Source organism: Falco cherrug, chromosome 1 (assembly GCF_023634085.1).
Source record: "Falco cherrug isolate bFalChe1 chromosome 1, bFalChe1.pri, whole genome shotgun sequence".
In the NCBI taxonomy this organism is placed as follows: domain Eukaryota; kingdom Metazoa; phylum Chordata; class Aves; order Falconiformes; family Falconidae; genus Falco; species Falco cherrug.
This window is the reverse complement of record NC_073697.1, coordinates 90,847,893-90,991,871: the sequence shown is the minus strand read 5'-3', so window position 1 is coordinate 90,991,871 and position 143,979 is coordinate 90,847,893. Positions and strand designations below refer to the sequence as shown.

The 143,979-nt window shown below is 40.3% G+C and overlaps 3 protein-coding genes across 14 annotated transcripts; 2 read left to right on the top strand and 1 right to left on the bottom strand.

Moving 5' to 3' along the window:
* Positions 1–13,040: 13,040 nt before the first annotated feature.
* Positions 13,041–31,277, top strand: TMEM233 (transmembrane protein 233). 2 transcript variants are annotated; one of them, XM_027813983.2, is made up of 4 exons: positions 13,041–14,388; positions 21,511–21,645; positions 29,107–29,195; positions 29,426–31,277. In XM_027813983.2, exons 1-3 carry the CDS (start codon positions 14,200–14,202, stop codon positions 29,131–29,133), a joined length of 351 nt encoding a protein of 116 aa, XP_027669784.2. In that variant the 5' UTR covers positions 13,041–14,199; the 3' UTR covers positions 29,134–29,195; positions 29,426–31,277. The 2 variants fall into 2 exon arrangements, with proteins under 2 accessions (XP_027669784.2, XP_055583415.1); XM_055727440.1 differs by lacking the exon at positions 29,107–29,195 and having other exon boundaries at positions 13,051–14,388.
* Positions 31,278–38,258: 6,981 nt separating this feature from the next.
* Positions 38,259–47,959, top strand: PRKAB1 (protein kinase AMP-activated non-catalytic subunit beta 1). The gene is made up of 8 exons (XM_055728514.1): positions 38,259–38,372; positions 39,796–39,970; positions 40,848–41,014; positions 42,761–42,854; positions 43,833–43,947; positions 45,232–45,365; positions 46,177–46,245; positions 46,328–47,959. The coding sequence occupies exons 2-8, from the start codon at positions 39,806–39,808 to the stop codon at positions 46,403–46,405; spliced, it is 822 nt and encodes a 273-aa protein (XP_055584489.1). The 5' UTR covers positions 38,259–38,372; positions 39,796–39,805; the 3' UTR covers positions 46,406–47,959.
* Positions 47,960–50,675: 2,716 nt separating this feature from the next.
* On the bottom strand, positions 50,676–124,413 carry CIT (citron rho-interacting serine/threonine kinase). Of its 11 annotated transcripts, none has more exons than XM_055705860.1 (48): positions 124,360–124,413; positions 123,880–124,005; positions 122,530–122,671; positions 121,100–121,275; positions 119,643–119,744; positions 119,292–119,434; positions 118,633–118,726; positions 117,181–117,384; positions 115,875–116,028; positions 108,284–108,461; positions 100,971–101,076; positions 99,956–100,099; positions 98,489–98,608; positions 94,794–94,964; positions 94,474–94,533; positions 93,866–93,919; positions 92,639–92,779; positions 92,147–92,272; positions 89,138–89,233; positions 87,305–87,421; positions 86,757–86,866; positions 83,609–83,783; positions 82,015–82,212; positions 79,767–79,820; positions 71,932–72,129; positions 71,267–71,460; positions 70,629–70,764; positions 70,099–70,203; positions 68,601–68,741; positions 68,315–68,422; positions 67,439–67,601; positions 67,032–67,196; positions 65,650–65,787; positions 65,203–65,383; positions 64,903–64,994; positions 64,485–64,589; positions 63,436–63,605; positions 62,358–62,438; positions 61,984–62,119; positions 60,565–60,704; positions 59,613–59,705; positions 57,461–57,569; positions 57,207–57,335; positions 56,336–56,416; positions 55,632–55,710; positions 55,334–55,516; positions 54,189–54,522; positions 50,676–53,682 (listed from the first exon to the last, which is right to left on the bottom strand). In XM_055705860.1, the coding sequence occupies exons 2-48, from the start codon at positions 123,973–123,975 to the stop codon at positions 53,659–53,661; spliced, it is 6,246 nt and encodes a 2,081-aa protein (XP_055561835.1). In that variant the 5' UTR covers positions 123,976–124,005; positions 124,360–124,413; the 3' UTR covers positions 50,676–53,658. The 11 variants fall into 11 exon arrangements, with proteins under 11 accessions (XP_055561835.1, XP_055561825.1, XP_027669862.1 ...); XM_055705850.1 differs by having other exon boundaries at positions 124,343–124,412; XM_027814061.2 differs by lacking the exon at positions 124,360–124,413 and adding an exon at positions 124,137–124,289.
* Between the last annotated feature and the right edge of the window lie 19,566 nt (positions 124,414–143,979).

Here is a 143,979-nt window from a genome sequence, read left to right as displayed (position 1 = left end):
TGGGCTTAACTGTGTATGGTGGGTCACAATTGCTGGATAATGGAATCAGTGACAGTGACCTTCTAAGCTGATGATCTTAATGAGCTTCTTACTTGCCTGTCAAAGCTTCCAGAGGACCCACAAGGGAGAAATGTTGTTGATCCTTCAGCTGCAATGAGGGGAAACAGTGCCAGCTTAGGGTCCATGTGAGTACAGTGACCACTGACGTGTCATATGTTATTATTAATGACCAAATTGTCCCCTCCTCATTATCAAGGGATAAATGATTTTTGAGGAGAAGAGCCAATAACAGATTTCTTTGACTTGCAGCCATTAGAGAAAAGTAAGCTCTTAAATTTCTGTTGTGCTCCCATTTTTCTCACTCTGTATGTGGTGGTGATAAGTTAGCATTTGTTCAGGTGGTGAAGCCATATTTTCCCCTTTTCATGCTTTTCTTTCCCTCCATCTCAAAATCTGGTAGCAAACATCCACCCAAAACTCTGTAGGACTGATCTAATGCCTCGTGAAATCAGTGGCAGGGCTTCTGTCAGATGAGCAGGATGAGGTCTCATTCTGACCTGTGAGACCTCAACTCTACTGTTCACTGTCTTCTTCCATTTATTTTAACTTCCTTGCAGTCAACCATGGATTTTGAGGAACAGCAATTCTGCTGTTCTTTTGAGATCATTTCACCATGATCTGAGTCAAATTTTATCATCAATGCTTTTGTGTTTACCCTGTAGCAAGTAAAAAGAAGTCTTAATTTAGAGCTTGGGAGCTCCTGGTTGAACTGTGGTTACACAAGGTGAAACCTTAATCTTGGTCATTCCTCACTACATGGAACTGCAGATGTAAGTTTGTGAGTTTTCCTTACATATAAGAAATGGTTACAAAGGGGCTTCTCCCAAGCTGGAGTACGTGAGCCGTGCTGCTGAAATCAAAACTTTAGACCAGCCAAGCATGCGACCTAATGTGTCTGTCTGCATGTAAGATGAGATGATTGTGCCAAACATAATTAGCTAATGTCTGAGCAGCTTTTTGAGCTCCCAAAGCAGGATTCCAGTGCTGAATCTTAGGAATGTCTAATGTTTTTGTGGGATTATGAAATACCTTACCTATGTTTTCATTTGACAGTAGTTTGTCTTGCTTCTATTGCTACCAAGCAACAAAAAGGATTCCTCCTCTAAAAAGAAAATGGATAGTCTTTTCTCCTCCTCCGCCACCAGCCAAATGAAAAATTTTTTGCTTCTTTTACATTGAGATGGAGAAAAGCTCCTCTGGAGCAAAAGAGCAGCTTCTCTTTTCCTGCTTCCTGACAAACTTTGTTTACTCCGGCAAGATCCTCAGCCCTACTCAAGTCTTTGTCTAGCAATTTAAAGGACTAAAACAATACAAAGAGGTTAGAGGTCCATACTCAAAGGACGACTTGGACTTTTTAAACTTCTAGGTTTTTTTCTTGCAGATACCTTGGATTCTCCTAAATAACTCTGTGAAAAGTCTCACAGTCTTCAACTCACTGCTTCAGTAGAACCTTGTGAGGTAGGTTCAAAGTAATCAGTTGAACACATTGGAAATGGATGCACCAAGAGTCTAAGCAATTTGCTCAATTTCAACAGAACATGTGTTAGAGCTGCTTGGATTAGCGTTCTGTCCACCCATCCTTCCCATTCTGTTCTGGTCCTTTACAATTTCAACTAATGGGCCTGTCATTCACAAAATCCATTAGCCAAAACAAACTGTGCAGGCTTGGATTGGTCACTTGCTTCATGCAGTGAAGTGATGTTTGGGGGGATTCAGACACTGAACTTAGAGAGAATCTAGATCCTGTTTCCTGCTGGCTGATGTGTTCCCGTGGATTACACCTCTGTGAAACCAAAATAGGAACATTTTCCTGGGTATCACTAGTCTTCAGCAGGGCAGAAACTTATTGTTGCATGAGAATTGCTAGGGTATAAGGCTGACAAGGGTTACAGGAAAACTCAGTAATGAATAGTAAACAATGTCTCTTTCACCATTCACTCTTCCCTTCTGCTTCACAACGGTTCTGAAATTGTCATCTCTACTTTCTTTTCATAAGAAAGATTTTACTGTGGTAGAAAAAAAGCCAGTCATCTTATTATATCAACAACAGTACTCCCACTGTGTTTTATATTGGCCATAAAAAGTAGCATCTTATAAATAAGGTTTATAAAATAAACATCTCTGTCTGTCTTGGAGATAGACTCTTTTATTGTAAATAAATGTTACAATCGTAGGGGTATTCAGAAATCAGAATGTCTTTCTAATTGGAATTTCAGCTTTATATATCACCACTCTGTTCTGCTATCTTGTAAACTAATGGCACCATGCCAGCATGTTAGAGAGAAGCAATTATATTCGGCCTTATATAATAATAACAGCAATTCTTTTTGCTAAGTTTTAATAAATATCACTGTTGTAGCAATGCAGAAGATAAAAGCTCAGGCTAACAAACCTCAGGATATTTGGGACTGACTCCAGCTCCTGTTAAGGTCAGTGGAAAGGTTCTTATTGACCCTGTTGAGTATTGATTACTGTAAAATCAGAATAGGTTATGACAAGTGCAGTGGCTGATCTTGTAACCAGCAGATCGACCTTTTATTCAAGGCACTGAGAGTTTGTAGCAATACTTTTCGCTATGCAGTGAGCCTACACAATGCAAAATAAAAATACACTTTTCAGTAGGAAAGCTGACCAGCCACCAAAAGGAAATGATCAAAGATAAAAAAAGATGTGACAGAAGGAATGCAGCTGGGAAGAATTCTCAGCTACCCTAACCTTAATTTCCCACGTCCTGTGAGTTTTCTTCTCATGTTCTTAAAAGAAACTTCCAAGGAAGGACGAGTACTAGACTTGTACCAAGGGCATGAGGTCATTGATCTGGACAAATCCTTGAGCTGTTCAGTGGCAGGGTGGTTTCTGTAGAGACCCATTCTTCTTGCTGAAGTCCCCATCCTACTTCTCTATCTATAGACTTCCAAAGACTTGATTTCCTCTTTCTGGCTGCTAAAAGGTTCAGAGGCCCCTTCAAAGGGCATTTTACTGGGAAGCATGCCTGAGTAATGGTTTAATGATTTAGTACTGTTAAGGGCTGGTTTACGGAAAATAGTATCAGAGCTGCTGTGAATTATCAGAGCAGAAATAATGACCCCAAATGTATGTAGAAAGGACTGTTCTTCATCTGGTGCCTGGAGTGCAATGAGCGGAAGTGAACCTTAATTTTTCCCACTTCGGCTGGAACTGAATCACGCCTTTGAAAGTAATAGCAGGCTCTGTATCAGGGAAGATTAGCAAGCCTACCAGGCTTATCACCTAGCAAAGCTGAAAGAACAATTTTTGGAACAGACATCTTCCCTTCTCCTGATTTGCAGCCCTGTAATTGGGTGTTTGTTTTTCTTGAGCAAAACCTTGGCTTCCTTGATTTCACTGACTACTGAATGGAAGAAATGAATGTCTAAGCTCCCCCTGAAAAGGTCATAAACGGCTGGTCACAAGAAGCTGGGGAGGACGTAATGGGACCTGAAAAACTGTGAAATTGCCCTGTTTCTTGTACTTAATCATGTGCTATTGGCCGATGTCAAAGATGGGATGTAGATGCATTTTGGTCTACCTAATGCTTGTGTTTCATGACAAAATTAGAGAGATGGAAAAGCTGACTCTTGGATAACTGCCTAACGTATCAGTGTTACTGTAACATGTTTCAAGTTGTATTTATCTATTCAGGAAGCAGAAAGGATATTCTTTCAGGAGCCCTTTCAGCAGTGAGAAGCAAGAAATGCTTTTTTTCTGCTGCACCAGAAGAGTTGGAGAAACAGCAGCATTTGTCCCATTGAACCAGCCACTGAGTTCCATGTTTTCAGGATGCCACCATAGTTGACTTTTTCTTCCCGTTTGTGGTAAGTAGCTATTACCATACTGACAGGCACTCTTAAGGAATAAAAGGCAGATCCTAGATTATTCTGCAGTTGAGAAGGGAAATAAAAGGTGTATTCTACCAGAATGGAAAGAATTTGCTTTTGCAGAAAGCACAGCAACCTCAAAGCTAACTCTTTCCCATCAGAATATGCCTTCCAAAGGAGCTGGCATGCTATAGCTACACAAATCACTTGCAGGCTTTAGACTGATTACTGCATCAGCCCCACACAATTACAGTTTTTTCAATGGCATCAGTCCTGATTAACACTGTCAGTTTTCAAGATTCTGATTTTTCCATTGTTGGATTAGACTTTTGCAGTGCACTTTACAGGGGCAGGATGAGACCCTAAAGTAGGGAAAAGCTGAAAAAAGAGCCTTTTCTCTTTGTTGACATGTCTGTCTGGGTGGTGGGGTTTTTTTTCCCCTGGCAAATGGTTGTTTCTTTTCAATGTGATTTATATAGCTTTTTATTAAAGTGGCTGTATTTTTAGTATGCTACATTGTAAATTATACCCAGCTATATATGATGGATTTAGTCATTGTGCTATAAATTGTAGTGGATTTTTAAAAGAACCCATCATGATTGACAACTGGGGCATCTTAATTTATTTCTACTGCCAGATTACTATAACAGTCATAAAAATTGTCTTGCACAGAGAGTTTATTAGAACATTTCTCAGAATATTCTAACAAATACTTGCCTTTAAGAGGCTGTTTCCTATCTATGGTTATTCAAACCATGTTTACAAAGTAGGGCAGGTTGCAGCTAAGGGAAATGCATAAGTATGGAGGGAAGATTACAATGTCCAACTGTGTTCTCATTTGTTGTAGGAAAAGATGATGAACTGTGACCCATATAATCTAAGTGACTGAGACAAAAATGACAAAGAAAGAGCAAGCTTTTGCTCTTGAAAAAAAATAGACTTGATTACTACAGGCTTGTTAGAAGAATCCAGGATGTGAACAAGGAGTTTTTTTAAAAGCACTCCAAGTTCCACAAGAGAATTATCAGATTTTCTCATTCATGAAATGTAAAAAGAAAATACTGGAATTATTAAACAAAACAATAATTTAGTATGGAAACTGTGTGTGGATGAGCAATGGGCAATCACACTCCTCAATCATAGGCAAGAAACATTTGCTAGCTAGTCTTTCTCTAGTTACAGCCCTCTTTACAGCTAAAGGGGATGAGAAGCCCTCCACCTTATTCAGAAGTACCAATGCTCATACAAGTTAGTGTAGCTACTCTGGATTCTGGCTGTTTATGGAGAAACAGTTCTCTCACTGTTAGCTGTAGAGGGGACTAAGAGAAGTCATCTGGCTAGCGGTATATGGCGAAAGCTCAGTTTTCTGAGTAGCCCTCCAAGGAGCATTTTTTTCTGTGATAGTATTGCATCTGGATTTTTGACAACCATAGAGCATAGCATGGCAATTCTGTCCCAAAATAGAATATTTGCATACTTATTGGTTTGATGTGCTGGTGTCTACCCAATCAGTAGTTTTGTCTGTACCACAACTTGACATCACAGGACAAGAGTAAACACTGAGTTTATATATTTGAAGGTTTATTTGAATTGTGATAAATGTAATGTATAAATTAGGAAAAAGAATCATGTCCTGTTATGTCTACATCCAGGTTATTTCCTGATGGGTTTCATATCTCAGAAATAGTGTCTCAGTTGCTTTTTTCCATTAAGTGATCTCCTGACGTAGTAGTTTAATGAGTTCTGGGCCATGGTCACCAGTGCACTCTAGGCCACTGTGATTACATTGAAATAAAGCTGGAGTGACGTTGATCAGTCAGATCCAGATTTGATGACTGTTGTAAATACTGCAGTTGGGAATCCTTAATGAAAGAAAAGTACATGTGTATACATGTGAGAGAAGGAGAGATGGTTCCTATGGGATGCTACACAGTGGCAAACTGCTAAGTATATTAATTATGTATGGAACAATTAGTATTCAGCTTATCCCACAAGTTCAGATCTGAGTCAGAATGGGTGCATTTAGCCTTTTGGTTCAAGCCCTACCCTACTTGTAAGTAACATAACCGATCTAGTCTAGCCACAGAGCAATACACATACTCATGCCTGTGTTTTGCTCTTGTTTGTGTTGTGTGAAGCTGGAGCTGATCCAGAGAAGTCTATGAAGAGATTCCAGACTGCCTGTGGGGTGAGTGACATCTAATTAAATTCACTGTCTGAATTAAATGCCTTAATAGACCACACAATAATTTCAAATAATTCTGAAATGCTTTCATAAACATTTGAATTTTATGAAAATTATTTAAAACAGCAGTTTTCAGTTATTTGCTAGTACATATTAGTTTGCAATTTCTTCAGTAACACAAATACCACTCAAGTTGGCTGAATGGTCTGTTATAAATGTTTTCAGGAGCTCCTAGAAAGTAAATGTTCATTAATATTTCTAAAAGGCTGAATTTACAGCACTGCATTGCACAGCCATGTCTGAAATAAATTCTCATAGCAGGAAATCTGAAAAATTAGGTGCCCAGGTGTTTTTTTTAAAAAAAGATAGAAGGTGTCTGCCATTAAACCTCCTAGTAGTAACTATGTATAGAAGAAAACAGGTAAAATTAGATTCAGTGTAGTATAGGCTTTACACACACGGTGACAGAGAAAGAAATGTGTTTTCTTTATGATTATTTTAAATAAATGCTATATTAATGTTGTTTTTAATTGGATTATATAAATGATATTGTCCACCAGAAACTAGCACTGGGACCTCAGTGTGAGGTAACATTCTTGGCAGATAAAGGTTTACATTTGAAAAACAGTACACTTAGCTGTAGAAAAGTTTCAAAACATAATCAGTCTATTTTAACATATTCCAAATACATTCAACTAAATGCTAATACTTCAATCCCTTGCAAAACATGAGCAGAGCATAATCAAACTTACATAAGTATATCTAAGAGTTTTAATAACTGTTAACTGTGAGCAGCAAATCCAAGTGTGAGTTCAGGCAGGCAATAAGTACACACTAAGGTCCATGGGACTTTTTTTAAAAAAAAGTCTCACTATTGCCAATGTGTAAGGAAGAGGGCAGGGTGAGAACCAGAGTCAAAGCAATTAAGTCAATACCAGCAATTAAGTTAAGCCCAGCAGAGTATGTGCATCGCTGGGTATGTCCCTGAATAGCATCTCTCTTTGGTCAAAAAGCATGTCCCAGTCCCTGATTATTACAGTGATTCTTTTTGGCCTTTGCTATGTCAAATAGCAGGTGTCAACCAACACACAAGTGTACTGGCCGCACCCAGTCATCCTATATCTCAGCCAGGCCCATAGCAACCAGGGACAAGTCTACCTGAGGAATAGCTACCTGGCCCAAGAAGAAAGGTAGTGGTGACATGTAGGACGTGCATGCTAGACTCCTTTGTTAGAGGAGAGGCTTGAACGTTCTTTTTCCAAGGGCTTTTAGCCTCTGCAACTGCTTCTATTCAGCCTAAATTTTCTAGCTTTTCAGGCATGCTGCAGAAGGCAGCTGCTAAGAACACTTTTTAGCATGGTAACTGACTCAAAAATGTGCTGTAGAAATTACTTAAGCAAAATTTCTGCCTGGGATTCATCTCTCCTAACTTTTAATCCTAAGGCATGCAAGCTCACTTTGGGTACGTTCTTCTCCATGTGGATTCTAAAAGAAATTTGACTTGCCTGAGCTGTGATACTGTTTTCAGGTGGCTAAAGTGAGGCACGATAAATCATGCCATTTCAGTGCTACAGAGGGACTGCTATAACAGACTGTCTTGTCAGTCAGAAGCAGAACTTCCAAGAACATGTACTCATTTGCAAGGAAATGGAACACGGAGATAAAACAAGGGCTCCTCACGGCACAACACAGGTCACCCACAGCACTGAGCTGATGCCCATTGCTGTCTAAGCTGGCATAACAGATCCTTTAAGGTTGGTATGTGACTAAATCGGACAGGTCAGAAGCCAGGAGATAGAATGAAAAAGGATAGATCACGAAAAACAAACAGTCATCTTCATGTGTTTAAATGCTAGCAGATTTGCCCAGTTAACTTATTTATTGGCTTCAAGTTATGATAGTACTTCAGGAGGTTATCAGTGAATGAAAAAAAAAAATCTCACTGTGAAGGAAACTTTCATTTTTATCTGAACATTTCCCTGTTTACGTATTTATTTACCATGAATTATTTACCAAAGTTAACAGCTCATCACAGACCTTTGATGTTTGCAAAGCCACAGCCCACAGTTATAGTCCACAGTGAAAAGTAAGAGTGTACAGCTGCAGGGGTAAAATTGCAAGTTATGTTTCAACTAAGAAAGGCCTTTCTCTCACAATACTTACTACAGCATCAGTGTACACTAATCCCAGTGGAAGAATAATGCATCAGCCCCACAGACACTGCTGACTCAGTAATACCCACAGAAATGACAGCAAAAAGAGTCCTGATCCACCATGTTTAAGGAAGGGAGGAACATGCATCCTTCTAGCCATTACACATTCTGCTATTTAATATGCCACATATTAAACTTTGTCCACTTAAAAAGCAGGGAAAATGAGACATGCCCCTGTTGTGCCCTAACTGGTTATATGCTAGAATAAATAATGACAGTGATATGAACAGACTTAGGGAAAGGTCTAAATTAATTATTGAAGTGCAATGTAATGCAAATATATGCAAGTCAGAAAAAAATCAAGCCAATAAGAATTTAACCTTTGATTTCTGAATCTTCTCACTTATTTATGGCAGAGAGTTAAAGAACCAATAGACTTCCTGATTAAACATTTGTGCCATGCGCAGATATTTACTCTTACCTTTTTCTCATGGAAAAGAAATAATTTTCAGACTAGTTCTTTGTAAGTCCACCCACTACTGTGCCTTCCATGAGAAACCACCATCAAAATTAATCTTGCAACTCCTTGACTACAGTATTCAGTTAAATAATATATTAGCTCCCTGACTTAGTATAACTGTGTGAATATTTAATATGTGTGAAAACTAGTAAACTGCACTTACCTAATTCAAACTCATAAATTAATAATACCTATGCTAGGCTCCTACTGAATCAACTGGAACTTAAGGGCCCTCAAGTAAGCTTAGTTTCTGTCTCCTGGGTGAAGGGGTTTTAGTTTGTCATTACCCAGCACTGCCTTTAATGGAATTTATGAACATTCTTGTAATGCTGTCAATAGAGGAACTTACTTCAGAGCTAAGAACAACTGTCTTTATGATGGCTTATTACAACAATTTCCTTTGCATAATGTTGACAAAGAATTTGATCCAAATACTCATTTTTGAATCGCTAAATGGCAGGTATCAGTAAGCAGCCTTAAGCAGCCTCCTAAATATTTTTCATTTCTTTTCATGCTTAAGTAAGTTTAATGCTTATACATGCCCATACAAATTCCTTCTATCTACAAGCTCCACTAGATAAAGAACATAATCACCCAAACAGCAGCTAGGAGATACCAAAAAATCTAAAACCCGAAGTATAATTGCTACTTCCTAAAACCTGCCAGTAAACCTTCATGGTACAGCTGTGTTGGGGTTCTTTCTTCTTCCAGTCCTTGAAACTGTAGTAGTCCTGCATTCCTTAGTACTGCTTAGCCATCTGCAGTACCTGTTTTAGTCATTAACTTAATCTGCATTTTAATTCAAATTTTCTGTTGGTTAATAGTAGTTTATTCACTGCCATCACACTATTTCTTTATTCCTTATTCTGAGTTACTTTATTCCTTGTTCTGAGTCCAGGACAAAATGTCATACTCGCATAAACATTCTCTGTTTTTAATAAGAGGCTTCCTAGGAGCCAACCAAATAAGATTAGAAAGGATTATCTGAAGATCAGTAACAACCAAGGTGGCTCTTCTCTTACATCTCACCCCATTTAGGATTCTTTGTACCTTCTGTTCAATTCTAACTGCAACATAGAATCAAAAAATACGGCATCTTTCTTAATGATAAGCACCAGGTGCAGAGTTCTGGTCCAGAACTTGAAAACCTGAAACTATGGAGGTATTTGGGTTTAAGGCCTCAAAAAAAACCCCAACAACAAAAACAAAAAAAACCAAACCCCACCCAAACCCCAATGTTTTCTGCAGCTGGAATTTGGTAAAAAAGACAGTTCACCTCAGTATACTATGATAGAGGCTTCTAAGCAAAGACCTATCAGTATATTTGAACACTGAAATATATAAAATGTACAGAAGGACTGATTTAGCAGTAAGACTGTAAAGAGGAAAAGCTGGAGACCCTGGTTCATTTGGCATTGTTCCATTTGTAAAACAGGGATGTTTTTTACTGTCATGAGATATTTTGTTGATGTATATAAAAAACTTCAAATTACTGTGCAATGGATACAGGATGAAAATTTTGGACATTGAACTACTTCCACTTTATAGTTTTCCCTTGGGATTCAGGTTTACTGTTTCCTCAGGAAGGATGAAGTATGGCTAAATGTTGGAAGATGCTTGGGAGGATTTTTTCTTCAGTTAAGTAGAACTGAGCTTGGAGCCTTATCTGGCCATTGACTGTTAACTGTGATCTCCTTCCCTGAAAGTGATGTTTAAGTCTGGGTGGAAAAAGGTTGCTGTGAACATTTAGTCTGCTGGTTGGAAAGGCTGAGTCCATGATCTAGCCAGAAAACAACAGTTCTTTTGGAAAAGTTTAATAGTGTTGTTCAAAGGTCTCCTTTATTATTTCTGCAGTCCTTTTTTCTACTGAATAACCCAGAAATGTTGGAAACAGAGGCAATGTTAGGCAGCTGTGTAACCATACTGAGAAATAACAGTTTGTTTTAGAAAGGCACTGCCTGCATTACTGTCAGGCTACTATTTCTCCACTGGGCACACTGCACTTAAAAATTTTCAGTTGCTCTTTTTTTTCTTTTTCTAAGAGTAGTTGGGAAAGAGCAATGTGTTCATTTCTGCTGTAGGAAAGCAGAGAGCATGATCTGAAATTAGGTTTGTTGAATGTCACCAGCCCTGCTCCGTAGGGATTGACTGTGCTAGTCAAACAGTCCCATATAAAGCATTTGGTGACGCACTGTTCCAGCAAGAACTGTGATCTGTAAATGCCTCCCATACCTCACACCAAGCTGGGGAAGCCTAACCCATCTGACCAGTCTCTCAGGCCAGTACAGGGTCCCACCAGCTCCTTCTGGTGTGACTCCACTTGAGAAGAGTTCATAGTGGTTAGGATTTGCAGAGACTCTGCTGTCTTAGTGCTGTGGAGAACCCACAAGGAAGCTTCTTGTAACATGTTGTCTGGACATATATGTTAGTCCCAAACAACCTCTGAGCATTAAACTACCATTTTTGATCTTTATGTGGATGTTGACTTGTGTGTGCAGGCACTGGGACTTCTTTCCAGAACCACTGCAAACCATGGACATGCCTATGAGGACCGTCCAGCAATACAGCGAAGTGTGGTGGAGAGACCACATTTTACCTTACAACAAATCGTGCTGTCAAGCTATAGCACCCTCTGAAATCAGGGGAAGGAGACCTTTAAAAAAAATTTGTTGAAACTGTCATGTCTCTAGACCATCTGCTTTTGATAAGCAATTTAGCCAGCATCTTGCCTTACTCATATCACTGGGAAAATCTCTGCTTTCTGCAGTGATCAGTTTCTTTTTCAAGACTCAGCTTGAAGTGCAAGGCTGTAAGCAAGAATATTGGGTACTCTGAGTCATTCTTTTGGAGGTCTATTTTTATGATTGTTCTGCATGGAAGTATATCTTAAAACTCTCAGTTAATGTTCTTAAATAATTTTCATAGCTTTTTACTGAGCCATCTCAGCACAGTGGTTCTTCCCTCTGAGGTAAGAACCTTTCCCAGATTCTCAGGAATATAACTACCCTTCATCACTGCAGTCTGTGACACCAAACTGTTGGCTGAATACCTCCTTCTTTTTCTTTACCTCACTAAGTGGCTACAAGTCGGTGCCATTTAAAATTTAATCTTGTCCTAACAGGATCTACTTCTTGGATTTTAACCCACCTTCTACAAAAAAACAAACCACTGAATTCAGCTACAATAACTGCCTTATGACAGAGCCTCTTAATGAGAGCTCTCATTATCACAAATTGCCACTGAATATCTATAGTATCTTTTGTAGCTCCACACATCTCACCACTTCCTGTCTTTTGCTTTCTTTACAATCCATTAGCATCCCTTAGCAGCCTCACTGGAACAATTCAAGTTTTTACTGTTCCTAGAAATTGGCAAGGAACCCCAAATTCTACTATTAGGTCTGTGTCTTTGAGACATGGGAAGGGATTCACATGGTCCAGCTTAACAGATCCCAGATTCTTCCTACAGTCCATGGTCCTCAGAGAAGGATTTAGTGCAGGTTGTTGGCCTAATGTGACTGATAACTCCACCAGCCTCTGGATCACTCTCTTGGAGATCCCCCATAAAGGCACTTAAATCAAATGTTTGATGTTAAACAGTAAGAATCTACATTCTTTCCTCATACTGCAGTTTCAAGTCTCCCTGGCTAATCTCTAATCAAAGCTGTGTAGCTTTGCCTTCTCTGTAGAGTTGGTTTGCCAGCAGCTTTTTGTTGTGCTTGTTTGTGTTCACCATTAATGGCTCCCTATGTGAGCTGGTTGTTGTCATTCACATGCCTGGTAATAGGTTCTTATTTACCTGTGAGTGTCTGAACTACAGCAGACAAACTCAAACTCATTAAGCCATTACAATGTTTCCCTGAAAGTGTTCTCATGGATTAAAGGCTTGAGCAGCCCTGGAAGATGCTGATCCCTTGCAGAGGGTACCTCCATGGTCTCCATCCCTACTGAAATCAGTACTGAAAGTAATTGTGTGGTGTGATGTGATGTGGACTGTGTTTTCTGAGCTTGTCTAGTGACTGTGTTTAAAGCCCTCTGAGAACAAACATATCAGAAATGTTACAGCTACAAAGAGCTTGTGCCTGAATGCTAATGGATACGTTGGCAAGCAGATGTAACTCGGTATTTCTTACTCTTTCCTAAACATACATAGATGTTTTGATAAATCAGCAGATTTTCATTCTGTGTTATATTCCAGACATGCAGCTGAGATATGATTAATGTCTATGAAAGTAAAAATACAGCACTTAGATTTCTTATCTCCTTACTTTGTTGTCTGCTTTGTATCTTGTAGAATGACATCCAGTAACAGGAAACCATGGCTCCATTCAAGACAACTGCAAAACTCAGTGACAAAAGCAGCCCATTCATAAAGCTCTAAGCACACATTACTGTTTTCTGTAACTTCAATTAACGAAGTGTTCTTAGGAGCCAGGCAGAGGAAAATCTCAACTCCAGCCTTCATCTGCTCAGAAGTCTCTCTATTTTGCTGAATCTCCATGCAGGTATAAACTGATTTTTTTCTAGTATCACGTGGCAGAAACAGAGCTTATTACTTCCTGGGGGCAGGCTGTCATACTTTTCCTCACCAGTTTCAAAACCATGGTGGAAGCTGATCTTTATTTACTTGTTTTTCGGTGGTGCTGTTTTGGGGTTTTTTCCATGCGTTAGGATTTGGAAATAATGATTTGTTTCTTTGCTCCCCCTCGTGCATCCCCTAAAGCGGATTTCACCTTACACGTGTTTGGTAAGGACTGACTCGTTAAAATTTGGCCAAAATACTCTGGGCCTGAGCTACCAAAATGCTTTAAGTCGGTTATTTTCTGCCAGTCTTAAGTGTTTTTGCTAAATTCCGCAAGTCACTGGGGTTAGGAGATAAATCCAGCCCAGATCGAAGGCAGTGCTTTTGCAGACTTTATGCCACTTGCTGACGGAACTCACCGACACTAGAACAGAGTCTAAACAGCGAAGTTGTTCTCCCCGGGGGCAATGGAAACTCAGTTAAGTCGTTTAACTGCAAACAGTTAAAAAGTTACAGGAACGACCGGAACACCGAAGGCCATGTGGCTCCAGACCCCGCGGTGCCAGCGGCGGTGTGGCGGGGGAGGCTCCGGGGGGCAGGACAGGGACAGCCCAGGGAACCCCTGCCCGGCTCTGGCCAGCCGCCCCCGCCACAGGGTGCTGGAAACCCTCGACGGCTTTTGTTTGGTTTTCTTTTTCTCCGATTCCTCCCGTGAACTTGCTCCCGGGACGAACGACTTGGCATAAGAGGAGCTGCGGGCGGGCAGCCCCCCACCCCCGCGCTGCAGCGCTGCCGGCTGCCGGTCCCGGGGAGGCGCCGCGCCGCGCCGGGCGGCTCCCTTGGCTCGGCGCCGCGGTGGGGTCACGCCTGCCCGGTGCGCGGCGCTGGGCTTTTCCAGCCGCCCGCCCGCCGCACCGCAGCCCCATGTCTGCGCTCCCCGCCGGTGCCGACATCAAGAGGGCTCTGGATAACAGCCCCGAGACCAACATCGAAGATGAGCTGCCGGACGGGCCGCCGCAGCCGCGGCCCAAGAACTACCTGCTCCTCAGCATCCTCGCCTGCTTCTGTCCCGCCTATCCCGTCAATATCGTCGCCTTCGTCTTCGCCGTTATGGTGAGTAGCACTCTACGGGGTGCCCAGGCGACCTTCGGCTTGGGTGTTCGGTAGGGCGACCTCCGCCTCTCCGCGCCGGCCCGGCCCCAGCCGCGGCGCCGCAGGCCGGTCCCGCCAGGGACTTGCAGGAACAAAGTGGGGCTGGAGGAGCCGTCAGGGTAACGGGCATCCAGATGCCTTTTTAACCACTTGTCGCTGATGCATGTGGACTAAGTTAGGCGAGGCAGCAAGCCTGAGAGCATCGGCAGGCTCAGTTCAGGGTGTCCACGTAGCTGTTCCAGCAGCAGGTGCAAAATGTGGAGTGAAAGGCAGTTCCAGGTTTTCAACATCAGGCTGCCTAAGAGAGCAAGGTTTATCCCAGTTAACGGGATTTGTTACATCAACTGGCTTGCACACTGAATTGGACATAGTATCTGTGTGTGGAAGTGGCAACTGGGGAACAGAAATCAGATTTGCAAAGAAACAGATGTGGTTTCTACTTCAGCTAAACAAATATAATAGAAAGGCCTTTTTCCCAGTAAACAGGTTCTTTAATGTGGTATTAACTATTTGCTGGAAAAATACACATAACACTAATGATTGTAGGTGGTTGGCAAAAACCCTCATAAAATCGAGTGTTGAGTACACTGAGAGAGCAGCTTTACTCCTGCAACCGGTGATTGATTTGCTGCATAGTCCTTAATAATCCAGCAATCCTGTTAAATTCAAAAAGGTTGTTAGAACAGAGTCTTCTTCCTTGAGTTAAAAGTTGCAGAGTCAGATCCAGACTTTTCTAATAGTATACATGATCAATGTTACCAGTAATACTGCAATGTATTTCTGTTGTTTAGGAGCTGAAAAGGGTTTTAAAACATGTTGTGTATTTTCATCCTTTTCTCTGACAGCCAGGCTGAAAAGGTAAGTAAAAACACAGTTGTTACTTTTTGCAATTACGTATAATTATATCTAATATATATCTATACAAGAACCTATATCTAAAATATACTAAAGCATACTCTTTTAAAACTACTAAGATTGATCAGAAGCCATATTGCTTAAGTTTGAAAGTTACTTAAACGAGCTGTTCTGAAGGCATCTTCACAACCTTTTTTGTCCAGGTAAGTATTAGCTGTCATTTTAATTTTTTCTGTGTTTATTTTCTTTGTCGTTAACTTAACTATACAGCATGTTCTTTTCCTTGATTTGAGAGATTTAGTTCTGCTGGTACCCAGCATCCTTTCTGTCTGTGGACACTTTAGGTGCTATATAAAGTAATGAGAGCTGATGATCTGGGCCTGTGAGCATCTGTTCACTCTTGACAGTACTTTCACCAAAGCACTGGGGCTGCACAGAAGTTAACTGTCAAGGACAGAATTTGGCCTCTAAAGATTTTTGCACCCCATATGGAGAAATTTCCACCCACGCCCTAGTTGAAGTTCATGCAGGCTTTTGGAGTCAGGCTTAAGTAGCTGTCACCAGGGGATATGTAGAAACCAGGGTGGGAAGAGCACTTCCTGAATGCTAAACAGTCTGTGCAGGTCTCAGCTGCCCACTCTGTTAAAAGGGGGGAAACAAAACCCAAACCAATAACTTCCACAGTCTGTGAATCTCTTCTGTTTCACCATCATTCTTACCTAAACCCTTTCCTTTTCTGTGAAAATAACCTGTCCAACTTCTTTTTCACAGCCTGGTTCCCCTACTTTGTAGAGCTGCAACCTGTAACTGCTTTGTTAACCTCAGCTCCAGGTTCTGCATTTTAACCTATGCTGGTTTTATTTCCATTTCTGTTGGGATCAACATCCTCCTTCTCTTTCTTAGCTCATTTCCTAGAGTTGCTAAGGGTTAACACTGAGATACAAAAGTGGGTTATTTTCTTTTCTTGCAGAAGATACCTTTAATAGTCTGCAGAGCTTGCCTGAGATCTTTTGTCAGAAGAGATAAAGACCCATAAAAGTAGAGTTCTCTATAAATTTCCACTTCCTAGAATGGGCCTGGAAGGAAGAGTCCTGTTGGCTTCTAGAGGGGCATGGTTCAGCACCCTGTTTGCTTGTGTGACATCCTCATTAAGTGCTCTCAGTTCAGACTATTTTTTCCACTCTAAAAGTAGTCTGGGTTCTCACACCCCCCAAATTAAATGACAGGTTTGTCTTCAGTCTCTTCTGTCTCTTCTCCTGCTCCATTTACAACTCCAGCACTGGTTTCCTCGCTTATTTCTCACCTTTAGGGGCACAAACCTTACCATTTTAGATCTTACCTCTTTGACTATATTTTTGGAATCAACCTCTCTAAAGTTCTCCCTGTTGTGATGATAACCTTTGTTTGTTCCATACCTCCTTTGTGAAAAAAATCTATTTCTCATGATAGGGGTAAGAGGATAGCTAGTAGAATAGCCACTTAATAGCATCAGTGTGTTGATATATTGGCATTACAAGAGCAGCCCCTCAAACTAGTCGTTGGTCACTTGGAGGTGTTGAGGATTGCTTGGCATTTTTAGCAAATGGAGATCTGTTTTCCCCAGAGTCCTGGCCAGGGCTCTTGGCTGTAGGATTACTGATCTCAGTACCCTTCCGCAGTTCCAGCCAGGTGCCATCAATTCTCCTGCTTCCTGTTGCTTCCAGCAGCTATATTGCGTTGCTGTACAGCTATATTGTATTGCTATACAATTGGTTGGCTCCCTCTACCCCAGAGGTGCCATGCTCAGACTTACCCTATTCCCCACAGGCATCAGGGGCAGGTACCAAGTCAGGACACTTATGTGACAGAAGAGACTTCTCTGGTATGAGGCTGTGGCTAGGCAGTGTGTTACTGAGCTCTTTGGCTCCTTACCTGCAGCAGTGTAATTTCCTCTTGTTCTGAACCCAAAGAGCGCTGAGCTGGCAGTGAACCAGCAGTTGTACCTGAAACCTGGCTCAGGTGGACTGGCTGTATCTGACTCATAGAATCAGAGCCAGAGGAGGGAGGCTGTGGGACAACTCTGAAAAATCAATCAGGTGTTTCTAATACCAGCACTAAGGTCTGATAGTGGAACAAACCGTTGGCCTTTCTCAGGACATGGTAGTCAATTGTCTTGATTTCAAAGACCTGTATGTCAGACTAGTCATCAATTCCACAGGGCCTTAGGTTTGTAACAACTTAACAACAGTCTCTCAAAATGTATTTCTCTTTAACTTTTTGCTCCTGACTCCCTCTTTATGTTAACATATTTCTGTTTAATCATTTGCATGTTTTGGACAATTTAAGTGGTCAAGCTGTGACAATTTTTGCTCATTTGCCTCTGATAGTAACAAGTTCTTTGACTGCATTTGCCACCCTTGAACTCAGATTCCACGTCTATATATTAGTTTCCCTAAACAGACAGCAGACAAGAGAGTGGTAGAAGTCGTGGAACAGTAAAGGATGGAACTTGCTTTCTGAGGGGGTCACCTCTTCTAACTGGGATGCTGACAAGCCACGTATAGTGTGTTTGGCTTTGGTCAGGTCAGTGACTAGCATAGTGAGCAGTGTTCCTGTACAGCTGTACTTCTCTTTAGTTAGAAAGTTTATTTGGGAAGTTTATTATTTATATAGCTTAAGTAGCTCATAGGTACCTGGACATTTAACACCATATGGGACAGCCTGTACCGATTTCAGGAGGATAAAACAACAATGCTCGGGAGCTGCTCTTAAGCATTTTTTGCAGGGCCTTTATCTTTGCAAACTGGTAAGCTTTTCCTCTGCAACACCACTTTCAACCAGCCCCCAGAGGCACAGAAGTCCAGTGCTTGTTTGCATGCCACTATACAGCCTGTAGAGCAAATTCCCCTTTGATTGTGTCCTGCTCATCACCTGCCTGTTTCATTTGCCAAAAAAGCAGAGATCAAGTCTGGTTCTGAATTGCTCTCTTGAGTTCCCCTTCTTTCTCTTTCCCTCTTAAGCCGTTCTTACAGTGAGGAGTCATACTGAGTTAGCATGTCTCATTCTTCCTTTGGTCTGGACTAGAGAGAGTGTCTCATTTCCAGGCACAGCCAAATAACGTTTGTTACAGCCTGGCTCAGGGAAAGCCTAGAAAATGTTGATCAGAGAACCTCAGGCTGATCTGCCCAGATTTGTAAGAGATGTAGATGAGGATTTCTGAAGCAATTCAGTATTCATTCTGCTTTTGCTATAAACAGTGCTCTGGGAATGTGAAGCAGAAAATACACATTAAAAGGGATTAACAGTTTGTAGCTAATTCAGCAAAATTCTGTTCATATGAGGTTAAGTTGCTTCATTGTTGAACTGAGAATATCTTTTATAAATAGATGTGTGTGAACCTGGTGAAGTCACTGAGGTTGCTCAAGTAAATAAGCAGCTGCAGAACTGTGGCTTTAATTTAGTTTATGACTTCATAGCGAGCGAGGTAGCAGAAACCTGAGATATCATATGGTATTAGGTTGAAAATGGCTGAAACTTGTTTTAAAATTTGGACAGAGCAAATGTTGCACACAGATGCTGCATTCTGTATATATTGTCTAGCCCTTGGAAACAAACAGATGTAACACTTAAGGCTTTAACAGCTAATGTTGTCTGTGTCCAACGTTGAAAACTGGAAGCTTGATCCAAGGGCCCTTTGAAGCAGATAGAAGTAAATGAGTTTCAAAGCTTTGCATCAGACCCCAACCACTCCCACAAAACTCTTTTTTTCTTGAATGCTGTCCAAGTTATGCTATTTAATTTAAACCTCTTAATAAAGAAACTTTTGTCTCTTTCCTGTCTCTCCCAAATCCTCTTCTTTATCATTAATGCTGTTTTCCTCCTCTTCATTGTGGATTTATATTAAAATTACATTATTTATTAAAGTGCACAGGGTGAATTATTTATGCAGTACCTGCAGAAATCACAGGACATTCTCCAGCGTACCTAAACACATTAGTAAAATTGCACAGAACTGCAAGCTGGTGCTGCCATGTCTTGCTTACGACTCTGTCTCAGTCTTGAGACCATATGAATGGGGAGCTGAGTTTTAGAGTGTTCACAGGACCACTTTTAGATGTCATGTGAAGTGGGTCCTGTGATGGGTGGGAAGAACAGAGTTACAGGGATATCAGTGATGCTTCTCCATGGTTCTCCTTGTAGCTGCTGACAGGGGCAGGAGAAGTCAACCTGCTCAAGACCAAGCCAAGCTATTTTTCTCCTGATACTCCTTTTGTTGACCTCCCAAAATGTATTTTGAGAAAACTTAAGAAATCTCTTCTCCTGTAGACAGGAATGCTGAAAACAGTCGAATAACTTAGTGAGAGGAGCTGTGCCAGCCACCCTTTGTAACAGGAGGCTGCACTAGTGGAGAATCAGAGGTGACATCATTGTATTTGGCTGTTGTGTGTCTGTCTCATTTCCATCTCTTCCCTCTTTCCCCACTATGTTCTTTAAGTCCGCTAGCAAACCTCAACAAAATTTGAGCAGAGGTATTAGTGATATTCTTTAAGGAAATAAAATAGAGAAATGTTTTTAGGCATGTAGGCTTCAAGGAAGAGAAGAAATGTATCAGTGCTCTCTTTAAGGGCAAGATTGCATCAGCAGCTCGGCCTTTCTTAGACACCAGAGAATTAGTACCTGCACTTATCCTTGAGATGCAATTCTAGGAATATAGGCTTCGTTGCTTTGGGACTGTCTTGGCACGAGTGATCTTACTGCAGTGCTAACACTAAGGATGCATCTAGTCCATTAACTTCTGTGTGCTCACTAATCGACAGAACACACACAGATAATGTCCCTAATTATTTTTCTGCCTGGGAAAAAAGGCTCTACAACAATGCTTGGTATCCTCTGAAGTTCATTCCTTTCCTGCTTTCCGCAGTCTCAGATCTTTACTCTGAATTAGCTGTTGTTCTGTCTTTTGTTACAAAAAGTGATTCATGACTAAAGCACTTTTGTGATAGCACTTGGAGATACCTCATGCAGTCATTTTCCAGAGATGATCTGAATTATTTGATCCACAGCACAGTTCATTTGATCAGGTCCCCATATTTCTCCCCTTGCACTGGAATACTTACGGGATACTAAAGAAGAGGTTATGACTAATGTAATTCCCTGAAATAGCACAATAATGCAATCTGATAAAGAAGTCTGGACTCAATGTCATGGTTTATGAACTCAAACTCTCCTGATCTTATGAAATAATTCTTAGTAATAATACTCTCTTTAAAAATCCCTTCATATCATCTTATTCTCGGGAAAAGGTTTCTACAAACTGTGTTAGACTTGTGTACTAGAATACTTCAGTGTCCTTCACTGAATCTTTTCTTTAAAAATACGATCTGCTTAAAACAAAAATGAATTCAGAAAATCCTGTGGTCTGTTTTACAAAAGACTGTAAGATTGGGCTGGTCCTATCATACCTTGCAATCTTTGCATGTAATGAATATAAAGTATCTGCTAAATCATGGGTAGATAGAGATAAACTCATGTTTGCTGAGATAATATCCATATGTCTGAATAATTACCAGTGTGTTTCAAAAATGCAAAGGGACAGAATTTCTAGTCCATGAAGGTGGTACTCAGATATTTTGTTCTGATGATCTATATTTCGTAGTTTTGGGTTTTTTCCCACCACTGGCAAACTACTTATTTTTTCTTCAAACTTTGTTTTGAAAAGTAAAACATTGGCAAAATGGGAAATCAGTGCGCTTTTTTTAAATTTTCCTGAGGCTTTCTGTAAAAATGCTGCCTATTTATGCTCCTTTTCTTGCTTGTGGTCCTATAAAGCTTAAGAGTTTATTTCACTGCTAGTGAAATGGACAACTTAACAGTTCACATATACTACAAAAATACTTCTAGAGGTAAAAGCCACCAATTTATGCAGGTAGGTGGATTAGAGTAGATTTGACAGCTTTTATGCTTGTGTGTACAAGAAAACTCATAACATGAATATAACCTCACCACTGAAAGTAGAAGAGCTGTAGTTGCAATGAAATGTGCTGAAAATGAGTGGAACACAAAACTGGACTCCTTGCTTACCTTGAACTGTTGGCAGTGGATGTTTCTTTTTACAAAGCAAGTCACAATTTTCTGAAGTCCTTTCTACAGTACCACTGTGCACAGAACCTAATGTTAGTTCAAAGCAGTCACATTAGTTTGTGTACAGATTTCTATTTTAAAAAAAGTCACAAACTCTCTCTTCTACAGGCTTTAAACAGTTATAATCAAGGAGATATAGAAGGGTCAAAAAGACTGGGTCGCAATGCACTCTGGGTTGCTGTTGCATCAATTATCATTGGCCTTGTCATCATTGGAATCTATTGCGTAGTTCATTTCACAACGGTAAGCAAAATGTTGCTCGTTCCAATGCAAGCAGTTCTTCTCTGTGCATGGGCTACAGAATAAGAAACTAAAGATTGTCAGAACTATCTACTAATTTAAAATTTAAGGATGCATGCATGTTTTCCAAAAAAGCAATTTTTACTTATTTTGTAATTTAGAAAATTCTGTTGTCTGTGGTTAAACGCAAACTACTGTGTTTTAGCAGCAGTGGATTGTCTAGAAATTCTTGCAGCTCTACTGTAAGTTTTTCCAATTCAAGTTACTTTTTGGGTTTTCTGCCCCTCAGTTTTACCATCTGCTGACCAAGTGCATAGAGATCCTTATATTTCAGGTAATAAAGAGTCCCCAGGTGTTAATTTTCAGTCTCATAATTTGTCCAACATATCTTTTCACTTCGCAAAGAGAAGACAACAGTCAGCTACTATTTTACTGTTTGATACTAAGGTGACCTTAACTGTATCAAAAATGGATGCAAATGTCATTTTGATTTGGCTTGCTGTAGGGCAAATCATGCACTCTGAATGCTGTGTAATTGACCTGCCTTCATACACCTGGAACAATAGTGAATGTCAACAAATGAATCTCTGTATACAGAGAGGTTACCCAGATGAGATTATAAGCTTATTTGTAAAAGAGGATAAAACTAATTAGAGTATTGATATCCTTTCTCGAGATTGTGCAACAATATGTTCTTTTCTGCATAGAAATTTGCAGTTCCCATTAAAATAACCAATTTAAATCAATTTTTTATTGGTTGTTTTGGTTGAAGAGCCTTTCAGTGCACTGTACAATCTTATGTATAAACTATAAACAGAGATCACCTCATCCGCCACTGAAATGCAGACATCTCTGGGGAGTGGAATGGAGTAGCTGGTTAAACATGTACGACGTTTTCAGACAAAAACTTGGAAGAATGCTGTCCTGAACTGCAGGGAGGTGGAGACAGGGTCCATTTCTGTAGGATGTTAGTGGGTTGCGCTGCAGAATCAGAAGCTTAGTGTGTATTCATTGATTTCCCATGGATTTTGCAAGCATGAATCTGTCTTTTAGTTCAGCTTGTGTTGAGTTTGTTCAGCTCTCATAGATTTAAAACCAAGTTACTTTGAGGGGTGTGCCAAGTTTTGTAATTGACAGCAGCAGTAAATTCCTCTGTTCACTTCTACTACCTTACTCGTTGTTTCTCAGATAACGATAGCAGCTCAATAATTTTTTTTTAAGTAGGAGGGGAGAAGGGCAGCATGAGGAGTAGCAGACAACACTGACCTGAAGCATTCACACTAACCAGGACACACTACCTACATTTAGTTCTTCCGCTACAGTAGGACCCTGCGTGCTGAATGTGTGAATGCTTCTTTGTGCCTGCTGCCAGACATTAGTGGTAGTTACACTTTACATCTAGCTAGTGTTTGTAAACACCTCTCTCTCTCTCCTAACCTCAAGGAGTTAAGCAGCAGAAATAGGATAATACGACTTAGTGGTTTTTACTTAGGCTTTGTCTTTGAGGATTTTTTTTTTTTAATTGGTTTGGGTTTTGGGTTTTTTAATAGAAAAATCTTTGTTAGATGGAAGCATTGCCAGGTGCCTGGGAACCCTCAGCACACTGCTAGGGTATTAGTTACTGTATTCAGTGATTAGTTTCCATAGAGGTCTCTTGGCCAAGTGGTACCTTGAGCTTTGTGAGGACTCGGGGTTTACTGGATTCACCGGGCTCTCTGGCTTTCTGGTCTTTTTACTTTGCTCCTTCTTCCTCTCGCTTGTCACCCTCTAAGAGCCCTTGCTTCTAAGAAAGTGTTAGACGGGAGCAACAATCTATTATTCTGTTGTGAAAATGAGTGAACAGGAGCACCCAATTGGCCTTTTCACCCTCCATGTTTACCTGAGTCCCCTTTGTTGCCTTATCCTTGTACATCTATATTTTACACTAAATTGAGTTTGACATGGCAGCTGTTGTGGATGGCATTGCATGCTCCATGCAGTTATCTCACATCCATTTGTACCTTGGTCATGTTTATTTACTAACAGCCATTTTGCAGTCTGCTAATGCGAAGTAATTTTAAATCTCCTCTATGCTAACTCTAATATAAATGCTTCGCTATTAGTAAGACAGTGTAAAATAGCTTTATTAGAATAATATGTCAGTCAGCTCTGTAACTGATTTATTTGATAACCGCTGGGCACAGATTTGATGTTTCCATAACCTACACATTCATTTTTCCTGAAATTTAGACTTCAGCAATATGTATGAAAAGCTTGACCTTTCCACCATTCATTACTGTGAGTTTTATCCCATGAAATTCATCAGCTACTGTATTACCCAGCTGCTCCTGCTGACATTCCTTGTGGCTTCTTTTGATCTTCAAAGGGTAACAAGTCTCATTGCAAAGTACCATTGGGAGTGCCTCCTTGTATTCTCCTTCCACATTCAGATATATATCTCTCCCTAGAGTTTGTTGTTTACCATCCTACCATCCGATTTCTAATCTTAATACTTTATCTGTTCTGCCATGACTGTAACAGCTTCTCACAGAGGGTGTTGCTTGAGTATTCATAAACCCTTTGATAAACTTCACTAGCTCATTCTGATTTATCCATCTTTGATACCATCAGCAGAACCATGTAAGGTGTAATGAATTTGAGGGGTGGATGAGCCTTGCGAGTTCTTCCACAATGTCCCAAGTCTGAGCTTCTAGAAAGGAACAAATCTGAGACATTCAAATCAGATTGGCAGGAGGGAATCTCTGTCAGTTGTTACACAACTTGATCTCTTGGTTCTACACAGCTTGATCTCTTGGTACAGAAACTTGGTTCAGGCTCAGCTGGCTTTGAAGTCTCCTTCAAAACAATTCCTCACCTTCTTCCAGGAGGCTGGCTACATATGTCTTGTAGGATCCGCAGGGCAAGAAGGAACCTTCCTTCTCCAGCCAGAAGTCACAAACTTCAGGCCTTCCCCATCAGGGAAGTCTCCAGCTCTTGTTCAAGTTAGTCTTTAGTTCCTTATACTTTGCTTTGTGGAGCTCAGGCACTCTCCTCTGCAGAGCCTCTGTGAAGACCCTGTTGGTCTCCTTTATTTACACCCCAATGGTCTGCAGTCTGTTCACTACCTCCTGAAGCCCTTTTCCCTGGAGACTCAGGGCTTCAGTCAGAGTACAGCTCACACCAGTGAGGCCACCAACATCCCAGCCCTGAAGACAGGTCCCTCCCGACAGCTGCATCCTGGACAGCTACATTCTAAAGCTCCATCTGGGTTAAGGCATCCAATATGTCAGGCAGTTGCTTCAGCAGTTTTGGGAATGCTGCCCTGTGGCTTACTATCACCACTGTTGCATGGTCCCAGGAAGTCCCTTGCTGTCTTCAACAGAGTTTCTGGGTCGTCTTCTGTGCAAACTCACAACTTAATTGTTAAAAACCCTCTTTGCCACTCTTGAGCATCTCTCAGAAATCACTGTGAATTGAACACTGAAATACTTGATCTCTGGATGCAGGTTCCTTCAGCATTCACTGGAAAGTGATTTCCTCTATATCTCTAGAAGACCAGTTCCATGAGGTCAGTGCCTAACTTGCTGAATTTCAGTAGCCTCTGAATATCAAAACCCATGCCCTATTGAAACTTCCAACCAAATTTATCCATTTGTTCCTACATCTTCTCATCTGGCTTTTCATTACCCAAACCTAGTATGTGTGGCATCTTGCTTAGGAAAGGGGTTAAGTCTTGTGCTTTAAGCAGAGCTGAGGAGGGCTCCCATGGTACTCCACATGCCTCAGCCAGGAGAAAAATATCTAGTCAGGGATGCTGAGGGTAGAAATGGTAGAAGATGCAGAGAGGAAGTACAAGAAATTCCTGCTTTGAGCAAACAGTGACGTTATACCCCCAGTAATACTGGTAGACTTGGGAAGAGGAAGACCCTTTCACTTTTAAGAGTATTTCTACTGCTGAGCCCCGAGCTCCTTGCATGCCGCCTTTGGTTTATTCACTTGCAGAGCAACAGTAGCACAGGAATAACAGCCCGCGACACCTACGTCTGCATGGAAAAAGCAGCCTTGACTTTTCATTTTGAAGATTTACTCAGTGCTAAACTAGCTTGGGGCTTCTACTGCTGCCTTGGAGAGCCTCATTTGTCTTTAACACCGGCATGTTACCTTTAGCAAATATCTATTAAGATATATAGTGATACATACATATCTATATATGTATGTATAGCCTGTAACAGGGCCCACCCAACACTTGGGAACCATCTATCTTCTGCAGTCATGACCCTGCATGTAGACAAGGGGAAGCTGTCACTTGCATCACTGGAGTAGCAGCCCCACAATAAAACTTGTCTGTATTGATCAGTGTAAACTGGTGTGTTCCTTGTTATGCTGAGGAATCACTGAGTGTTAAGCTGCAGTGTGTGCTGTATCAGGGCTGTCCCTCATTCCACACTAGGCCAAATGTATTCTTACTCCATTCTGTAACTTTTACCACCTTCTGCCAGCTTTTCCTGCACTCATACCTTGCCAGTCCTGAATGCTGAATTATGCTTCCACTGCTTGCTCAGATGTAACTTAAACTGGTGTCTGTGTCACTATTGAGTCTAGCCCTGCATATGTGCCCATAGGCATGTTGTCCATCAAGAACTGCAGTGAGAAAAGGGACATATCCTTTTTCCATAAGGAGACATCACTACAAACTGAAACAGTGCAGAGCTGTGTGCTGTAGCCTGCGTGTGCCCTTAATCTGCTGTAATATGTCCAGTTAGAGAGTGAATGGCAAGATACCTAATGACGGGCAACGCTTGGCTGTGAACCACATCCTGAATCATGCCTGTAGTTCTGATGTCCTTAAGAAAGAAGTAGTACACACACACACACACAAAAAGACAGAAGGGCTGCAGGGTATGAAAAAAAACTTTATATGTGGACAGACAAAATAGACACAATGTTTTTGGCTTGGGAAGGAAGTACTTAGGAATTGGTATTTAAAGACAGTGAAATAAAGAGTGATTATTTATCTGTTACGAATGAGATGAAGGGGAATCGGAGGAAAGCAGCTTTAAACAAGGAGAAGGTACTTTTCCATGTGCTATGCAATACAGCTGTGGGACTTATTCCTTCTGTGGTTGCTGTGGATACAAAAGTACAAATAATTTGAAACAGCAGTGAGTGAAATTACAAAAAATGCTTAAATGTAAAGATGCAGATAGAATCTCTGGCTCAGAACATTTCTGAGCTGCAGATTGCCAGAGCTGGAAGGCCATAAAGGGAGAAATATCACCCTGGACATAGCCTTTCCTTATACAATTCCTTTAGGCATTTGTAATATGTCACTGTCAGAGATGGGATGCTGCAAAGATACCTGTTTGCTCTGACCCAGTACCACTAATCTTATGCTCTTTCGTGAAGCCTGTTAGTAGCCATTCCACTGACTTGAACGGATCTGGAGTCAGCCTTCCTGTCTCTTCCTAAGTATTTTGATCAACAAAACCTAATTATTTTGTCAGAGAATGAGGGCTCTCCAGTAGTTCGTAATCTGTGTTTTCAGAGCAGCCTCTGCTTTTTCTGAGCAGATTCCAAATTCTGTTTAGTTTTGCTTTTTGATAAAGCAAGATGTTTGGTATCTTTGGATTTCATTTGAGTCCCACTGGCAGGATTTAGGGAAATATAATCCTCGGCTGAAACCTGCCTACTTAAGTGAAGGACGCCCCAGGTATCCCAAACACTTTACTTAAGTAGATCTTAACATGTCATGTTCTCTTTTGTGCTGCTATAGAAATCATGTATTCTTATTCCATTGCTGGGTTTGCTGCATAACCTGTTAGTAGTTTGAAAACATGCATCTTCTTACGCCACATACTTTTAGACTGTGTCTAGTTTGAGTGATGCTTGACAATGCTGCTGAGGGCAGAACTAGAGCCCACATGAGTTTTGCTCCCCAGTTGAGCCACAAAGCATGCCATATAAAGCCTGTGTATTTTGTGCACCTCTATAGTGGTTCTCTGCAGTCTAAGCAAGTAGGAGCGAGTCAGAAATGTGGAGAACTAGTAAAAGGTGTTAAGAGTGAAGTAAAGATAAAAGCTTTTTCTGTAGAGCTCGGACTGAGATAGCAACAGTTTTGGTACGAGGAAGAGTAGCCAAAGTACTGAAGGAAAGGAATGCAAAAAACTCCTGCCAATGGACCAGTGTCAAAGATATTTTAATTCATATCAGAGGTTCATTGTCTTTGCTTATCTTCAAAACTGGGACCACAGGCAGGGTAGAATTATCTTCTGGTAGTAAGTTATGTGAGGAGGGTAGTCATGTTCGGTGACTTTGGAATTTCAGGCAAAATTATTATGATACTTTAATGCTTTCGCAGAGGCATGCGAACTTCTGACCCCTTCTGTAATCTCACTTGATCTAGAACTTCACCCCAAGGAAGTCACAGAAATACCACCTGTCAGCATGGCTTCAAAGGAAGACAGAAAGACAGCCAGGCTGTGCAGAAAGTACTAGCCTACACTGTTTCATAATCAGTAGGGTCTTAAATCAAGCATATGTGCAGTAGTGCAACATTGGTAGTTACTGGTAGAAGGAAAAGGAGTAAGCAATTAGACTGTGTACCAGGGACAGATGTATACATACATTTTTCTTACTAACTTAGAAATAATTCTTCAGCGGGAAAAGGCATGCAAAATTATTTTTAATATCTCTGCTGTCCCCTTCTTGAGACTCTCAAAAGCCTTTGCAGCCATTTCACTGAGTGACTGTCTCCGAGACAGAATAAACTGAGGGCTGGTGAGATGACAGGAATTACCCAGCCAGCCTCCAGATCTTTACATTGCCAGTCCTGTTCTCCTGTACCTTACCGTAGGAGAAAAAAAAAAAAAAAAGGGTCAAGGAAGACTATCTGCCTTTCACTGCAGGAACTGATGTGCCGGTAGCTGATGGAGCAGAAATTCTGAAGTTGGGGCATTCCTGTTGTCTTTTACCCACATTAGTTCTTGGTGTCCCCTTAGCCAGTGAGCTCATACTGCTGCTTTTCTATTAGTAAGAGTGCTAACTCATATCTTGATACCCTACATCTTTTTACCAGATTTGTAAAAAACAAAGAGCTTAAAGTCCTCTACCTGTCTGCCAGATGTGTTCAGTCAGCTCAGAGGCTGAGGAGTGGGCAAACACATGTAGCTGCACAGAGGCAGTGCGATTACATCAGTCTCTTTTCCTTAGCAAACCACATGAAAAATTCTGGTCCATTTATTTCATCTCTACATGTAGGAAATATCCCCACAATAGATTCTGCCCATTGGAGTCCTGAGTAGCATCCAAGAGACAATCAACACAAGAATTTGAGGGAACTTCTCAGACCTTTCATCCCCTAATGCAGATGCACAAGAGAGGTTATCTAGTCCTTTTAAGACGTGTTATGCATTGCTGTTTTATTTACCAAGTTGTTTACTGCTGAAAGTATTGTTCTTGCCCAACTGTTTTATGTGCTACTTCAAGGAAGCAGAGATGCTGACGACCTCATGAAACTTTGTCAAAATAAGAACTCATTTCCTGGCACTGAAAGATCCTAACTTGCATTGATTCAGGTAACCCAGTTTAAAAATTCAGTTCAGATTGACAGATGACCAGTGCCATTAGAAACTTAGCTCTGATTCAAAACTGTATTGAACCACTAATCTAGAGGGATGTTTGTTAAGAGAACAAGTGCCACTAATGTGGCATAATGTATCCATTAGACCTGTAGAATTAATAATTTAAACTCACAAGACAAACTTTTCCTCCTTTAAAAAAAATATGTATTTCTGTGTCCTTGCAGCATGCCATCTGAAGACCAGGACTGCATTTGGAGGATATCATCATGTAAATCTCAGGAGGGGAAAAAAGAAGAAGAGAAGGAAACCCTTCATTCCAGACTGTTAGATTTGACCCTACAAGTCTGCAGAGGCATGTTGCTTGCTGGTGGATGAACTGATAGTCCAGTTAGTTACTCAGCATGGCGTGACCAGGTTTTCAAAATTATTTATTTATAAGAAATCTCAGTATAAAGCAGCATTTTCTCTTTTACCCTAATGTGATCTTGCCCTAAGAACTCAATTTTCTTTCTCATTTACATGGAATGTATGCTGGATCTGTGATGCTCCCCTGGCTGACCCTAGCCAGACAAAGCTAATGTATCTAGACTGTATAGTACACAATGTAAGACCTGATGCACCGCCTGCTGAAGCTAGTAGAAGAACTCCTGTTGCCTCCAGCGGGTTTTGGATCAGGCCATTAAGGATTTTTTTTATCACTTTAAAATAGCCTCAACATAACACAATCATAACCATGGTTTTTTTTTTTATTTTATCCTGCTATGTGATTTTATAATGCTGTGGGCATACTCTGACTCAGCGGCTGCTTTCTTCTGTCATCCTCGGCTTTTAGGTCTTTACCTTGATTTTTAACCACCTGGGACCGATTTCAATCACTTGATTATTAAGAGACACTCTTCCATACCATCCATATTTTTCTTAATGATTTTTTTTGTTTTGTTGTCTTTTGTTGTTGAACTCCCTTGATTTAGCTCCAGTCCTGCATTCAAGCTGCACTGGTCATATGTTCCTCTTTAAACTTCACGTATGTAAAAAGTTCCTATTTTTTTTATCTGACAAAGATCTTTTTAAATAGATGTTCTTCTTCATCCTTTTGTTACTGTTCCTCCAGCAAGTCGCATAGTTTCATTGTGTTCTGCTTTGTTCATGTCTTTTTTTGTTTAGTCCATCCTCTCATCTTGCTATGAATAGTCTATATATCAATGCAGTTAGATGGACAGACTTTTTTACCCTTACATAGTTACCTACACTCTTGCTGATCCTAAGAGATTGCTCAGTGAACAGCTTTAGGTTGCAGAATTGATGGCTTATAAATTACTGCAGTTTCTTGATACTTCATGAAAATTTAGTATGGGACAGCAGCTTTTTTATTAGCTGAAAACTTTCAAATATATTTATTTTGTTGCACAAATATTCCATGTTAAAAGAAGAAAGCTCTGGTGAGCATTAAGACAGATGGCTACATCTTCAGCAGTTGTTGCTCCATTTGCTTTAATTGTTATTACATCTTCAAGCAAGCTATGCCAACTTAAACTTAGTCTCCTTGCACCAACATAAATCTGGACCGACACTACTCAGAAATGCATGGGAGTTTTGCAGGTGCAAGTGACAAAAGAATCATGCCTGGCAGGAGTACAACTAGCTATTAATAATAATAATGATAATCTTCCAGAAACCCTTACCTGTTAAAGCATATGCCTGGAAGCAGCATGTATTTTCTGTGCCTTGATATTATACTTTTAGTGTGCTTTCTTGCTTTTTGTTCTGCCAAATTCTATATTTCGTTGAAGTCAGTGATGCATTGCCTATCCTTAATTACTCCAGTATAAAACTTCACCAATACTGGTGAAGTCAGTTGATTTCTTCAGCATTTACACTGATAGGATTTCTTCACATGGGAATCTTGCTACTGATTTTGATGATCTCAAGAACTGGCTTTCTCTGAACTCTTATTTGGTTTTTGAATACTATTTCAATGGCCTGATATGTCTTGTGGGACTTCTAGTAGCTTGCCTTATCAGATATGATAGAACTGTCATTGAGAAGTGGAATAAAATTACCTTTAATTCATGTTCATTCTGGTATGTGGGAAGTGTCTTTCCTAAATTTTGTTGCCTCTTCTATTCTAAAGCGTAATATCCCTTTTTCTAACCCCTTGGACAGTTTCAGAATAAAGTGAATCAAAGTAAAAGCAGGATTTCTGGTCTGCATGATGCTATACAACTAGTCTGTACTGTAGCTAGTACATTCAGAAGTTGGTAGAGATCAGTTAATGGTCAAAATACCAGCAAGGTAGGCTCTTTGCTTCCTTTTCAGGATAATATCCAGAGTGCTGAGGCCTTTTCAAAATGGTCCCTTAGTGGTCTCTTCACTACCGTCAGGGGAAAGTGGTCAAATGAGGTCACCAAAGGAGGTCTCTCAGCAAGTAACAAGGTCACATTTCCACCAACTTGAATTGCTGTCATCAAAGTAAACACCACTGCATTGCTGCATTACAGTTTTCTATGTCAGTGTACTAAAAAATCAAAGTGTGTTCAAAAAGATCCATCCTTCTGCGAAACATTAAATTCCAGTACTATAAACTAAACCAGAGCTAGTGATGTAAGAGGGGAGGAAGATTCTAAGGTTATTTGGGCACTAGAGAATAGGGATAGGCAACTGAAAGTATTTTTTGAAAGTGCCTAACAAGGGTTTAGATCAATAGGAGCTAGACACTTGACTTGTTCAGATGCTTTTGAAAGCCATACTGGAAATCTAACATGTATCTTGATGCTCATAAATATCTTTGAAGTCTCGCTCTTAATATAATTGAGAATTGAGCCATCGTATCTTCAGTGCTTCTGAAGATAAATGTTGCTACCTTACAGTGCTATTGATTGGTATAAAAATAAAGGCTTTATATTAAACCACTTAATGTGACAGAGAGGGGAAAATGCAGCAATTCCTCTGTCTTAGTGTTTCTATGTCATAGGTAATCTTATTTTTGCTTTAGTAATATACTGGTAGCAGGTCTCTTAATTTATTTATGTTTACATAAATTTTCAGTCATGTTTGAGAAATGCAGTCAAACACAGCTTGTGCTGGAAATTAATATGGCCCTTGTACAACCAAATCATTCTGGTGTAAATACGACATACCCATACAAAGTGAGGTATCATACAGGGAAGCTAAATGACATTTTACTGCCCAAATCAGCAAGACCCCTGGTGACAGCAGTGAGTGTGGAAAGCAGAATGCAGTTGTCTGACTGAGGAATTAGTGCCTGCTTTATATTTTGAGGGGCACATAAACAAATTTCATTATCTATAACAGTCTCTGGAAATTAGCTGGTCTTAATCGTTATGCATCTAGATTTAGGTTTGGCCTATTATCATTCTGCATTGCATCTATCATTTTTTGGTGGGGGAAGGAAAAAGGAGCTGTCATATATGTGCTGAATGATGTTCTTTCATGACATAAGGTGGGGGAAAGCAGTAAAACATATTTCAACTCAACATCTGTGTTTTGGGCAGGTGAACAGTGTCTTCAACAAAACCTCTCCAGGCTTCCATTTTTTGATGCAGTCTTCCTGCATGCTGAAGGCACACCAACTAATGCCTGAAGTCGAGCTTTCTTTTCCTTCCTGCGTGTATTACAGGCAGAGACAGATGGAAACTTGAAATTGCTGGCCTCAGCTCCTGGATCATGTCAGCATTTTTCGTTTCTTGCGGGGCAGCTGCATTCTGCAAAACAGCAATGTGCATGTATCTTGATATGTAACCCTAGAAGAGGGCTTCTAAATATAAGAGGAGTTTCTTTGCTGCCGTATGAAGGGGGTCAGCCAGACACTTAAACATGTGGTATATGCTTCATCAGATTGCACAGCAAAAAAAAAATTCAAGGGGACGATATGAAATTAAATTCTTAGGGTGCCTCCCTGCAGGAACACCCAGGAGTTTACAACTTGTGACTCAAAGATCAGCACTGGCTCTTCGATTTATGTGGTTGCAGCCATGATCCATGAACAGTGTGTCTCAAAGCTCCAGAAGCTGTTGCTTTTGTACCTGTATCTTTGGGTATGTGCTCACACTGTGAACTGTGTTCTGCCTCTCAGCCTGGAGATAGGTTGTATCTGTTTGGTACCACAATGTCCATCACTCAGAATCAGTCCAGATGCATCTGCTGGAACGGTGTGTAAGCATCTCTTTTTAGATGCATTTCCTCACCTGGACCCTAACTTTGTCTGCTGGTTATTTAAGATGGACTTTGTTACTGATTTGCATCAGTAGGGGAGAGACTGGGTCATCTTCCCAATTACTTCCTACTTTGTCATTGTTGTGTGCACATGTGCACAAGAGGGTGCATTTGAAGGACTGGATTCCCCAAGGCAAGTAATAAAGTCACTGGATTGATTCACAGCCAGCCTGGTAAGCCACATTCTGGTTCCCTGGCAGCTGTTTAGGAGCCTTTATAGAACATGTTGCTTCTTGGAGGGAAGAGTCCCTATCACCAAACCTTCACCCCTGTTAACAGGGTACACTCAGAGTTGACTAGATGTGGAACCTACCCTGACTTTGGAGGAGATGCCTCCAGGCAAAGTCAGAGATGTCAGAAGGCCTGTGCAGCATAGTTTGCATGTCTGCTGCCTAGCAGGCAGCTCTTCTGAGACTGAGCCCTCCGTCTTTCACAGGCAGGGCCTTCAGGCTGAATCACTGCTTGAATCTTGGCTTCCTTTTATTATCCTCTTGTTTCCAACCTAATTTTTTAATTAGTAAGTCTCTGAAGGTGTTTGGTGTTATGTTGGAGTAGAGTAGTTGAGAAGGGGTGCAGTGATCTATGAGTGATTTTTACATGTGCTTACAATTTTCCGTTTCCCAAGCACAACGGCATGTTCTGCATGCACAGCAACGGCATGTGTCCCTGAAATGTGAGTGAGTCCTTAAGGAGGCTGCCCAACTTCCTCTGCATCACTCCCTGGCAGCCTGCAAAATGGGCTAAATTCAAGTGACCTAAAAGGAGGGGAGGGGGTTTGGAAACAGATCACTCCGCCAATGTAAAGATGGAGGAACATACTTAGGAGCCCAAGGTAGAAAGGAAGGTTTCTGCAGTGAAATTTATCCTGACTTAAACTCTAGGATAAGTTCTGTTGCCACTACCACAGAGCTTACTCTCCACAGCACAGAAGCTACAAGAAGCACTTGCTCATGTGTCCTTTATAATGTGATTTATGGCATGTCTGAATTTGATCTACCAGCTCATGACTGAGGATGGCTTTTCTGGTTTTGTCATATCTGGCTGCAGGGCTGAGTCAGCTTCCACTTTGCTTGCTATGACTTCTCTTTAGCTAAATAAGCTTGCATCATGTCAAGGAAAAAGAACTTTGCCAGAAGTCAATGTATTCATCAGAACATCAGTCTGCACAGTCCGAGAATTTAGGCCACTGTGTTTATTTTTCAACACATACTTTGGGGTAACAGAAGGGGGAAACTCCACTGAAGTTAAGGGTTGCGCACTGGAGCAGGCTGTGTGGTAAGGGTGAGCCATCACAGCCTCACGTACACATATCTCAGCCAGTGTTCGGTGGGGACTTAATTGCCTTTTGATTTTAACTAACTCCAGGAGATAATCCAAACAATGAAAGTGAGGTTATGCCTAGAGCACAAGTGGTTGTGAGTGCCATCCCCTCCTTGGGGCTAGCACAAGTTTAGCTCTGACTTTTTGTGCCCGAGACGTTTGTAAGGCCATTCTTCACCTCGTTTAATCAAAGACTAATTCCCCTAACACAGGTGTCTCCTGTTTGGTTCTTGCTTTCTTTAAAATGAGTCAGCTGCTGAAGAAAGTGATATCTCCAAGGGGGTAGAATGACTCAGTAGTAAAGATGTCACTTTGCTTGACCCCTCAGCTTGTACAGCACTGAAGTGCTCTGTCATGATTGTTAGAGCTTTGATGAAGTCTGCTGAGTCTCATGATCTTATGAGCCAAGAACCAAAATGCCTTCAAATTAATTTCTGAATAAGATGCTCTGTGTGAGTCTAGTCAGGCTAGACCTAGTTCAAGTTTATTAGAGAAGGTAGATGTGAGCAAGGGAAAAAGCAGCTGACCTTTGCTTGGTAAATAAAACATGGTAAATAACATAGAGACCATGTGACTCTTAACATCCTGCAGGTTTTTTTACAAGCATCTACTTCTAAAACCTCACATTGCCCTATGAGGTGGTAGCATTTAATCAATTACTTTTACCTTGGTTTATGGGTTGTGGACAGTCTGAAAGTGGACTGTGCTTTTTTTCCAAGGGAATTTCATACTCAAAATTATTCAGTTACATTTTCCCCTGAACCTTTTTACCCTCCAGCCTGTTAATTGCAATTCAAACTTTTGTTGTGATTCACTGTTTTCCACGATATGAGGTCTTTTTCCTGAGCAGACAACTGTAAATCCTAGGGCATTGACATTGTTGGTGTGATTGCTAATACCAGAACTTAGTATTTGGGTTTGTGATGTCTAAATTTAATGTTTACTTAAGGTCAGTATTTGTTCCATGGAAATGTGGGTAGTAAACACAAGCAGGGTCCTGAATACACCAGAATAAAACAATCTGCAGTTCTGAATTTTTAAAAGATTTTGTAATATTCACCCAACCTAGTATCCTTCCTTTGGCTGATGGAAAGCTAAAAGCAAAGGTGATTAAGAGTGTTCTTGAAGACTGGCAGTTAGTGTCAGAGGTAAGAAGGAGATTTTTACCAACTTCTTTTTCTTCTTCTCAGTGAAAATGCTTACAGTCACTATGCTTGGGCATCCCCCAAAACTGTAATGCAATGTAATGTACGCAGCTGAACAGCTAAGGAACAAATTATTCTGGTACCAATGTCAGGAGTGCTTAGTGAGTGGTCTGTTACTGTGTCCCCCGTCTGAGATAACGTGGCAGTTCAGAAAACTAGAAATTTCGAGTTGTCATGATAAGTTATTTCCATGGCAAGTGACACCTCTGACATTCTCACTAGGGAAGTTAACCAGGAACCTCATTTGGGACACATGGAAGTCTTGATGGAAGAATGTGAACCAGTTCACCATCCGTTGCATACTCATCTGGCAGTAAGAAGAAGAAAGTTAACACAGGTATGTAAAGAGGCAGGAGTAGAAAAGGTACTTCGTAGTCTTCCTTTGGAATGTGGAGGCTGGTCCTGGATGGAGTGAAAGAGGGGGAGTTTTTATTCCCTTCAGGTTGCAGAGTATGGAAGGAGGCAAGAACTCCCAGATGCTGTTAAAGGAAGGAGCGAAACTCTGGGGTTCCAGAAAATCAGTGGATGGATGAGCTGTGCCAGGCCCTTGTGGCATGTCTAGCTAATCTCTTGCTTCCTACATCTCCTGCTTTAACAGCTGTAAGGGGGGTTGGGCTCCCACTCAGGCTGAGCGAAGAAAACAATATTCCCGTGCACGTGAGGATCATGCGTACAGACATGCCCCTGAGGAGGCAGGGCAGCAGTGGTAAGCGCCCCCCCGCCCCCCCAAGACTCTTGTTTATGGTGTAATGTTATCCAGCCCTCATAATTTGTGGGGACCAGGCACCTCACAAAATGAGTTACAGGCTGATTGCTATTGGACTCTGCTACACCCGCCTGTCACAACTGACAGCGAGGGAAGACAGAGTCAGGGTTGAAGAGTAAGTAGTGATGGGGAAAAGAGGGAGAAGGTAGCAACAGTGAAGCCCAGCACCCAGGAGGCTGAGATGCCTGTACCCATTGTCTCTGTCCTGTCCACAGGCTGGTAACTCCCCAAGGGTTTCGCATGCAGCATGCCACAGGTGGATGGTTCATCACCAAGTAGAGAGGAACTATCACATTTTAATACCAGAATTGTGAATAATTCTTGGACCTACTGTAGACTGCTTACCACAGCCTTGTGAGCTATTAGTAGTCCTCATCCTGCAGTTTTTACCTATCTGTGGTTCCTGGATGTAACAAAAACCATTGCAAAGAAGCGAGGATGGGCCCCACAGTGAGAAGGTACTGCTGCTTGCAGTGAGTCAGGCTGGCTGTTGTGCAGATGGGCACAGTGGTCCTACTGGACAAGTGATGGACAAGACACGGTACCGTGTGCCTCCAGCCTATTCTGCAGACACAACCAGCCCACTGTGCATTGTTGCTGGCCAAAAAAAGAACGGAGAAGAACAAAACAATTAGGTTTGGAGAAAGAATTTAGGGGTGTTAAGCTGTGTGAAATACCAAAATACCAACAGCTGCACCTTCTAGCAGGGTAGCTTCTGCAGGGGCTGAGGAAGAGCTGCCCACAGACATTCCTCTACACCCCTCCGGCAGCCTGTTCTGTGCCGAGGTATTCCACCCACGGAAGACAAACTGGGAGCAGCTGTTCCTCAAAACATGCTGCAGGAGCCAGCCATGCACTTGCCATTAGGCACAGTGACTCTGTCCATCTCAGCAGAATTCTTCCCACCACATAACAGCATGCCACCAAGGATACACTTCGATTTGGTAGGAATCCCTTCTGTCTGCAGGTTGCTTCGCCTGGTTGAGAAAAACCCAACAATTTCCTTGTAAAGAGCAGTGCCAACCCAGGATCCGCCAGTCCTTGCAGCTTTGTGCCTGTTAGAAAAGTAAAGGAAAGACAGCGACAGCTGATGAAGAGCAAAGGGTAAAATGAGCTAGTGTAATTGGAAATGCTTAGAGAAAGTTGTTAGAGAAACAGAAGATGTAATTTAATTTGAGAAACATTTCTCAGTTAAGGGCTTAAATTTCCCCTAGAGGAGAGCTGTGGCCTGGTGGTTTCGCAGACCGCCTCTGCCGCCCTGATGGTCGGCGTCCCCTCGGCTGGCCCTGGCTCCCGTTTGAGGAGGGGAAATGCGTTCCTCGCCCGGTGCCCGCAGCCCGTGCTCGCTCACCCGCAGCCCCAAACCCTGCACCGGTGATTGGGAGAAAGCGGCTCCCACAGGCTCATGCGGAGCCCTTGAGCTGCCGAGCTGCCCTGCTGCCCTCCTACCCGAGGCACCCGCTCAGCAGTGCCGTTAAGCTGGTGTGGGGGCTGCCCCCCCGCGAGGGGGCCTGGCTGCTGCGGGGGCCGGCGCCGGAACCTGCGCGCCCGGCTCGGGTTCCCCCCGGAGCGGCGGCCGGGACGCGCCGGACGGAAACGGAAGCGCCGCCGCGGAGGAGCGGCAGCGGCGGGCTCTGCCGGCGGGAGGTGAGTGTATGCGTCCGGGGGGCTCCGGGGCAGCGGCTGGGGACGGTGAGGCTGGCGGGGGTTGCTGTGGGGACGGCGGCGGGTGCGGTGCCCCTCGGCTGCAAGGCCTGGGTCTTGCTGCCCCGGTTGGCGCTGTGCGGGTGCAGCTCCGGCGGGCTGTGTAATATGCTCCTGGGTACTTGCGGGGGAGCCGTGCCGGCTGCCGGGGTGCTCGGCGGGTCCGGGGAGAGGCGGGCGGCGGAGGCACCGGCTGCCTGGCTGCCCGCGGCGGGGCGTGGGTCGGCTCGGCAGGTAGAGCCTACAGGTGTGTCTGCTGGTGAGAACTTCAGTGGAGGTTCGGTTTCATTCGGGCCTTCCCTAAAGTCTATCTTACAGAACCAGCAAGTCGCTATTTAAGTGCTTAAAGCTTACAGAATGCTTAAAGCTGTTGCAATTTCATATAGCTAATTAATACTTGTATTTGTGCTTATTTTCTATCATGCCAGTTAAATTGTTTGTTTGGTTGTTTAGTTACTTAAAACACATGCTCTAACACTGGTTTTAGGTTTAGGTTGTGGCTGAGCTTAGGTCTGTACAGTTAGAAGTTGGGCAATATCTGTAATTCAAGTTTACAGGAAACAGGGCAATATCCTGGACATGTACTTGTACCCCACTGGGTGCTTTCCAAGGCCTTGTTTGTGTGGTTCCACACACCCCCCTTGGCCACTTCTAGGTTGCCACTCTTCACATGTAAGTAGTCCTCCAGATAAGATGTGGCGCACACATCCAGTCTTGTCCCTTCTGCCTGTGGAAGCGGCCACAGGGCTGTGGAGAGAAAGAAGCATTGTGTTTCTTGCGCAGCACGCGCCTGCTTCTCTCAGAGAAAGGCAGAGACTGGAGGCAGCCTCCAGCAGAGTACAGCAGGACTGTGTGGTCTTTGTGCTTCAGAGCCGCAGCCAGCCACTGTAAGGAACCTTAGCAGGTTGCTACCTGAGATAACTTTATGTTCTAGTGAAGTTATATTTCTAGTAGGCTGCTTTTGCAGCATTCTGACAGAAAGTTCTACTGATGTTACAGCTAGTGCAGTGAAACGTTATATACATGGGTATTCAGAAGACAAAACAGCAGGTATTTACCTTGGGACAGCAGAGTAGCAGTGTGCTGCAGTGACAGATACCTGCTTGGGCAACTTTTAGAGTGGCTTGAGTCTTGCAGAGATGCTAGGATATCTAGCACATTGTCAAGAGTAGCTAAAAATTGTCATTTAATGTATTTGTTCTGAGTGTGATATAATTTTAAGATGCTAGCATTTTGTATTAACGAAGTTTCTTAGACTTTACAACTCAGAAACAGAGCCCAGGTCTACTGATGAGCTGCTTTCCTGCCTATTGGCATTCTAGCTTCAAAAGTACATGTGCTAATCTGGCTTTTCCTGGTCTTTTAGGTCCTTAAAAATGGGGAACACAAGCAGCGAGCGAGCTGGACTGGAGCGTCATGGGCATAAGGCATCCCGAGGTGACAACTCGGGAGGAGCCATCAGTACGAAAGAGGGTGATAGGCCAAAAATCTTAATGGATAGTCCTGAAGATACAGACTTGTTCCATTCAGAGGAAATGAAGGTATTTCTGGTTTTTTCTTGCCTTCTAACATTACCAGCTTGGGAATGCTATCCAATGCAGGTGCTGTTAGCAGCCTTCAGTAATTCTGTCATTGAATTTATACACAAAACTGCCTCATATGCCTTGCTTCCCACACAAAGGAGAGAGAGCGCGCTGATGTTCAAGCAGGTATGATGAGTATAATGTCATGGTTTCCAGCAAGAATTATTTGTAGAAAAACTAAAATATAACTGACCAAAAGCTGTAAATACAATGCCCTAACTGCCTTTGGATACTTAATGCTCTTGTAGTTACCGCTGATATTTTACCTGTCTTACTATTTTTCATATTAAAAGATTTGTTGACTGCTCTGTATTAGATGGATCATTAGAAACGTCTTGCTGTGTATTGTTTCATAGGGATAACAGGAAGGTGTACTTAGATTTTGACTATTGGACAGAGCTGTTTCCTATAGACAATTCGTAATCTTTCCGCTAACTACAAATTTTGTGCCTATGATATCTGTATAATCTAAATCCTTCCTAAGCATATTTCTTCTTAATTATTTTTCTCCCTTTTCTTATATTTGTGTATTTGAATACTTTTGTGAGCTTAAGCCATTTCTTTTTAATCTAATTTAGGCAGGAGGGAGGGAGATTACTCTGCTTTCCGCTCTTTCTGCAGATTTGAAAGTCTTTAACATCTTTCTGCAATTTGTGCAAATGAACTTGCGAACAGCATCTAGAAATGTAGTTTCTAATCTTCCTCTGACAAAAACTACTTGTAGTCTTGTACCTTGGAGAATCATGCCTGAGCGCAAAAACGCCTTCAGTAAAAACATAGGTTGTCTGAGTCTGCAAGGAAAGAATTTCTTTTGATTAAGATATTGTGCTTGTAGGCTCCATTGGAGAAAGAAGAATTTCTAGCTTGGCAACAAGATCTGGAAGTGAATGATAAAACTCCCACTCAAGCTCGACCAACAGTCTTTCGTTGGACTGGAGGAGGGAAAGAAGTCTATCTATCTGGATCCTTTAACAATTGGAGTAAAATTCCTCTGACAAGGAGGTAATAAACTGCTGCTGCGTCAGTGATATTCCCCATGGACTTGGAACACTTAGAGCAGTGAGAAAGGTGGTCAGTTGACAGATCGATCTTGGATTTACCACTGTCCTGCTTCTCTCCTCAAGCCCTTGATGAGAATCTGACTTTTTATCCTTGGATGGCACAGGATAAAAGTTGAGCTGTGTGTTAGTTTTGAAGGAGTGGGGTGTTCACTAGGCACCGTGCCCGAATGACCCGAAAAAAATTGTGGTGTGCAGTCTGCTACCTGGGGTAGAGCTGGGCTATGTCAGGTGAAGTTGGGTTTTGAACATAATGTCTCTGATGGCACATGTACCTTCTTGCCATACCTTTTGCCCAGCTCAAAGGGTCCAAATTCTGCTAGGGAAACTCTGGGCCTGGGACACCTGCTGGTAAACTACACAAATGAGAGAATGAATCTGTCTTAAGGTACCAACTGCTTTTTCCTGCTAGAGAGCTCTAGAGCTCTGCTTAATCTGTACCTGCGTAAGTACTTCATTTAACCAATGGTGGTTTTTTTTTCAAAAATGTAAAACGTAATGAATGGCAGAGAGTCTGTATCTAACTGTTGGGCTGAGCCCTGTTGTCTGTCAACAATGACATGTCTGTGAAGGATTGGTCTTCTGCCAGTTTCTGGTGTTTCTTATCTCATTGAGTGGCTACCTGCATTGTCATTGCTGCAGAGGCATCTTTAATTTATTAGGAAACTTGAGGGAGCAGTAGAGTGGCCTGATGAAACAGTATGGGAGGATTTTTCTGTGCATAAAGAATGTGAAATAAATTATCAAGATAGGAGATGGAAAAGAGGCCAATGGAACATCAGTGTTACTATCATACTCCTAAGTAGAAAGCCTGGGAGACAGGAAATGGCGTCTGGAAGTCTGGATAAAAATGTCTCTTTACCCAAAAAAAAAAAAAAGTTTGTCTCTCACCAGATTAGGTATTCTGGGAAAGGAAATATTTGGACCTCCTTAGAGGCTGGATAAAATCATGTTACTGAATCAAACATGCTTGAGTAGGAGACTTCAATATTCTAAACTGAAATTTCAAAGCTAGCACGGTGGTTGTATGCTTGCCCTCCTTACCTGAGAGGAAGTAAAGAGAGACATTGGCATTTTGTGGCCTGTTTGAATTGTTCATATAGCTTCAACTGTTTCTCAGCTTCTCCTGACATGCTGGTAAAGACTTCTGAAGAATCAGGAAGTTCACAGCACAGGAGTATCAAAATTACCAAGCAGCAGCTATTCAGACCCAAAGTAACTCAGAAGTATTGAGTTGCTGCTTTCATCTTCTAGTCGTTGTTCACTTATTCCATAGGCATCTCTGAAATGTAATGGCAAATACTGAAAGGCAGGGAAATACGAGTAAGCTGATCCTGTTACATCAATAGGAGTCTCACAGATAAAATGAGGTCTCACGTACTGACAAGTAATGTGAAGATTTGAGGATGACTTTGTAAAAGCTCAGTGCCAATTACTTGATGCCAGGAATGCAGGTACTGATTTTGAATGCGTGGGGACTTACTGTTGCAGAGGAAGCTATCATTAATATTAACCGTAATTTGGTTCTTTACCTTTAGATTACATCAGAGATTCTCTTAAATGCAGCACTGCCTTTTTAATTTTTTGCATTGTTAAGGTGGCTTGTATGCTGTTACAGTGTTTGTCACAGTTTATGGGTCAATGTGCTTTTCAGACTGTTTCAGGGCTGATTGTTTGTCTTAAATTCCAGTCACAATAACTTTGTGGCAATCCTGGACCTGCCAGAAGGAGAGCACCAGTACAAGTTCTTTGTGGATGGGCAGTGGACGCATGATCCTTCAGAGGTAATGTCTGCTTTGATTCACTGTATTTGTTCAGTTGAAGCATCTGAGGATGAGAACCTGGCTAGTTTCTGTACCGGTGGCTGGCCTTTTCAGAGAGAAGGTATCTGTTAACAACAGAAACTGTTTTAAGCTGGTGAGATTTCTGGTCCCAGCTGACCTAGGTGGCAGGATCAGACTGACCGCCTCAAAGGACAGAAGGTTTCATAACAAATGGGTGACAAGTTCTCTTGGGTATTGCTTTGTAAGAGATGGCGAGCTTTTCTTGTCTAGTGCCAAACTGTCTTTTAAAGCACTCTAGCATTGCTGACAGCCCAAATCACTCCGTGCCGTACTTGCTGTCTGTGCCAGAATGTTGCTATTGCTGCTCTAGATATTTTCATAATCCAGTAATTGTGCCAAAATCTACCAGGCCTTTTCTTCCTCCTCTGCTGTAAAATGAGCTTTAACGCTAGCCTGTCTAGCAGTCCCTACCGGCTTCAGAACTTATCATTCACAGCTATTGGTTCCAGTTGTCTTGCTGCCTTGGCAAACCTTGCAGAACCTCACAGGATTTAACTTGCAGTAAAATTAGCTCTTTGAACCCTCTGCCTGGGACTCTAGTCTTAGCTTTAATAGTAAACCAGCAATACCAACCAAACTCTGTCCTGCATCAGGCGATGTAGATCTTAGCCTGGATCAGAAAGCCCTATAGAAGCTAGAAGCAAAGCTTGGCTCCTTGTGTCATCAGTGTTGTCTTCAGCCCAGACCTGGTGCTAGCCTTGTCTATAGCCCAAGAATTTATTGAGTGCTGTGGGCCTAGCAGGTTCAACTGACATGCATCCCCCCAGTCTTAACCTAACACTGACTGAGCAATGGTGAGCTCTTTTCGTATCTGGCACTAGCATATTTTAAAAGCAATATATTTCATTATTAGTAATGCTGATTGTGTAGTCCCGTAAGCTTTTCTTATTCTGACTTTTGTACCTTGTCTTTTCCCAGCCTGTAGTAACCAGCCAGCTAGGCACCGTCAACAACATCATACAGGTGAAGAAAACTGACTTTGAAGTATTCGATGCTTTGATGGTGGACTCTCAAAAATGTTCAGACATGTCTGGTATGAGCTTACTGGTAGTTCTATATCACACTTTTTAGAGCTGTTAAAAATTTCATCTTCCTTTCTATCTGGAGTTAAAGCTATCTTCCTTTTTAACTGGAGTTAAAACTCCAGTATAGATTAATCTCCACTTTTGTCAGGCTCTGTGGACAGGTACAGGAATGACAAATGCAGAAACGAGGAAGCGTCTGATAGTGCCACACAGGTCACTGTAGATCTGATTAGGGGGAGGTCATGGGTGCTTAACAGCTGTTTGTTTGGCTGTGCCGTGTGAAATGGCTGTTTGTAGCACACTCATTGGTGGGTCAGTCTCTACCATATAACATCAAACCAACGTTGACAGCCTACGTCGTTCATAATTCTTTGCTAAGAATGTGGGCTGAGGATGTCAAAAGTTGCACACTAAAGAGGTAGAAATTAGGTGTATCCTAGCATTGCTAACACAGGCTCAGCCGTATATTGTATCCTCACTGTTTAGTATAAGTTATCTGTATCTTAGAATAATATAAAAGTGCTATTTTTGTCTTAGGTTTCATATTCTAGTGTAACAGAGGTAAGATTGAGTCATTTCTGAGATCAGTCTTGCCACCTTTCTTTATAGACCTTTGTAGGGATGAAGACCATGATTTAAGTAGTACCTTAAATCCTCCTTCAGAACTGTCCTTTGAGGTGGAAGGTGTGTTTGGCTGGTCTTTGCTCTTTGCAACTTTGCCCTGGGCAAAGACTTTTTGGAGGAAAAGTGTGATTTGTGAGACTTGGACACTGCCAGAAGCTAGGAGGAGATTCTAGTAGGTGCCTTCCCCCAACGTGCTGTAATGGCCTTCCCTTGTACTGGTTTAGACTCTGAAGAGCTCTTCCTATTGCTCTGTCCTGGTGTGGCAGTAATACTTCCTTTTACAGGTATGTACCATGTTTATAGTACTTGCCTTGGAGGTAACCTTGTAGAGCAGCGTTTCCTATGAAGCGTTTGCTGGAGGAGCGCTGGGCAGAGATGACAGTGACATTCTGGAGAGCAGCAGGCCCCTCGGAACTCTGCTGCCCAGATCTTCACAGCTAGTTTCAAGTCAGACAGACTTTGGACATCCTCAATGACTTCTTGGGCAGTGACTGATCCTCTGGCACTGCATCAGCTGCTGCAGTTCTTGTACTTACGTGCCATTGATTTCTTTTGGCTGCAAGTTCCTGGATATGAAAATTAACTTGGAGTACCAGTAAAATGTACCTATGAAGAGCAGACATTCTTACAGACTATTTAAGAATAAATATTTAACATCTCTCTGGCAGAATTGTCAAGTTCACCCCCAGGACCGTATCACCAGGAGCCCTATGTTTGTAAGGCAGAAGAGCGCTTTAAATCACCACCTATTCTTCCCCCCCACCTGTTGCAGGTCATCCTGAATAAGGACACCGGCATTTCTGTGAGTACACTAGTTTGTTTTGCTGAATAAAGGCATTGAGGTTGTGAGCAGATGGGGAAACAGTCTGTGTGCAGACAGGGGACAGTTCAGGAAAAACCTTAGAATAGTTGCTGTGTTGATTAAATTCCTTATTATGTGTGTCCAGATTGATTAATCTGAAGTAAAATTATTTTTCTACTTATCTTAGAACAGTTTGGGTTGGAAGGGACCTTTAAAGATCACCTAGTCCCACCCCCCTGCCCTGGACAGGGACGCCTTCCACCAGACCAGGTTGCTCCAAGCCCCGTCCAGCCTGGCCCTGAGCACCCCCAGGGATGGGGCACCCACAGCCGCCCTGGGCAACCTGGGCCAGCGCCTCACCGCCCTCACAGGGAAGAATTTCTGTCTAGTATCTAATCTAAATCTACCCCTTTTTAGCTTAAAGCCATTCTTCCTTGTCCTATCACAACATGCCCCTGTCAAAAGTTCCTCTCCAGCTTTCCTGTAGGCCCCCTTTAGTTGACTCTTCAAAATCGAAAAGAAAACTAGATTGTTATTTTACTCTTTGAAACCTTAGTCTTTCCATTGCAACACCGTTAAATGTCAGAAGCACATAAATAACTGAGTGGGTTTCATGAGCGCAGTGAGGCTGCGGGGGGGTTTGATCTTTGATTGTTCCGAATCTTTGTTTCTGTTGATGGACTCTGCGTAAGAAGCAGTGTGATGTATTTGGGTATGGCTGGTTACAGACGGTGTTTATCTCCCATCCGCTGTGATGAGTAAACTGTGAGTTCTGTTGTTTTCACACTGTCTCGCTTTCTGTTTTTTCCAGTGTGATCCTGCACTACTTCCTGAACCCAACCATGTCATGTTGAACCACCTCTACGCGCTTTCCATCAAGGTGAGAGGCCACGGCATGTTCCTCACATGTGCAGCTTTTAGATAACCATGTAATATGCTCACTTGTTTCCCATCTCCTGTAGGATGGAGTGATGGTGCTTAGTGCTACACATCGTTACAAGAAGAAATACGTGACTACTTTGCTGTACAAGCCAATATGAGCATCACAGTAGTTTGCAACCATTTGTTCTGGGCCAGTGCAGTCTCAGAAAAAAAAATTCTTCTCTTAACCAAATGTACTCCTGCTCTGTGCTGTAGCAAACGAACTCTGATTTCATATTGTTTCTGAGACTTCCAAGTTCTCCTGTATCTGCCTTATTTTCCCAGTCCCACCTTGGAAGTTCTTAGAGATGGCAGCTTCATGGCAACTAGACAGATGGCAGAGGTGTCAGTGCCCGTTGTCAGCTCAGTTAAAAAACACCCATTTAATTAGGCTGAAAAATGTGAGGGCAGCAACAGGTAAAAGACCTTTAGCAGTGAGGCAGACTGTAAGTAATAAACAAGCCAGCCCAAAGTCTAGAAAATTCAGGATTCTTGTGGAATCTTATTTGAGCTCAACACTCAGCAAAAGCGAGCCCATTACTGCTTTCATAACTCATCAAGCACACAGTTATTTCAGCAGCAAGTTCCACACTTGCGTGGCTGAAGTAAGTGTGAGTATCGATGATCTTTTTGTAACAGCCTTTTCTAGGCAAAATCAGCGACACAATCACCTACAAGCTCGTTTTTATTTTACGGTAGGCTGGGGTGCACTCTTTCTACTGTGAATAGCTCTGTAGTTTTTCTCTTCATGAGAACTGAAATACAACTTTTCCCCTGTGGAATTGCTGGTAAAGACAATTGTTTTTAATGGCTGGATTTTTCTATAAGTCGTACATGTGTCTTGCAGTAATCTGCTTTTTGAAACTAATTTCTCCTGCTGTCACCAGTAAGGACTTCCTTAAGCTGGCACAAGTAGCTGTAAGGAAATCGATGTGTTCAGTTTAGGGATTAGTTCTTCAGTAACAGCCTGAAGGTGACAGTAAGTCCCCTGCATCGCAGTGGCCAAACTTGCCCCTCGGTGTAAGCCCTGCAGCCAGCTGGATGCAGCCGCACTGCACCCTTCTGGGCCCAGGGCCAGGGTGCAGTGCTGACTGCGGGTGTGCAGTCCCTGTGCTTCCCCAGCCCGGGTTGTGGGGATCTCTGCAACTTCTTATTCTGTTCATATTTTCTCGGTGATTAAGGTATGCCAGGTTGCCTGGACTTGGTACTCGCAGCCTGTTTTATCCCAAAGCAAATGCAACATTAATGCAAATCTGCCTGCCAGCATGCCTCGGGCCTGCCCTGGAGGAACCAGCTCAGGAGGTGACCCGCTGGGTCCTTCCCTCTCTTTTTTTTTTTTTTTTTTTTTTTGGTGCCTGAGAGTGCCAGTGACTGTGCCAATGATAACCAGCCCCCATGCGACTGGGGGAAGAGCACGCTGCACAGATCAGTGCGGAGTCTGAGTGGGGGCAAAAGCTGCAGCGGCCAGTTTGGTGTAACCAGCCCCCGCGGAAGGGTGGTTTGCCTTGCTGGGAGCCGTGCGGCAAAGTCTTGAGTAGATCTGGGTCTAGTGCAATGATTTTCTCTGAAAACTCTTCTTCATTCTGTGCTATGGATAGCATTTGGTATTCTGAAATACGGAATTGCTTTTGTTTTCAGCCTCTTCAGAAAGAAATAAAACATTTTCAAGAAAAGTGGGTGACTGGCTTTGTTATTATCCTTCCCATCTCTGGTAACCTTGGCTTCCTGGAGTTGTTCTTTCTTTATAACCTGTGATTGCCTGATTGCAGTTTTATGCCTTGGTGGATTGTTAAAGTTTTTCATTCATAGATGCAGCTTGAAACTGTGTCTGCTTGCAGTTAATCGGTAAAGAGGCTGAGAAAGGTGTCGGTATGGATTTGTGATGCAAAGTTTACAGGCAGAATAAGAGTCCAGTTACCTAAAAGCTCTGGTGATAATTTCCGTAGGACTGAAAAGCTTGCTATTGCCTTTAACAGTCTTGTCACTTCTCTTTGTTCCAGCCAGCCACCCTTCGAGCAAAGCTTTTTTCCCCAAGCCTTTCTCCTGGACAGCCCAGCCTGTGATGGCCGGTTGGGTACGGTTTGTGGTGTCACAGGCACATGTGTGGCGTTGGATTAGGCTGTGTGATATTTATTAGCACTAGAAAATGCTGCCTTATGAGGTCAGGGAAGAGGCTGTGAGATGTGTGGTCAGGGCCAGAACCTGCAGGGCAGCACATGGCGCAGGGAGGCCTGTGCGCTTTGCCGGGGAACATCGGGGGTCCTTTTAGCCTGGGCTGGTTGTGTCAGGGCAGCGAATGAAGGTGTGTCAGTAGCAGAGACGGGAGAGCAGGCTGACACAGCTCCAGTAGCTGATGTCACAGGTTTGAGCTTTTGTTGAAAGGTCAACTCACCCAGTCAAAACCACCTGCATGTTCAAATGCAGAAGTGCAGGCAGGTGTGTGACCAACTGTGTGCCCACAGCCCCTTTGCCAGTTCCCTGCCTGATGGTGCTGTTGGTAACTGGGTGGCCCCTCCTTCCACAGCGGCACCGACGAAGGTGTGCTGGACCCTGTGTTGGGTAGCACAGTGGAGCTGTCGGCGGGAAGCGGTGTGGTGTGGTGGTCCTCTCTGGTGACGTGCTCTGCTGTCAGCACAACAGCGGTCCCACTCTGGTGCCACCAGAGCTGTTCGGTGACCTGAGTGAGGGCCAGCGGCCGGCAGCCCTGTGGCGCTGTGGGCAAGTGAGCCCCGGTGCCTGGCTGTGCCCATGGCTTTGCCTGGTGCCTGTGCCACAGCTGCGGCACATGTGTGGTGGGCCAGGCACCGGGCAAGTGCTGTGGCAGCAGCCTGGGTGTGGTTGTGCAGAACCAAGTGGGTTTGGTGGGACATGTGTCAGCAGAGGAGAGGCAGGTGCTGGAAGGTATTTTTTCAGCTGTGTTCAAAGAAAAGTAGATGCGAGGGTGTATGGGCAGCCAGAAATCATGCAGTGCAGCCTCTTAAAGGCTTTTAGTGACAGCAGGGAAAGGAAACCACAGGTTTCTTATTTGAATGACCCAGGATTCATTTTTTTTTTGCTAGAAGAGCAGAGCAGCTTAAAGGTAACTTAATAAGTTTGGTTGTGCGGTTTTGTTTTTCAGTTGAAAAACAAGTTTTTCACATGTCAGAGGCTAAAGAAGCTGAAACAGAAATGGAAAACAGAAAGGAAAGTGAAGGTATGCAGGTATGCAAAACAGCAGCGTTCATGGACTTGGTCTCATTAGTTATTGCTAAGATTTGTGGATTTTTTCCCAGTTACATGTGTGCATGACTCACTCTAGGCTTTTCATCAGTGCTGGTGTGGTGGAACCACAGGACAGAACCAATTATTTTATAGAATTTTTTTTTTCTTTTTTAATTTGCAGTTTATGGCCATGGCTCAGAGGGTAGAGCACTTGGTTACATGGTCTGCAGCTGGCACTGCACCATTAGGTTTTGCAGCCCCCAAAAAAGCTTCATGTGTGCACCTCGGACGGCAGGGTGAGGGGCCCAGGCTGTGTGAGGAGCGAGCAGCGCAGCTCATCGCCTGGGCTGGCCAGGGGAATTACTCTGTGGTCACCTCCACCCTCCCCTGCTTGGTGAGCCAGCGCAGCTGCCCGCAGGCCCAAGGGCCTCTCCCAGGCCGGGCAGGTGACGGAGGTGGGGTGTTCCTTGGCACCGGTGGCCTCAGCTGACACCTCCCCGGAGCCACAACCTTCCTCCAGGTAAGCCTCGCCCCGCCCCCCCCCCCTTTCTCTCCAGCAGGGAGCATCTGCAGGAGGGCTGCTTTCTGGCAGGGCGCTGCTGAAGGAAGAGGTAGGCTGCTTGGTTCAGTTTTCATTTTGGGGTGGGGGGCTCTCACTCTTTATCCCCCACCCCCAGCTTGTTTTCTGCTTGATAGGTGAACGAATTAGATTAATCACAGTGTTCCCTTATTGTAAGGGGATGAATCAAATCCCTCCAAAGGCAAAAGCTGGATCAAGAGATGGATTTATTAGCTCACTTACATTCCCCACCCACATCTCGCAGTCTGTGCTGTTATGTTTGTTCTTGGCTGTTGCTAGGAGAGCACATGATTTAAGGTAGATGCAGAGGCTTTTGTTACAGTCATTTTTTTTGGCCCTTGAGTAAGCCGCTATGGTCTGTGTCTACGGCAGAAGTAAAAAGAGCTCTCTGCCACAACCCCCCGCCACCGCCCTCCCCCCCCCCAACCCCCCCCCCCCCCCGACCCCCTAAATTTCAGCACAGAGCGCAGTGGGCAAGCTGACAGGGCATTTGTGCATGTTTCTTGGTAATCAAAAGGCTCAATAAATAATTTTTTTTTTACTCCACCAGTTTCTGGATTATTTTAGTTTTGTTACAATTCTGATCATGCATCATAGGACTGCAACAATGAGCTTTAAATAAGTATTCTTTGTGCACAGTAAAATAAAGGAACATTGAACAAGTTAGCATTTCATCATATACATCAGATAGTAGGCACAATAGATAAAATCAAGCAGCTTGGGGTTTATGTAGAGCATTTTCATGAAGAATGTCATGTAGACCAAAATGTAAGAGGAGCTATTAGTAACCCACCCCCACACCCTCCAACAGGCCCTTTATTGGGGGTAAGGGGGCGGTTATGTGCACAGAACTGAAAACACTGAACAGTAGGAGGACAAATTAAGTTACTGTAGGCAGCAGTGTGAATATTAAAAACCTCTTCCTGTGAAAGAATACTTCAGACCCTGTAAAAACTGGTTCAGTTAAAAATAGATGTATTTACATTTAAGTCTGATCTAGCAAGTTTTCCCAGCAGGTATAAGTTAAGATGTACAGTAACTGCAGGTTGTACTCATTCTGACTCAATTCGTGAATGTTGGTTTGGTTTTTTGTTGTGGTTTTTTTTTTTTTCTTTTTTTTAAAGTTGCAGCTATTAGGCCTTAAAGCACCAGCATATTACAGCGGTGGGATGAGTAACTGTCTCAGTCCATTCTGCTACCAGTACACTGCTGGGATAAATCCCAAACCTGTTGTTAGATCACACTGTTGTTAATTAAGATGGTTCTTTCCAGCTCAAGATGTGTGGGTCGTTTACCAGGGCAAGATTGTTTTCCCAGATACTCACATGTGTCTTACCTCTACCCGTACCTCTAGTTAAGTACGTCGGGGCAGAATTTAGCTGTAGGTGTTGGCAGCCAGCTGCTGCTCTAGTAAAATACTTGGACAAATCCACCTGTTTCAGTTCATATGAACATGCTTTGTTTTTGTGAAGCCACTTACGCTACTTGTTCAGGGAAAAACCACTATTAATGCTAAATACTGCCAAGGTTAGCTCTTTGGTAAGCTCTGACGCCTATAGATTACACAGCCTCTAACGCTGGGTGCAATGGCAGGATGGCTCCGTGTTACTCTCTATAGAAGGAAGCGTTCATTTCACCATGCCAGTCAAGATAGTTATTTTTTTTATTTGGTTATTTTTCAACAACAAAGTTCAATACTTTCCAGGTGGAGCTTGGAACTGTCCCTCTGGTTCCCTCCCTTGTCGATAATAAAAAGGTAATGAAGAAAAATCCTGTACTTTTAGAGACCTAAAACCTCATTTATGCTAACAAGCTTCAATTGCAAATAAACGTTACAATATTTCTTCATGGGAGAGCAAGGAGGACTAAGCTGAGGCCCCTCCAGTGTCTGAAGATGGCTGTCCACAACCACCATTAAAACAAAAAGCTAGTGTTGAAAAACGCACAGTTTACAATAAAAAAGTAGAAACCAATTCAATTCCTTTTTGTTACGAATATAAAGTTTCTTGTAAATATGTACAGTCCTTTGAGCTATTTCTATAGCAGGAAGCATTTCACAAACAAGACACAAGATATACACTTCCAGGACTCAACAAGCCCATTTCTGAGGTCTTGAAGATCTTCCATGAGATGCAAAGATTTAAAGACTGATCTCAGTGACCTTTCCAAATATTCAGACCAGGAGACAAAAACTTTCAGCAAGTTTCCTGCCAAATCATCTGACCTAAAACAACCCAACAGACGAGAACGGGATACAATATTCATGAAACTCGCCAAAGGACACTGACAAGGCATTTGAATTTTTATGGGTTTCTAGAACAGGTTAGCACAGGCTTGTGAGGGACTAGCAGAAGTTTAAGTGTGGCGCCAAGGGAAGATTGGATGCAGTTTTTGCTCTTTCCAGTTGTAAAGAACGTGGTTGTTCACTTAGGATGTTGCTAGTGCAGATTGAATGGTCAAAACCTGCTTTGAAAATCATTTGCTCTCTGCTTCATGTTCACAGCAAAAGAGAATAGCAAGCAATAAATGGCTCGAGGTTAGATACGTGGGAGCAAAGGCGAAGCGTGTTCAGTAACCGCTAAAGCTGTTCATTGTGAGTATCCTCTTGTGCCGTGACACTTGGTTCTTATTGTACGACAAATTACATGTCACAGGAGGAGCCAGCCCTGGGCCGCTGCTCCTTCTGGGGAACGTGACACTGTCAGGGCTACGGGGTTATTTCCAAAGGGACCACGTTCAGTGTGACTGTAATTCCTGTCATAGAATAAGGCTCGTTAACTCTTCATTGCCAAATTTCCAGAGTAATTAACGGTTATTTTGCAGCGTAATCTAAAGGTTTCAGTTAATTTACAGGTGAGGTACAATACACTACTCAGCAAAGCAACCTAAAAGGAGAGAGCAGCCAGTGATGGTGCAGCAGCATGCAGTGAACTGTCATGCAGAAGACCTGGATAAAGTCTTACAACCCAGTAGCTTGTAGGTAATGCACTTTGTCTCAGGGCTGGGCACATGGGCTCATTTAAAGCAGGGTTCTTCCCTCCCCCTCTGAGCTGCTCTAGAGTGATTTTAGTGAGAACAAAATAACTTTCAGAAGTGGCAGGTGAACAGACTAATCAGAAGTAAATTTCCTTGTGTTCTGTAGAGAATATCCAATCACACCTTCTATTGAAAGACTCACTCACCTTGGCCCTTCTCTTTCCAGGCCATCAGGAATTCCCAGCCTGTCTCAGAACTAAGATCAATTATCTGGTATGGGGTGCTAACCACATTATAGAGACGGGGGTGGGACTCTAGTCCCCTTTAATTTCCTCAGCGTACTACTTGGGGACTAAAGTGAATACAAAAAGTTCATGAACTGCTTGAAAGAGTAACAGTAGTACAAAGTGCAAAAACAGGAGTGCAGGAAAGTGCAGAGAAACTAAACTGAGCTGCAAACAATCTTCAAAAGCATCACGTCTCCCGATGTGGAGTGAGCTTTTGCCCAGGAATGCTGTTTTGGTAACTGGGCAGCAGCCATATGCCGTGCATATACTCAGTGTATTTCCTTTTTTTTCCTGCAGGTCAAGATGAGTAACTTTGTCTAGCTGAGACTTACACTGAGGACTGGTCCCAGACCTGGCAGGGAAATAAGATGACAGTTACAGCTCACACATATTTTCCTCACACATGCACAGGTGCCAGCAGCAGTACATCACCTAACTACTGCTGCCGCTGCTGAGCCAGTGCTGTATGTGCTCGCTCCTTGGCGGCACCATTCTGAAACCACTGACAAAGGCAAGTACCATCAGCATCACTGAACACAGCAGGCTCCCACATGCCTCTCTCCAGACACTGTCCCCCCTTCACATCCCGAGTAACTTGGTTTCTGTTGGTCAGGGCAGCTCTGCTTTCAGATCTGGAGGAGTGTAGCCTGTTCCAGAGCCAAGCTGCTTTTCACAGTTACAGAACTAGCACAAGGGAGGGTGTTCGAAGGGCCAGTGAGTCACACCGCGTGTGCTCTAGTTTAATAGAAGGTGGGGGAGTGAGATTTCATTTGCTCTCATACTTTACAGCACCACCCGCCCTGCTGCCGGACATCCCTTTTCCCGAGAAGAGAAACGGGCTCCAGGCTCCTGACTTACCTTATTGACTTGAGCAAGAGGAGTTCTGGCACCGCTCACGGGCATTCGTCCTCGGCTGCTCTCTTCAAACAGTCTCCCAGGGGACCTTTCTCTGCGGGTGCTCAGAAGCCGGCCTGGAGATTTCTCCCTCTCCAGCGGTCGCCCAGGTGACTTGTCCCTCCGCAGCTCTGTCCTCCCCTCGCGGTACCGATGTGGTGTGCTTGGTTCTCGAGGGTGGCTTGGACCTTCCGGTGGTCCTGGGCTTGATGCAACCCGCTTGGTTATGTGCTCGTTGTATGTGGGCGGACCTCTCTTGTTAGGGCTGCTGTCATTCAAAAATAATGGACGCGAACAGCTGAGCGACAAAAACTTCACGTTACATTTTCTTTTAGCAAAAATGTAACTTTCCCCAAACACCCAGCAGACCATACTTTGATAGCTGAGTCTCCATAACATTAGCCACACCAGTAACGTGCCTTAATGAATTGCTAAGGGATGTCCTGTCTGTGCAACAGGCCAGAAAACTACACATGTCCGTGTACTTCAGCAGTACGCTTTTCCACACAAAAGGCCGCTAAAATTTGATATATGCTTTTTCGCATGCAAAACTGGCAGAGGCTCCAGGCTGTTCATGCCAGGTTAGGATGAGTGCGAGCATCAGTTTCGCAGTTTCCAGCACACAGTGGCGCTGCCAACCCCAGCATTTGCTCAGCTGCCTGAAGTGCCACTGTTCCGCTCAACAGAACGAGATCATATCGCAGCGTCCCAAGGCGTCTCCCTAAGGCACACTCATTGTTTAAGCTTGCTTCAGGGATCCTTGCAGTCAATCAATGTTTAGTGTCATACCAATACCATCGAAGCTCACCAAGCTTTGAAGGCACAGCTATATCACAGCATCAAAGTAAACCAGCTAAAGGGCACAAAGCATTCGGGGAGGAGATTATCCACCTATTCCTACAGAGCTGATGTTTCTTTGCTTTCTGGATTTTAAAACATCAGTGACTCTACTCTGTGTTCCACTCCAGCATCACAATAACTGGCTAATGCCAGCCTCTCTCTCTCTAAGAATGGGTTAAGGGCAGCTGCAACATCAGGGGTGAAAGCCACCTGGAGCAGAGTTTGCTTACAAGGTGCACAGGGACCATAACACACTGACTTCACCATACCTGCGTGTAGCAGAAGATCCTCTGTGGTGCTGCTCGTTGTTGGTCTCCTTCACTAGATTGCCCTTACAGCAAATCACCCTTAATTTGTCCTGGTAGGAGGAGGCCAGGTAGATAGCTCCCGATGAAATTGCAGGCCCTAGATAACGCGGATTCGGTATTTCCAGGTGGGCTCGTGCAGGAGTTCTGAGTAAAAGTGCAGGAAAAAGTCTTTACAACGGCAACACCGTACCTTCTCCTGGCCAGCACACGTATTCTTGGAGCACATGCTGTTCCAAGTAAAGAAAAGGGAACAACTTACCCTAGAGAAGCTCGTGCCTGAATCTCAATCACTTCAAGGGAATTGAAGTGGGTCACAAATAGATAGGGCTCCCTGTAGGCTGAAGGAGCATCGCAAAGACAGGAAAAACACAAAATAAAATTCTCTGTTAAAAACTTCTAAAAAGCATCAGTGAGCACAACAGAGCCTCCCAGCCCCTTGGGAAAAATAAAGGAATATATCTTCTGTAATGAGACACAGACACTATTACTAGGTAGGGAGATGCAAGCTTAAAGAATTGTTGCTTTGAAACTATCTGTATCTCAAGAATTTCACTAACCAAAGCGTCATGAAAATGGCATTAAAACCAGGCTATTAACTGGATTAAATTCCCATTGGGTAGTGTGAAAGGCTTGGGGGATCCACAGTGACATTATATATTTTTGACTATTTCAGAAACTTCCAATCATCCTTAAAATTTCCACTAGCCACTTCAATCGCTGTCAGACAAGGAACGTTAAACCAAAGTTACATTTCCTTAGTTTTCTTCAAATTGTTTAGACTTCAGCAGGTTTGCTATTTGACTTTATAATGATCTTAAATCATGGGGAAATCTCCATAGTTTCTGAGAGGAATGGGAGAGGGAAGAGGAAACGGGAGCGCTGAGCAAAGAATACCTGTTCCATGAGGATGCTTCCCTGTTTCAGTAATTTCCATAACCCAAGTGAATGTTCCTCAACACCTACCAAAAGCTAAGGGCAAGCGATTCCATTTCAGGTCATCTGTCCTACTGCGTCTTCCATAGGAATCCACAAAGACACCGAACTCTGCCAAGAGAAGTCATGTCATGTCGTAAGCCTGCACCTGAATTTTGTTCATTTCTTTCTAAAGGGACAAAAGCAACTGGCCCTGGGCTTTTTAGCAGAGACAGGGAGCTTACTGCCTTGCAGATCCTGGAGTGCCGTGAATTACTCTGACACTGAATTGGCTAGATTTAGGAGTACGCCCAGTGCCAGAAGGTACTGCCATTCTAGGTCTCCCTGTACCAATTACAGTTATTGTTTAATCTAGAGTTAGGAAGACTATGACACTCTACCGTTACTCACCCAAAATTACTGCTAATGGGCTTTAGAAGGCTTCCTGTGCATTTCCATGACACTATCCTAGAGGGCCAACAAAAGCAGCTATACAAAACACTCTAACACTCTCTTATTTTGTCACCAGAAGATTAAAACATCTCACCTGTCTGTATGGAAACCAGACAAGAAAGCCAAAGGCTGAAAACCCCTTAACATTTTACTGGGATAATCGGATGCCTGTTTGCACTTGATGCCGACTACGATCCCTTCCCTTCGGGCACAGATGCCTACATGTGGCAACTGATCCACAGGCACAGAGAACTCTGAAGCCAAGCAAGCTCACCAAAAGCACCTCAGCAAGTGCTATTTTAGTGCCAGTGCCCTGTGCATCTCACTGTCTAACCCGCCAGCCACAGCTCTTGCCAGGCTTCTAGACTCGCAGTCCTCAACAAACATTCGTTACCAGGCCCTAGAAGGTCAACTCTACTGGGCTTTCCTTTACAACAGGACTCTGACTCCTTCTGGCAGTACCGCTTACCATGGAAACACAGCAGATACTCCTCCCTTTGCCCTGCTGGGTTCACTTGGATGATACTGACTGGAAAACTGTTGGTGGAAGCAGCAAACACAGCAGAAGCTAAAGTGTGGTCATTTTTATCCAGAAACTCTGCAAAGAGAATGGAGAAAAACACCTTGAGCAGCACCAACTTTTTTTCCTAAAGTGCTTTAGAAAAGCCCCGCCAAAAGAATCTGTGGAGCCACTTGGTGCATTCCTCAGGGAACGTCTCCTACCCTCCAGCGTATACTGCTTCATCTCGATTTCATAGAACTTGTTGGTTCCAATGATGATGCTGTAAGTGGTCAAATGGATGCAGCTGCAGGGCTCTGAGGTTTCAATCTCCTGGAAAAGAGAAAAGTACGGACCGGTATTAGTTCCCTATAACAGTTTGCAGATTTGGCTTATTCTGGAAGATTGTATATTGCCACATTTATCTTTATAAAAGGGAGAGGTGGCAACCTCAAAGTCATTAGCAGGCTGGCAAAAGCATATGAAAAAGTACTTGTGCTAGAAGAAAGTTTTGTTGGGAGTGATACTTGCTCGGGTATAGATTTGTATACCAACTCAACTCGGGGTGCTAACCCAAGTATAAGAACCTCTTCCTTTTGGAAGAATATGCTATTCTGAAAGACATTCTGTAGCGCAGTTTTCTGGAGCAGTAGGGAGCAGCTCCCCACTTGCAGCAGGTCACAGCCATGCCAACGACTGCATGTCCGAGCACGGGAAGAATCTGCCTGCTAAAGTACCTCTCCTATTAAAACTTAAGAAATTAGCTTGATGGCTCCTTAAGCAAAAGGACGACAAACACAGAGAATCTTCCTTCCTTCTTTGTACAACGTAACACAGATCTGTCGCCCTCCAAGATTTGCATTGCGATTGAACAGCTAGGGTAGCTCTGCAGATTAACCTGACACAACACACAGATCCCCAGATCTCCTGAGGATGAGATTCCTTATGTAATTCCTAATTTATCTGGAAATTTAGTTGGCAGAACAGAAAAGCATATTCTGGGCTTGCTGCCATCTTGTTAGGATCTAAATTCAGTTGTCTGGATTAGTGAAGGTAAGGAGAACCTGCCTTCTAAATCACGCCTTTGCACGTTGTGCATGTAAGCCCTTGTCGAGGCGCTTGGCACTATGGAGGTGAACGGTAGCACGAACAGAGGACGGTGACTGTACATCTTCAGTGTTCTCTGTCGGCTGCTGCTCCATCGCGAGCAGGAGTCGATACCAGCTACGGTGCTTGCAGATGTTCCAGGTTTGCTGGCATCCACATTGCTTGTGCCAAGATCATTGCCGTACTTCCAAGGAGGCCAGCATCTGAATTACTGTGCCAGCTCTGCTTCCCAACAGCAGTGCCGGTGTAGCACTCGGCGGGGATGAAAGCCACAGTCAAGCTGTAAATTGGACTGGTGCCTTCAAAGTTAACTGCAGAGGCTCACAGGGGTTGGTAGTTTGACCTGAACATCCCGGAATTTGTGAATTGGAGAGGACTTGAGTTTCTGGGTACCAGTCCATTTTAAGGCAGGCAGCATTTAAACTCTTTGTTCTGAGGAGAGATCCCTTTTTATTTGGGGATTTTCCTGGATGTGTATGAGCATATAAAATTTATTGATGACAATTCATGCGACTGGTCTTCGAGGGAATGGCGGGTTAGATGCTGAGAGTATTTTCTGCCTGCAGCTGGCGGGCTGCAGAAGAGCTGCAGCAGCTCTGCTTCTCCCACCCACGCCTGACAGAGCGGAGCAGAACGGGTACCAGCACCGTCCGGCACCGGCGCTGCAGGCAGGCAGGGTCACACCCGGAGGAGGTGTACACACTGCCGCGTCAGACCCATATCTCAGTGCCTTGTGCGCTGGGCAGGAGAAAGTACACTTGTATTAGGGTACGAATGGGAAACAGCTGCCTATCCGGTGGTGGAATAGTACCGAATACCCTTGGACTTTGCTGGTACAGTAAACAAATTCAGATACCCATCGCTTCCTTAATTGCAAAGAAGGGAGTAGTCATTTGTTACAGATTTCTCCAAAGACGACAGAAGTGAGGGAACACTGCTGGATAATTAAGAAGAAAGCCTTTTTGGGGTAAATAAGCGAGAGTATTATCGGTAAATAATTTTGGGCTAAATAACTAACACAGCTGAGTGCAGTAAAAAATCAAAAATAATCCCAGTTCTGTTCCGCATCCCTCCAAATATGCCGACTCTTATTAAAGAAAATTGCTTCCTACTCTGATTTTAGTCAGTGCACGTTGCACTTTGTTGTCATTTTAGCTGGCAAACAAATGTTCTTATGCATGCAAAAAGGTTTAAGATGTTTGCTCCAAAGCAAAGTCTTAGTGCAGTATGGGAATTACTTCAGCTACCAGAGGGCATTACGAAGCTTACCTTTCTGATGCAGAACTTGCTCAAGCTCTCATTGTATCGCAAAACTATCACTTTATTGGGCATGGCCGCACAGATACAAAGACCATTCTCAACCTGCAAAGATTACAACCAAGCTCAGGATGGTGTAACACAGAGTAAATTTGGGTGCTGAGTGTGAAACGGATCGGAGGACCTCTTGCCACAAAAAGAACTTTGCCAAGATAAGCAAGTACATTTTTAATAGGGTAGTTACTGTGAATTAGTGAAATAATGAAAAGTCTCTTCAAATTCATGTTCTTCTTTGAGAATGTGAACTGCTTCTGTGATTTCTTTTGTACTTGAAAGTAGTTAATAAAAAATTAGGTTTTCCACAGAAAAACGTTTCGTTAAAAGGGATAATTTCAAATAGATTAGGTCTAAGTTTTAACCCCTGAAACTGTTATCTTAAAAATCACTTTGAAATGAAGGTTTTTCAGTTCATCATCAAAGTAGTCCATAGAAGTAATCATTGATGAGAATTTTTGCTGTGCCTAGATGTTCCATACTAAAAACTGGGAATTGATGTAAATATCAAGAGTTAAGAGTGACGCAAACAGCTAAGTCCATTTGCTAGCCTGGAAACAGTTACACAACAGTCAGGAACAAGTGGATGGAATTCACTAATTATAAATCTCAAAATTGAAGTCAGCTGTGAGGAGGTAGTTAAACTACGCTCTGCTGTATTTCTTATAATGTAGCAGTTTAGGCTATAGCATCGTGTCTGAATTTATTCATATTAGTGGTAGATTCTCCATACTCTCTCCAGTTCAGCCCCTCTTCAGCCCCTATACTCTTCTTAGTTGAAGAAAAAGATTTAAAACTAGAATATAGGCCTTGGAATTGTTACCAGCGAAATAAAGATGCTGATCTGATTCGTGTCAAACTCAGCACAATCTAAAGGGTGGTCCGAGGGCACGAGGGAGCCGTATCCTACCTTGCCAGCAGCAAAAAGGTGACATCCTTTGACAGCCTCAAAGACATTTGGTGAGATATCAGGTTGGGCTGGGAGGTGAGACTGGGCTAGGGATTGCTTCACTTTCTTCACATCAACAAGACACAGAGCCCTTTCTTCTCCTGGAAACAAAACCAGTTACATTTTATACCAAGGGAAAACTCCCTATTCTCTACAAAAGTCTGCTCTGTTACCTAAGCAGCAGCTTATCCTTATAGGCTGTTACTGTGGTAACAGTCACAAGGTACCGTGTAGAATCATTCCATATTATTGCTATTAAAAGTGAACCAGAAAACTTACAAAAACCCAACCAGACAATGGGCAGTAAACCCACTGGGAGAACAACCATTCTCTCAGTGGATTATTAGAGTTGCTAAGGTCTAGTAGATCACAACAGCAGTGGCCTTATTAGGACACTATTCATTCAAAATTAGCCAGGAAGTTTTATTTTACCTTGAGAACTTCTTAAAGTAAAAGGTGCTTTAGCTGCTCTGTGCCAACAGAGCCAGCAATGGATTTCCAAGAAGTGCCCTAATAAACCGCATTATAGGCCAAGCCCAATTCCTCTCAGAAGCCTAGCGACAGAGTAACGCGGCCTTCTCCTAATTTTATGTGAGATTTTCTTTTTTCCAGTTGCTTTTTTATCTACTACCCTGAAACAAATAAAGCATGGACAGCTTAAATCTTTACAAGGGGTGAAATGCAGAACAAACAGAACAAGAGAAAGAATTTGTTTTTCGTTCCCTACAAATGTCATATAGGCATTTGATAATTTGGGCTTTCAGATGAAGATAACGCCCTAACATTCAGCATGCCTACATCAGTGTAGGAAGGGTTATCTCTGGAAAACCACAGATGGAGAGATTAAAGCTGGTGTTCTTTTCATAAGGGAATCTTAAACAAACCATGAAATAAGTCCTAATTTTATGTCAATTAGTGTTTAGAGCAAGAGAGGTTGAGTTGTTAGCCCTAGGCCTCAAGAATCCCATCACCATCCTCAAATGGTTAACTACATTAAAAGGGAAGGTTATGCCGTGATTAGGAAGAGAGATGCCCACTGAGCAGCTCAACGCTTGTTAAATTGAACTTAAAATGATGACTAACCCCTAAGCTGGAAATCTTTTGTCTCTGGTTCCTTCCTCCTTCAGCTTTGGAAGCAGAAATCACTTGCTTGTGAAGGTTTAGCGGCACCTTCATTCACATATTCATTTACAAGAAAACCTCAGATAACACTGTGTTAACCACAGTAAGTGATTCTTAACAATGTAATGGGGGGAGGGGGGGGAAATAATTTAAAAAGCCTGTAATGAATCTAAAGGAGAGCCCAGTCCCTTGGCAGGCAGCACTCCTAGCATTACAGCGCAATTACTGCAGGACAAATGGGAGCATCCAGCCCCCTACCTGCTATCATCAGTAGCTTCTCCAGATCCTTGATGAGGTGAATTTGGAAGACGGCACCCATTCCTGGGATGTGCGTTAGGGAATTCTTCAGTACATTCAGGGCATAGAGACCTTCTTCTGCGCCCACGAGTACTACCTGCAGCGACAACAGGGTGGGGGGGGAAAGCAGTGCCACATGAGGAGAACAAAGAATGCTCCAAGAGCAAACGGGCAATACTGCTTACAGTATTGCATATCGTAGTACGTATTAGGATACAGTGAAGAGGACAAACCAACCAACGAAGAGGTATAAAATTACACACACTGCCATTAAAATACCACTTCCACGAATGAAATACCCAATACTCAAAGGCCCAACTGAACATCATTATTACCTGGTCACTGAAGGGCATTGTGCAATTTATATCCAAACGGTCTTCACCCTCTAGCTTCAGCAGGGAGTTTCCAAGCAATTTCTGCAAATGACAAAAAGATATTTTTTGTTGTTGTTGAGTTATCTTTCTCTCTTTCTCTATTAGTATTTTAACAATGCAATGTCATCATTTCAGACAGGCAAAAAGCTTGGCACAGATTTCTTTTTCTCAGAAAGCTAAAAGTTGCTGGAATACCTCCCACAAAAGAATTGGTAAACTTCTACCAGAAACGCAGTTAGGCAAACTGATCAGAATTAACTAAAATCAGACAAAACCTCCTGTCCTCCCTATCTTTTCCATTTCCCCCAGTCTCCTGCAACAGAGCAGTGAAATTTTCCTAGGGGAAGGATTAAAAAAAAAAAAAAAATTCCAGATGTTGGTGGGAGCATGTATTTTTCTCAGACACAAAAGGAAGACTAGCATGAGAAAAGAGATGATTTCCTGCTAGTCAGATATTCCCTACCTCCAGGGCTAACATTCTAATACACAGTGCCATAGAATCACATCTCCCTTTGTCAGAAAAGGGTTATCAGTGCAACAATGATGAAAAAGGCTATCCAAAACAAAAACAAATTCATTTAACCTCTTATTCTTATCAGGAATAAAACTTAAAACTAAGAAACACACAGTCACTTCCCTCCCAAAGAAACAAACCCCCCCTGACTCTGTAAGAATGGGAGAGGAGGGAGCGTTTTGCTTGTTCTTTCTTTCTTTATTCTAAGGTTCGTTCATGCCACGTGGTACGTTACGAGACTGGATTTAAGCCACGTCCTAACTGCTTTTTCTTCCTTTTCTGTTTGCTGGAATTAGAGACAGAGTCTTGAGATCCTCTTACTACACTCCCTGAGACTAAAGATGGGCGTTGTAATATAAAGCATCAGTCTCACAGTGAACCAGCTCCTGGTACTTGTACATCATAAGGCAGAAGTGATAACTTACCTTCAGTTAAACCTCAGTATGCCAAATACTGAAAAAATATTTTTCAAAACTCTGCTCCCTCCCAGAATATTTTATTATTAAATGAAACTTTTATACTCACAGCATCAGCCTCAGCTTTTTCTCTGGAAACTCTCCCACCTGCCACTATTGATTCCAGTGCTGTGACCCAGCGCTGTTTGTCAGGGAAGCTGGGTGCTAACAGGTAGAGTGTTCTACCAGGCCAGCAAGTGGTGTGTGGATGAGACTCCAATTTTAGGATATATGGCACATCTGAGATGTTATATAGATAGAATAAGACTTAGATTAGTTTTTGGAATATTGTCAGTAGACTTAAAATCAACACCTTTCAGCCTCATTGGAGAGAAGTTGTATTTATCATGACGTGTTACCATGGCAATTTATACATAGGCTTCTCCTTTACAGGTCCTGCCCAGGCTAGCTACTTAAAGCTAAATATTATCTGGATGCATGCAATCCGTACGTACAAATGCTGTCTTTACTAAATAAAAATAATCTCTTGTCTTTTATTCAAAAGAGAAAGAAATTCCATTGTGAAAAAAGTACAAAACCAGCCACCTGGCTAAAGTTTTCCCTGTACTGTTCAAGAAAAATCTGTAAAAATTGGTTATGGAAACCTTTGTTTTTAACAATCCATATCCTTTAATGTTAAAGTCAAGACATACATAATCTTTTCATCGGTTCTATTCAATACATACAAATCAAAACATCAACATTTTTTCATAATAGGAGACTGTATACAGCCCACAGCGTTTCTAAGTTAATGACCTTTTGGTTTGATCACAATGGTGGCATGAATTATGACACTTCACACTTTAGATAGAGAGCATTGAGAGAAGAAATGTAAATAAACCGAGTGCTTTTAAGTATATCACAAAACTCTTAAAATCTACTTCCATTTGGCTTGAAGATTATACTATTCGCAGTTCAACTACCACGACAGAAGCAACAGCGTATGTGTAGCTAAATCTGGATGACTGACCTGTTCACCTAACTTCAGTAGAGGTAACTTCAGAATTACATAGATACAGAATGAAAGTTAAAGGAGAAAATTCTGTTCAGCCAAACAGAATGCCCACTGATGGCAAGGAAGATGAAATCCATTTGACCTCATCTACATAAGGTTCTCACCTGTCTTTGCTGTATTGGTAAGTTCAGTAGCTCCTACAGCTCCGTGAACAGTTACATCGCCATCAGGAAGGCAGAGCTCAAATTCCTCTAGAGGCCTCTGTCCGGCTGCAGCGAGAACGGGGCGACAGAGTAAGAAAGAATGAACAAGTAAGTAGCAAGAAAATAATTGTGATAGCAAAATGAAGTGGATACACTCTGAATGTTTCACAGCTGGATTATTATGACATAACAGCTAATAAAACTGTTGAGAATCTAGAAAAGCAACGGTGCTGCCCTATTACACAAGACTTGGCGAAATTAGGTATGGCCACAGCAAACAGTAACAATCTCTAAGCCTCTCAACTCACTAAACAATATCTGAAGCTTAAAAAAACCCAAACCCACAACCAAAAAGTTCCTTCTAGAAATGCTGAGTTACCTTCTCTTGCTTCTGCGTCATAAATGAGCACTTTCGTTCCTTCCAGGACAATATACTTCCTGTCCCAGCCCTGTTGCCCACGTTTGTTATTCCTGAAGAAAATAAGCACAAAACCATGTTGGATTTTCTGCTTGGATTCTGACCAAACCAAGCACGCAACTCCTGGAAAGACAAATTTCAGTGGTACTGTGCAATCGTAATGGGCATGCACCGATTATCACATTGTAAGAGCCAGGACAATATAAGGAACTGTTCCAAATACTTCAGCTCCTGATATGGCACCGACATTGATGTTTATACCTTGGCACTTTCATCCATCCTTCAAGACGCAGACTGCTGCTCGGCTCCTTCAGCTGCAGACCGGGAGAATTCATTTTATCCCGGCAGAACGCTTCAGAGAAGTGTATGGCATATTCTGCTGGCAGTCCACAAGTAGCTGGCAAGCAAGCTGAGCATTTTGGGTGACACATCACCTGGCATTCTGACAAAAGGACAGAGAAAAACTTCTGCTAAATGACAAAAAAAATCATGACACAGCTGCCTCCACTTCTAACGCACAAATCCCAGCTTTTCCAAGAATCTCTAAGCCATCAGATGTTTTCTAATGCAGAATGTTTGCACCAACTAGTTTCAAAGTCTTCATACTCAGTCTTTTCTTCAGCTTTCACTGAAAATCTGTTCTAGACGGCTGATGCTTTTTCATTCTACCGTCCAGTTACACTGTTTATGCACACGCTCTGCTCTTACCGAGACATTTAGACGCTTGCCGCCCAAAGTGCACAGTATCCAGGCACACTGCACATTTTGTTGCTCTCATATTTAGCCCCACGTTAAAACGATGTGGGATATTATGATGCATTCTTTCTTTCAGGCGTCGGCTGTACTCTGGAAGGGACAAAATTTATTATCAGGACGAAAACTGTGATAGGGATGAAAATTATAGTAGCTTTGGGCATTTTAAGGCCAAGGTAATAAAAAGTGACAACGTATCTCTATCAAAGCCCTGCTGCACATAGGCACTACGTTCCTTTGCAATCTGCAAATCTTAAGCTGTATCACCACCTCGGTAATTACCTTATACAGATGCACAGAATGTGCCGCTTGAGAACAGACTGTAGAACTGAATTGGCTAATGTTTGGTTTAGCAAGATTATGTCAATCAAACCATCGAAATTTCAAGGCCGCACTCAGCTCCAATTCGTACAACGTGCTAATAGCTCGATTTTGCCTATAGCCAGCAAACCCTTCAACACCTATGCTGTTGTAACCAATACACAGCAGGCCTGCTTCATACAGCCTTCACGCTAGCCGTCAGTGCCAGCATCTCTCAAAGCACACCTAAAATCCCTGTTAGCAGATCTATACTGAGCAAAGCTTATCCTTCAAGGCATGGTCTTTTGCTGATGAACACTGTTCTCTTCCCTGCCCGTGACGTGCCCCGGAGGACATCTTCCCATGCCAGTGTTACCCATCCTTGCAGCACCCTGCGCCTCCCCAGCTGTCTGTGATGGCGGGACCAGTTTGTGGGTTCTGGAATTTTCCAGCTAAAGGCTGGAGGTTTTAGTTCAGAGCCTCGGGGTTCAACACTCACTCTGGAATACTGGTTAGCTAAGAATAAATCAGCAGAGCCCTCAATCCTTTGATTTTTTTTTTCCTGATGATCCTCTCCCCTCCATTCTCAAGGATATAGAAGGGTATCCTCTTTTTCTAGCTAATAAGATATTAATGTTATCTTTGACCTGGTATCTTCCTTTTATGCCTAACTGAAGTCTTTTAGTCTTGACAGAAACTTCCTGCTCAGCAGAACAAATCTGCAGTTTGGACAAGTAAAAATTTTAACTGCTAAGGAAACAGCCATAAATCCTTTTGGTCAATGCAGAGAGTAGTACAGAAAACATACTCCTTTGAAAAAGACATGCTTTTAAAACAATTCATGCTAGTAACTGTTTTCAGAAATAAGTTATATAATCCAAATAGAGAATTGTAAACCAAAAACAAAAGCAAAACTTAGCATGCAATATTTCTATCATGAAAAAACTCTTGTTTTGATATTAAAAAAAAAAAAAAAAAAAAGAGATAGCGTTGAAATAGTAAAAAAATAGTCACAGAAAAGTTCACTAAGAACCTACCCTCTGGTGTGGAGGATTCCTTCCTGCGACTGGAGGGAGGAGCTAGCAAACTGATTGGAGTAGGCTGATGCTCTGGTGAGCGGACTATGGCAGACATGATGATCTGCTGCCTGGCTGTGGCTGGAGTAGATGGATGAGGGTGGTCTGATATTTTCCGATGAGCAGCTATAGATGAGATAAATGCCACTCATTAACATAACCAACACGGAACACTAGTTCATAGCAGTGGTTCTGTGTAACCATTCAGTGGTTACAACCCGCAGAAAAGTGTAGCCTTATTGCATCTTCATAGCAGTAGGTAAGAATTAAACAACATGCTACTGCTATAGCGGCACACACTTAAAAGCACGTTTTCAGACCAAAACCGTGCGTCTCCTTCCAGTTTCACCTTTTCTGTTAACCCCTACCTTCTTCACGAGCAGATCTGAGTTCAATGCGTGTTTTCTGTAGAGCCTCCTCCAGCTCAGCAGAGCGAGCCTTCTCCTTCTCCAGTGCCACTTTCAGCTCATTGTATTGCAGGGGAACCTGTGTGGGTAAAGAAGGGTCCTCTTTCCGCCGACTAAACAGGCCCTAGCAACAGAAACACACAGACAACTCCTAACTCCTAGTAAGAGATGGCTTAAACTAGGCAAAGTGAAACTAGCTAGTGGCAGTCCGGCCAGAGGGCCTAATGGCAATTCTGATATGCGTAAGGATGGATTTTTAGTTCATACTGGCACTGGAGAGAAAATGTTGAGATATGGATTAATTTAAAGGAGGGACGTACGTTACCTGTTAGTACTCACACCTTGAGTTTCCGAAAGCATCTAAACAGAGGATCTCAAAATATGTGGTTAAAATTAAATCACTTGATTCAAAATGACAGAACGGCTTATGACAAAGATGTGACACAAGTCACATCGCCTGACTAATCAATCCTATGCTGTAACTACAAGACAACCACTCTAGATACACAATATGTTCCTACACACATAGATCCTATATTTACCATTAAAAAAAAAAAAAAAAAAAAGCACGGTTAACATTCTGTATTCCTACAGCCTCACTGACGTGTAGCTACTGTGTTGTAACTTAAGTGTTGTAGGAATTACAAAATACTGGAAAAGCCACAAAGAACACATCCTGCCTGGTAAAGTCGTTATTCAGCAAATCAGAATGTTCTTAAATGAGGACACAGTTGTGTTACATGCAGAAAGATAAAACAGGGTATTATGAATACACAGCACATAACCAATCACAAAACCGTCATTTAACTGCATGCCTCTCAAACCTTTTTCACCCACCTTTTTCTTTTTCGCTGGTTGGTCCATCTTTGCCTGCAGGAAATCAATGAGTTTGGTTTGCTGAGAAATAGTGCCCTCCATTTTCACTTTTTCATGGGAATAGAGAACCTGTGAACCACACACACACGTAGGAAATTGCATCTCAGTAGAAGAAACAGGTAACTCACAGCGGAATAGAGCTAAAAAATAGTATAAGGGAAGCATCACATGGGAACAGTAGGTCACATCCTAAAACCTCAGAGGGAGTGGGGAGCACAGAGGCCTGCCGCCGTTTCCTCAGCCTCACCTGAATGTTTTCCAGCTGATATTCCAGGTCACTTCTTTCAGTCTTCAGAAGATCAGCTCGATCTAGAGCTTCTTGCAGACCTTGAGTTAGGCGGAAGATGTGATTCTTTTGCAGATCCATTTGCTGCTGCAGCTTTGCCTGCTGTTAACAGGAAAACAAAGGCCAGTGTCTTGGCTTTGTTGTTTGCTTGTTTTTAAATAAAAGCTATTAAATGTTACCTCTCCTTGTAAAGTAAGCACATTGTGGAACTTAAAAGTAAACAGATGGTTCTTTAAAAGCTGGAAAATTACAAGATTCTAGAAGTTTCCTTTCTTTCAGAATGCATTATGACTAAACAAGCATTTCTGTGTAGTGTATTTTTACTAATCTGCAGCAACACCTTTTCTTTCAACCACATGTTCAAGTTACTTGCTTTTTTAAGCGTTTAAAATCTTGTAATTGTTAATAAGACTGTACTACACAAAGAATTTCTCGATGCTACTTTCTCAAGCTCTACACAATCACCAGAAGCCATCTCAGTACTTTGCAATAAAAGAAAAAAAAATATCTTTCCTATAAATCAGGATAAACTCCTCCTCCTATCATCACACAAGATAAGGAAAAGGATGTCCAATTGTTTACATCTTTGTCTCCAGCTAACAACAGAAAAGGGCACATGACAAACTACTCCCAATTCTTTCAGGTTTTGTACTTTCTTCATGAGAAAGTCCCCAAGTATGAAAACCATTAATGCTCATATGTTACAAAGCAAGAGCCAGAAAACTTGCACTGCGATGCATAAGCAAGTTCTCACCTCTGGGATAACTTGGCAGTACCCCCAGAAGGCTCTGACTGCCCTCTCAGATTGCCTGTAACCACCTTTCCCCTGAAATCCTCCTCTGCCACCCCTTCCGCCACTAACCAGGTCTGGCTGCCTGCACTCAAAATCTTGCTGGTATGGCGCAGGTGTGTAACCTCGGATCAGACTTCTGTGAACCGAGCTAAATTACCACAAAAGAGCTGTGAGACGCCTCACCTGTGGCCTCTGCCCACGCACCCTCAGCACCTTGGCTCCAGAGCAGGTTTTAAGCTACGGTCCTTGCATTTGGTCTGGTCAGGGCTATGTTGTAAGAGCGCTGTGCCTGGGTACCGACCTTGCCTTGTAGACCTGAGCTGGGATGTGCCTCCATCACTACAGGCTTCTGCAACAATGGCTGAGCCCCATTCCCCAAACCTGCTCTGCCCTTGTTGTTCAGGCACTGTGCCCACTGGCTGCAAGGTCCCTAAACTTGTCTGACTTGCTGTCACCCTTGGCTCCCAGCTCACCTTCCCTTGAGCAATTAACTTCTACCGCTCCCCAACGTGGCTACACACTTTGCAGTTTTAAGTAAAAACAACCCCCCCAACTTCATTATATAGAAGAAGGATGGATGTGTAACACTGCTATTCACACAACTTCCATCCCTCACCAAGATGTGGACCCTGCTTCTGAAGTTATAACATCAATTTCCAAGGTTACCTCCTCCAGAAGTCTCTGCTTGAGCTCCCTTTCTGTCTCAAGCTTCTGTTGTAAACTGCGTGCGTTCATCTCCAACATAGCATGCTTCTTCTCCAGGTCATTGAGCTGGGCGGGTGGGATAGATGGTCAGAGTAACATTGAACACTAATAAATACAGCGTTCCACAATCTTAAAATCCAACTTCACCAAGCACACACTAAAGAAAAACGATACAATTATCCTTTACTTACTACAAGGGGGAAAACCAGCCAAACAACATTTTGGCGTACCGTTGCTCAAATGCAGACACCAAGTTACTGAAGGACTTCACTGTATGCTCCAGGCATCACAGGCTGCTTTCTGCTATAGTCCTTTTTCAAAAGGAAATCTGAGGTCTTTGGCTTGAAGATGGAATTCTATTCTATGACCTCCAGTCTTTCTAATTTGCTCTAACATCTTGAAAAAGCTGCTGAAAACTGCATTTCTACAAGTAATCTCTCTAGAAAAGTATCTCACCTAATTATGAAAGTCTAGGTTTGAAAGTTACTTACCTTATCAGAAAGGCTCTCAGCTTTGAGTTTTTGTTCCTTTAGTGCTTGCTGGAGGGCTAGAATCTCTGCCTTGTGTTCTTTGACAGCTAGTTCTACCACCTGGCGAGATTCAGTAATACGCTGATCTGCTCTCACTCTGTATTAAAATGGAAAATAATGTTACCTAACTCCTTTCTGGGCTTGACCTCTTCCTAGCATGCAGTGGCATCAATAACTTTTTCAGGGGGTTGCCTCAAATTCAAGATGTTACTTTATAAAGCCAGACTGTTTGCTGCAATGCTTTTATATTATATAACCCTGTTCCTGCCCCTGCTAGAACTACAGCCTGAAAATTTCAAGATCCCATAGGAACAGTTAGGAGCTAAGACTGTTTTTCCCTATATTAAAGTAGAAGATAATAAATCAAGACATTTTATAAATTACAATGATAAATACCACACCCCACAAATCGCTCGCTTGCAAAGAAACAATATCACTGGTGAATGACTATTAACTAATAAACCATTTTTAGAACTACCTCCCAAGATTTTATATTTAGTTCCAACTCCCATATCCTATTCTAAATGTATTTTTTGTACTAGCTTCTATAGAGCATTTTCACAAAAGTTAATAAAAGGGGGAGGAGGGGAGAGAGAGACCTGCTCTGTTTCTCAGTATCCAGCATCCTCTGCAACTCTCTAACTCGACATTCAAACTGGGATTTCTCATCCCCTAGAACACTTCTCCATGCTTCCCACTGACGCTCTTTCTCCAAGAGTTCATCATTCAGGGCCTCCAAGTCCATTACTTGCTCTTCCAGCATCGTACATGTTGTCTTCAAGGCCTCCATAGTCTAAAAATAAATCCTCCTATCAATTCTCACATCCCACATCAAGCGTGCACTTTAAGCTTCAGCCTTACCATTTAAATTACAGTACATGCAAATTGGCAGCAAACATAAGCTGGTAAATCACAACCCATTTATTTCGAGGCTTCCATACATTCACTTGTGATTGCCGTTAATGTCAGTTCTGTATCATTATAAAAATTTTGAAATTTCCAGGGTCACAACAGTAAAACGAATAATTCTAAATTACAGTATCTTCAGAGCACAAAATTTCTAAATAAAACTGCATAAAAATACAATGGGAAATACCAAACATTTCCATTCACTCAACTGCTCTGGGAAGGAAGCCTTAAATGCCATTGGCCCTGGAAGTATATTAATTCCTTACCAGTTTCCAGATCAAAAAGAATTTTTTGCCTTACAGGTAATTAACTAGCTATCCCGAAGAGATTTTGATCCAGACTTTGTAAGTCTTACTTGTTTCTGACTGGTAAGCTGCATCTCTCTCTCAGTGATTTCTCGACGGAGATGGTCAACTTCACTTCGCAACTGGACGACCTCATCGTTGGCCCCTGAGGCCTCATCAAGTTGCTTGGACAGGAAGAAATTCTGATTGTTCAGTTCTGCATTGTCTTCACTGAGCTGGTTCAGCTGCTCTTCCAAATCTGTAATCACCTAGAAAGAAAAACAAATTAAATAATGCTAGTAAGTAAAGTTTTTCAAAAAAGTGTTTTTCTCTCACAGAACCATTTATTGCCAAGCAAGGAGACAACCTGGCTTTTAAAGTTTTTCTAATTTAATCAAAAGCAATATCGTAATGGTAGGTTTTACGCACAGGAGTGTACTTGATCAGGAAGAGAGTTTTGTTTCTTACAGAAAATAGCTTGATTTCTTTTTCTAACTTGGTTTAGAGTACAAATATGCTGCAATACACTTTATTATTTTAGAGAGAATGCCACACCTGAAGCACTGGATTGGGAATGAGGAGTTCTGGTTGTATCCTCAGATCTGCTGCTGACCTAGCGTACCTTTGCCAAAGCACTTTGCCTTTTTTTGCCTCAATTTCCCATTAAGTGAAATGAGGCTAATACCTCTCCGAGAGGCTTTCAGAGTGTGATATTTAAGAAAACTGAACAAGAGCATTATGGATGACAGCACGGGATATATGAAGAAAGAAAAAAGTGTGACAACACAACAGACTATCAGAAAATCAGTGAAAAGCAAAAACTCAAAGACAATGACCTTGCCTTTAATGAAGTAGAAGAGTCCATTTGTTTAATCGGACTGGCATTACACCATACGCTTTAAACCACATTCCCCTTCAATTTAAAGGAAAACATGAACAACGGTGGGCCATTTTCACAGTCCCATTTGATTTTTATGAATGAAAGGCCATGAACACTGGATGGATGAATACCTGTACCTCCTCCTGACCCAAAAACATCATCACAACAGAAGAGAAAGAAACCTCAGTATAATCCTGAAATCAGCTTAATAAAAAATAATTTCAGAAACTGGTAAACTCTATACAATTCTTATTCAACTCTTACAAATATGTTCTAGAAGAATTTATGTCTAGATGTCAAAGATACTTCATTAAATGGGAAAAATTAAATCCCAGAGCACGGCTGGCCACACATTCAAGTTTAAATGTTCCAATTTCCTACACAAGCCAAAGACTTAAATATCTAAAGCAGTAGAGCACACAGCTCTTCTCAGCTATCTGGAAAGATGACAACCATTTCTTTTGGAAGAATCTGTAACGGGTATTTTGGCAGCCTTTTACCATGCCTCTCCTAGATCTAAATTAACAGTATTTGATTTTTAAACTGTAAGCAGAAAAAGTCCAACTGACATTACTCCCTGCTGGGTGAAGGGGAGTTCCTGCTACCCATATGGTTCAGAGTCAAACCAAAATTATTCATACTTTAAGCCACAACATTTTTAACAAAAATTCAACTGTGTGGTTGCTTGTTGAGCATTCTTATTGCCCTATTCAAAATAGACATTTTATTCTGTATTGTATGCATCAAGTTTTCAAAGAACGCAGACTGCGTCATAAGGAAGTGTTAGTGTCTATATTGCTGTAGGGGTAAGAACTTCGGAATGTATTTATACAAACAAAAAGGAACAAAAGAGCATTTGTTTTTACAGTGTTTTACCTACCATTCTTACAATTAGCAGCTTTCTAATCAGTAGAGATTTCTACTGCCAGATAGGATAATCTCTCTTTTTCTCCCACTTGTTTTTATATTTAAGTTTAACCACGACACCTATCTAGGCAGTTTGAAGATATATTTTATACACCCATGGCTTCTTCCACATATATTTTATATATTAATACAAGTACTTGTAATAAAAATTATTAAACTGCTTTTGAAATACAAGAAAGCAGAGATGGGGTAAACACAAAATGGATAAGGTGACATGCAGAGTTATTGTGCCAAACGACTAAATTTTTTTTAAAACCTGGGTGTATTTCAAGTTGGGTTTATCCCTTAAGGGCTGGAAGACAAGCTTTCATTTGCTTTTATTCTAGGTTCTGAGATTTTGACTTCTTTCCCCAACATAACTAAAATGAAACCAGATCATTTTATATTTCACTGTTACATTTTACCTAGTAGGATATTTCTGGAAAACGTAAGTAACAAAGCAGATAAGAAAGAAGCGTTCCAGAAGAAGTGATGTAATCGCCTTTCTTGCATGTTTTCCTAACAGTATATTTACTGACAATTACAAAATGACTTGGCTTAAATTCCAAATATATTATAACCTATGTAACGTAATCTATATAGATTGATAGATTTTATTAAAAGAAAAAGATTATTCTTCTCAGTACCATTTTCCTTTTTTCCATGGAGAAAGGGGCAATTTGTTAACAAATCCAATATTTAAAAGCTCTCTGCAGCTATGTGTAAACCAACAGGGTTACAGAGTTTGTAACTTAAAAAACCTAAATAGTAATGGGTAATACTGACACAGGAAAATGGGACACGGTTTGATAGAAATGCCTGTCCTGGGAACAAAGAAGAAACAAAACACAGATCAAAAAATCACATTTGATAGGAAATGATGTCTTAGAGCTACATACATACTTACATACAACCTACGCCAGAATCCCGTACCTGAAAAAAGTCAATAGCTTTAGGTATTCTTCTGTTCAGTTAAGGAAATCCCCAGGCAAAAATGATCCAAATAAACCAACCAACCCACCCTGAGCTATTCTGGAGTTAAAGCTGGAGTATTATTAGAGGAAAGTCTGTAAGAAAACACTATTTTATCTTTTAGAAACTTGTAATATAATTACAAAAATCTTCGAATTTAAAGTTTATAAAGCAACCAAACACTTGAAAGCTTGGAAAACCAACTCTAGACAATCTAGGCAGCCACTCTATCTGTGCCACTGTATCATCACTCACAGAGCAACTGAAATTTTCTCTTCAATTATGCATATCTTCACCACAACTAATCCATAAAATAAAGATATGATCTAACTACACCATCCTAATCTTGGCAGATTGTTCACTACACGCCACATCTAAGCGCACAACTTATCTTCATACTGATACAGAAGACTGTATCTCATTTTTAAATATTACAGAGCAACCCAAGCAATAGCTGTTCAGCAAAAGTGACCATATTCAGCACAATTCCCTCCCCATTGTATAGTTTCAGAAAAGCAAAGTGTTTCTTGTGAGATTGCACAGATTCACAGCCACTATACCTGCTCCTACAAACCTCTCCAGGCAGAGATCACAAATTAAATATCACAGCAACAAGCGGTTCAGGGCCATAATGATTAGTTTTACATATGAGAGACAACCTACAAAATTTAATCCACATGCTCCACATATCAAAACCACAGGCAAAATAATGAGGGAAAGGAGAAAAGGAAGCAGTTTTAGTTTTACTGCTGACTGCAGCTGGCAAACTTCTCCATAACCTTATTCCTTCCTGAAGATGTCTTGGTTCTCAGATGCCACCACCAGACATGCAGAAAGAAAAAAGCAAGGTAAGCTGTTTCAGGATGCTATCAGCAGCGTGTTATTTGGAGTTCAATGCAATTTTACACAGAATCTTAATTCAGAACTTCCGGACTAATGCACAGTTTTCCTCTATCCATTTCTACTCCTCCTCACTCTCACTAATCTTTACTAGAAAGCTACCTGCCAGAAGTAAGTATCTCTCATAAAATAATCTCACAATAAGATTATTGTGAGGAGGAAGCAAAAGCAGGCATCCGACTCACTTTGTCTTAACCTACTCACATGCGGATCCGAGAGCCAAAGCTTTTCTTTGCATTGTAACGGAGCAGCACACCATGCCTTTTACTGAACACAGCTGCAGATAGATGCCGGTCTTGTATCTCTACCTGTTTGATCAGCATGTAACAATGAACTCACTCTCTTTCCCTTTCCATAGTCAGACATCATCTGTGACTCGACACATACCTTACACAGAGTCTCCAAAAGTTCATCATGGCTTAGCTTGAGGGACGCTGCTCTTGTTAGTAGCTGCAGAGTAGTAGGACATTGCAGTCTGCATTCCTCTTCTTCCCAACCAACCCATTATTAAAACATACAGCCTCCTGTTCCCAGAAGATGAGCTGCCTCTACCAACCACAAGCCTCACCCTCAAATGGCGACAACGTCGTCATCCACGGTGAAGGCCCCATTAGCCTCTTTTACAGCAACACCTCATATCCTAGAAGCCTCTGACTTCTTATTAGGCTACAAAAACTACAAAGCTCCATTTTTGCCTATAACTGGCAACCGCCATCACATTTTCTGTGAAATGAGAATCAGGGATAACCCCTCCCATCCACCCAACAGCCAATCTTTTTTTTTTTGGTGTGTGTACAAATTTAACAAACCCATATAAAAAATTTTGCCTGGGTATTAGCCTTGTTACAGTGAGCAAACCCCTTTACTCCGAAACATAATTTGGCAAAGTATATAACATCCTAGACATAATTTTGGAAGTTTTCAAGAACACACATTACTCTTGTTTGTCAACTCACTGAGCCAATGGGAAATCAGGACCTTAGACCAAAGCCAGCAGGAATTTATGCATGACTAAAATATACATGTTCCTAACACACTGGCAGATTTAATGCCTCAATATCCAATCTCATAGACAAGTGCAGAATAAAGCCCATTAATGTTTACGACGGGAACACAAGATGATGACAAAACCTCAAAGAGGGAAGATAAACCTTATTTTATTGGAGAAATCTTGAATAAATGGAAATGCAATATCCAATTAGTACTAAGAAATGCCATTCTCCTTGCTAGAGTAAAAGCAACAGCCTGTACCTGAAGAAGACTAAAAGATTCAGATGGTGGTATCCTGGAATAGCAGTAGTACTTTACTGAGTGTAAATACTTTATAGGATTCTTTTCTTCTAAATATTTATAGGCTTTACTAAATGTTTTCTTTTTGAAACAATTCCACTGCTATTTAGATGACTTGGTTGTATTTTTAACTTCAAATGATGATCCAACAGGCCATAATTAAGAAGCAGTTGGAACCAACTGACAAATACGTAAACTTTCCTATATAAAAAAATGCCTTTTATTTCTAGATCTTTTTCTGATTGTCTGTAAATCACTTATAACACTCAAATGGATCATATTTTTTACAGAATAATTTTTTAAATGTAGGAAACTAGTCCTTATCCCTCAACAGATTTTTTGGATGAGCTATCATTGTGAGAAGATGATGATAAAATACTGCTCTTCATATGTGCCCACATGCATCTGTGTGTGGATACAGCAGGTACCACAATTTACAATTTTTATTGTAATTATGCATCCTATTATTTCTTGCACAACTGAGACACAGAGAAAGCAAATGCTAGTGTTTTCTTTTTGACCCCAAAAAGCGAGATGTCAAAATATGAAACAATGCAGAGCTATCAGAGCAACTGAATATAAATTCACAAGCAAGGTAGAAATTACAACCAACAACATAGCAACAGTCTCTGTGTATGCACCCCAAAACACAGCAAAATTAAAATGAACAAATAGGAGAGCCTAAAAAATGTCTCCTTGCTCAAAGACTCCAGCAAAAGGAAGAACAAGAGTGCAATGAGTGTACAAGTGAAGCAGACACACATTTGAGGTGTAAACCTTCTCTACAGTGGGAAGCTGTGACCTTTGTGAAGCTAGAGAAACAGAAGAAATACCAAAGAAAGTAGATTAAGGTTGTTTTTTATTTATCCTTTGAATACTACAAAAGTACTGAAGTATTTGAATCTTTCAATTTTTTCCCTTGTCTAATCTTATATTCATAATTCTTATGCTGTTTTGGGCTTCTCAGTAAGACTAAATAAAAAATTAACTCCATGCCACGAAGTTTTCCAGACTAGTTCAAGGAGTTTGTTTCAGCTTACAAAGGATATATTTTGAAAACTTGCTATAAGAATAAACCCACTCATTATCATGCTGCATAAGTAGCAGCATATTATAATTGTTGCCTTGAAGTGTTATCTTATTTTAAAAGGAGTATAAATTCTAATCACCTTCAAGTTGAATCACATGGTCACCAAAAGGCAAAGCCTGCATCATACCGGTCAGGTCACAATGAGAAAAATAAGGTTGAAACATCTGGTGAAGGCACCATAATAAACGTTCCCTGATCCCTCACTGTCAATAAGAGTTTGCCCTATATTTTCTCTTAGTGTTCCTCTGTAGACAGGATAGACAGCTAGAACTACTCGTAACACAAAACAAGAAAGTTGCTATCCATGGTCAATTAAATTAATTATACATGCATTCTCCTGAGCTGGAAAAAGAATGTATGATGAGCATGTATTATTCATTTAGGAACTATTCAATTAATTTCTTATTGATGAGGATGTTTGATCCCACTTATCCCACTGAAGGTCTTTACAATGCATTGTTGTGTGCAATTAGAAATCCTTTTATGCAGAACCTTTGAAGCTCTCAACATTCCTGAGACGTTATGGGTCACTCCTCACTGCTGGAGACTGCTCACCTCACAGAGCCAAAATGTTACTAGATAGTAAGTCACAACCTCTGAAAGGCAGCTTACCATGCCGTGAAAAGAAACTAAAGATTTTCCACAACTGGTCTCTGCCTGCATGGAGATCACATAAGCATTTTCATAGAAAACTGTCATTATGTATGAAGGACAAGATAGAACAAAATAAGATAGCTATGGATGTAAGATACATGATAGCACATATGGAGCTACAGGATCAATCTAAACAAAGAAGGGCATAAAACGTAAAGGTTCTTGTGCAGCATTTCTTTTAGACAGAGGTTAACACGCTTTGGTAAGCTCTACTTCCTCATTTCTTCATATCAGTATATTCTATGAACAGAATAGAAGAATTCCCTTGCTTAGCGCTGAAGAGCAACCGAGGAAAATAGATTAACTCTCATCCTGCCAAGATATTTTCAAAAGATGAAAACTTGTACATTAGATACGTAGTCCTACAGCATAAAAAATTAAGTTTGAGGAAATCACTGGAAGAAGGGAAACAATCAAGATAAACCCAGCAATTAAGCCCTACTTACAGAGTGGGCTAAAGAGAAAAAAGCCTAGAGAGATCAGCAATCAATGCTGATCCAGAGGACTGTGGTCCTTATTCAACGCTTTTGTAACTCATGTTGTTGAAAGACAGATGCTTTCCTCAATCATCACAAACAAGTTTGAAATTAGTGTTGATCTGCAAGAATCTGTTGATAGACAAACCCTTAGACATCTGTCCTGGATTGATGAAATGGATCTGAAAACATGTCAAAAGATATCAAAGCAATGGAAGGTGCCAATCAAGATCCTAGAGTCCTCTCTGCTTTTTGAGCAGATGACTACATGTCAATGTATTATTTGGAACCATAATATTTCTTGCCTCTTCAGTGTTAAAGTCCTCCTTAAAATCCAGAGTAGCATGTAGGCTCTTCCACTCTGGCCTAGATCTACAATGCAGCTCAGGACTTGGACAGGTAGATCTCCTCTTCTTGTGAGCAGAAAAGATCTTCACCTACAATTATTTTTTGCAGCTGCTACACCATTCTTATTAGCTGCACTGCAATGAGATATTTTAATTTACTTTCTTCTCCAAAAAGAAGAATAGTATCAATTTCACAATCAGACTAAAACCTCAAAATTGAGGTTTACCTGAAACCTAAAAGAAATCAAATCCAATCCGTCTAACTCCTACTAACACCTTGAAGCCAGAAGTCCACATTAGGAACTAATGTCATCAAGGATTAAACAAGCAAATTGTTTGTTTTCTTAGAATTAATTTCAAAATAATTCAATGATCTGTATTTAATACTCACTGTGCAGCTATTACGAAGGGCTTCAAATTTACGCTGGATTTCATCTCTATGTGCCTAAAGGAGGTAAGAAGTTAATCATCAATTTTTCATACATTAGAATTCGAATCCAACAGCTGTTGCTAAACAAACTGCAGAACAATCTACCAGCAAGCAAAGTTCGGAAGGCAGATGCTGCAGGCTATGAAAGCACTCTGTAGTGGCAAAGAACTGATTAGCAAATGTCACGTTCCTACTTAATCGAAATACACTTATGCTCCCAATTCTAAACCACTTTAGAAAAATGTACAAACTCAAGAACTGAATTCCATAACAGTTTCCATCACCAGAAAACACATCAACTCTATGTTAAGTTTGTACATTCTTGATAAATTTAAATTTGAGTTGCTTTTACTTCCATATCCAGATTGGTATTTCGCATAAAATAAATACTGCATACAATTTAATGCTTGCAAAGAAAAACTATAATGAAGTATTATGCAAGCTATCCCAAACAGCTCTGCCAATCTACTTGAATCCTACCATGAAGTACCATTTAATCCTGAGCCTCTCTAAGCAGCAGCAATGAAACATAATAATCAATTCTTTGGAAGACAGCATCCAAAGTATGGAAAAGTGCAAACGCGTATTTTAAAGAATGCAGTATTGCATGCACCATTTTACCTCCTAATTTACAAGCAAAGCATGACAAAGCAAGAGTTCTTGTTTCAGCCTCATGGCCTCTCTCAAAATTCAAACTGATTTAACACGTGTCTAATGCCATATGCTATCTGAAAACGTAACAAATGAAAGGTTGGCGCACTAGCACATCCAGCCACCTTTCTTGATTCAGAATATTTTCCTTAGAGCCAAGAGACTAAACAGGAAAAAAAACTGTTCAGCAGAAGTCAAATATGAGAGCTAAAAAGCTATATTACCACAACAGGCAACGTGAAAAATAAAAAAAACAATATGAAAAAAAAAAAAACCCATAACAGAAACACTCCCAAGCCCACCGAACTGGACTATCTTACAACAGCTGGCCCAAAACCACTCCCATTTTGCCAAATCAACTGAAGCGATAACTGAGTGAACACAGGTCATAAATATGCATCCGTTTCACTGGCAGTGTATGGTAAAGATATTGTGCACGTCACCATCCCATTGGCAGTGATATTAGTTGCTACGCAAAGCTTTCGGCTGGGAAGGGACCATGTCAGTCTTGAGCAAAAAAGAAACCGATGCCGTGTTCTTATTCAGTTATTCTTAAGCCTTGATGTTGCTGCTGTACTTTCTCAGTGTGCACCCACTTTAGAACAACTCCCGAGTGAACCGTTCTCCCATTCATCTACCCAAAGCATCAACATAATACAAGCATCTATCTCAGCTGGGCCCACCATCCTTTCCGAAAAATAGCAATGGCAGAAATATTCACAACTGTTCTTTGATCAAATGTCACTGGAGCAAGAGAATGAACATTTTCAACACTTCAAAATAACTGGATCTGAAGGTCATTAAAGACTGCTGCTCAGTGGGGGTTACCTGGCAGCAGGTCATATACATATACTCTCCCCCCGCAGCCCTGGGAATCTTTTATGAAGGAAATATTTCTCAGAATTAAGCAGTTTGAAAGCACCTTTTTGTACTCAAGAGACAGCAACCAGCAGCATGTATTTCAGAATTCATTTACTGGGAGTGGGGGGAAGGTAATTAAATTTTTCTTTTCCTTTATATCATTCACACACCTCACCAGAGACTGAGAGACAAGTGAAAATTTTTAATTAAATAAGCACTGGAATAAAGCTATGTGGAAGAGACGCTGGAATGAACAGTATTTTCCTAGGAATTTGGTGGGTTTTTTCCTGAATAAGTATCCTCAAAGCAAAGTAACTGATAGAAAAAAAAAAAAATCATCAAAACATTTATGATCATCAACTGTATTCAAACTCATGAGACATTAATTAAATAAATCAATCAATCACAGAGCAAAACTCCTAACAATTTCATATGCAACTTTCACCTCATCACAAAAGCAATAATGCCCTTACAATCAATCAGTTTTAGCAGCACTGAACCACGAGCAGGAAGCATTTGTATGGTTAAAGATAATAAGACAGACAAAATTCAACATTGTAGCCATTCCTGCCTGTATCAGCCCAAGGCAAAATTCATATCCTGTTCTGAAAATTAAAAATTAAATAGTATAAATTCATTTTAACCTCTTTATGAAACATGCAGCTATATAGCTCATAGTACAAATTTTAGGGCTCACCGTGAGAGCTTGAATCTCTTCCTCTGCCTCAGCTGTTGTTTCCTCTAATTCAGTTTTGGCTTCGCGGAGCTGATTTTCCAGGGCTGTCCGTGCAGCCTGCAGCCCGGTAATTTGAGATTCCCGCTCCTGGAGCGTCAGCTGCAATTCTGTCAACTGCCTTTTGAGTTCCAGCTTTTGTTCTTCATGCTCTAGACTAACCTGAAGAAAGGAAAAGCACCACCTGAATATGAGTTACTAACAAAGAATATATAGGCAACGTAATCTCATTTCAGACCTCACTTTAAGATGCCATTGCCATGTCTATCCCAAAAATCACGTCTTGACAGATTGCTTAAGTCACTGAGAATTCAAGGACACAGCTTTGCCTACTACCTAAAAACTACTGGTTTGCTTTGATAAAGGTTAAAAGCAACCTGGCAATTGTGAAACAAGGGCACAAGAACAGTTCCAGCTGTGAGTCAAATAGCACACCCCAAACGTTGATATAAAAAGCATGAAAGTTGAAGTAGTTTGTGATGAACTTTCGTCACTGAAATTGAGAATATTTAGGCATAAACATCAATACTAATCTTTAAGTATATGTAAACATTACACACATTTCGCAACTGACTTGTGATTTTCCCTTCAGAATCTTTTTAAAGAAACCAGCCAGATCATCTGGCTCTGGGTTTATTTGAATGGCTTCTGTTGAAGGTTTTCTTGAGGCATACTCAGGGATAAACATGTCATTTCCAGAAATGGATAAGAAATGAACAAGCAGCAGAACAGATCTCAGTGCTCAAAATCAATTCCAAACCTTAGCACCTTCTTCAGGCTGTCTGCTATCCCAAGTGAATCTGTCTGTTGTGCTGTAGATGCGCGACAAGCCTGCCAGAAATCTTACACTGGTCCCAACCAACTTCCGGTCAAACAAGGACATGTGTTGGTCGTCCAACCCTCTTAGCTAAAGGCAAGATTTCAGTCTTAGCTGAAAATTAGTGGAGTGAGACTGGAGAAGGTAAAAGAAGATTTGAAGTGGATCCAAACTAGTTCACACAAAACTAAAAATGAAGCACAGCTCACAAACCTTTAAAAATGCATATTTTCATATTACTGTTAGGTTTCCTTTCCAGAAAACTTCTGAAAAATGTGCATGAAGCAACAGGTCTCCTGCTTTCTTACAGCAATTCGTTTGTGTCCTTTGCTTTCTATTCTGTAGACTGTAAGGCTATGGTTAAGCTGGCCATTGTACATAGCTAAGCTTTTATTCTCTATCCCATAACCACTCTAGCTGGACAATATTATAAGGATATTGTACAAAAACCCAAATAATCTGAGAAAGCAAGATGATCTAAAAGCTCACATTCGGTTAGGTCTAAGAATGACAAATCCTTAATACTTACTTTCATCTCCTTCTTATAGGCAATTTTAAACTTTTTGGGTTTTATTCCTAAGGAAAAAAGTACTACTAGACCAAACTAAATTAATACACCTTATAATTCCATTTTTTATAACACACAGCACTAAAACAACTTGGTTCTCCCTCTCGCTATAATACTCAAAATAAGCTACATCCCAGTAAGTTTGTTTGGAGGGATTAAACCCAAGTTTTCACCTCTCGCAGCCTAGTCTCTAACTCCAGCAGGCGGTTCTTGTCGGTGTGATCTTGGTGACTCATCTTTTCCAATTGTTCTTCTAATTTTCGATTCTGGGCCTCTAACTTTCCAGCTTGTGTTTCCAAGTAGAACTTCTGTTGCCTGAGCTCTGAAATCATCTCCTCTTGGGCTTTCCTGATAGGAGAAAAGCACAACTGACAAATCCAAAATGTCCTTAACACACATCTTCCTTATTCACCCCAGTGAAAAGGCATGCAAGTTTCCTGTTAAGTAGAATAGTTAAGTTCATAGCTCAAATTCTACACCCAGAAAAAAAAGTCAGCTCTTTATTTCTGTCTGCAAAAGATCCATGTACTAGTGTAATCATCAACAAATGCCCAGAACACTAAAACTCCATGTTTGCAAGTTGTACAGAAAAATTAACCTTGAACACAGTAATCTATAACAATATTTAAGCTGCAGTTCATTCTTCTCATTTCACCAGTTCCTTGATACATGTTTTTCTATACAGTAAAAATAAATGCTAAGAATAGTTGCCTTCACACAATGTATTTCAATGAGAAAAGAGAAACCCTATGATTTAGCGTTTGAGGGGGTAGTGTATTGTGGGTTGTTTTGTTGGGTTTGGTTTTTTAAATTGTAATGGACTTAGAACTTGACCTACATTGAAGTGAAGCTTTGTTGTCTCTGATCAAAGTCCTAATCTACAAAGTGAACAAAAATAATAACTTGTGCTCATAAGAATTTTGAGAGCTGGCAACAATTAATTATTACCATAATAATTTGAAATGAATAGCTTTATTAAAAAAAAAAAAAAAAAAAGAAAATAAGAAGAAAAAGAAAAAAATGGTCTTTTTACATTATTTACAATTCCTGGAAACATTTTATCATGCATTGGAAACTTCTGCCTTATAGTGTGCTTTCTACTTAGAAGTCTCACAAAGCTCTACATATAATAATGAATTAATATTTTAAGAAGTTCTCTGTGAGATAAGCTGTTATTAATCCTATCCCAAAGAAATTATGTGGGTTGCTCAAGATGAAATAGGAAGACTTAACAAAACTAAAAATAGAACTTAAGTCTTCTGAGTCACATTTCTCTACATTGCACCCTTTTCACCTTTCCTTTTCTTTTTTTTTTTTTTTTTTTTTTTAAAAAAAAACCTCTACAGATTATTGCCAGCCAGAACTGTCAAATGGTCTTATTTCACTTCCTACTGTTTACTGGGCTATCTTCTCAGGAACCCGATATTCACTGGTTTCCTGAGATACTGATGGAACAAAAGCTAGCAGAGTTGTTCTCTCCTCCCAAGGCTTTAATCACTAGTTCTCGTCTTCAAATATGCTCAGATTAGCTGTAGCTTTTGTGGATTCAAAATACAGTCCAACAACAGATTTGTACATTTTCATCACCACAATTCACAAAATAAGCACAAATTAACTAGCTACATGCATAATGAAGCAAGTTTCTCTTAAAATTTTGTTAATTCTGTACTACCTTCTACCAATCCTGCAAAATTACATTACTTGACAATATAACTCTCAATAATCTACTCTAAGATTTTTTTTTCCTTGTTTCCTATGGATGTCCAGTCAAGCACCCTGCTCTCAGAGGACGCATTTAGCTCAGCTAAGTTCTTACACTCAGTTCAGAACCAATGACTGTGACGCTAGACCTTGCATATGCTTCCCAGGTACACGCTGAGGCAATACTTCTGTTTTATTTCAGACTGAAGGTAAGTTATGATTTTTGCTGCCTCAACAAACCTCCTGGGTGATTAACTGGAGGTCATCTGGAGCATAAAGCAACACAATTAAATTTCTCACTTATTTTTGTGAATATTTTTGGCTGCTTAGGCTAAAATAACTTGCCAGATATTTGAAATCCAGCAAAAACTGGAGCCATTACATATCTGGAAGCATAATCACCACTGAAAAGGAATAAAACCAAAGCAACTCTTTGCCAAAATTCATCCTTGCTTGATTCTGTTTAATATTATAGGTGAATCTATCCAAGCGCTTCCCACAAACATGACATTCTTACAACAGTTGACGGATACTGAAAACCTTTTTGCAGGCAGCCAAAGTTGACGCATCTCTTAAATCAGTAAGAGCATATACTACTTTAGCACTACCTTGAAGGATATATCAAACAACCTGTGCTCTTTCCTATACTTCAAGTAGAATGCCTTTAAGTAATTTATGAAGGAAAAACATCATTATAAGGACAAAGGAATCTCAGCTAAAATCCAAAGCAAAATAAAGTTTGGGCAGACAAAAAGATCTGACACAGAATATTTCCTCTGTGTTTAATAAATAAGGATTCACCACAAGAACAACTGCTGATTACATAGTGATTCAAGATGACATTAGATCTTGACCAGTAGTATATCCCAAAAACACTGAACTGCCTATTACACCAGTCATTGATGAGAAATAAAGAAAGGCTGAGGACAAGAAGGCAACAGAGATATATGCTGGGTTAGCATATATCTCTACTGCCTTCTTGCTATCTGGGTTAGGAAGAAAACAAAATTAATTGAAGCGGCATGCTGAAGCTGGGGTATCTCCTAGTTTACATTACTTCTGCCCATTTCAGTAACAAAATACCTCATTCTTGCAATCAGCAGTTCAAAAACAAAAAACATGCAGAAAAACTCTTGACTTAAAAAAAAAAATAATCTAGTTTTCTTACTTGCCTTCTTACCCATCAGAACAGGATGGAATGTTTGTGAAAGAAAGGTGTTTAATGTTTTCAGTTTCAACGTTATGTAACTGTCACAGGAACCAAGGAAAATACGAATCTATTACCAATATGTATGTTCAAAAAAGGAATACAGGCTTCTCCAGAGATAATTTAGAAATTAAAATTATTACTATTCATTTAACCTGCACAAAAGCACCAGCCTCAAGAAAAACTCTGAAGTAAACACTGTAACACAAACCAATTTTCCTAGTCATGTTTGAGGAAGTACAAATCAGGCAGTGAACCACAACTATTTGAAGAACAAGCCTATTTCTGTATCACTGAAAAACAAGCAGGGAGCACAGCAGGCATTCAAAAAAGAACCACTTTTACATTAAGAGAACAGATCTTACTGAGAACTGTTCAGTAGTGACCAGTATGATAGCAGTTGCTATACTTACATGTTCCTCTGGGTAAAAAGGCTGCTATTTGCTGCCAGTTTATTGGCCTCAGACAATTCCACTATTCTCTGCTCCAGTGATCTAATCTTAGAATCCATTGCATTGATCATCTGAAACAGAGAAAAGTGCCTTTGAGACCACACAATAGAAATGATTATAAAAACAATGTTTAAAAAAGTCTGAACTTTTTCCAGAAACAAAAAAAGTAAAAAGAAACTGATCAAATGGCCAAAAGAACATTGCAGATGCAATTACTGGAACTATTAGAACGGCTTTTTACTGCTTTACTATTAGGGAAAGCAAGCATTATATTATCAATGCACAAAATGATGGGTACACAGCAAGGTACGTAGCTACTTTTAAGGAAATATTCTCAAAGGTACCTTGAACTAAATAAAAGGGTCTTTTAAAATTAGTATTAATCAGTGGATTTCCTTCAAAACAGCTCAGCAGCATTACAAAACCTCAAAACCAAGATTATCATGCTTGAAATCAGTCTCAGAAAGCTACTTTTAAAATGCTTCAATTTCCAGTTCAACTATACATACCGCCTTCTGTTCTGCCAGGACTTTACATTTCTCACGTGCTTCTTCTTCATGTCTTCTAAGCATATTCTCAAGTGCTTCCTTATCTGCAAGATCTTTCTTCATCTGATTTTCCAACACCTAAATGAAGACATTTCTTTTGTCTAAATTATATCTGTTTCACTGGGCAAAGGGCAAGCAGAAAGAAAATTATCAAGATAGAAATTTTTTTTCAAGCAACTGATCATATCTCAAGCAAAATTAAAGCCAAGATGCAATTGCATGACATCCACGGAAGAGCAAATTCCAAAAAAGAGCACTCCCTCAGTTATCTCTGAAACTGAATTTAATGATGGAATTTTATGAAGACGTGAAGATACTGTAGATCATTTTAATTATTATTTTAATTCATATAAACTGTGTTCAGGAAATATTCCATACTAATGCAACAGACAACAGAAAAACTCTATACCCCAATAGCATAGTAGAGGAAGTAAGGAAGTGCACATCCTTTGGCTGCCCTACCAATATGGCTCAGAAGTATTTTGTAAGTTCCATAAGTATGCATGTGAAGGCAACTGAGACTCCATAAATTCTTCACATTGGAGACATCAAATAAAACGGCTAAGTAAAAGACTTCTTTTTGTGGCACGAACACCTTTCATTAGGAACAGGACTGAAGTAACTAACTGTTACCTTTTTGTAAAAACACATGCTACGTATGTATGTATGTTCAGAGATTTAAATCAGTTGTTAAACTGAAGGTCATTTCCTTCAAGACAAGATTTCAGAAGCACAAAGCCCGGACACCACAGGATATGTTTTATAGTTCCAGTTACAAAAATCCCATGTCCTCTTTCACCCAGCTTCCTGATTCCTCCTACTAAACCCTATATCATATGTCCCTGTAATACACTGGCTCTCTTTTTCTAATCGCTATCCTCTTTTCCAGTTTTTATGTCATCACTTCTCCTTTCCCAACATCTACCTCTGATCTTCCTGCTTTCTATCACTTTCCTTTCATTACTGATTACCACATGCTTTGGTCTGCTGGGAAACCTTCTTTCTTCTCTTTTTTTTCCCTTCATATTTCTCCCACAGAAATTTCTTTTCTCCTCTTAAATACTACATCCTCTCACATTTAAGCTGAAATGTAGAATTAAAGTCCTAGGTAAATGTACTAGATTAAAATTGCCGAAAACAGATTATGCTTAGTGGAAACAAAGATTCTGACAAAATGCATTTACTGACTGACATACTGCAGGTTCTTTAGAAAAATCCTTAGGCAGTGCACATACTCTTATTTCCCAATTTATTTTTCCTAATTTTAGATGGTGTCTGATTCTATTTCTAACCATTTGTTAGTCTTATGCTACCCTGGAAAAGACAAAAACAAAGTGGGCGGTTTCTGTGGCTTCTTGGCAGATGTTACAGCTCCAAAAAGATGGAATTTCAGAAACGCTCCAGTATTTGCTGAATTTAAAACTTGCAGGTAGGCTGTGTGAATAGTCATAGAAAATCATCAGTAGGAGCCGAGAGCTTTCTCAGGATGTGAGATCCAATAGCATGAAGTATTATTTAGTCAGCAATAGTCAAATTACAATAAACAACTGCCTCCCTAAGGTCCGACTTCAAATGCCACCTGTTTAAATGCAGTGCTAAAGACAGATAAAGTACAATGGCATGGACTAGAAGAAAAACTTATTCAGATTCCACAAGCTCTCTGAATATTTCAGTAGTGGTAAGCAAAAAGGCAACTCGTAAGACAAAGCAATCACAGCCTAAAGGCAACTGTTTTACCCTGAACTCATTCTACCCACAAAAGCTTGTAGGAAGATGATAAGAAGATATTTTTACTTTGAGTTTTTCCTCATAGAATTGTTCCTTCTGCTTCAGCTGCAACTCCAGATGTTGTGCTGCAATCTGAGCCTCACGGTGCTTTTCTTCCAGCTCCTAAAAGCAGCAGAGATTCATATTCAGACACAAAGTAGTAAGTGCTGTGTGTATGTGTTACACAGGTATCAAACATTCATTCATTCTCTTTTTTAAGGCTTCACATTATAAAAATCCCAAGACCAGGGCTGTCATAGTGAAAAGAATTATAAGAGCTGCACATTATCAGTCTTAAGCTTTGCATATCGCTGGTGATGCATCTACCGTAAAGCAGATATACTGCTAAAGACAAAGATTTCTACTTCCACAGTATGAATCTCCATTTCCCAGTACCGTATTCCCAAAGATGGGCCAAGGAGGTTTTGTGAAAACAAGCAGTTACAAACACTTCATAGCTGCAGTGGCATCACAGGAAGTTCAGATCTATTTTTAACAAGGTCTTTCACTTGTTTTCTCACAGAAAGCCTCAATAATGGGGCACTGCTGTCTCTGCTTTTCATACTACATTCAAAGAGTGGGAATAGTATTTACTTGGCTATATTCTGCAGACGGATGTTGTCAGAATAAATATTTAGAAATTGGTTGGAAATTGAAAAGTGCAGGATGCAATATACGTGGTAGAACATAGCAGAATATTTTTAATCTCTGTACTTCACATCAGATAGTTTGAACCATTCTGCTGTCTGACTATATCTATAATCCCCTTTCAACAAGGCAACTCGCAAGAGTTTAACTTAGAACTTTATGCTCATTCATTGTCATATTTGCCATTCCAACAATTTCCTTAGAACAAAAGGCAGAACCAGGTCTGTCATGCACTACCACTGGATTGACTCTTGCAGAGACAAGTTCAGGTTCTGGGATGCATCCAGGTCTTCTGTCTGCCTTCATCACTGAAAATTTCCTGATATTTCTACTTTAGCTCTTTTCATATTCTCTTTGCTGATCTTCCTCATCTTGAAAACATACAAAGACTTTTTTGCTCCAGTAATTGCAACAGACCTCTCTTTCCAGAAGTGAGAATCAAAGAGGAGGTTCACCAAAAGTAGGTCATCTGCAGTGCCTAGTACCCAACACTTCTGCAAGGAATGGAGATTGCTGCTTTTTGCAATTGAAATATGTCTCCCAGCAACAAGAGGGACAACTAACCTCCCCCAGAAGCCCACACGTTTCAGGTCCTGGCAAAGAATCAGACAACCGGAGCAGCAGCAGTTTCAAAGCTACCAGCAGACTGCTCATACTGTAGCAGAAGCTTCATCAGTTTCTGCAGTGGCACTTAACAGCCAGTGTGGGCTTAAAAAGGTAACCTCTTACCATTCCAGTTCTCACTCACTATTCTCTGTGTAGTGCTAACTCAAGGTAACCTCTTACCATTCCAGTTCTCACTCACTATTCTCTGTGTAGTGCTAACTTTGCTATGATGCTATTAACAATGATCTACACTTTCAAGCAGTAATAACTTCTCTAACTTGTTTTCTTACTTCTTAATCAAGTCTCTACAGGCAGATCAACAGGTATTTCTCAGGAACTGCTAATTGAGTATACATGAAACCAATGCCTTTATTCAACAATTTCCACCTTATTCTATGCAATTCTATACCTTCAGCTCCCTTCCTACCTTTCTAAACCAGGAAAAGTCAAAAGTCATGAGGGAATGAACAGGGTAGAAGTGGAGAAAAAAAAAGAGTACTATTACCTTGTGCTCCCAGATGGAGCACTAGGAAAGACTTCGTAGGATTATTTCTTCAACAACTGACTTTTTTATAAAAATACTATTGTGTGTCTCCAAATTTCTGTCAGAACTCCATGGAAACTATCTATAAGAAGAGCTAAACACATCCCATGATGTAAAACAATTAGTTGATATTTCTGCATTCTCTTCCAGTTTTTCTTCCACAGAGAATGTAATCAAAACCAAGGAACAATCCCCAAATATACACAAGGGCTTATGAAACAATTCAAAGTTTTACACTATTTCTAAACAGAAAGTTGGCTTTCTGCACAGCAAAACCATAGCTTCCCACTTACCATGCACTCATGTTATCAAAACAATTTGAAAAAATCAGCACTGCTAAAGAGCTGATTCTACTTTTCTTGAGAGTGCTCTGACATTCTAATGCTGAAGTCCACTTATGCAGCTATTACCCAGAACAAGTATGGGTTATCTGTTGACTCGAAATACCATTATTTATACATTTTCATTTGGCCTTTGGCCTTCCTCAGGTGTGTCTATGCTCAAGATTGCTACCAATTAAATGTAGTCTTTCCTTTTCATATTGGCAACATAGAAAGAGAACTCATGAGAAACACAAAATTAATATAATTATTTCGCTATGAAACCATGCTTGTGTCCCAGGGAAGTAAAAGTATTAGAAACACCCTCTGCTTGGTTCACTGTAGACTGACATACCAACTTGCTATAAAGATTTAATAGGTTTAACAAGGAGAGAAACAAGAAATTGCCATCAGAGAAGATATGTGGGTAAAAATGGATTCCTGACAAATATCACCTTTTTTTTTCCCCCAGACAGACAGTTTAGATAACTAATTTCTCTCTGCTTCAAAATGTAAGCATTTCAAGTAGATCTGACCTCTAAATTCCTTTGCAATTTAGTTTAAAAACTAGATATCAATGTTTCTATTGTTGCAGTATCCTGTCCTGAGAATGTTTCGCTTCTGAAACAATCATTAGGTAATTCATTTAAATATTATTAACTTGACTTAAAAGTGCTCCCACCGAGACAACTAGAATTTCAAAGCAGTATTAAGACTAAAGGTATAGGAGTGACTTTGTAACTAAAGCTTCAAATAGAATTTGAGCACTTAGGCATTCTCTAGTATGACTGGTACAAGAAACAATGCCCTTTATTCAACAATTTCCACCTTACTCAATGCAATTCTATGTCTTCCGTTCCTTTCCTGGCTTTTCTAACAAACTCCTACCCTTTATCTTTCATTTTCACCTCTACTCACCAGAATTTTTTCTGCCATCTGTTGAATCTGTTGAGATTTAGTTTGAATATCTTCCTTTAGACGGTTTTCTCTTCGTTCCACAGTCTCTAATCTCTTTACTTGATTCTCCAGAGAATGGCGCCGTTCCTGTAGAGCAATTATTAACTGCCATTTAGGCTAACCAACTCTGCATTATCACAAAGCAATGAGTAGCTTTTGGAAAAAAATCATCTGAAGCAGTCAATATATGGTAGTCTTTTATATTTGAAATCACCATCATGCCTCAAATCCCTTATGGTAACCATACGTCCTTATTGAGTCCTCACTGAAAATAAGAAGCCTCTCAGTTTTCTTCAAAGAAATACATGCTATTTAATGGATTAGTGTCCACATCACTTTCCTGTAAATAGTTACTACAGGAATACAGGCTGTGCACAGTCATCCACATGAGGGTGCCTAAACTGAGACACATGCCAGTAACTAATTTCCTCTGGATAGACATTCTCCACTCACCTCCGCTTCAAGCAATTTCTTTTTTATGCTTTCATTAGAATCTTCCCGATTCTGCAGCTTCTCTAACTCCTTCTCAGCTCGCTCCTTTGCTTGACGGATATTCTGAAGAAGTTCAGTTGCCTCTGAGCTAGCTTTCACAGCCTAAAGGTCCGAAGAAAAAGAAAAAAAAAAAAAAAAGAAAAGGTATTATAGGAAAAACACACACAGACAAACTTGGTATGTGAAAAGTTCATAACCTCGAGATGGTCAACATTCTGATTGTTACAGAACTTTGGCCTAGCCATCTAAAATTAAGACAACCTACAAACACGTACAGGAACCCAAATTCTAACTTCTGTTACATAATTCCTTTTTGTTTCATAAAAAAATGAAAATGCAGGAGATCTACATGCTTTACTTGCTGCACTGCAAGTTTCTAGTTGTCTCTATGTACTAGAAGTAACGTCTACCTGCAAATTCAGCTCAAGTTCTTGGAAAGAACTCACAAAACACTCTTACTAAAACACTGGAAGAATAACTCATTGGCCTATAGGTAATTCCTTGTAATTAATGAAAGGAGAAAAGGGGAGGGGGCATTAAAACATGACTGGTTTCAGATATGAGAAGTACTATTTCTACACACTTTTGGCCTCCTATTCATATTTTAGATCACTAACCCTTGAAAAAGCTCTCTCTCAGGAGATGCCAAGCTTGAAAAGCTCTCTCAGTGGACTATTACGACAACCCCTTTCTTTTCTGCTGAAAGATCCCAGCAAGAGAAGTTCCCTTACTCTTCGTACAGTGCCTTCTTAAGTGACAGACTGACCACAACTGCAAACATGAGATATTAGTACTTCCTCCAGCTTACATACCAGGAAACTAAAGCAAGGCCAACATGTGTTTTACTAGTAAGTTAAAAACATCTGAACCCTGTCTTCAGAAGCAAGGGCCTAGTGCATTATATACGGCACACCCAAACTGGCCTTTTAAATCAGAATTTCTCTACACTACTCCAGATCTGACTCAGCTTCATTTGTAAAAATAAACACTGTTGACATGTCTCAAGAGCTGAAAGCATATTGAGAACACCAATGATTTCAGATACCAGTTCCCACCCCCTTTTCCTTATCATCCCCCATGCTATGACTAATTCTATTTTTGAGGACAAAACAAAGCACACCCCTCCTCTGCATTAAGGTTTCATTGGAAAACCGTGTGGAAAATTCACTTTCACCACCCAGACATTACCTTTGTCAGCTTTTCCTGCAGCTCCTGGATTTTTGCCTGTTGCTCTGTATTGATCTACAGTTAAATAAAAAGATGGGGGGAAAAAATGGTGTAAAACCAAAAAGAAAAAAAAATGCTCTCTACTTATGATACCGTATTCATTTTAATTCACTTCACAGAAATCTCCCTATAAATGCCACACACCAAAATGCTCCTTGGCAAATCTACTCCCATTTTACTAATTTCTGGTTGATTTCACATTTTGGTCACTGGGTAGATTGTTCAGTGTGAGAATACTCAAAATTCTTTTTACTTTTCATTTGCTGTTCTTTATCCATAAAGAAAACCCTTATGTATCACTTCCTAACCTAACTCCAAACTCACACATAACGGCCTATCCTTGCCTAGCTTCTGAACACAAGCCATTAAGAGCAGGATATCCAGACATAGCTTTATATCAAATCAGGAAGAACAGTGAATCACATCAAGAAAAGATGAAAAGAAAAATAAAATAAAATAGAGAAGGATGTGAGGCTGTGAATGCCACTGACTAGCCAAAGACACTCTTGGTTTCTGTGCATAACATGAAAGACCCAGGAAGCAAACTCCAGGATGCTGAAGTAGCATACCTTCTCCAATTTGGAATACAGCTCTCCTGCTTCATTTTTTCCTTGATCTTTAACCTGTAACTTAAATATAAAATATATAAAAGTCTCAGGAAAAGTTGTAGTACACTGGTCTTCTATCCAGTCATCACCTTATGCAATTTAAACACAAGCAGTTACACAAAGTATAAATTACATTGAGTGTACAATTGAAAGATGTTTTTAGTTGGACAAACCATGCTAGTCTTTAGAGGAGACACACACAATGTGCGTGTGTGTGCATGTGAAACAGCACTAGAAATTCAAGCAAGCATCAGCCTCCTCTCCCATGAAGCCTAAACTACCTTTTGCAATTTGTTGTGACATTCAGTAGCTTTACGTTTGAATTCTTCAGCTGCCAGTCGGGACTCTCTCAACTCCGATTCATAAAGATCACTACGCCTGCGAGCTGAAATAAGATCCTCTTCTAATTGATTCATCATCAACCTCATTTCTTCTACTTGAGCTTGATATTCCTGTAGTTGTGGTGGAACGGAATGAAAAGGGATTACGCTTTAAAGTCAGCAGGGGAAATACCTGGAGCAGCAGATCCCAGAATACTGATTGTAGGCAAGAGCTGCATTTAAAAATATGTGGAAGAAAAATAAAGTACAAAACAAAACAGTAAGAGCTAAATAAAATAACATATCCATGGTGTTCTGGTTTGAGTCTTGCCATTCTCAAGTCAATACCTGATAAAGTCAAAATATTGACTTTTTGAAAGTGGCTTTACTGCAGAAACACGCACATACATCTACATACAAATGAAAAAAATTACTTACATTTCTAATTTCTGAAACAGAAATGTGCCTTTGAGTTGATGTCTCTACTAAATGCCCAGATGCTCCCTCAAGACACAAATTCTCAGGCTGATAACATGACAATTACCACAGATCTGCACAGCTTGGGTAAAAGGAAAGAAGGAGAAGCAGAGGGGTAGCATACTGTGGTTTCTAGCCATCAGTCATTTCTCTTGACAGAGTTAAGAAGGATCATATTGCTCTGTATGGGAGACAGCCTAAAATCAAATATTAACTTTAAAAAATTGTCTAAAAATCCATTGCCCATAGAAGATATTTGCCTATATGGTCAGAAATAATGATTCCCCATGCAGGACACTACAAGATAGGGCATCTGGATGGGGAAGGTGGGAGAAGAAAAGAACATTTGAATTGACTATCTCAATGCGATGGGGTATTCAAACTGAGACTAGCTTGTGAGATTGCTTCTTGTATCTTCTCTGGAAATAAAGAATTTAATTGTGTTTATTTAGCATTTACTAAGTCCTGCAAGAATACATGTTATAAAATTACTCCAAACAAAAAAAAACCCACAAAACAAAAAACCAAAGTATTTTTTATGAAGCTGAGAACAAGTAGAAAACATGCACATCCAGAGCTAGGAAAGATTATGAAGGGCTGACAGTGGAGGAGTCTATCCTTCTTTCCATTTTAATATCTTGCAATATGCCTGACTACCCCCATATTCAAAAGAGTAACTGTCTCATGACAAAATTGGGTTTGTCATCACTTCTTCCAGACAACCAGCTGTCTTTAGTTAGACAAGTGATTGCATGAACACTGACCCTAATGTCAGCCCATGATTCTCTAGCAACATGGAGAGCTTATGCAGATATTTAAAGCAGCTGGGCCTTTAACAGATTGCTTTACTATCTGTTACAGAGAGCATGGCAGAATGGCTCTTTGGTGTTTAATCCCCAAATTGATTCTCCAGCTTGTAAGGCTGACAGGGGACCTACTCTTTCCAGTTAGTCTCTCTGCAGATGACCTTATTTTCTTGCTGGAAAGAATGAGAGCCTTATAACAAGTCAGCATACATGAACTCAAATATTTGTTTCATACAGATACATTTGTGAATTAAAAAGGCAGAATGGTTTGAAGGAATACATGTTCTGCTCAGAAATCATGATTTGTTAAGACTTCCTAAAATACTCAGCTTTTATATCAGCAAACACTTGACCATGGAATTACAGGTATGACTACAGTTGCCATTGTGAAAATGAGTGTTTGGGAAGGGAGGAGAACAGGGAGGGAGAAAAGAAAGAAGAAGAGATCATTAGTAATATTTCAGTTTTTCTTGTTTCTTCATGTTTGCAAGACTATCTTTGACTATATCTCATGATCAGGTCTGAAGAAACAGACCACATCATTCAAGGTGACACAGAACAATACCTCTTGCATATGCACTGGTCATCATTTTAAAACTATCAAGATGTACGTAAGTGCCTACTAACGGATAGGCGAAGCTCAGAGCATATACCTGAAGCAAATCACATCAAGGTAGCCACACACAAATGAGTGGGCCTTTCAAAAAAATATAGATCCTGATTTGTTTCAAGTGGTGTCCATTCATATGGGTCTTCATCAAGTAACAACCAGAACACAGGCTTAGTTAAAAAAAAAAAAAACAAAAAAACACAAAAGAAAAAACAAACACTCCAAACAAAGAATAAACCCAAACCACTAACCCACCATTCTCTTCCATTCAAGTACCTGTAGGTTGAACCTACAGTCTTGCCCTGAAAATACCAAATATCTAATTATTGGGTTTTGAAGATTCTGATTTGCTGTTAATTTTACTCATTCTCTCTCAAGCTTCAGGTTTTTAACAGCACAACTCAAAGGAACTCTTTCATCTCGCCTCCCAGTTCCCTCTAACATAAAAATAATGATCCAAGTATTTAATGGCCGAGATCCACCTGCTGGTATGAGTCAGCAAAAACATCTCTGCATATCTTGTTGTGGTGTTCTTGCACACAGGTTTCAGAAGACCACCCCAGATATGAAAGTCTACAGGATATTCCAGATTCACTTGTTGACCTAAGCAGCATTTTCATGTCATCATGAATCTTCACAAGTGAAATTAAGAGATTCTGGGACAAAACATTTGATTAAAAATTACTTGCATTATCTTTCCTCTATTACATGCATCTGTACTGCCTAAGAATCTATTGATATTTAGCATCACCAAAAATACATTGCAATATTTAAAGCAACTTTGCTAAAAAAGCACCAGAACACAGAGGAATGAGTTTTAGATCCCTTGTATTACATAAAACCACCATCCAGAAGAGTGTTGTAGAGGTCTATGGAGGCCTGCTACATCCAGAGGGTTGTTTTTGCATTTCATTACTTTTTACATAAGAGCTGTTTGTGTCTGGAGAATTATTACCTAGATTTCTGGGCTTTCTTGTCTCAAACACTATGAAATTAGGCAGTTAATGTTTGTAAAGTGCTTTGAGGATGAAAACCAAAAGATAATTGCAAAGAATCGTTTGAAAATTTCAGTTTCTTTTTCTCAATACAAATGTTGCTATTAATTCATAAAACTGAATGGATTCTGTCTTGTAGATCATTTTAAATCCTAAAAATGTCTACATTTGTCACCACTTTTTAATCTAATTTGACATTTTTTTTCCTTATGAACAACCATATGGATTAATGAATTTTCAACGCTCTTCTGGTGGAAAAAAATTATTTACTTTGCAAACAGATTAAATTTGGAAAAGAACAGTTAGGCAACACAGATTCTACTTTGAAAGAGCATTAAGCATTTTAAATAGTCAGATAAGAAAAGGGGGGGGGGGCAACCAACACAAAATTAAGGTTAGCTCTGTTCTCTCCCAGGTGAAGATTCATTAACGTTGTGAAATTTGTATAACTTGACCATTTAAAATGGACAGTTCATTTCTAATGCAACATATTATGAAAGTATTGCAACTTCCTCCCAAGCTGGTTTTATAGATAAAGTACTTCCAGGACTAGAAAAACTTGAAGTTTGGAGTTTGTGCTGACTTGCAATATACACAGAAGTGTAATTTTGTTGCTTCCCATTTTGTTTAAAAAAACATGTGGAAACTCACAGATTGGGAGTCATCACAGCCTACCAACAGAAAACATAATCTTGGCAACAGAGCTGGAACACGCCAAGAGTGCCTATTTGTAGACAGCCACTCTGCTCCCCAAAGAAGCAGGTATACCTGTTCTTTGATCTCTTGCAGTTTTCGGCTTTGCTCTCTGATATCATGAAGTAGCTGTAGTGCCTTATCATCTTCCTGAGACACCTCCATCCTTGCCTGCTCCAGGCTTCGCTTTAAGCTCTGCAGAAAGCAAAACGTTCAATACATAGTCTTTGGGTTTTCAGATGGCTGTACAATAAAGATCTTTAGCTCTACAAATGCCTTGACTGCAGTGAGGCATCACACAAAAAAAAACAACCCACGAGACACCAATGATGGAACCCTAAAGAAATTCACAACCAGTGCTGCTTCCATCTGGACAGAAGCAGCCCATTCTACAAACACTGTTTACTACACTTAAATCTTAGTTTGAAACTCTTACTTCTTCACATCAGGTTTACAGACAAAAACCAAACAGAGATCACAAAAGGCATCCATTATTGACAGCATTTATCTGTATTTTATCTAGCACTATTAATACACAACCTAGATACAATCCTTCAACTTCATGTTACTAACAATTCTGTTCATTTTTCTGCTTGCTGTTCAGTGTGTTAAATCCCTTAATCATCATTAAACTTCTATAAAGAACAGAAGAGCTGCCTCTGTATCTCACCACACACCTTACCTGCAAATTTTAACAAACCAGCGGTCCTCCTATCAACTGTGTATTATACTTCAACAGAAAGATAGAAACTGAATTTTATTTACCTAGTAGCATTTGGTATAGGAAAATCACTCAGCCCCATTTTAAGATCTACTTCCCAACAAATCCACCCATCAGAAATGCTTTTCAGCCCTCTTGAAACAGAGTACTATCTGGATTTTGGTTCTTGGTACAAGACAGGAAACAGAATACTACATCCAACCGAAAATACAGAGACTATTCACTAGAATGAAAATATCCTCAGTGGAATCTTGCCAGGACAACTGGGCAGACATTCCAGCTCCCATGAAAAATGCCAAATGATCTTTGAAGGCATGGGTTTACAGCCTTATTTTTATATTCTACCTGAAAAACAGCACCTATCCTAGCATCATCCCTGACACTATGCTGGGGAACTGCATCAGTCTGAACTCACGATACTACAGACAGAGGCAACACCATTGTTTCCTAATACTCATACTTGTCCTTGAAGACTTCTGTCTAGGTACTGACTAGGCCTCATCCTCTTCTGGCTAAGAAATCTGCAAATCAAACCCAAGCACGTTCTAGCACAGCCAGTAAGACAAACAGCACAAACAGCTTCAGCAGGACCAGGACAGTAGGTACTCCTGTATGTTCTAAGGACATGACCATGAAACAAAGTTTGAATAAAACTAGCAAACAAGCCTCTGCAAACAATTCAGGGCTCCGTGTTCAACAAACATCATCTCACATATTATTTTCTCTCCATCAATACCCCACTGAAGCCATGATGGAAGAGAAAGGCAAAGGCCACCAGATTTCAGGCCTTCAGAGCTGAAAGAGCTGGTGTAAGGGCTCACACTGCATTCTGTGATATAGGTGGCCAGGTCCTGCTCCAGGAGGGATCGCTGGGTCTCAGAGGCTTTCAGTTCCACCTCCTTTTGGCTAAGTACAGCCTCCACCTCTGACACTCTCCGGTGCAAGCGCGTCATTTCCTGCTCCATCTGCAATAAATATCAAGAAGTTATAAAAGGGGCTTCAAAAGCTTTGTTAACTGCTACTTTCAGAGCTCTGTTTGTAAGGAATTTGTCTCCAAGAGACTTCTAGCTATGTTTCTCCAAATGGTGTTTAAATTCCAATACCATTGTCTCTGCTCCAGGAATGCACAGTTCTTCTTAAGGACAAGTAGTAAGTCTAAGTCACCCCATTCATTCAAGCTGCTTGTTCATATTCAGTCATTCTTCGAACCCCAGTTAGCAAAGAAGACACAATCATTTTTCACCTGACTTGCAGAGATGGGTCACTTTAACCTTATCCCAAATCCATGCTGGACCAGAAGATGGTTTCCCCCCATCTCCTTGTCAGGAGCAAATGGTCAAATCCAGAACAGAGCAGGGAGAAAAGTAATCGAACTCTCATAAAAGTCTCAAACAAGCAGTAAGTTTTAAAAGACTCCACCAGGTTCCCTTTATTGGAGCACAGCCACTGTTACAAGATGTTCACCATAACCAGTGATATGACAACAGTTATGTAAGTAGAAGCTGATGAGTTAGGAAGAGAACCTCAGAACAGTACTGCTGTAATTGTGCATATCATGAAGAGGCACGGCCTGCAGGAAGAAGCAGTTGTCTGTGTCACGCTGAGAAAAGGACTGTTTAAAATCCAGAGCCGCTTCTTGTTAAGATAAAAGTATCTAGAGCAACAGCATGGCCTAAATTCATCTCCCTTTGTATTGGACAGGAAGCCACCTCACTGAAGGAAAAGCACTTTGCCCACCACGAGTCTGGATGATCAGCAGCATCTGACAGATCCCTGGACATACAGTGGTTGCAGATTCCTGGAGCAATGGAGATGGCCAATCGCATAAATAAATACCTTGTGACACTTGTCCTGGACCTCTTGGAGTTCTTTGCTCTTGAGAAGAAGTTTCTTTTCCATGGAGCTGACCTTGGCTGGAGAATCCACACTTGAAAAAGCAGATCTAAAAGAGCAAAGCCAAACAGCACATGAATATAGGCAAAAGGTACAGAAATCTGCATTTATGCAGCCTTGGTAAAGTCACTGGGTACTTACACATACCGGGATAAAAGACAGGTGCAGCGATCACAGTCTAACAGCCATCATTTCAGATCAAACATACCATAAAACCTGATGACAGCATATCATTATCAAATAATCCATGTGTACTCCTGGTTACAATATTAATATTTTCCATCAGTGGCTTATGTCAGAGTGCAAAACAATAAATCACAGCAACTTTTTTGCATAACTTGTATGGATTTATAAGTGTAACAAAAACAAAACAAAGTCAACGTAACCATTCAGAAAGATAACAAATTTTCAGAGAATTGCTTTATATTTTGTGCTTTAAACGGGCTTTTAAGTTCTCATCAAAGCATAAAAGCTCTAAAAACTTTAACATGTCATAATTTGCATCACAGGAAGAAGGGTTTCATATCCTTAGTTACCTTCTGTGAATCAAAATTGAAACTTTCTTATACCAATTCATATGATACCTACAAACTCAATCAATATCAATATAATTAGTCACACTGCAGAACTTCAGAGTTCCACTTATAAGTAATTTTTTTCATCAGACACAACTTAACTGTACTATTCAAAACAATGCGACTCCAGAAACCTGGGGAAAATATTTACATGTTCTTAAGCTTTCTGTCTAATTGGGACTCAACATTTAAGTTTGCTGTTTCTGTTAAGTCTAAATTCATTCTAGAAAAGTATAGGAAGCCACTCAATATTTTGGAGCGTATTTTTAGTGTTTTGCAGTCTTAAATATATAATTTGCAACCAAAAAATTAGGCACACACATCAAACCATAATTTTAAAAATCACATTCTCCCTCACAAAAAATGATTCAAACTAGATATTTAAGCAGTTAATGATAGAACGAGTGTTAACTGATAGATGAAAAAGCAGAAGTACAATGAAGGTGCTAATAAAAGATCATACAGTCTGCCCACACATTGCTTTCTGCTTCTCCTGGCCACAGTTTGGTATACAGCCAGTTATCCCCATGGAGAGAAATGAGCTTTGAGCAGCTCTCTGCATATAGCCATACACCCACACACAGCAGCACAGTCTCTTCTTAACACCAAGGAAAGTTTGATTCCATCACCACCATTTTCTGAGAAAAATCTACTCCTTAATCCAAACAGATATGCAGGATAGTCACAAAGAAAAAGACACATGGATTTTTATGAAAATGCTGCAGCAACATATCTGTATCAAAACAGACCTTCATTACCATCACCTCAAGCAGTCATTACAAACACTGTTTTGATATTAGCAAACAAACAGCAAAATCCACCAATTCTGCCTTGAAAGGTCAAATATTAATATTTCTTCAGAAACCTGATATGGAAAAACTTAGAACAAAGAATCCTGCATGTCAACAATGCAGATATGATTAGCACTTAATAAAAAAAAAATGCTAAAACTGAATGCTTTTTAAAGCATTCCTTTAGTCCTGGTCCAATCAATCCAATCCATCAAATTATCATATTTAAAAATCAATTTATAAAGCGTGTCTATACTCCTACAGAGAAAAGGAAACCATCCGAGGAAGATGCATATTAAATCCTGTAACAGCTGGGTGTACAAACAAGGCTAAAAATGAATAGTTGAGAAAAGCAGTCTAAAAATACAAATTAAAGCTCACATTAACTAAAAAAGAACTAAGGAATCTGCTTTAAAATGTTAATCAAATATATGTAAATAGCTGCAAATGTGTACTGAGACAAGTCTGAAAATCTTTTTATAATAAAAATTCAGCTTTACAGGTCTGAACTGTACTTGCTAAAACAATATTTCTTTTTAATTATAGTTTCAACATAAGCCATCACCTTTTCACTTTTATTCTTTTTGAATTTGAGGGATTACCTAAGAAAATTCTAGCCAGTTCTCAGAGACCTGGTTTTATTGGCTGCTTCTATTTCCCCTCCCTAAAGGGGTTTAATTTTATGTGTTATTTTTGCTCATTTATATTATTTGCTACTAAAAGAATCAGAGCCTAATATTACAGGCACCATTTTGCATTTCAAAAGCCTCTCCTAGCAAGCCAGCTTAAAGCATCCATATGCATTGCAACACAGGAAGTAACAGGACAGATTCAAGCAAGAAGACACAGCGCTCTGCAAAGACGCGTTGTTCAGCCAGGAGTGACGGAATGGGACAGAGCACAGGAGACTTGCACTGACAAAAGTTTGAATTTCATTAGGTGACTGTAGAGGGAGCTGCTCCTCAGGGTTGGTGTCAGTTTTGTAAGGAAAGAGAAGGCTACAAACTAGAACTACAATCTTTCTTCCTCATCCCTGTCCAAAGGGAGGAAGAAATTCCTTAAAAATATATGTCCTGGTGACAACAATTTTCCTGCCATGGAAACAGGACATCTTATCCCCAAGTGAAGCTGATAACAGTTAGCACTGGACACACAGTTTTTAGGAGATACCCTTTTCCCAGCAATTCTTTCCTGTGTACAAATTATATTAGAACAACGTCATGAATATCCATACAACCTTCAAAGTATCAGAAAGGGGGCAAACAGAGGAAATCAAGAGAAATGGAATACTGACTAATCTAATAAGCCTTGTCATGGTGATATAAGCTCTCAACACAGCATGACAAGGTGGAAAATACCCACATTGCTGGGGCACTTACATTCTTCCTCAGTCAGCATCCTCTCAGTAATTAAACACATACAATCCAACATCAAAAGTCATGATGCAAAGCCATCATTCAGATTGATACCAACTCAGAATATTTCATTTAATTAACTGCTACATCTGGATCAAGTCTCCTAGCACAAAGAGCAGTTTCTGCTGTTCCCTCTGAAGTGTGAAAAAAAGACTAACAAAAGGTAAAAGCATACATCCACAAGAATATTGCAATAAAAGATTAAAAAAACCCAAAGTCAATTCTACAGTACCAAGCGCTGGCAGCACTAGCTGTGCCAATTTATTTTCAAAAGCAGCACTGCCTGCATGACTAAAAAACAAGTTAACTTACAGCTATCTAGTGATTTCACAGCTAGATCAGCAATAGCCTCAACCAGCAGAACTACCAGCAATGGTGCTAGTTGTGTAAAAGCTCCTCCAGTCTTAATGTGGCTGAGATGAAGAAGGAAAATGTATTAGTACAGGAAGAGCTGTAAGGTGATTCTGGGGTATCAAACTCCTGTCTTGACCTCTCTCGTGCATCATACCTCATACCCTCCTTTGTCCTTTTATGCTGCTCTCATAAACCCCCAACTCACCTGTGCTTCTTCCTTCTCACAACAATTGACACCATCTGTCCTAATCCTGGCCCCCACACAACATGCCTATAATCTCATCCCCCATCCATCATGCTCTATTCTTTTTAGCATTATACTCATCTGTACCTTCCACCCCCTCGTAAATGCTTGCTCAGGCCTAAAAAAAACCCAACCAAAAACAAACAGTGATACCATCAATCTGTGAATAGAGCTAGCTGAAGCAAAGCATATTTTTGGTATGCTCATCCTGTGCTTCCTCTTTAATCTATCTTTGGTGAAAGAGTTTACCAGAACCCAATACACTGTTGGAAGAAATCAGTAATCCTTCATTTTGGAAGAATGGCCCATTTTAATTCTCAGTATTCTATAATGACAATCATTAATTCATATCAAATTCAAAACCAAATAAATAAATAAAAAGAAATCTTGAAAAATACCAATTCGTAGGAACTTACAGAAATATTTGGACCATCTACCAAAGCCTCACAGACCACAGTTCAAGAATTAGCATTACCATTAACATATTCTGATAGATAATTAAAAAAAAAAACCAAACCCACATCAGCAACTGAGATTAGGTACTAGTCCCACTGTCAGCCTTGCCTGTGAATCATACCTCTAGGTTCTGGTTTAGCAAGTATTTTATATTAACCTAAGTTTTGTATCATAAGTAGTCAGGCCCCTTTAGCATCTTACTCCCATCTCAGAGAGGACAGAAGCAGGCAAAAATTTACATCATAAACTATTTTTTAATTAGGTATTTTTTTATTAGGTATTCATTTTTATTAGGTATTTTGGTGTATTTGATTAGCCCAGGATTCACAATGCATTTATCTCATGCCTAGACTAGGCTTCTGCTAGTCACCTGCAAATGACAAGAACAATTTTCTTTCGCCACTTGATGCATATTTCTGGCATCTATGGTTTTTTCTCCCTTGTTCTAAGCACTGGAGATCAGCCAGTTAGGGACAGGAAGTAAGGTGGAGCTGGCTTTTAATGGAATTAAACTCTCAGTTGCCTGTTACCTTGTCACAGTCACACACTCACAGCCAAACAAGCAGCCAGATTTGCAGTCAGACAGGCATTTCTCCCCATATCAAGAATTCAGAGGCCATGACAGGAGAAGGAGTTAGCTAGTCCTTCTCTGCAGCCTGATCCCAGTTCTTAGAATTACACAGGAGATTTATTTAACAAACACTTTGCTAGTACAGGAACATATGACATAAGCAATGCCCTTGATTTCTCCTAATTGCTTCCTACAACACATTGTCATGCCTTTTGCTCTTTTGTTAAATCTTACACTTGTTATAGGCTCAAAAATTCTTTCCAAAACTCATGGTATGGGGCAACACACAGAACATTTGAACTCAATGGACCCTTCTAAACTATACACTGACTATATAATTTCTGGCAACAGGTCTAAGTGACTTAGGTGAACCCTTCTAACCCTAAGTGGTTGGGAGAAAGAGGAGAATGGAAAAAGATAACTCTTTTATCCTTCTTCTGTCCTATTTTTTCCTAATTGCCTTTTTTCTTAAGTATTTGAAATTCCTATCTCAGCTATGGATTCTTACTGTCCAGTGAACATGGGCAACAGAATAACCCTAAACTTCGTAGCTTGACAGTGCTGAAATTAAAAGCAATGAAAGTTTCAAGGACCTTATTAATGGCACTCCGCAGTTGCTGGCCTAACTATGAGCAGCACTAGAGGCATTAGAGCTATCATGCTGCAGACACAGGAAAACAGATCTGCATCACTTAGCAACCATATGGGTGAGACTTTCAGAGAAAAGATTTTAAGAAGAAAAAATCTGGACTGATAAACTTGATGACTTAAAACCTTCCAGACAAGGCATCCCAGGGTTCACAACAGATAAGCTTACTCCCCATTTACTGTTCTCTTTCCCATCTAGAATTTGATTTTCAAGCTTGTGTGGACAGAAACAGTACTTTATTTCCTCAAGTAAAACATACACCACACAATATTTTATAAGTAAGAAGCTACCTTTATGACAAAATGTTGCAGTGATACTAAGAATAAACTAGTCACCGCATTATTTAAAATAGATATCTTCAAGTCTCCATACACTCTTTGCCATATTTAAATCACCTTTGCAGAACAACATGCAAGTATTTACTGCTAAAAATATCGAAGTGCATTTATCGAGATCTCATTCAAAAAAAGAAACCACTAAGATCTTCTTATATTAAAATTATTTTGGGGGAATTAAGTACATGATGTCTTTCTGTTCCAGGCTCAGGAAAGAAACAGGCCACATTAAGCAGAAATTTTACTTCAGTCAGAATTTAGCCAGAGCACATTATACCCCCTCCCAGCTATTACCAGAATTCAAATATAATTTCAATACGCATTTGTGGTACTAGCTCCACAAAGAAAGCATATCAATCAATCAGCTGTATCGATATTACTTTTCAGCCTTCCACCTCCAGCACAGTTACACGATTGTTCCTGAGACTTTACCTCACGCTTGTCTTCAATTCTAGTCCTGGGCCCCGATTACATATACATTTTTACTATATATATATGGTCACTGTCGAGCCTCTTCTGATATATGAACGGTCATGTAGCCTTGAGAGATGGAGTGCAGTTCCCCATGCAGAAAAGACAACACTAAGTTATTTCACTTCTAAATCAAGGTAGATTTTATCCCCAGGTGTTTTATAATTCTGCTAACAATATTAGATCATTTCACCAAAAGAACACTTGTTTTGGTTTTTATGTCCTCTCCCTTCCTTCCTCTTTTGTCATAAAAGCAACTCTGCTGAGGAGGGACAGCCGAAGATTCCCTTTTTATTACTGGCATAACCATCATATAACCTTGATTCACAGTGTGGGCAAGATCAAAGATGTCAACATTATCACCAGGTTTGGCTACACACTTACTGCAGAGCAACTATCACAACCAATACGACAAAAAAATGAAAACTTCATTAAGACAGATGGACAATGAAGTCCATTACTGGAACTAACTAGCAGCAACAAATGATGGTTGAGACAAAAACACAGCACCTTAGTGCATTGAGTCACTAACCCAGCTAAAGCCATTGCATTCCTGAGAGGCCTCATGATATGAGGTAAGGACTTCTCAACTTAAGGTACTGTACCAGTACTTTTTCAATAGCCCTGTCATCAGAAACTAATCACTCACCACACCAAATGCTTTATACCATACTATTTATATTATTCTTTTTCCCCAACTCTATTCTCTCAGAAAGCACGTTTTCTTTCAATTGAAAACTATTTTTTCCAGATCTTTAGCTCCTTCCACAAACACTTACCCTGCATACTTCATCTGAGTCTCCAGTCTCTTAACACACAATACAGCAATGTCCAGTCTTCATATTTAACTTGACCGAACGGCACACAGTCAGCTGCCATGAAGCTCCTTCTCTTGTTCACTGACCCATTACTGCACATTCCAGATTACGGAGCTCCATTTCTGTGGATCACTGATTCAAGCCTTACACATCCCCAGCACTTGGTGCCCACTCTCTGACCCAATAAAATAACACCCACCCCCCTCCTTTTTCCATCTCTGAACTCCTCAGTATTCTCCTTCTTTCAGGAACCTGCAATACCAGAAATGCAATCACCTACTGCTCCCTGGTTAACAGCAACAACTAATTCAAAGTATTTGAACAACCATTTTAGCAATAACTGGTTTAGACTCAATCATTCCATTCCTTTCCCTCCCTCTCATCCCAGAAATAATTACAGAATGGTAGGACATGTACAAGCCACAGCAGCAACAGATAAAGCCAGAAACTGGCAGTTTCCCTAAAGCAGAGTACAGGCCAGTTAAAACAGCTTTTCCCCACACACACCATCCTCACTGTAACAAACCTTCGCATTTTTCCAATGGTCCTATCCACCTAAGCAATAATTCCTACTTACTCTGATCTGATCCCTAATGTTTTGATGAATGAAAACCCCACAAACGGCAAATCTTCACCCGAGAAGCCTGCTGGGTTCAACTGGCACGTAGAGGATAAAACCCGCGAATTCTTCTCTGGTTCATCAAAATTTGAGGTGTCATCATCAGACTTGAGTGTAGGAACGAAGGGGGGAGGAGCTGGTGAAAAAAAGCAAGAAGAAAAGACAAAATTCAGCTACAGTTCACTCTGCAACAGTCCCACTCATCCAGTGCTTGCAATGGCACTGCAGCTCCTGCTTTTAATCTTGCTAACACAAGCAGACTGAGCTGCTGCTCTCAAATCGTATTACAGCAACAAGAGATTAACCCTTAAGCTACCAACATGGCTACCACTCTGCAGGCAGAATGTCTCCCACGTTGATTAAACTGGGGTTTAGGTTGGGGACTTCAGATTGTTGGGTTTGGGGGTTTTTTTAAACACATATTTTGAATCAAATCAAAGCACCAGGGTAAGAAACTCATTACTGTAATATAGCTAAAAGTAATAACAGTCTGATTCATCTAGAAAAATAAAATGTCTCCAACCTATCCAATTAGTGACACTACATGAGAATGTACCCTGATCCTTTGCTAGTCAGCTAAGGGATATATCTACCCTTTAATACTACCAAGAACCCTCACAGCACGGGCTTCTAATCAACAGCAAACTGGTTTTTCTCCTGGAATAGTCTAATGAACTATAGCTACTAGAAGGTAATTGGTCTTTAGGAAGGGAAGAAATACCAGTAAAATTTTATTTCTCTAGAAGAGCTTGGTAAAGATCTGGAACTCTTGTCGGGACACCACTGCAGTCTGGCTCTGATACAATCAGCTCTGAAGAGAGGTATAAATAGCAGGAATTACAATGTATTTCTTACTATAATTTCTAAATTGGTACCACTTAACTTGTTAAGCAGTTGTTTAATTTCAGCTGATTTTCTCGTGTTTGCTTCAGTTTAATTAACCAACAGAACAAAAGAACAAGTTCTTCTCAATGATGTGCAGCACCCGAGCTACCTGCTGGCTTGGCTACGTGTGTGAAAGGAATGAATGCAAAAGCCTGCTGTGCAATTCCTACCTCATTAAATCACGTTTTCGAAGATTTATTTATTTATTTCATCACTCAGGTCCTTGCTCATTGCAAATCTACTAATCTATTTTTTGCTTTATAAAGGACACAGCTCTTCAGTTAGCAACTAGAACACAGCCCATTGTCACAAGCGGATGGAAGTGTAGTGTGCTAAAACCGTTACCATGGATCCAGTATAGATCTCCTGTAGCTGAAGGGCTGATGAGAATTGAAGAACCGGGAACAAACATTACAACCCCTGCAGTGCAGGCTCCCTGCTCCTCACTCTCTGCATGCTCGGAGTTTAACCCTACCTGCCTGCATTCGTGACAGATGCTGATGCTTATCTGACTGACACAGGCAGAATGAGTCACGGCTGGAGCTTGCTAGCTCCCTCTAGGTTGCCAAAACCTTTCACAGCCCGCTTTTTAACTCTTTATTCTCTAGACAAATGTACGTTTAAACTACCCAGCAGACCAGCATTAACAGCCAAAAAAAAAAAATAAATCTGTCTGTATAAACTGCCAAATCACAACTACACATGCAGGCTTTGTTAGCAGCTCCCCAAGGAGCCATTCTGACGCTGTTCACAAGCAGGGAAGTGAGAAGAAATTCCATGAAGCAGATAGGATGCTGCTCACGTACAGTAGTTCCAAGTACATTAGAATGAGATAAATGGGGAAAATATACAAATTAAATAGATTGTATAGTAAGCAGTTTTACTTATTCGTTCCAGAACACTGAAATACTCTGTCAATATAATGAATTTATTAATTTCTGCTATTTATTGGGTTTAATAAAAATTTAGATCCAATATAATGCTGATGTTTATATACTGTAAACATAATCCTGGAAAACAGATTGGTGATTAGGTTCTTTAATTTATTATTATTTATTTAATATCAGGATAATGTCCAGCTACTCTTTCATGTGCTCTTAATGATTAAAAACAGGGAAGCAAGAGAAAACAGTTTGTAAGTATATCCTCTTTAATGCAAAAATAAGCTCAAGTTACAGTTAATTCATAGCAGAGAAGGGTAAGGTCAGGAATTGGTATTTTTTAGTTTAGGACCTCTGATGAAAGAACTTTGCATATCCTATTACAGGAAGGGGTTTCTGTGGGGTTTTTAACATTGTCTTTGAAAACAGATACTGTCTAGCAGGTAAAGCAATAGACAAAGAAACAAACTATTCACTACCTCTGGGGAAGCCTAGAATCTTTCTTAAATAGGTAGCAAAAACCAACATAGCTGCCTTTTTATAATGGTATAAAAACGCTGTTACATGCTCCTCAGAGTTTGACAGATAACTTCATCTTTGAAAGAGTTACCTAGTGCCTTACTTCTCACCAGAGATTAGCTAAGAAGCTCTTAAGGAGTCATCTTCAAGCCCTTGCAATTAAAACCAAAGTCTTTCCTCTACCAACAATAAGAATTCCTAGTCAAACCACACGCATAACAGAAAATATAATTTAAATATGCCTAAAATCAGCATGCACATAAAAAGATTAAAAGCACTCAATAGGGGAACAATGGATACGAGAAGATAAAACTGAAGGCAAGACAGAGCAAACCTTTGGGGCTGGTGGGAAACTAAAGAGCACAATGTTTTAGACTACAGTTTCCTCTAATGTTTGATAAAAGATGTGAATGAAGAAAAATTACAAAACAATGAAAAAAATCATTTGCCCTCTATTTTGCATTCACTAAAAAATCTGAGTGACAGTCCAAAAACTCTGCAACTTTGTAGTATAAGCTTGTTACAGTATTTGTATCAAGAAACAGTAGTGACTAAGAAGAAAACTTAAAACAGTCATTCCACAAAAACAGCTCTAGATGTGAAGTACTTCTGAACTGTCAACATCAACTGAAAATGAGAAGCAGAACTTCTTCAGAAGTTTCAGGACACTGGACAAAATCTCACTGAGGAAAAAGAAGGAATATCTTTAAAAGCAAGCTAGATCCACTCTGATTTTGTTAATTATTTGGTTGCTTCTTCATAGTCCTTTATTCCTAACACTAAGGAGTCCTTTGCCCAAAGCATCTGCAGAATAAAGAGAGTAGTCTTGTAATAAAAAAAAAAAAGCTAAAACTGATGAGCAGTTTTGTTCTCAAATGTGGGTCACACAGTGACATAATCTCCAGTTACATTATTATTTCTTGCTTAAAATCAGAGGACTGTTGCACAAAAATACAGCATTTTCAGAACAAGATGAAGATTGGTGAATGCAAATACACGGATGTGCTTATCAGTTGCTTCTTTAAAGGGAAGAATCCTTTAGTGGAGGTCAAGATAAGACTCTGAGAACTGAATGTTAAAACCATTCCATTGCATCTGGCAAGGTGAAAGATTTTCATTTTTTTCAGGCTCACTCAAAAGGGAGGCAAAATCATTACTCAAAAAGACAGTAACACCAATGCTTCTACTCGAACAAACTGGTTGGGTATTAAGACCTCTTTCTGTCTCCGTTACGTTACAAACGAACGTACATATTCTGTTTACCATTTAAAGTATCTTGCAAAGAACTGTATGTTTTAAAAAAGCCAATTGCTTGCCTAGATACCTCCCCACTTGTGGAAGGATGTAACCCTCTTCCATCTGTTCCAAAGAATGACTTTCAGAGGAAAAGGGGGTGTTGTAGGTTGCTAAGTTAAGGAAAAAAAAAAACCAAAAACCCCAAACTACCACACATACACTGCAGTACTTTAACCAGTTTATCATTAAGATTAGATATAATGTGTCTTATGGAAAAAAGCTTGCCTTTTTTTCCTTTTTTTTTAACTCTGCACTAGTGTATGTATTTATGATTAGTTCAAGGAACATTGCCTTAATCAGGTCTTTCCATTCTTTCAAAATATTTTCATGCAAATTCAGAAAAGAGATACTGCGTTTCCCCTGGGACAGTGAAAAACTTAACTGAAATAGGAAATCTAAAGGAGATACAGAACATTTCTTAAGAATGAAAATGTGTCTTTTCTTGATCTACAAGGTGATCTATATATGCTTTCTGAGGAAAAGCATCCACACAGCCTAAGTAGGTTAGGCATTATTCTTCCTCAGGCTTTAAGAGGCCTATTTGAATAAAGCGTTATGGAAGAAAAATAGAAAATAGAAAATCCAACTGATGTAATTTAAGGATGTTTTCTCTAAGACCACTTTAAAAAAAAAAGGCATTATACTAGTTCTAGCCAATCTCCACGATATGATCTTAACATCTTTACTGTTCTGTCAAGACAATGATCCAACACATATATTTCTGTTAATAAAAGTCATCTTGAAGCTGACACGAAAGTGATCTCCACTCAGAGAAACAAGTCAACACATTTTTCTGAAGGCAAGCATTTAAATGAAACATCACGATGTTTAAATGTTACTGAATGACAATTTTGGGTTCATAAGGATAAGGAAGAGCCTTGGACTTAAGAACAATGAGATTTAGGTTTCTGCCTGTTTAATAGCAAAAGACAGCCTAAAAATCAGTCTGCAACACTTCCAAGTTCTTCTGTTTGCACAAGACACTAATTATTTTCTTCTCATATATATTGTTTCTTCATGCAAGTCCAAATACACCATTCCATTTTCAAGACCTCTTGGACTGCAGTTACAAAACAACTCTTAAAACAGAAGATTGTTTATGCTATACATATATATGGCTTAGATGACAATGTAAGTCTTCTGACCATCTCTCAGCTAACCTCAGCAGGCATATTTTTGGTTCAAATATAAACAGCTGATGTAATTTATGGATTTCAAACAGTGAAAGATGATTAACAAAATCCCCAAACTATATACAATGCAACCATGTTGCCAATAACACAAGTATTTCATTTCCCCATTCTCTACTTCTGATTTGAGATACTTATCAAGCAAACAGTTCCGTTACCAACTTTCCAGTTAAAATCCCGATCATTTAGCTGAAACACAGATAGAAATATGTTTATTCTATGTAAATAAATTTCAAAATATTTTCAGAAAATTGTCAAGTAAATCATCATAATCTTTTGAAAGTTTTGGGGTTTTCTGTTTGGTTGGGGTGGTGTCTGTTTTAGGGGACGGGGAGGAGCTGTTCGAAGCTTTTTAAGTCAATCAATAGCAGAAATCAACAAATACAGAGGGCAGAATCCATAAAAATGTTTCAGTACAATACTCCAAAGAAGGGGAAAATTACCTGTTGAGACAGATTCAATTAAATCTGACTTTAGGTTTAATGATTTGATTCTGTATCTGTAACTTAAGAGCTGCTTCTGAGACACATGCTACTTGAAACAAGGGAAGCTGGGAGCTTTTTTAGAGGCAACTATCTTTTGGGAAGGTGTTTACTGAAAAGTCAGGTGTTTCCTAAGCTAACATAACAACAAAATGTAACACTGAAAAACCCCTTAATAACACATTCTTAACCAAAATCTGTTAAAATGGTTTGTTAAAAAAGGTTATCCTGGAACTCCCAGCACACTGACTTAAATACCTGCAAGGCAAGTGTACCAATTTTTCCCCTACCTTTTCCAGTCTCAAATATAAATAATATCATTGCTTTTATAGACTAGAGGAAAGTCTAATTGTGCTGACACAGAAATTATTTAACAGTCACAGAATCATTTAGGTTGGAAAAGACCCTTAAGATCACCGAGTCCAACATTCCACATATCCAAAATCTTTGACCAGATTAACTTGAGGTAGTGAGATTCTTTAATCTACACCTAAATCCTGTGACCTCTTCCAGCACTCACTGGTTTACTAATTTTCTCAGGCTGCCATTGCTCCAGTTAAACACCACTATCTGCAGAGGTCATGATAAGAAAGAAACCTTTAGCTTTTAGATAGCCCAGGTCAAAGCTGACAAGGGTTTTCAATAGAATGACAGTGACATCGCCCTGAATAAGCCAGCAAATGGAGAAGCACTGCAGAGAGCAAAGCCATAGGTGATCCATTGAATTTGTTACTAAAAGCAAGAAGACTGCTGTGTTTTGTGCTAGTTACAGTGGGGTTTTATGAAGTCTGAGACATAACAACGAAGTCAGGGGTCAAAACTGCATGAATCTTCACAGAAGTTAGGTCCAGATATTATACGGAATGATGCAATCCACAGGCCAGCTGCAGACAGAAATGCGATTTTTAAAATCCCAAATGATTATTTCAACATTATAATGACATCAGGGCTGCCTACCAGCTTGTCCATCAGTATCACTGTTGTCACATCAAATGGCAAAACACTCAATTAACTTGTGCAGTTGTGTGAATATTAGACAGACAATTGCCAAGGAAACACGAGAACATATGCTCACATGCCATTTTTTTCCAGATCTGAGATAATATGATACAAATGCAATAGAAAAATTTTAGAAACAGAAACTGGTGACTTAGGCAAAGGCCTCTGGGGGAAAAAGGCAGAGTGAGTTGAAGTGTGGGAAATCTATGCTAAAATGATGAAAATGACTCAAGGCGCAATGGCTCTCAAAGGGCAGAAACAATGGAATTTAACACAACAGCAGCTCCACAAGTTCAAAATTAATGAATCAACAGAAAAGTGAGTAAACATTCTGTGGAGCTTCCAGCTGAAGTGCAGAGATAGTCATCAAAAGTAGAAGCACTGGCTTAGCAATTTGTCATGGAAAATGGAGCACAATCATTGCTCTTACAGCGTATTTGATAAAGAATATAAGGCAGACATGTTCCTTGCACAGATAATCTTACAGTCCAAATAATTTAAAATACTATCAAACACAAGTCAGGCACTCATACATAGATCATCAAAGATCCGTGAAATATTTGCTTTTGCGATGGAGCTGGTGCCTCAGTACTTCCAGATACTAAATTCCATTGCTTCCCTAGTTTCATAAACAATTTTCTGCAGAGAAAATTACTACTTCATTTTCTTTATTCTATTTCTAGTGGAATGAACAGATTTTTGACAAAAAAAAAAAAAATCAGTCTTATATTAGACACATTAACTCTGAGGAAAAACACCAATGCCCTTATGACCGCTGACATTTTATCATCTACAGGAGCTAAAAAAAAATCACCACACCAACCAACCAACCTCAAGTGAAGTTGGATCACAAGATGAAAAGAGAGAATGCTGAAAATACAACAAAAAGTAATGAGATGAAGCCATAATTAAGCAAACTGAGGTGGATAAGGCCTGAAAGAACACACTGATGCATTTTAATCTGAGGAAGGACATGGAAAGGACCGTTTTGATTTTCCAGTCTAGTGCCTACAGTAATATGGCAATTGCATCAGAAATTCATATAGAAGTGTATTAAACTTCATCTTGCCTTACAATTTTCACCTGAGAGATGTTAACATATCCTATCCAAAAGCAAAAACGAATTGTTTTGTTAAAAATACCTGCTCCAGGACACAGTCCTTTCTTATTATTCTTATTATGAATATTATTATGAATAACTATTCAGATCAAACACACTTAAATACACACATTGTACAAATTTTCATGTCCCCCAAGGAAACAGGAATTGTTACAAACACAGTATTATTCTACTTACAGTTACGGATATTATCCCAGTCAATTTTAGAAAAAAATGGATGGCAGCACAGTCCCTCATAACCTAATCTTTCCTTCTGCCCACAAAGCAGACTCTGGATCAGATCAAGAAATTCACTACTAACTTTCACATCCTCTGGGAACTTCAGAAATCTCTGCATTAGAAAGAAAAGAATTTCTGCTTAGTAGGAAAATGGTAAGATTAAGTTTCATTTTTCTGAGATATGCCAAGCACAAAGGATAATTATTTATAGCATACAAATAAAAGTATTGTGCTTTTTTCCAAACAGGATTTTATATGCATTTACTGCAGTAAAGATAAGAAAAACAACCATTCCCTATCAGACAAATGGTAGTCCCGGATCACTCTCTCATGTTAACAATGGCCAATGGCAAACACAAACGAAGAGTACCACAAAACGCTTCCCCAGAAATTTTTTTTAATTTTTTGAACCAGGGATGTCTTTGTGTTTACCAAATCTCAATGGATTCTTCTCCTATGAATTTTTCTAGTTGCTCCTTAAGCACACATAAACAGTCAGTAGGTGCAAACTTACTCCCCAGCATGAGAACGTGCTACAAGAAGTATCCTTTTCTGTTGTAACGTAGTTACTGCTGGCTCCTTTCATTTGATGCCCCTAATTCCCATATTAGAAGAGATAACAGGTACACATTATTTGCTCACTTCCACTCAGCTACACATGATTATTTTCTTTCTTTTTTTCTTTCCTACTAACTCCCACCATTCTATGTTTTTCAGGCTGTTATGAAGAACAAAACTGACATTTGCATAGATCATAACATCAAGATACTGTTCTTGAGCCCACCACTGGGTAAAGTTGGGGTACTTTTCCCTTCATATACATTGGTTTAAACTTATTTACACTAAATTTCATGTGATGTTTTAATCATGCAGACACTCAATATCCTCAAGTCTTCCTGCAGCTCTTCATAGCTAGCCCTTGCCTTTACTATCCACAAACACTTAGTAAGATGCAGAAACTTTATCAATTCACAATTGTTCCTTTCAATTTCTCTTCTAGATTATTTTGGAAATGCTGCAATTATAGTTGCCAGCTACATCTCTTTTAATTCATGCACTGCAGATGGTTATTTTTAGACACCTGTTACAAAAAATAACTTGATATCTACAATACATAGACATATAGAAATATAAAGCATATATTCTAATTATTTTATGAACATGGCAAAGTAAGAGAGATTTGTAAGCTTCCCTTCTCAACCGTCAAAACATAGCCTTTAGTTACAGATTTTTTAGACAAGAACATGGGAGGAATCCTCTTTACCTGGAAGTTCATGATGTTATTGAAAGTTTTTGCTGTAGTTCCTTCAGCAAACGGAGATCGTCCATAGATCATTTCATACGCAATGACTCCTAGGGACCACCAGTCACATTCTGGACCATAAGAAGCTTTGCCATCTCCATTCAATCCCAATAGCATTTCTGGTGCAATGTAGTCAGGTGTGCCAACAGGTAGCTTGGCATTTGCCTAGAAGCAAAGATATATCAAGTGAAATTACAGCACTTTCTGTTCATTTTGATTTTGGTAATAAACCAAATCTTTTCTCTTCTGCCCCTCTCCCCCTTTTTTTTTCCTTTTTCTTTTTTTAATGAGACACAATTTTGAGCCCTCCAAGTAAATTTTAAACTAAGTGATTTTAAGCAAGGCTATTAAGCAAGAAAGTGCAAGGTTAAGGAAACTGCTGATAAAGAAACAGAAAGCAAACTATTTAGTATAAAAAGTCAAATTATCAGAGATATCTGTTACTAGAAAGTACAAACAGCTGAAGTAGAAAAGCAGCCTTCTAAAAAGCACAGGATTACTAAACACTAAGTTTTAAGCAGTGTACATACTCTAGCAGTACTGTTTCTACTACTGTTAACAGGGACATCATAGCTGAAATTTCAAAAATAGTCAAATTTAGACATAAACATGACCTTGCCTTCATTCCATTCAGTGTCAACCCTGCCTTTCTACCTTGTGTTCATGATCAGCAAAGTATCTGAATTTTTGGAATGCTTAGAAAAGGTAATTCAGGAGTCAAAAATGCAATAATTTTTGCACCAAGTGGCATAAAGAATGGAACAAAACAGCAGGCAGACTAACACAAAAACCTGAAGACAACTAAAAAGGTAGTAAGAAAAAAATTAAAAGAAAAATGCAATGCAGAGAAGACTGGAAAGGGTAGAACAGGGAAAACAAAATACTGAGTCACAGTAATAAGAAAAAGCTACAAAAAAGTAAAAATTATAACACAAGACAGGAATCTGGCATAGAACTTCATATTCTTGCTAACTACATTTTAATTTCAAATTATCATTTGAAGTTGTATGCAGTTACCTAAATTTACCAGTAACTTATAACAACAAATGATTTTCAGTCCAATTATGAACAATTATAAATCCACGTCCTTCTTTAAACACAGCATTGAACAGTATGGTTTTTTATTGTATGATTTTTATATTGTAATGCAGCACCATGAGAAAGTAAACCTGCCTCTACCTTGTGTATTAAAATTTTAATAAGCAATTATGTATCTAGTGAGAGCTACAAAAAATCTCAAGCTCACATTTGAAAAGCCATTCATAAATGGAAAAATATGTTGTGATAGATTCCATACTGGACAAGAAAGGCAGAAGAACAAGGTGTAATCAAGGAAAGATGTAATGTTAGTTTTCCTTTTTTGATTGGACCACCCAAACAAGCCGTAGACAAAGTTCAAATCCAGATTATTACCGTTTTGTTCACTGTCATTTTGGCAGCTGACCCAAAGTCCACCAGTTTAATGTGTCCTGTTCGGTCAATAAGAACATTCTCTGGTTTGATATCTCTGTAAGCAAGAAAGCAGTCAGTACCTTTCCATGCCATTCCCCACTGTTACATCTAGATAACAAGATATAGATTTATTGAACTCCAATATGATTTGAAAATGCATACAGTAACAGCCTTCAAACTTTGATATGATCTTTAGAAAACTGTGATATTTAACTACTCCAACATCCTATACTGCCCTGTTCACCAATCAGCCCACAACAAGTTTTAACAATTACACTGATTTCCTGTACTACTTGGTGCTAAAAGCAACCATCTCTGGAAAAGATTTTTATTTTTTATACAGCAACATTAGGGCTTCTTTTTACTAAGCCTCCAGAAAAAATATGTAACAATCCTTTCTTGATATTAGTTTGAACTTTACATCAAAGTCAATGCCTTTAGCTACAATTATAGTTGGACTCTGATTTAATTTTCTAATTTTCTCATCTGATACAGCATGTGAAATACTGTCCTGAAAGAGGATGGAACATAAAAAATCACAACAAGAATGCATCATTCCAGAACACTTTTCTGGAATGATACTGATCAAATATGTGCACTGCAAAGCAACCTTTACCTACCGGTGGACATAACCCATCTGATGGACACTGTGAATAGCCAAAATCAACTCTGCAAGATAAAACTGCACCATACTCTCATCTAGCTGGTCTCCATATCGGTTTAAGAGTGACAGTAAGTCCCCTCCAGGATGATACTCCATAACCTACATAAAATTTTAAAGGAACAGATATAGCTCATATATAGAAAAGATACTCCATTCAACCCCATATTACACTGGACACATATCAAACAGTGACACATAATGCAGGAAAATTTACAGAAGATAAGCACATTTCAACCATCATGCTCTTCAACATAACAATGGCAATAGTGCTCAACAGAGGAGAAAAGAAACGAAGGCTAGGCATTACCAAGTAGAGATTTTTCTTGTCTTGAAATGCATATTGTAACTGTGGAATCCATGGGCTGGTGCTCTGAGATAATACACTGCGTTCTTCCTCAAAAAATGACACCTACAAAAAAAAAGAAAGTCTTCAGCTATATCATGATGCAACTGAGTTAGAATATATTAGAATCCCCTAGTTTCAGAAAGATTTGAGTCTGTGCCAAAGGCACACATCAGAAAAAAATTAAATGACACAGAAAATATTAAATGTTATTTCCTTGTGATGTGCACCTTTAAAAAAGTAATTTTACTCCTCCGTGTTCCCTGTTACCCTCCCACCTTCTGTTGTCTAGCTTGCTTTCAAGTGAACTGTGCCTGCAGCAAAGGCCAGCTTCCCTTCCAAGCTGGTGAAGCATCCACAAGTCCAGAGTGCAATTTTGGTTGACTCCATCTGGACTAGCCCTAATAAAATAAAACTACTCTCAAAAGAACCAGATAAGAAGAGAAGCTAGAGCAATTACGGGGTAGCACCTTACAGCTAATTCAGTCATAAATTAATTGGAAGGTATTGAAACACAAGGCACTCTTGAAATCATACTCTAGCAACCGTTTAATTATTCAGATGTATAGTATAGCCAGACAAGAAATTAATTTTCTTACAGAGATACTGCAAGTTCATTTAGATCAACATCCCCTACTTTCACTGACCCACGCTCAACGAGACCAAGCAAGTGTCATATTGAGGGCAGCATCATACTTTGCTTTCTTATCAACCTATGACATCGCAAGAGTAATTTTAGTTTATCTTCATTTCTGATAGCCATAAACAATGCTAAGGGATGTCAGATGCAGGCTAACTGCACCATATATTGGGAACAACTGATGCTGATATTGCTGTATAAATTCACGAGGTCTTCATGGAGTATCTCTGTCCTACTTGTCATCTCATGTCAGTGAAAGATTAACTTCCGTTTCTCACCAAACTACGATAACAACCTCCATTATCCCTTTTTTAAGTTTTCAAGTAACACATTTCTCAAGCTAGTGAGAGGCTCTCCATAAAAATCCAGTCACCACAGTTTGCCTTCACACCCACTCTTGACATTCTACATTGCTCTTTAAAATAAAAAAAAAAAAAACCTTAATGAATAGATTGCCTAAAAATTCAAGCCATCATCAAACTGATCAATACTGATCCACTATTTTCTTCATCTGTCTTTTCCTGTCTTACAATTAGATGGTAAGCTCTTTAAGACAAGGGCCATTATTTTTTTGGATGGCACTTCAACCAATAGATTCATAGTCTACGACAACAGTTTTTAAACACAGCAGAACTACACACAAATATACTACTTCACTGCAATGTAGGACAATCCTTCTCAAGGTAAACTTTTAACTTAGTTCTAATAGTAGTGACAAAAAGGAAGTATTCAACAAATTGTAATTCATCCATCTACTGTCATAACGGAAAAATATACATACATTCTCCTGTGCCAACAAGGACTCCTTGCTCATCACCTTCATAGCATATACATCACCAGTAACTTTCTCTCTTACTACTTTTACATCTGCAAAGTGACCACAGCCAACCACACTCTTTACTTCAAAATCCTTCATGCTGGGTTGCAATTCCTTTAATTCAGCTATAGTCTCTGCATCTATAAAACCAAAAAATTTATTTTTATGTTAGCCAACTGGCATTTCGTAACAGACACATCATCAAAAATGGGGACTAAAACAACAAAAAACCCAAAACATTTTGTTCCAAACTCTCAGGAAATGTTAAATCATTACAGAATATGCTTCTCAAAAAAACCCAGTATGCATAAGAACTAGAAAAAGACTGTATTAATGCACAGTTAAGACTGAAATACAGTACATACAAAAAAAAATCAGGAAATGTTAAGATAGTTCCCATAGCAACCATAATTCTGTCCCATTCATAACATCATAGGCTGATAGCCTCTTCTGTTTCTAAATTCTTTCCAACCATCCTTTACCAATACAAAGTATATTTTCTAAATACGAGGGCTTTACCCAGCCAAGTTCTACCAGTCAAGTGGCAGGGTTTTCTTCTCTGCCTGTGGGAGGCACTAGTCCATTGTCTAACAAATAATTGTAGACATTTATTTCAGATACTCAGTTCAAGTTTTCCATTAACTAGTTTCAACCATCACGCACTGTGATAATCAATTGCTCGTGGTAGATGTTCTAAAAATTCTTCAGACTAGCAGAAAATTACTCTCCACTAATAATATCTAGAAACTGTTAGACAGAACTATTACAGAGTGCATGGTAAGTTACTTTCATCCAAATGGCTTTCTAGTATATCTTAATGAAAAAAATTGATGAAAATTGATGAAAATCTAAGCACAATATCAGTAAACTATTTACTCCATCAGAAATTATGTTTCTGAAGCACACAATTAACATTCACAAGTTATGCATACAAAATTCAGGTGACACATGGAATCCAAAAGCTTACTTCAAGCTGAAAAAGCCAACGATTACCAAGTTCCTTTCTAGAATTTTTTTTTCCTCATACCTCTAGTCACCATCCTGCTCTTGACATCTGACATCCTTCTGTGGTGCATACTTGGAGCTTTGCTGTATGTACTACTCAGAAACTTTTAAAGTGCCTCCTTAACTATAAGTATAGTACAGACTAAAAAGGATGCACGTTCGAGTCACAGCACTTCAAAAGACACTTGCACTTGACATTTTTGAACCTGAACAAAGCCTTTACTAAGATTGCCAAGATCCCCTTTGCAATGTTGGGTCTGCCCACAAAACATCAGATGCTCAAAGTCCTGGGTTACAATCATTAATGAATCAAAGCAAATAAAGCATTATTCAAGCATTCAGATTCTGAAGAAAAAATGACACCTGAAAATTAGTCTAAACAAACTTACACTTTCTGACAAAGTTGCCAACATGTTTAATTTTCATTAACGTGGGGTTTCTGCATTCTTCAAAGAGAACGAATAAAGAATCAAGGATGCCTTCCCGGGAGAGAGGAGACATCTGCTGTTGAGTCACAAAGAGTGGCTTCCCCTGTTAAGAAAAAGAAGCAACAGCAGATGGAGTCTCAGACAACAATGAAAAGCCTCAAATCAATAACATATGTATAGAGCAGATTATATATTATCCATTTAAAAATCACTACTTCAGAAATTAGACAAATTATACAGAAGTGTAAGGTAAATATATCAACTTACTGTCTTAATGGCAATAGCTAGAGGTATTTTATTTTTAGACAAAACAATCCTCTAAAGATTGTTAAAGTTCAAATGACAGCTTTCTTGGAACGATGTACATCCCACTGATGACTCTGATCTCATTGGCTTTTTTCTTGACATTGTACCATGTGGGTTTTTTTCATGATACAAGTAGTTTAAGCAATCAGCATCAATATTAGCTCTAGATGGAAAAGCTGCTGAATTTCAGATGATCAAATAGCACCTGGTTACATAAATCCACCTCATGACAAACCCTCAGCTACATCACCCAGGAAAAAAATGGGGATTACAGGACACAATGCAACATTGCATCTTTATGTGGGAAAATCCACTCAGGCTAAAACATCAACAGATACACATAAATCTATGACAAGCCACTATCTGCTGAACTTTGTGCAAACTCGGTACACACTTTGAACTTCAACTAATTATCCCTTTCTCTTACTCCTTCCTCCTGTTATAGTTGAATTGAAATAACTAGAGCCTGAATTAAATTCACTAAGTATTTATTAAGGCAGGAAAGCAAAAACAGCACTGGGCGGCCGGGGAGTCACAGCTCCATCCAGGCTCGCAAATTCCAACAAGTATCACAGCCCTTTTATCCTCAACTTCAAGGCTGGTTGGCTGGTTTAAGCAAACAGTTATGCTTTCAATCACGTAGCAAGAAGCTGTATATTGCAAAAACTAATCTATTTTTACACTAAGGTCTAAACAAAGACAAAAGTTGTCATAGTAACATGAGATTATGGTTTAACATTTGCCTTTAGAAAGTATATCTTGCAACCTCATGGTTAAGTCTTTTCTCACCAGACAGAACATTCTCAAATCTGTTGCAGCAAGATTGTTCCTTTTATTGAAACCCCATTTGATCAGCAAATTACCCTTAGTTACTTATTACACTCCAAAGGACCACACAGGCATGCTTTGAGTGTCCACGCTAACAAGCAAAACTGTATTTTCATACGCCGGGTATGGACGCAGATGAAACTGAGATCAGCTAATCCCAGGCCAGATGCTCTTTACCTGAAAGAGCAGATTGAGCCGAGAAACTCGGCTGGTGATGGGCTCCATCGGTCCTGCTTCTGCCGGGTTTCGGGCACCGCATTTAAACTTCAGCATCTTTAGAGATTATCGTGTGTCAAAGATCACCTGAAAAAAAGAACAGGGACTTTCAAGCAGAGGCACGCGAATGGCTTACTTTAAGAAAAGGGGGATGGGGGGTGTGGGTTATAACTTAAGTAACTTGTATTTCCTTAGAGGTAAAAATTTATTAAAACTACCGAGCCTGAACGCGTCCGATGTGCCACAGCAGTTAAGGCGGTGTGGGGAGCGGCGAGGGGAAGGACAGGCTGCGGAGGGAACACCAACCCTGAGGGCGCAGAACCCGCGCTGCCATCAGCCGCCGCCCCGGCCCGCGCTTCTCCTCACGCCACCGGCACGAGCCCCGACCTCCAGCCATCCCACAACCCCCCGCGCCGCTGCCCACCTGCCGCCCCGCTTTACCGCCATCCCGGTTTGAACGGAGCAAGGGCGTGCCGCGGCGAGCATCACTTCCGATGACGCGCACCGGGCGCCCCCTGCTCAGCCAATCCCGAGGCCGGCCTGGCGGGCGCGCAGTCGTCAGTTGCCGCGGGGGAGCGGCTGAGGCCCCTGGGGACGTCAGCTGTGCGTCACTCCGCCGAGCGGGCCGTTAACGGTTGTAACCGCCACGGTAGCGGTCTGGCCGGGCCGCCGGGCAGCGTGGGGCTTCCCCCGCGCTGGGGCTGGCAGCCGCCCGCCCGCTGACCCAGACCTGGCGGGAGGGCGGGGGCTCTGCCGGGGCGCGGCGGGGAGACGCTGCCGTGTGCGGCCGCTGCTCTGCTCTCACGGGTGTGTTCCCGTAAAGTGTGTGCGGCTTGTTCTGTATGTTACCTCTGCCTTTTTTTTTTTTCTCTTCTTTTTTTTTTTTTTTTTTTTTTTTCCCTGCCTTTGCCAAATCTTAAAAGGCCAAAATGACTCGCTCCTAATAGCTCTGACTGGAGCTGGTTCAACTGTAGACTAGGCGTCATAGCTGGCAGCAGCTAACCGCCAGGTAGGACAGCCAGAGGGGAAATAAAAATGTTCTCCAAAGCTTTAAATTTTCCTCTGTAAAATGATCGTTTGACCTTCATGTCCCAATTTATGGGTTTTTTAATTGATATGTGTGGCCATTTTATTCATATATGGGGTAATTAGCTTTCAAGTGAAGCATCAGTGAAAATGTTCCAGCTCTGGCATCCCCTCCAATGTGCCTACGTGCCACCCATCAAAATGCTAAGTGGAATGCAGCATGACCTTGTTTAACAGTGGATCAGTGCAGTGATGTCAGTGGAGAACATCAGCGTGAAGCATTGATGGTATCTGGAAACATCACAGTTATGCAAAAACCAGGATGCTGTTTCAAAGTACAGTTTGTTGGCAGGATTTAAGCTGGTAACAAATCTAGGTGATGGGGGTTCCTTGAATATAATCATATTGCTGTGTAGAGGTATAAAATGATATTTTGCTCTCCAGCAATTATTTTAATTATGCTAATAGTAGGTTGGCATCTAGCTGATGAAGTAATACACTGATGGATTTATTATATTATGACTTTATACAAATTATTTTACAGATCTACGCTTCCTTCCACCTCTTCCAGACCACTCCTGGAACACTGACATATTTTTAGTGTATTCCTTATCTCAAACTTACATATCTGGGTTCATTTCAAGTTATTAAACCTGAAAGAGTTTTTAAAATCTGATTTATTGCCCACCAGCTGCACTGCCAATTTGCTTTTTGGATTCTACTCAGGACACTGTCATTGTGTATGTCTCATCCACAACTGCATTGCACAGGAAAGATCAGCTTTTAAGAGGTGCAGTAAAGAGCTTCCTTCCTTTTCATAAACTTGTGAATTTTCATGCTAATGCATTTTAGTAAAGTGGCACATCCTACCTTGATACTTGGAACCCTGTTATGTCTAAGGGTGCTCTGTCCTAGATTTTGGACAAGTCTTAACTGTCTGCCATTCAAACTAAGAGGAGAACTTCAAGCTCCTCTGCCTTTCACTTTCTCCAGATTACCTTCTGCTGCACAACTGCTGTTGGCCCCCCTCTCTTCTGTTACAATTACTGTTAAATATCCACACTGTTTCTAATGCCACCTAGGGAAAATTAGTTTCTGTAGATTAGATTTAGAAAAGGGGGGAAGCAGAAGACCTGGGTTCTCTTTCTGACAGCTCATCTCCATATTGTGTTGAATAACAAGGTGTTGCTGATTCTCTTTCCACCTTCTCTGCAAGATAGTGTAAAACAGCTGATCCACAAACCAGGTGAGGAGATGGGTCAGTCATTAAGGGTTTAATCTCACCCACGTTAGGCTACACTTTCCCTTCTCCAACATTAACACTAGCTCCGGGTCTCCTACACAGTATCCCAAATTTCACCAGCCAGGTGAACTGTTTGGGTAACAAATCTGCCTCAGTTGAGTAACTGACCTCTCAAATGCCCAGCAAGTTCAACAATTGTATGAGTTTAGCTGCTATGATTTTCATGTTTATAACTTAATTCTTCCAAATAAAGATTTCTTTTTTTCATACGGCTGACTGCTTGCAAGCAAGGAAGCTGGTTGTTAAAATCATTGTTTGGAACACACAGTTTTCCGTGTAATTTAGGTGTGGGCTCAAGTTAATGAGTTCCCTTTAAGGAAGTCCTTAAACATATTTTGCTGAAAGAAGCCAAGTGGTAGAAGATCACTTACTGGTTTTTCTTCTTTGTCGGTGTGTAAAAGACTCACATAAGCAAGAATGTCTAGCAGAAAAATGAAATAGTAGCATAAAAATACAGCTGCACCAGAACAATTAGCAAACATTAAGAAAAGAAGCTGAAGTGGCGGTTGAGGGAACTAGGGGAAAGAGAGAAAAGCTGTGCAGTTTCAGTGATAAAACCTCAGTACCCGTTTCTGATGTCTCAAATAAAAATAAATAAATACCTTTTCAGAAGAACACATACTTTGTTTTTCTTTAAATTGGCGATCTGAAGTCTTCCAAGTAAAGGTGATGATTTCTTCATACTTCTGATACTTTTATCAAGAGCAATTGTAGTACGCTAGTTCTTTGTCTTTATAATGGTCAAATTAGAGATCACTTCTTAATCTTGACAGCTACTCCTGTGGATAACCTCACTTGAAGGATCATCAGCAGACCTGCGGTTGTATAAAACAAGGGCTTATTCTCCACTATTAAATTAATAGGTCATTCAAAAGTGTAACAGAATAAATAGCTCTATGATTTTCCCTAAACAGGTCCCAATATGGTGCTGAACATGTTTTGACATCTCACCATGCACTGAATTGGTTACCATCTGTTTGGCATTTTTATTATAAGAGTAGGGGTTTCCCTTTATTTCCTTGGCCAAAATTCTCCACCTTCCTGCTGTTGTATACTGTGCCAAGGTGACTGTGTTCCAAAGATTGCTTGTCACTGTAACACCCTTCAGGCTTGCTCGGGGTCTAAGACACTAAGTAAATGTAAAAGACTGGGCATGCAGGTATGCCAACTTTTTGCCAAGAACCTGGCACTCAGATTCTCATCCAAACTGCCATATTTTAATGGGCAGAGAGATGCCAAATCCCCCCTAACACCATCTGGCTGTGAACTTCTGTATTTACAGCAGCATCTCTCTTAAATATCTTTATCTTTAGAGCAGCAAGACCGTCGTGACTGCTCCCAGGATGCTAACTTCCTGAGATTTACATATGGCTAGAATGTAATAAAAAAGGCTTGTACTATCACAATTCTAAGAGCTAAGCATGACCAAAAAACTTTTTTGTCCTACCTGGGAAATTTCTTCAAGTCTGGTTTTTCCAAACTTTAATGCTTATCTATTCATGGAGACTGGTAGCAGTTTGCAACCAACTTCCAGAGTACGTGGACCTCAGAAATCATGTTCTTCAGTGATTCATTTGTCAAGTGTTATGGCTGGCCTTTACCATAGCTGATCTATATGCCTATGAAAACACAGAATTAATTATCCATTCTCACCTCTATCCCTTTCTCTTAACTTACCAGTCTTTAAAAGACCTTGTAATAAACCAAGCTCTTCCGTTTTTTTTTCCTAGCCCTAACCCTGATCATAGCCAGGTTACCCCTTTCTGTATCAAAATAAAGGGTTAGACTTGGCTGACTCAAAAACCATCATAAACCCTTACTCTCACCATTGCTTAATGGAACCTAAACAATCCTTAGATCGTAGGCACATTTTTTACTACTTTCTTTTCCTAAACGACCACAAAATATGCAGCTTGGATGTAATAGTCACACACACTACAGGGGACAGAAATATTTGTACAATACATCTTCAGGAATAACAGTTACGGAAGAGGTAAGTAGATTCCTTTTCAGAGAAAGATATGAAGGCAAAGAGAAATAATCACCAGGAAAACAAATATATTGTCTTTCCTTCTGCAGTATTTTTAATTTCCTCCTTAGAATTTTTGGAAGACGACCACTCTGCATTCTCCTAGGATAAGCAGAAAGGAAATGGAACATTAAAAGACCTAACTGGCTGTTAGGTGTTTCTTCCATAGACTTCCACTAGAAGTTAGGTACATAGCTACATCTGACAATACACTTCAAGGTTCTTTTGACTGAAATATTAAAGAACTTTTTTGTTTGTATTAGCAATATGCTAATGATAATATTATGTAAGTGCTAATGTTCACTGGGGGGGCTTTGTTATACTTTTTTTAAAAAAATAAATCTGTATATTTATAGAAGTAAAATACATTTAAATAGAACTATTTCAAATATACATGGTAGCCTTCCTATCAGATACATAGCCATTATTTATTTATTTATAAGAATGCACATGTGATGCTCTTCACACCTAATCCCAGTTCTAAGGATACCTCATCCCAGCATACACTTTTGAGTGACTACCCATGTTTTCTTACCAAACTCTTCTAACATACAGCCATATATTGAATATCCTTGTAAGCCAAAACATAATCATGCTAAATTTCTGGTGTGACCAAAATGAAATGATAACTGAATTGGGTCACTAACAATCTTTTTTATGTGTGAGCTGAGCATTTAACCACATGGAAGTGAAGCTTTTTTTTAATCCTAATTGTCTTCCACATTATTTTTTTTTTATCCTAAAACAAATACCTCATTACTTTCTAGAGAAAGAAATTATTAACTTTTAGATACAGTGAAAAGCAAATGATCTTTTATATATCTCAGCTTCAGGCTTCATGCTATCACAGGAACACCCCTGATTCCACAAGAATTGTTTTACAGAAAGCAATTTATTAAACCTCATGATCTGTCAAGACACATGAATATTGATGTGTTCATATTAACATCACCTGGAGCAGCTGAAAACTAAATTTGTCATGACTTAATGGGAATTACATGTTGCAGAGCAACAAGTGACAAGGGCTTAATTAAAGCAAACTGGCAAAGTATCTGAGAAACTATAATAAACATACTGTTTTGTTTTAAATGCAGCTAAAGAACTAGCATGTTTTCATTGATGTGGAAAGGAAGGCAATGTTGAACTCTGTTCTAAAAGATAAAACCTAGAATGGGACAAGTAAAGTTTATCATCTGGAAACTGCATATAGAACACTCACTCTGGAATTTAGATACAGTAATCATGTAAAAGACAGCCACATCAAGTTCTATTTTACCTGGATTTGAAAAAGAAGCTATGAAGTGAGATACCTTTATAGTGAAGATACAAAACTCTTTTGAGAGCACAATTAAAACATTATTAGAATTTGTTCTTATATTAGTCCTAGGATGAATGAACTCTAGATGTTCACAGGAGGACTTTTTTCCTTGCCTTAAATCAACAAATCCACAGGAAAGACACCCTTTACTTTACTACAACAATTTGCTTGCTTGTGGGATGGTCATCAGTGCTTCATTGCCATGTGTTAGAATTCCATTTAGAGACCTAGCATTCCTCACCCTCCTGTGGGCTGCAGAACACTGTGTATCCTGAATTGTGGTGAAAGAATTTCTGACTCAGTCTAGTCCATGCACTATATTTGGAAACTGGAAATCTGACCATCATCAAGGGAAAGTGCCCCAAAAGATTAATTCTGTCTTAATATAAGTAGGAGGCTCTTAGTTGATCTCTGTCCCTGAGATCAGCCAGAAACAGAGATGTGCCAGACAGACATCTCCCTATCCAATATTGATGAGTAGCAGAGCAATGCATACCCATAAATCTCTTTGGCTGACTTCCAAAAAGTGTAAGAATGTGAATTAATTTAGGAAGTAGCTAGATGGCATTGAAAGATACTCGTATGTCACTATACCATTTTGATTTTGGGCAGAACAGGTCTCGTTATTGTTTGGAGTTTTCTGGAATAAATAAGGTTAGAATGATGTTGAAACTGCACTATACAACAAAATGGCAGGCAGCCATCTGGGGAGGGAAGCATCACTAAATCAGTTTTCCAATGGAGTGGAAAACATCTCCCTTTTTGAAACAGGGATGTTTGATAGTAGGTGGGTTTTTTTTTAAATAGGTCAGTTCAATGCCAGTTACAAACTACAGTTCAGTTGGGAACAGCCTGCTCAGATCAAATCCACACACTGAGGCAATGGCTTCAGTCATCTCTGATGTAGAAGTCACTGGGAAATGTAAGGTGCTTCCCTGCAGCCCAGTGTTGGCTGACATATGTAGCTACAACACAAGACAGAGTTCCAAGATTTGTTATCTGAAAGCAAAAGAAAACCATTTGCTCTCACCTACAGTTTAGTAAAACAAATACTGTCAGGCTGAAGCATCAAAATTAAGTATTACAATAGATTAAACAAAATATGTCTGTTAAAATTCTGTAAGCTCTTTTTTAAAAAGGCTTCTTCATATAACTCAATTTGAAAGAAATTCCATCTTTTTTGTTTTGAATATTTATTCAAAAAAATTCAGTAAACAAAAATCTGTGCACTGCGGCCTTATCGGCATGGTAGCAAGAGTGAATAGGGTAGAAAAGAACAATAGTAGCACTTTGTTCAGAGTATAAATAAAAGCATCAGATGAGGCAATGACAGCTTTAATGTAGGACTCTTCCAGGTAAGACTAAAAGAAATTTAGATACGATTGCCTGTCTATTTTTTAATTTGGAATCACGATTTTGGGACTTTACAGATTTAAGATGTTCTTGCTCTGAGTGGGTGTGTTCATTCCTGTCTTGAAGAGCTCAGCAATGACAGCCTACATGTTACTTTATTTAATTCTTCTAGAATTAGTTCTATACTGTTTGCTTGGAGGGCAAGAAATATTTTACATGACTATTGTGGGATTCTGATTTTTAAACAGCTTTTCCATGTTACGAATTGTGATGAGTAAGTGATTAAGAGATAACACTGACAAACAGTGAAGTAACTTAATGTTCATGTAGGAACTGAATGACAATTTTTGGCTGCTCCGGAGGTCCCTGCATGGTCAAATCGCTCTTTTTGGAGCGCTGTTAATCATTCCTGATGGTGATTGGCTTGGCTCACATTGTTTTCTTACACTTTTAAATTTCCTTTGCTACCTGAATGGAAAAGGCTACAAACCCAGTACATTTTCCCTAAAGAAACTAAAAAAAAAAAGCACAGTGGGAGGTTGTTGCAATGATGCAGTGTTCATGGTCTGCCAAGGAACTGCATTTAACCATTTTTAGCCAAAGGCTTCATACTAGAGTACAAGACTTGAAAGAGGAAAGGAAACTCCATACAGAAGAGGTTTTATGGAATAAACTTTTCCTGCAAAAAAAAGTGTTAAAGCTACTTTTCTTCTTTCCTGTGTTTTTAAAGTACTGCAGATGGACTTCAAGTTTTAAAAATCGCTTTTTAATAAAATTTGGTTTATGCTACTGATCAAATGCCTCTATAATTGAATGAATTACGTAAGTACTAAGGTAGAATATTTTCGACTTTCTGCTTTTCTCATCACTCACCTAATCCAGTTTTCCTCAGAGCAAGGAGTCTTGTGCATTGATTCTCTAAAATTTTGAAATGGATCACGTGCAGCATTTATGAATTGTACCCATGGATGAAAACAGCTAGTAGCAATTACTTTCTTGGAAACAGAAAGAGAAATGCAGACTTGTTGGGGCATACATATTACAATTCTTAAACCTTTTAAACATGATGCAGAAAGTAGTCAGCTTTTCACATCAAACAGTTATCAGAAAAAGCCCAATAGCCAACTTCAAAATGTCAAAAACAAACAAATAAACAAAATCTATGCTAAGTGATTGTTATTTGCTAACAACTTTTCTAAAGCAGAACACCACCTACCACTTAAAATCTGCCAGAAGACAGCAGTAAAAAAAATTGGAGGTGGCTGTGTTCTGCATCAACTTAATCCACCATGAACAGATATTAGGAAATAAAGTTTTTACATTTTTGAATACAGGATGCTGGAATAAAAGAGTATTTGCACACAGAATGCACAGTTTGTTGCACCTCTGTCCTCTCTATATTCTCCTGGGTTTCATTCTGATGCCATTGAGTACCCCAGCATCAAAAGATGATATATCATCTAGTTCCTGTGAATAAGAACAGCTATTTCTCTCTTGAAAAGGGCTCTTTAAATCCTACTGGTTTTCTGGTTTGCCAAACTGGGATTCTTCAGCACCAAACTGAGACAGAGGCACAGACAGGCAATGCTGGCAGTAGTGTTCAACAGCTGTGTGGTGTCTGCTAATAGATGGTTATTCTAGAACCACTCTTCCCTCATATGTAACCTCTTGGGGCAAAAATGGCATCTTGACATTCAAAAAGATCCAATAAACAGGCTAATACAAGGTATTTGTAAATTATGAAGGTGCAGGAACAAGACTACCTGATCACCCTGTCAACTGCCCAGTTGTGGTATGAGCAGGAAGACATACAACTCCAACAGCATGAATCAGGACTACCAACACATCAGAAAATGGCAACTGCTAAATAACATTTTTCTTTTCATCCTTACCAAGTCTTTTGTAAGGGGCCATTTCTGCCCAAGCTGCATATAAATAGTACATTGTTAGTAGATCGATGCTCTCTTACTTCATCTGCATAGCGTTTCATGCCAAAACCATGAGATTGCAGGAGTTCAACCATAAAGAAAAAAATAATCAATAAGCCTGGGCAGCTTGTGACGCTTAGTGACAGATTTTCACTGCCTATATGGTTATATTTTAATTTAGACAAAAATAGTTAACACTGCACTTCCATGCAAAGAGAAGTCATCTGCTTCTTATCTAATGTGCAATTCAATAATTCCTATAATTGATCTTCATTGACAGTTTATGCAAGCTCACTCACCCACACCGCACATATTGTACTTCCTGACATAATTCCCAACATAGACTATGATATTTCAACAGAGGAAGCTTGTTAAATCAGGTCAAAGAAAATAAAGAATCAGAATCTGCTTCAAATCCTTGCAGCTGTCTGTCTTTTCACCCTCCCGCCAACACCCCCCTGCTGCCCCCCCCCCCCCCCCCCCCCCAAAATCCCAACTATTGGTATGTTTGTAATGGGCTAAAAACATAAAACCCAGTTTTTTAAATGTTGATAGGCTTCAGAATAAATATGCATCATCTTTTTTTCCTCTAGATGCTGGACTATTACTGTTGATCAGACGTAACTGCCAGTCTTTATTGTTTCCACATGGTTTGATTTTCCCTGGAAGTACCATATATATTCTAATGATCTGCTGAATTAAAAGAATTCTAAATCGGTTCCCAATTGATGAGACACTATTTCTGAGATAGGCAAATAAAGGACATTTTCTCTCATAGACAAAGCAACACAAAAATTATGGAGGTGATAATGGGTCTTCAGGTGTCTGAAAGAGTGATATGTAATTTCAGAGAAACACAAACAATAGATGCATTTTCCATTTACAATTATTGTAAATAAAGAGGAACATAATGTTTCTGTTTTCTAAACATGATAACTTGCCTAGCTAGCATTCTCCAACTATTTCAAATTACTCTTATTTTCCAAAGAACTGAGATACAGGAAGAGTTCAACAGACTAAACACTAATAGATGCAATAAATGGCATCAAAAAGCCACACAAAGTTAAACAGAAGCATGCTAAAATACTAGACACCAAAGGCTGAAAGATAATTTCCAGAGCATATGCTAGCACAGGGGAGCCCCTGGTTTAATTTTCTATAAATACAAATAAAACTCCAGCTTTTTAAACAGAGCATTATTTGAAGCTCAGAGTGAGGCACTTTTCCAAAGGTGTAGATTCCTTTATTACAGATTCTCTTTCCAACAGTAAGACCTAATTCTATAGCAGTTGAGCAAATGATTCCATAAATAACCTCCTTTACCCGCAAGCCTTTACCCCCATCAGCTGGGGGTAGGCTCTTAGGCTAACTACCAACTGTGCTGCTGAATGATTTTCCAATTTCCGATGACTATAGCACTTCAGGTTAGTTGTGCTACACCTTATTGAGCTAGTAAGTCATCAGGAGAAAAAGGAAAGCAACCAAGGGTGACCTATGTATAGATGCAATAAAATTCACAGTAGCCTCCTCTTACCGTTCATGCCCACAGCAAGTTCCCAGGGAGGCTTCTGCACAGGAGACGGATGTTGGTGTGCTGCAAAGAGTAAGTCAATATTTCATGAACTCTGCAGATGTATCATTTTATGTGGAAGCACCATCTTTTTCCCACAGAGTAACTTCTGAAACACTAGACAAACAAAAACATTTGAAGGGCAAACCCATAAATATTTCAGATATTTGTATATAGGTTACTCTTTTGGAGTTAAAAATCTGAGTAAAACTGACACAGCATGTATCTTACGTGTCACTGACACTGAATAGCATAAAACTGACCCAGCGAGTAGCAAGGACTACTAGCTCTGGGCCAGACTGTGTGGCACAGGCAAGCCATATAGCCTCTTTCAGGAGAATATTTAATAATTCTTTGGAAGGTAGTTTCTTCCCTCCTTTTTGGCCTTTGCTGAAATTTCTTCAATGAAACATAAATTTTGAGAAGCTATATTCATCTATCTATGCAATGTCTTTGACTCAAAATAGGGAAAATTAATTAAATGCTTCACGTAAGGCTGCATCTGACACTAATCTAAAAAAGGATGATTAAACCCGGCAAAAATTATATCCATTTAAACTAAGATGTTCTTTTAACAGGAAGGTGTTTCTGAAAGAAACCAGATACCCAAATATGTGGGGAGATAATGCAAGCTAGCCCACAGCACTGAAATAATGCATGTAAGAAGACTTTTGGTGACTCTTCCTGCCCATCAAGGCTGATTTCATGTGGCTTAAAAGATTTTGTCAGGCAAAGGTCTGGAAGCTTTATAAAACAACCTGATCTCCAAGAAAGAGGAGAATCACAGTCCAAAGCATGACAGGTATGAAAGGGCAATCAGCCAAACTGAGCTCTGCTGGAGAGCCTGAACTGCTGTAGGGTTTTATCAGTCTCTCCATCTGAGATGAAAGGCCGTCGAGTGAGCAAAATATGCACACAATCTCTATATCCTTTTACAACAGCATGCCAAAGTATTCATCAATCTCAATAAATAATAACTGGCTTCATGTTTGTCACATCTCTCGTTTGTCACATTGCGGGTCACACTGCTTTCACACACCCCATGTGAGAAGTTGACTGTGATCTCAGACCGAGGGTGCACTAAATGTTCATAAATGTCATTTCTGATGAGACTGAGCTTGCGTAGCCTCAGCAGGCATGGAATGCTGTAAAACACAATTTCAAAATGGGAAACAAGAATAGAAGATACTTTATTAAGGTAATGTTCATATCTGAATTTCACCCCCATATAGATCATGTGTGGGTGAATATTAGATTTAAGCAGTTAAATTAATGCTGAATATGTTAGCAACAAATATGGTCTATGCACTTCCTAAAATGTCTAGAAGTATGCAAAGCAATAACATGGGAAAGGCAAGACAGAAAGACAAAGGAAACTTTTAATCTTAAGGTTTATTTTTAGCTCATATATTGAATGAAGGTTTGGCTTTTCCATAGAACGCCCACACCCATGCAGCAGAGCAAAGATTTTGATGAATGTAATACCCAGAGTATCACAACTTTCTCCGTGGTTGTTTTTTTCATATAATGCAGTTAGTTAATTAGATCTTCTCTGATCAGTCATTGAATTACTGCTTCAAAAGGCATTATGATATGATGAGAGTGCCTCGCAGCAGTTAAACACTTTGATTTTTTTGTCCTAACACATTTACAGCTAGTGTGAATTAGGTCCTCCCAGCAGGAATAAAGAAATACTTTTTCTCTTTTAAATTACAAGCACAATTTATCTCACAATTTAAAAACTGACCAGTGAAATTACTCTAATATGGATTCATTCTATCCCCTTCTCCTTTCTGGTATTTAAGACTAATCACTTTCATGTTTTCCATCTGTGTTATGTTTTCATCTCAAGTTCTTTGGAGCTGCAACCTTCTCTCTTGCTTATGTTCTATTCAGCTCTTTTAGTACCATCACCATTACACACTCCCTTCCTTGATCCTTGGGAGTCTGCCTCAAAAACCAAAGTAGTATAGTCACCACAGGAAAATACTAACAGAATTACTTTTTTTTTCCTCTTGGGACTTGTCTCTTGAAAAGAAATTGTGAACTAATGGTTAAAGACTCTAGGTCACAACTTCAACATGAGATTTGTGCATGACCTGGCATTGGGGACTGCTGGCTAGTTACTGCCTTGGCTTCTCTTCATCCCTCTGTGAAAGGGGAACACTGATTACAGGACAGTGTTACCCCAAGACTTACTTCATTATAGTTTCTATGAAGCACTTTGGACTCCTTGGAAAGCAGACGGTGTAGGAAGAGGTAATAGGTAGTTTTTTGAAAAGTGTGGTTTTGCTGCCTCTCCAAAAGCAGATGCTCGGGGATCTTTGCATAGTGCTGTACGGAGGAGTTCTTATGCCAGCAGTAAAGCAGAGAAATTAAAAAGCTTTCAGATCTGTGCTTCTGTTAGTGATACAAGTCCCCAAATGGGGAGAAAAGATGTGGGTTTTGTTTTGGGTTGGGGTTTTTTTTGAGCAGTCTAAATAATGGAAAATAATTTACTTTTTAATTCTAAAGATGTTTGCCAGATGAAAGAGAGCTGAACTGGAGTATAGGAAGTTCTGCAGTTGCCTTTCCAGCAGGATAGTGCAGTCTGCACGTAATTAAACAACAGAAACCAACACCCATAATTCAACAGCATGTCTTATCTATTACGGGGCAATTTTTTTTCCCTTGAAAACTCTTATACATAAATTTAAGCTTAAAATGGAAATTACAGCAAGTTCTATTTCATTGTGAATTGTTCTCATACAGCAATATACAACCACATTTGTAAAAAACCCAAATCTCTTACTGCCAGCCAAAGCTGACCTGCACTCTTATGAAGTCTGCTATTTTGAATTTCAATGTGCTACCTGTTACGTGGGCAGCAGACCCCAGAGAGATGATACACCAGTCTGGCAACTCTCTGTTCTGTGAAGCGGAAAGATGCTGACAAACTGAAGGGGATTTAGAAAACAGCAAATAGAATGAGAAGACACAGGATTTTCATTTTTCTGGAGAGATTAAGACCCAGGTCTTTTTATAGCAAGGTTGGTTACAACCCCCGAATTAAACCCCACTACTCAGACAGGGAAATAAACTGTCATCTGGAAGCTCTTTTCCTAGTACTTGCACTGTTCCCCGTGGCCAGGCTGGCAAAGGAAAATCAGATTTCCAGTTGCCCTCCAGAGCCAAGAGGAGGAGAGGTCCCTGCTCCAGACCACCCTGCGGTGCCCCTTTTCCTGGGGCCCAGGGAGGCTGATGTCCCTGTGTGGCCCGTCCTGTAGTATTCCCAGACACTACTTTGCTTACCAAAAGCTATTTCAGGAGGAATGGGCATTCTGAATAGAAGCCACTTGGATTCTCCAACTTAAATATTAAGAAGTTTTGTTACTTCTTTTATTCCTCTTTTAGTTTTGGAGGTTTTTTCTGAACACCTGTTTTAACTGTTTCTCATTAGCTAGCATTTAGTAAATACTACAAAGAATTTAGTATTTAGTTAATGTTAAGTAGCAATACCTGGCTTTTCCAGCTTGAACTGCTACAGGCAAGGTGAAAAACAAGAAAGTTTCCAAGTACAATCCTGTTGCCAGAACGCAGTGATAGGCATCTCACCCTGCCTGGCCTCTGCATCTGGATGCTAAGATCAGGCATTAACTTCAGGCTTAAGATGAACATGTATAAGGTAACAATGATCCTTTCAGTAACTGAATTGTTTAAAAGAAACAGAAGTAACGAAACCACGGTTTGAAAGCATTCAAAAGGAGAAGGATGCTGGGGAATAGCACTGACTAACTCATGCCAACGCAGGGCCCCTCAACCATGTAGAATCAACCAGGAGCAACTTAAATACTGCTGTTCAATGTTTTTCCACCTGCATGTTTACCTTAGTTCATGCTCTTGAGAAGCACTGAAGAAATAGCTCTGGGTACGAAAGGCTAGGTAATAGGCAATGCAAAAACTCTTTCTGAAAGCTACCCTGCTGCATATATCCAGGATGCCTCCATCCAGGCAGGATTTTCTGGCTCCTAATGATGTGACAGTTCAGGCTCTGTGATTTTTTTCCAGTGCTTGGAATTAGTAAATAAGGGGATTCCTTTGTACCAGTTGAAAGAGTAGGTTTTGTTTGGACAAAATACCCCAAACCAAAAACCCCTCAAGGCTGCCCATTCCTTTTATCTTAGGGCAAGAAACTAGCAGTAGATTGTGGCAAATGAAGAGACAGGACATAGCTTGATGCAAGCAAGATGTCGATTTATTGTACACAATCACGAGTTTATATATGTTTTCAGAAGCTGCGCGCTTTAAACAGATTGGTTCTTTAAGCTAAGAATTACATACTAGGCAATCCCTGATTGGTGGTTAACTACAAAGGACACTTTCATCAATTAACAGCAAGGTGTTACCTCTCCTAGACGCCATCTGTTCCTCACTCCCGGCATGACTCACGCTGTTGATTGTTATCTACTCACATTCCTTGTCCTCCCAGGGTTTGTGGCCTACAAGCTCGAGCACATTCCTATCAGCTAACTGATTGCCACTTTATGGTCCTGATTTGCAGGCCCCCTCCTGCATCTCCCCCTTCTTGTTTTTGAGCAATCCAACATGCGTTCTCGTTGTAAGCATTGAAACAAACAAGGAACACATAATACTAAAACCAACAATACTGTCAATACCATCAGTGCTCCTTTGATTATACTTTGTAACCAGCCCCCTAACCCAAGGCTTGAAAGCCAGTCTGTTAACCCGTTCTCAATCTTTACGGTCTGTACATTTTTTCTTAACTCAGTGAGCTGCTTATGAATGGAGTTCGAGTGATCAGTCAAATTCATGCAACACTTTCTTTAGTGCTGTTCACTATAGGCTACTCTCTACTGTTCATGCTGTTTCCTTATCTTCTAGAGGCGAGATCACATTCCTCCTTTGTTTCTGTCTCATCCTAGTTTCTTCTCATACTCCCTCAAAATTATTTACCTCTTTGCTGCAGGATCTCAGCTGCACTTCGTCAAAACAAGGCCAAAACCGCACATCATCAATGTCAAAAACAACCCACTGTCTCTGTTCTGTACAATTTTACAATTTCCCCTTTTTGTTTTTGAACAGCTAGTACCAGGTTTGCCATGTTCTGCAGGGCTCTTGCAAACATGACAGCAACCAAGGTAATAGCAAACAAACAATACTGCCAATTGAGTGAATGGATGTCAAAAAGGCTGATGTTTTCTCAGATTTTGATAACATGTTGTTGCAATGGGGTGCCTAAAATCCACGCAGCACATACCATCAAAATCCTCACAGCCATGTCCTTGAACCAACAAAAAGCAGTAAAAATTTTGACTCACATTCTTAACTGCCTAACAAACAAGGTGATTTAACTCTTTAATGCTTTCCCTGCTGTTACTCCGGACAAGAGAAGAACCAGATAAGAGAAGAACCGCTGCAATACGTTCCCATCATAGCCTCCTACTACATTAGCATCTACAGAAAGACAATTATCAACATTCGAAGTGTAAAGAATATCAACTTCTTTTGGATTAACATTATACAGAGGTAATCAATTATCCCAAATATCAAGGCTTTTAGTAAGATTCTTCATTCCCCGCATACATTCACTTTTTTGCAACAATGTCTGCAAGTCAGTTTCAAGGAAGGGCATGCCAAACAAGAACTGGTTCAGTCAAAAAGTGCAAAACGTAGCATGCTTTCTCTGAACGTGCCTCTGGGTCATTCCCTTCATTCCCTCTTTTTTTATGCAACCAGAGACACTTTACCATAACAGAGAAGCCCATATTTACATCTCTGAGCCCCGACACAAACTGCAGCTGTATGCACCACCAGGCTCAGGGCAGAAATCATTCATGCAGTTACATAGCTATATATCGCTACAAGCATGCAGACACCTATTAAACACTAGATAACCATGTTTATCTTTCCTAGTCTCCTTCACAATACCCAGCTGTTCTATCATCTCTTGTTAGGTCAAATATTCTCCAGCTTCCTGTCCTATATCTCTCTTCAGACATTCTCTATCCTCCTCTTTTTTGCTTGTTAATTGTGACAAGGCAAAGGTTGTGTGTAGCTGGGTGACCATGACCTGATTTATGTTACAATCAACTAAACACTGAATACAGGAAAAAAAGGTATGGGAGACATAAGGCAAACATCAATAAGGTGGTTAAAGATAATTATAATAAATCCTGTAATACTTTTGAGTCATGGCCCAAGGTTTCCCAGCCGTGAGAAGAGACCAAAGGCATCCCGCCCATGGCTCTGCTGCAGATCTTTGGTTTAAGGCTTTTAAGTTTTGTATACTTTTGTAAATTAATTCAGAGTGGTCACTCAGATTCGCATAACACATCCTATCAAAGTTTTCACATGCATGTCCCTGTGCTAATAATAAAAATCAATAGCAACTCGGTTCTGTAGCAACATATGACGGACAGACTCAACATCTGTTAATAAGCCAGAGAAAAAAAAGAATAGTATTTGTAGTATTACTTTGTTTAGCAAGCTAGCAGCCTAATTTACTAAGCAAGTTAAGAGCGTGTACTATTCTTACAGAAGAGATTAGAGAAGCAAAAATGTGTTATGCTGCATTCCAGAACTCAGCCTGAGAATTACAGTCTGCTGTGAGTTCTGCATTACAATCATTTGACACATGTTGGGGTTGCGATTGTGAAAGTTGCCCATTTACAATTTTCATTGGCATTATCATAGCTAGTTGTTTTAAAAGCAACCCTTGAGCTTCCTTATGTTCAACTTGTTGCAAAATATTCTGAAGCCAATCAATAAAGTTAGTATTAAAGTTAGTGACTCTCTAGGACCCTGCAAGACTGTGGCAAGACTCCCGCATCTGGACTGCTTTAATAGCAATCTCCTTCATTTGCAAATAGTTGTCCCTGGGATACCTTGCCTGAGTCACAGAATCGGCACAATTATTTTCTCCAGCCAACTGCTCATAGTTAACAGCAATTCCCCGATTAAGGTTTTCAATCAAGGCTCACATACATAGCTCACAAAAATCAGATAACCACATCATATACTGTATCAGTACCATACAAAGCAATAACTTCCAATCATGCAGTGTGAGTGTATAAGGCTCTGCCATCACTTCAAGAAGGGACATAGCAAATGTAATATGAATCCCCCCTTCCTGCACTGCTTTGCTTAACTCTTTAACAGCCTCGTATTGCACAGGCTGCCACTCGAGGTTGATTTGTCTGACAAAATACTGAACATGCCATAGCGACTCCCCAAACCCCTCACTTAAGCGTTTCCCACTTGCATTCCTGCCACCAATCCCTCAGACCCCCTTTCACCCTCCCCGAAAATACAGTCAATGCATCGAGAGAGGCGGGTGGCGGGGGGGCAAGGTCTAGCTCCTTTTCCAGATCTATAGGACCTGGATCGAAAGGTTTATCTGTGTCAATGGAATCATTGTTCGAGTTGTCCTGTTCCCGTGCTTGGTCCTGTGTTGTGAGGGTCGCTGCAATCAGTGACAGAAGCTTTGGGGGCAGAGGAGGTGTGGACAGAATCGCCATCGTTGACAGTGTGTTGAATTTACAGCTTCCTCTATTTCAGTGCTTACACTGTTGGTGGAATTTACAGCTTCCTCTGGTTTAGCACCGTCAGTAGAATTAGTCCACACTTGGCAAAGAGTAGTCAGAATTTGCCACCAAGATGTTAAGTGTATTCCCGACACGGAGTTCCCCTCCGCGGCAGCATCATACAATTTTCTACTGACCACTTTCATTTCTTTCGAAGTCTCTAAAGTTTCTTGACTGCTCACCTGTCTCAATGAGTACAGGTTTCTAAAGCTTCTTAAAACTTCTTCAAATATTTAAAATCTCTAAAGTTTCTTGGCTGCTCACCTGTCTCGATGAATACAGGTGTTATCCTTGGGGTTTAGGTTGTCTGCCTGGTCCAGCCAGCAAGATGATCGTTCAGCCAAGATGTCTCCTCCGGAACGCAGCCCTCTTCCACGAGCTGTCTTTTTTATCGACCAGTTCCATCCTTATTCTTCCAAGGCTTCGGAACACCACCATAGGGGTCACCATTTGAGGAAATTGAGGCACGGACTCCCGAATCTGACTAGAAGACCCTTTATGAGTCCATATACGTCTTTCTGGGGACGAAGCCTGATTCCCCATTACGGATTTCCCACAGCTTACCTCTCAAATCCAGAGGGATTTCAGGCCGGCCGGCTCCCGCTTCCTTTCAGTGGTTCATTCAAAGTTCTGTGGGATTCGCTGCAAGTCGCTCAGTTAGGCGATTCGAGAGCCCTTCACGTCAGATCCTTAACCGGATCACGTCGGGGTCACCAATTTGCGGCGAATGAAGAGACGGGACGTAGCTTGATGCAAGCAAGATGTCGATTTATTGTACACAATCACGAGTTTATATATGTTTTCAGAAGCTGCGCGCTTTAAACAGATTGGTTCTTTAAGCTAAGCATTACATACTAGGCAATCCCTGATTGGTGGTTAACTACAAACAAACATCAATTAACAGCAAGGTGTTACCTCTCCTAGACGCCATCCGTTCCTCACTCCCAGCATGACTCACCCTGTTGATTGTTACCTACTCACATTCCTTGTCCTCCCAGGGTTTGTGGCCTACAAGCTCGAGCACATTCCTATCAGCTAACTGATTGCCACTTTATGGTCCTGATTTCCAGGCCCCCTCCTGCAGTAGATGGGAAACAAACTTACACACAGAGCCTCTTTGAAATGTTTAAATGATTGAACAGGAGCAAGAGGTTCTTGTTTCAGATTATCAATCTCTTGCAGTGTCCAGTCCCCAATAAATCTTTGTCTCAGAGACAAAAGGACATGTCCTTCCTGCCACAGCCACATGCAGCACTGACCACAGCACAGCCAGGGCAATGTTTTTGGAGCTCGTGAGCCCTGCAGATGAAACACAGATATGTTCTCTAAACCCAGCAAGGTTGGCAAGGGGGGGTCACCTAAACATGAGCAGGAACAAACTCATCTTTGATTGTGCATATCCGCTGGTCACACATTCTCTAATGAGGGACAACTGACTAGATCCTGCGCAGATGCAAAGGTGCTGGGATTTGTACCAAATAGTTAATGGGCCCTAAGAATTAGTAATTACACAAATAAATATATAGCTAAATAAAAACCCATTACCCTGTACTTTTTACTTTCAACTTCTTGTTCCCAAGAAGTGAATCAGGCCTCTCTTTAGATAATTTATAGAATACCAGTTTCCATAACAACATAATTGCTCAATGAAGGAAAAATACCTGGCAGAGTTGCAATTATCATGACATGATTGACCACAACAGTGAGTGAAGGTTGCGTTAAAACCAAGATTGCTTCATGTCAACATGGTCAATTACAATCCAATAACACTAGATCAAAGGCCATCATTCCTAACGTAAGTCATTGCAAATAGCAGCCTATCCATGAGAAGTAGAGCAAGATAATAGTGAACAAATATTTTTCCCCACAACAAAGCACAAAGTCACGCCCAATCAGTTAGCGGTTGCAGAACTCCATGGCCAACACCATGACAGGTAATTTTAGGACTTAA

What these genes read in the sequence shown, in the direction of transcription:
- TMEM233 (XM_027813983.2), top strand. Translation starts at nt 14,200, where the DNA reads ATGTCTGCGCTCCCCGCCGGTGCCGACATCAAGAGGGCTCTGGATAAC. An exon ending in CCTTCGTCTTCGCCGTTATG is followed by an intron (nt 14,389 to 21,510) that starts GTGAGTAGCACT and finishes TCTCTTCTACAG; the next exon opens with GCTTTAAACAGTTATAATCA. An exon ending in GCGTAGTTCATTTCACAACG is followed by an intron (nt 21,646 to 29,106) that starts GTAAGCAAAATG and finishes TGCTACTTCAAG; the next exon opens with GAAGCAGAGATGCTGACGAC.
- PRKAB1 (XM_055728514.1), top strand. Translation starts at nt 39,806, where the DNA reads ATGGGGAACACAAGCAGCGAGCGAGCTGGACTGGAGCGTCATGGGCAT. An exon ending in AAAATTCCTCTGACAAGGAG is followed by an intron (nt 41,015 to 42,760) that starts GTAATAAACTGC and finishes CTTAAATTCCAG; the next exon opens with TCACAATAACTTTGTGGCAA. An exon ending in GGACGCATGATCCTTCAGAG is followed by an intron (nt 42,855 to 43,832) that starts GTAATGTCTGCT and finishes GTCTTTTCCCAG; the next exon opens with CCTGTAGTAACCAGCCAGCT.
- CIT (XM_055705860.1), bottom strand. Translation starts at nt 123,975, where the DNA reads ATGCTGAAGTTTAAATGCGGTGCCCGAAACCCGGCAGAAGCAGGACCG. An exon ending in GTCACAACAAATTGCAAAAG is followed by an intron (nt 94,534 to 94,793) that starts GTAGTTTAGGCT and finishes TTTATATTTAAG; the next exon opens with TTACAGGTTAAAGATCAAGG. An exon ending in CCCTTCGTAATAGCTGCACA is followed by an intron (nt 72,130 to 79,766) that starts GTGAGTATTAAA and finishes TTTTCTTTCTAG; the next exon opens with GTGATTACAGATTTGGAAGA.